We start from the raw sequence: 144,179 nt of genomic DNA, 5'->3' as shown, positions 1-144,179 counted from the left end.
ACTAATAGTCCAAGATCAATTAATTGCCAAAATCAAGTTATCCCTTCATACCATCTCCTCCATAAACTTATCAAGCTTAATCTTGAAGCCAGATAGGTCTTTTGCCCCCACCCAGAACTTCACTCCTCTGATAGTTAGAAACCTTCATCTAATTTCAAGTCTAAACTTCCTGATGGCCAGTTTATATCTATTTATTCTTGTGTCCACATTGGTACTGAGCTTAAATAATTCCTCTCCCTCCCTGGTATTTATCTCTCTGATATATTTTGAGAGCAATCATATCTCCCCTCAGCCTTCTTTTGGTTAGGCTAAACAAGCCAAGCTCCTTGAGTCTCCTTTCATAAGACAGGTTTTCCATTCCTTGGATCATCCTAGTAGCCCTTCTCTGTACCTGTTCCAGTTTGAATTCATCCTTCTTAAACACGGGAGACCAGAACTGCACACAGTATTCCAGATGAGGTCTCACCATTGCCTTGTATAACGGTACTAACACCTCCTTATCTCTACTGGAAATACCTCGTCTGATGCATCCCAAGACCGCATTAGCTTTTTTCACGGCCATATCACATTGGCGGCTCATAGTCATCCTGTGATCAACCAATACTCCAAGGCCCTTCTCCTCCTCTGTTACTTCTAATTGATGCGTCCCCAGCTTATAACTAAAATTCTTGTTATTAATCCCTAAATGCATAACCTTACACTTCTCACTATTAAATTTCATACTATTACTATTACTCCAGTTTACAAGGTCATCCAGATCTTCCTGTATGATCTTCTCTAAATTGGCAATACCTCCCAGCTTTGTATCATCCGCAAACTTTATTAGCACACTCCCATTTTTTGTGCCGAGGTCAGTAATAAAAAGATTAAATAAGTTTGGTCCCAAAACCAATCCCTGAGGAACTCCACTGGTAACCTCCCTCCACCCTGACAGTTCTCCTTTCAGTATGGGCCACTGTAGTCTCCTCTTTAACCAGTTCCTTATCCACCTTTCAATTTTCATACTGATCCCCATCTTTTCCAATTTAATTAATAATTCCCCATGTGGCACGGTATCAAACGCCTTACTGAAATCTAGGTAATTTAGATCCAGTGCATTTCCTTTGTCTAAAAAATCTGTTACTTTCTCAAAGAAGGAGATCAGGTTGGTTTGGCACGATCTACCTTTTGTAAAACCATGTTGTATTTTGTCCCAATTGTCATTGACCTCAATGTCCTTAACTACTTTCTCCTTCACATTTTTTCCAAAACCTTGCATATTACAGATGTCAAACTAACAGGCCTGTAAGTTACCCGGATCACTTTTTTTTCCCTTTCTTAAAAATAGGAACTATGTTAGCAATTCTCCAATCATACAGTACAACCCCTGAATTTACAGATTCATTAAAAATTCTTGCTAATGGGCTTGCAATTTCATGTGCCACTTCCTTTAATATTCTTGGTTGAAGATTATCTGGGCCCCCCCGATTTTATCCCATTAAGCTGTTTGAGTTTGGCTTCTATCTCAGATATGGTAATATCTATTTCCATATCCTCATTCCCATTTGTCGTGCTACTATTATCCCTAAGCTCCTCATTAGCCTCATTAAAAACTGAGGCAAAGTATTTGTTTAGATATTGGGCCATGCCTAGATTATCCTTAACCTACACTCCATCCTCAGTGTTTAGTTCTTCTTTCCTTTTTTTCTTCTTATTTATACAGCTATAGAACCTTTTACTATTGGTTTTAATTCCCTTTGCAAGGTTCAACTCTACATGACTTTTAGCCTTTCTTACTTTATCCCTACATGTTCTGACCTCAATAAGGTAGCTTTCCTTACTGATCCCTCCCATCTTCCACTCCCTGTATGCTTTCTGCTTTTTCTTAATCACCTCTCTGAGATGCTTGCTCCATCCAGCTTGGTCTACAACTCCTGCCTATGAATGTTTTCCCCTTTCTTGTGATGCAGGCTTCTGATAGCTTCTATAACTTTGACTTGAAGTAATCCCAGGCCTCCTCTGCCTTAAGATCCATAAGTGCTTCAGTCCAATCCACTTCCCTAACCAATTTCCTTAATTTTTTAAAGTTAGCTCTTTTTAAATCAAAAACCCTAGTCGCAGGTTTATTTTTGTTTATCCTTCCATTCAGTTTGAACTGAATTAGCTCATGATCACTCGAGCCAAGGTTGTCCCCTACAACTCTTTCTTCTATGAGGTCCTCACTACTTACCAAAACCAAATCTAAAATGGCATCCCCTCCTGTTGGTTCAGCAACTACTTGATGAAGGAATCCATCAGCTATCGCAACTGGGAAAATCTGAGCCCTATTATTATTACTAGCACTTGTCCTCCGGTCTATATCTGGGAAGTTAAAGTCTCCCATGATCACACAGTTCCCACTAGTATTTATTTCATTAAAAACATTAAAGAGGTCTCTATCCATATCCAAATTAGATCCTAGTGGTCTATAGCACACCCCAAGCACTATCCCAGTAGAGGCTCTAGTAGCTTTCTTCCCCAATGTGATTTTTGCCCAGACAGACTCCGTCTTATCCATTCCATCACTTATTTCTTTACAGTCTACCTCATCATTGATATACTATGCTACTCCACCAACTTTACTTCATTTTCTTTCCTCTCAATGTTAAAATCTGGTGTGGAGATTACCTGGACATCTCCCAACCATTTCCCCCAAATTCCTAGTTTAAAGCTAGTTTAAACATTTTTAACAAACATGTTAAACAAATTCCTAGTTTAAACATGTTGCTAATGGTTTAAGAGGTGGTCCCATAAAGCCCCATAACACTAGATTAAGGTCCCATGACGGAGTAGGAGTTTGTATTTCGGGGCAGATGTTAAGAAGGCCCTTAGGAAAACGTCTGGTGATTGGGTGGGTGAAGATCAATAACTCATCCACATCACGGTGGAATGCTGTTATAGCTACGAGATGTACTCTGATCGAGCTCAGGGAGAGACCCGATTTCTTAAGTTCCAATATATAGTTCAGTATCAGAGGAAGAGGAGACTACCGTGATTAGTTTATTTTGGCACCATATAGTGAATCACCTCAATTTATGTAGGTATGTATGTTAGGTAGTTGGTATACGACTGTTTAACAGAATGTTCCTTACTTCCTCTGAACAGGTCATTTTGGCTTCTCAGAGTCATGGAGTAGCCATGCCTTGAGGCAGAGTCTTGCCAGGTTCAGCTAGTGAACCTGACCCGCATCTTGTGAGAGGGGATGAGGAAGAAGAGGAAGAATGTGTGATGGGCACGCAGCCATCTTTAGGAGGTAAGGAAACCACATTTGCCAAGCCCATGTGGGGGGGCTATCAAGATGACTTTGGAATTGTCCGTTCTGATCTTGTGTATTACCCGTGACAGAAGGGGGGTTGGAGGTAAGGTGTAAAGTAGGGGTGCATTCCATTTGATGAGAAAAGTGTCGCCCAGGAATAGGGATCCAATCCTGCTCTGAAGCAGAACTGAGGACATTTGGCATTTTCTGTCATTGCGGAGAGGTCTATAGTTGGAAATGCTGACTCTTTGAATATATTCCATAGTAGTTGTGGGTTCATTTCCCCTTTGTGGTTCAGGGAGAATTTTCTGCTTAGTGCATCTGGAGTGGTGTTCGGACATTCTGGTAGGTAGGGAGCTGAGATATTGATGTTGTGACTGATGCACCAGGTCCAAAGTAGCATGGCTTCCATGCATAGGGCGTGTGAACATGCCCCCCTCCTTTGTTGATTTATATAGAATATGCAAGCAATGTTGTCTGTAAGGATCTTTATAGTCTTGATCTTGATCACAGATAGGAAATGACAGCATGCATTGCAAACCACCCATAGCACCAGTAGGTGTATCTATAGGAGGGATTCCCACAGGGACCAACTGCCTTGGACCACATGAGTGTGTAAGTGTGCCCCACAACCTAGTAGGGATGCAAGGGCAGCATGTGACTCCCACATTTGGGGAGGCTGGACATGAGCGCCAGAAGCTCCCTAGAAGTGGGGGGGCCCACCGACGCCTAGACAATGGCCTTGCCCCCTGCTCCACTCCAAGACCTTCCCCCACTTGGCCTCCTCCCCCAAGGCCCCACCCACGCTCCAAACCCCCACTCTGCCCCAGGCCCTGCTCCTCCCTGCTCCCCCAGAGTCCCCATGCCTGACACTTGCACCTCTTTGCCCTCTCCCCCATCTCCGTCTTTGTGGGGTATATTGCCTGTGTGGTTGTGTGTAAGGCGCAGATTGAAATCTTTATGACGCATAGTACTTGCCTTGTTTTTTTCTTATTCATAGGATGTAGATGTCCAAGGACTTCAGCGTCACTCTGGAGTTCTTCAACATATGAAGAGACTCATCAGTTTTGGCTGCAAAGAGTTGAGGGCCTTCAAACAGAAGATTCTCAACTGTTGATTGTGCTTCTCTAGGAAAACCGGAGAGGTGTAGCCAGGATACAGGTCGCATGACTACAGCTGTGGCTATAGACTGCGCCACGGCGTCTGCGGAACCCAATGAAGCTTGCAGTGCTGTTCTATCAAAAAGATGCCCCTTGGAAATGATGGCTCTAAATTGTTCTCTTTTCTTCCGACAGGAATTCAATAAATTCTGACAGATTTGAGTAATTTGTGTTGTTGTACTTGGCCAGGAATGCCTTATAGTTGGTGAGTTTGATGCAGGTGTGATAAAAGGAATTCCATTCCCTTAGAGGGCACATAATACTATTTATCCGATCTTTTGCAGGTGGGTGAGATTGTCGCCGGGGTCTGCCAGATGGTTTTTGCTTGTTCCATGAGTGAGTCATTAATTGGTAAAGCAATTCTGAAGGAGGTTGATGTATGTAAAATATCTAGTAGCTTATGCTGGGATTCAGCCATTTCCTTTAGTGAAATGTCCAACAAGTCTGCCACTTTCTTAAAGAGCTCCTGAAATTGTTTAAAGTCATCCCCTGTGGTGGGAGGTGGGGGCATGATGTTTTCATTTGGGGAAGAGGATGAGAAATTGTTTGCTAGTGCATCTTCCTGGTCTGAAACCTCCTCCAACTCCTCGACTGCCTCTTCTGGGGGCTCAGAGGGTCCCAATACTGAAGATGAACGGGAATGTTGTGTCCTCACCCTGGGTAGACTGGGAAGTTTGTGATGTTGTGGGGGGTATGCTTCTGGGGGGTTCCAGTAAGACCACTGTTGTGGGAAATGCATTGGTGGCATCCATGGATGTCCATACCAACTCTGTGTTTCAAGCCCTGTATGATAGCCCCTTTGCTGTGATGGACCTAGTCCAGTAGATGTGTGGAGGTGGGAAGAGTGGTGAGAGGAGTAGATTCCTCCTTCATCATCCTCATCACTTGAGAAAGGAAGAGATCTGGGCAGTGTGGGGAGATAGCTCAGCATAGACCAGACTGGAGTGATGTCAGTGCCAAGAGGAGGAGATTCTGGCATTGAGGAAACCAGCAAGTCCTTATGGTGCAGGAATTGCTGCTTCACCAGGAGCCTCAGTGCTGCTGAAGGTGTTGCTGGTGGTACTGATAGCTGCTGTGCTATTGTCGGTGCTGAGGATTGTCCCATGTGGGTTGTGCTGACAGAAGGTGGTGCCATGGTCTGCAGTAGTGCCAAGCTACTCAGTGCCAAGTGTCTCATTGGCTCCTATGGTGCCAAGGCAGAGGGTTTCAATTTCCCTTTGCTGCCATTGTCTGAGCTAGACCACTTAGGGTCTTTTGCTCTTGTGGAACCCACGGTACCGGATGGTCCTGCTACCTCGGCGGTGGAAGGTCCTGGTGTGGGTAAGTACCGATGGGGTATCCTGATCTGGGAAATGCCATTTCTTGGAAGATTCCCAAGAAGGAGAAGTCAGAGCCCACTTTTTAGTCACTTTCTTGGCAGGGTGCTCTTTTGCCTGAGCCAATAAAGGAGCGCCTCTGTCAGAGGCTACGGTGGGAGACTGTTGTTCAGGAGAGGTCCATGATTTGGGCTCGGATACCGGGCGCAGAGACTTTCCATCATGAGACGTTTCAACTGCAAGTGTCTTGCCTTCCTTGTGTGCGCTTTCAGGTTATGGCAACGTGAGCACTTTTGCAGGATGTGCGTCTCACCAAGGCAGCGGACACACTGTGAATGCCCGCCTGAGACCGGGATAGAGAATTTGCACATAAGGCAGCATTTAAAACCCGGGAAGGTGGGCATGCCCTTCAGAGAAAGGTTTTCTCCCACAAGGGAGAACAACTACTCTTCTCTAAAGGATCACTTGCAACTGAAATTTAATTTTCTAATATGAGAGAAAAATGTATATTTTTTTAAAATAAAAAGGGAAGGGGAAAAATGGGGAAGGAAAGGCAATTTTAAGCTAATCAACAACTGTCTATTAACTGAATAACTATGCTATTTAGGTTAGGTACAGAGGCGCTGCGAAGTACTTCAAGTGAATCCAAAGGCGGTAGAGAAGGAACTGAGGGGGGGTTGGTCGCACGGTGCTATGTAACTGCCTGAGGCAACGCGAGATGGGGACAGAACATGTGTAACCCAATCAGGCACTGCTACTACAAATCTCCGATTACAAGCAGAGGGGCACATGGACATGTAAAGTGGAGCACAGGAGAAGAATCTGTTGAAGAAGAATCTCCTTTACAGTTCATACATTCACCATTTCCTAATCACAAAAGCTTTATCAACAAATCAATGCTCTGAGTAGTTTAACTATTTTAGGGGTCTAATCTCTACGTGTATGTGTGTCACATTAACTTCTACAAACTTACAGAAAGAATTAACTGGTCAGAAAGGTGTTGTCTAGCAAAATGGACAAGTTCCAATGAATAGGAAGTACCTCAAAACCTTGGTTACTTACGTGTATCTCGATAATACCTACACTATTGTCCAATTGACATGCATGTTTCATTTTAATTGTGCATGTCAGAATGTTCTTATTCTTTAATCAACGCAAAGTGGAGAAAATCCCTGTGCAATAGCTCATTTCCAAAGCAGTAACTATGAAGGCGGCAGTATTTTGCTTGATGCTAGCTTCTTCCTTCTGTTTTTTAGTTATAAACTGAATTAAAATTCTTGGGCCAAATACTCCTCTCTCACAAACAGCAGTGGGAGGGGATTTTTTTAAACACATGTAAATCAGACTTTCTGTGAGGATTCCTTTGCAAGCATTACCCCACCCTGTCTTGGCATAAGGGGCTGGGTTCCTGTCCCAAGGAAAAACTGGTGGATCCCAGGGCATATGCAAGTGACCAGGGCCATACACACAGTGACTCTGTTCCCTTGCTCTGGCCATGACCCCTGGTGGACCTCCCCCTGCTCCCTTGCAGTTCTATTGCTGCACTGCCATGGATTTTCCCTGTGGCAGCAATGGCAATTTTTCCAGGTAGCTTTTGTGAAGCCAAAAGACGGGGTCAGGGGTCATATACAATCCCAGCCCATCCAGCCTCTATCGCCTTCCCTAACACTGACCCTGGATGGGTCTGGTACAGTATCCATGAAGATATCCAATCCCCCCTTCTGTGTGGAGGAAGGGAAATCCACACGTAGAGGACACCTCCACTTACCAGTCTCTGGGGGACATGATTTGGCTCCTTATTTGCTAGGCGTTTCACAGTTCTTCATAAGTCTTCCCTTTTATGTCAGACGTTTATGTCATGTACACAACTATTTATTAAAACCCCTGTGTATCTTGAATGCACACCATCACACCCCCAAAAGAGGAAATACTTGTCTTTACGAAGTGCATCAGGAAGACAAAGCGTGGCCTAATTTTTAAACCTGGTCTACAATTTGGCAGGCACAAGTTTGGATTCTCAGTTAATGATGGGCACAAATGCTAGCATTTTGGTGCCTAATTACTTCATTGGGTTCACATATCACGTAGTTTGATTTTTAACTGGTAACATTTGGACTATTAAAACTGGAGGTCAAACTTGAAAAGCAGGCCCAGAGTGAGTAACACAAAAACAGAGGGGAAGTCACAAAATTTTTAAAGATCCTCAGATCAACCCCCCCCAAAAGAAATGCACTTTAAGAAACTGGCAAATCCTTCTGAGTAAGTTCCTACATATTTTCCAGAACAGTTTTGCTGACAACTAGTATTATACAGACCTATTTTACACCTGGCACAATTTACTTTCTTACAAGAACACCATCAAGTTTATTCTGCCAAACAGTGCATACAGTGTATGAAGTATCACACACTTTCAATGCCAAAATGGAAAAAAAGTGAAAAGGACCAAAGAGGCTTACCAGGCTATTGCATGTATATCTATTACTTTGTGTCATCATCCTACCAATGTATAGCACAGAAGTGACCATAACAACTACATTGGTGGGCATTCTTGAGAACATATATGTAAGTTTAAATAAAATCCTAAGAATCAACCAAACTTCAGCCCATATTATGTAAATGTGCAGATCAATCTTTTCAGAGTATGAAATAACACCATGTTCCTTTTTAGATAATTGTTTGCTTAGTGCTGTATTTAAACAGCAAAGAATTCTGCATCATTTTACCATTTTTATATTATGAGCTTAAAAAAATTGTTAAAATACTAGGAAGTGTTTTCCTTTTTTCCAAGCATGAGAGAGAATTATTCTCTAATAAAAATTCTACGAGGGCAGGCACTGTTGATAGAACATATATTTAAAAATGCGATGGCCTTGAATTTGACAGATAGTGGCATAGCGAGTGCCCCAGCTTTAAAAAGCTGTATGTGTATGTCAGAAATATTACAAGTTCCATATGTCTATTACAGTAGATGCCAGTTAGACAAATACACTCCTACTCACACAGAACAGCAATCTCCCAAAACTTACGTCAGTGAAGTATTTACAACTGAATCCACTAGGAATTTGTGGTCCTAACATTGCTCCTCTTAATGAGAAAAATGTCAGTATACAAAAGCTATTTTTTCTTCTCATTATCAAATCCTTCAAAAAGCTGATAACTAGCCTTTATAGATTGTGGGAGTCAGCTATATCTCTGAATCTATTATTTTACTAGAACCCTGGGGGTCAATTTATCACCCAGAAACCATTTTACATGGACAATTTGACTTTCATGTGGAGCATCAGAACATACCCTAGATGGAAATCTAAAATAAATTATATCAAGTGCAGTCTTCCTCGTGCGCGACTTTATCGTTCCCACACTGTAATAATTTTGAAAATTGTATCCCTTAAGCTAAAAGACTGAGATTATTAGCTGTTTGAATTGAAAGAGCATTTCTGATTGGCTGATAGCAATCAAAGCAAGTCAAAGGGTGGGGATTAATTTCTGTGGAACCACAAGCTTATCTGAAACGTTTTTTCAACAATCTAAACAGCCAGTTTTATCTTCTTTTCGAATGCAATGTCAATTTTATCACCATAATCCCAAATATATGTTGTCATTTCAGTAAAGCTGTTCTAGGAAGTGAGAATGTGTCTAATCCTCCACTGATATAGTTGTCTGAGACAATCATACCCCAGAGAAAAAGGGAGTCATTCACTTGGGCCTCCTATCTTCCTCTTACAGGAAGTTTTCTCACTAAACAAGCCTTCCGAATCTGGAATGTATTCCTGCAGTATGTCACAAATTGAAGTGCGTCCGTTTCATTGGCTACATTTTGCTAATAAATTTCTAATGATATTTTTTAGGAGCAAAATAGTTTTAACATGTAGTGGTGATTTAGTAAGTGCTGCTTTTGGGTAAAATTTTCAAATGTACCTAAACGACTTAAGAATCTAAGGGTATGTCTACACTACGAAATTAGGTCGAATTTATAGAAGTCGGTTTTTTAGAAATCGTTTTTATATAGTCGATTGTGTGTGTCCCCACACAAAATGTTCTAAGTGCATTAACTCGGCGAAGTGCTTCCACAGTACCGAGGCTAGTGTCGACTTCCGGAGTGTTGCACTGCGGGTAGCTATCCCACAGTTCCCGCTGCCCATTGGAATTCTGGGTTGAGATCCCAATGCCTGATGGGGCAAAAAACATTGTTGCGTGTGGTTCTGTGTACATGTCATCAGGCCCTCCCTCCCTCCCTCTGTGAAAGCAACGGCAGACAATCGTTTTGCGAATTTTTTCCTGAGTTACCTGTGCAGATGCCATACCATGGCAAGCATGGAGCCCGCTCAGCTCACTGTCATCGTATGTCTCCTAAGTGCTGGCAGACGCAGTACTGCATTGCTACACAGCAGCACTAACCCATTGCCTTGTGACAGCAGACGGTACAATAGGCCTGAAAACCATCCTCATCATGTCTGAGGTGCTCCTGGTCGCCTCGGTAAGGTCAGTCAGGAGCGCCTGGGCAGATACGGGTGCAGGGACTAAATTAGGAGTGAGTCGACTAGGTCATTCTCTTTAGTCCTGCAGGCAGTCCTATTGTACCATCTTCTGCTGAGCAGCCAGGAGATGTGGATGCAGTCCTTCTGCACTGTCTGCTGCCAGCCAAAGATGTAAAAGATAGATGGAGTAGATCAAAACAAGAAATAGACCAGATTTGTTTTGTATTCATTTGCTCCCCCCCTGCCTCCCTCTCTCCCTCCCTCCATGAAGTTCTGCCTGAAATACCAGAGGGAGGGATAGCTTAGTGGGTTGAGCATTGGCCTGCTAAACCCAGGGTTTTGAATTCAATCCTTGAGGGGGCCATTCTGTGTGACAGTTGTTTTTGTTTCTCCTTGATGTAAAGCCACCCCCTTTGATTTTAATTCCCTGTAAGCCAACCCTGTAAGCCACGTCATCAGTTGCCCCTCCCTCTGTCAGAGCAACGGCAGACAATCGTTCTGCGTCTTTTTTCTGTGCAGATGCCATACCACGGCAAGCATGGAGCCAGTTCAGATCACTTTGGCAATTAGGAGCACATTAAACACCATGTGCATTATCCAGCAGTATATGCAGCACCAGAACCTGGCAAAGCAAAACCAGGCGAGTAGGCGACGTCAGTGCGGTGACGAGAGTGATGAGGACATGGACACAGACTTCTCTCAAAGCATGGACCCTGGCAATGGGGGCATCATGGTGCTAATGGGGCAGGTTCATGCCATGGAATGCCAATTCTGGGCCCGGGAAACAAGCACAGACTGGTGGGACCGCATAGTGTTGCGGGTCTGGGACGATTCCCAGTAGCTGCGAAACTTTCGCATGCGTAAGGGCACTTTCATGGAACTTTGAGACTTGCTTTCCCCTGCCCTGAAGCACATGAATACCAAGATGAGAGCAGCCCTCACAGTTGAGAAGTGAGTGGCAAGAGCCCTGTGTAAGCTTGCAACGCTAGACAGCTACTGGTCAGTTGGGAATCAATTTGGAGTGGGCAAATCTACTGTGGGGGCTGCTGTGATGCAAGTAGCCAACGTAATCAAAGATCTGCTGATATCAAGGGTAGGGAAATATGCAGGTCATAGTGGATGGCTTTGCTGCAATGGGATTCCCTAACTGTGGTGGTGTGATAGACAGAACCCATATCCCTGTCTTGGCACCGGAGCACCAAACCGGTGAGTACATAAACTGCAAAGGGTACTTTTCAATAGTGCTGCAAGCTCTGGTGGATCACAAGGGACGTTTCCCAACATCAACGTGGGATGGCCAGGAAAGGTACATGATGCTCACATCTTCATGAACTCTGCTCTGTTTCAAAAGCTACAGGAAGGGACTTTCTTCCCAGACCAGAAAATAACCATTGGGGATGTTGAAATGCCTATAGTTATCCTTGGGGACCCAGCCTACCCCTTAATGCCATGGCTCATGAAGCCGTACACAGGCAGCCTGGACAGTAGTCAGGAGCTGTTCAACTACAGGCTGAGCAAGTGCAGAATGGTGGTAGAGTGTGCATCTGGACGTTTAAAGGCGCGCTGGCGCAGTTTACTGACTCGCTTAGACCTCAGCGAAACCAATATTCCCACTGTTATTACTGCTTGCTGTGCGCGCCACAATATCTGTGAGAGTCAGGGGGAGACGTTTATGGCGGGGTGGGAGATTGAGGCAAATCGCCTGGCCGCTGGTTACGCGCATCCAGATACCAGGGCAGTTAGAAGAGCACAGAAGGGCGCACTGCGCATCAGAGAAGCTTTGAAAACCAGCTTCATGACTAGCCAGGCTACAGTGTGAAAGTTCTGTTTGTTTCTCCTTGATGAAAGCCCCAACCCCTTGGTTCACTCTACTTCCCTGTAAGCTAACCACCCTCCCCTCCTCCCTTCAATCACTGCTTGCAGAGGCAATAAAGTCATTGCTGCTTCACATTCATGCATTCTTTATTAATTCATCACACAAATAGGGGGGTAACTGCCAAGGTAGCCCGGGAAGGGTGGTGGAGGAGAGAAGGACAAGGCCACACAGCACTTCAAAAGTTTACAACTTTAAAACTTATTGAATGCCAGCCTTCTGTTTTTTGGGCAATCCTCTGGGGTGGAGTGGCTGGGTGGCCGGAGGCCCCCCCCACCACATTCTTGGGCGTCTGGGTGAGGAGGCTATGGAACTTTGGGAGGAGGGCGGTTGATTACACAGGGGCTGTAGCGGTGGTCTGTGCTCCTGCTGCCTTTCCTGCAGCTCAGCCATACACTGGAGCGTATTAGTTTGATCCTCCAGCAGCCTCAGCATTGAATCCTGCCTCCTCTCATCACGCTGCCGCCACCTTTCAGCTTCAGCCCTCTCTTCAGACTGCCACTTACTCTCCTCAGCCAGCCACCTCTCCTCCCAGTCATTTTGTGCTTTCCTGCACTCTGACATTGTCTGCCTCCACGCATTCATCAGTGTGGGAGGACAGCATGAGCTCAGAACATTTCATCACAAGTGCGTTTTTTTTGCCTTCTAATCTTCACTAGCCTCTGGGAAGGAGAAGATCCTGTGATCCTTGAAACACATGCAGCTGGTAGAGAAAAAAAAAGGGACAGTGGTATTTAAAAAGACACATTTTATAGAACAATGGGTACACTCCTTCACGGTAAACCTTGCTGTTAACATTACATACACAGCACATATGCTTTCGTTCCAAGGTTGCATTTTGCCTCCCCTAACCATGTGGTTAGCCCCTCTCCCCTTCCCCCTCCCCATGGCTAACAGCGGGGAACATTTCTGTTCAGCCACAGGCAAACAGCCCAGCAGGAACGGGGACCTCTGAATTTCCCCTTAAGAAAAGCACCCTATTTGAACCAGGTGACCATGAATGATATCTCACTCTCCTGAGGATAACACAGAGAGATAAAGAACGGATGTTGTTTGAATGCCAGCAAACATACACTGCAATGCTTTGTTCTACAATGATTCCCGAGGACATGCCACTGGCCTGGTGTGGTAAAGTGTCCTACCATGGTGGATGGAATAAGGCTGCCCTCCCCAGAAACCTTTTGCAAAGGCTTTGGGAGTACATCCAGGAGAGCCGCGAATGCCAGGGCAAATTAATCATTAAACATACTTGCTTTTAAACCATGTATACTATTTTAAAAGGTACACTCACCAGAGGTCCCTTCTCTGCCTGGCGGGTCTGGGAAGCAGCCTTGTGTGGGTTTGGGGGATACTGGCTCCAGGTCCAGGGTGAGAAACAGTTCCTGGCTGTCGGGAAAACCGGTTTCTCTGCTTGCTTGCTGTGAGCTATCTACAACTTCATCATCATCCTCGTCCCCAAAACCTGATTCTGTGTTGCCTCCATCTCCATTGAAGGAGTCAAACAACATGGCTGGGGTTGTGCTGGCTGAACCCCCTAAAATGGCATGCAGCTCATCATAGAAGCGGCATGTTTGGGGCTCTGACCTGGAGCGGCCGTTTGCCTCTCTAGTTTTCTGGTAGGCTTGCCTCAGCTCCTTAAGTTTCACGCGGCACTGCTTCGGGTCCCTGTTATGGCCTCTGTCCTTCATGCCCTGGGAGATTTTGACAAAGGTTTTGGCATTTCGAAAACTGGAACGGAGTTCTGATAGCACGGATTCCTCTCCCCATACAGCGATCAGATCCCATACCTCCCGTTCGGTCCAAGCTGGAGCTCTTTTGCGATTCTGGGACTCCATCATGGTCACCTCTGCTGATGAGCTCTGCACTCTCCTGCAGCTTGCCATGCTGGCCAAACAGAAAATTGAAATTCAAAAGTTACGCGAGCCTTTTCCTGTCCACCTGGCCAGTGCATCTGAGTTGAGAGTGCTGTCCAGAGCAGTCACAATGGAGCACTCTGGGATAGCTCCTGGAGGCCAATACCGTCTAATTGTGTCAACAGTACCTCAAATTTGACCTGGCAAGGCCGATTTCAGCGCTAATCCCCTTGTCGGGGGTGGAGTAAGGAAATTGATTTTAAGAGCCCTCTACGTAGAAAAAAGGGCTTCGTCGTGTGGACGGGTGCAGGGTTAAATCGATTTAACGCTGCTAAATTCAACCTCAACTCCTAGTGTAGACCAGGGCTAAGACTCACTGACATTCAGTGGGACTTAGTGGCCTCAGTTCCACTGAAAGTCAGTAAGAATTAGGCTCTTAAATCATTTAGGCCCATTGAAAATTTCACCCATGTCAATACTGAACCAACAATCTAGCTTGAGGCTGGATCAGCCACTGTGCTAATGCATATACAAGAATGTAGCTGATATAGGGTCAATGCTGGTGGAAATACATTCAGCAAAAGTCCCAGGGTAGGAAGAAAAAACCCTCTCTAGATGTAATACACGTGACACAGGAATGCTGCTGTGAGGCAAGAGAACTGTATATCCAGGCATAGTAACTTGACTACAAAAGTTAATTCCTCTGTCACGATTTCAAGTTTATTTATAAGGAAGTTTTTTTGTAATCAGAATAAGACCTGCTACCAAATGCTAACTACATTCCTTCAAGTAAATCAACAGTTTTTAAACACCAAAACAAACAATATAAACAGGGCAGCTCTTATGTCTTCAGACATCCTTGTATCAGCTTTCAGGTAGACACGTCCACCTGTCTTCCCTAAAAGGCACTCAGCCCCTTCCTAAGGCATTCAGACTAGACTTAGCTGCAACTGATTAACTCCTCTGTGGACTGGAGTTTATGGGTTCCTCCAGTGACACTCAGGCTTTGTCTACATTAGCACTTTTGTTGGCAAAACTTTTGTCAGTAGGCGTGTGAAAAAACCACCCCCCTGACTGAAAAGTTTCACTGACAAAAGCACCTATGTAGACAGACGCTCTACTGCCAACATAGCTATCACCCTTCATTGGGAGTGGTTTAATTATGCCGACGGGACAGGTCTCTCCTGCCGGCATAGAGTGGTTACACAGGAGACCGTACAGTGGTGTAGCTGCAGCAGTACAGCTGTGCTGTTGTAAGGACTGTAGTGTAGACATAGCCTCAGCTCAAGAAGGTATTTGTAAGCAAGAGCCAGAAATTAGTTTGGAACGCCTGCTGGGATTTAATCTTCTCTGCCAAATCCCCATTCTCTGGCTCAGTAGGGTCTTTCCCTAGGGGGCATAATTTAGGTAGGATTTGTCATGTCTGCAACAAGGGCCCAAGAAGCTCCTTTACAAGGGGTGTATACTCAGATGCAACTCTCTCTACTTGCATGAAAGTGGGGAGATGCTGACTGCATCATGTTCCCTCTTCCCCCCATCCCAGCAGGCTTCCCAAGGATGCTCTTCTGGAATTCTGTGGAGTTGGTGCTCTGCAGGGTTTTGTGGGCAGGGCTGTGGAGCAGTGGACCAGAAATTCTCTGCAGAATCTTGCTTTTCTCAGTGCCTAAAACTCTGGGTGGGAGTTGATGTTGAAGCAACATTAGGTGCTGCAAACTCCCTCCCATGGTGGCTGTTCAGCAGCTAGATAGGGACTTATTCAATGGCAGCATGGATCCTGTACCGAGTTAATGAAACAGCATGCAAAATATTCCACCTAGAATTATAGATATTATTCTGCAACTTGTTTTAATGTATTGGTGATGGGGTTGTGGAACAACTGGAATAAGATGGCTTGTATAGTCAAATATTTATAGCTTTAGTTTTGAAACAGTGGATTTTTGTTTAGGGCTGACATCTGACCAGGTCAACTGTTGGCGCTGTGTGGAGGGAATTTTTAGAGAGAACAACCATATCCTAGATATAATTATGTGCTGAGGAAATTGTTTGGGGGGTATTAAAATGAGTATCACTCTGTCCATTAGTAATTTGGCCTGTGAAACGCTGAGGTAGTTGGTAGGACTTCTTTCATCTTATCTAAAAGTAGTATTTTCCCAAAATCACAGGATTTTAGTACTGGAGATAAAGAAAGTGCATGGTTTGTAGTTGGGCTCTTGGATTGCTGAATATTCAGACCATTTATAAACAGTTTAGATTGCTGACCTAAATGTTTTTAACCTATTTTAAAAAGTAATAGTTTAATAAGTTCACATTTAAAAATTCAACAATCTTATCGTGGGTAAAACTGATACAGCCTGAATCCTGTTGGAAGTGTGATCAGACAGACATCAACATGTAGTAGTTTAAAAAAAAAAAATCAGACAATATGACTTTAATGTGTGTGACTATCAGCTTTCACTGTAGCAATGTGAATTTTTCAATATTCCTCTCTGAGCTTCAATCATGTCATTTATATGCAAATGAGACTATATTCTGCAGCTGTTTCTTCACTGAAGCCATGGGAATTATTTGCACTTAAAGCCTCATAAATAGGTTTTGCCTCGAAACAGGGTGGGGGAGAAGCAAATATATCATATCCATTTGCAGTTACAAGCTTCTTTTTATTTTGAAATTTACATTAATCCTTTCCTAGGAAGTTTCACAGTTATAAAAGAAACTGTTTCATTTATCCAAATAAAGCATCCTTATTCTGTTGAACAGGATTTATTTTGCCTTCTTTCCTACACTAAGGAATATTTTTTTAAATCCTTGAGTAAGAGCAGAAAGTGTCATTTAATGTTGACAAAAAGAATTGCACTGTACAAGTCATTACATGTCAGCCACATGTAGTATGCAGAAAACCACTCTGGACTGGATCCTGTTGTCATGTCACCATATGTTTAAGCCAAGATACTGATTTTACATGATGCATGGCAACCCTACCTACCTACTACCAATACCCCTACTTACATTAACAACTGATTTGCAACTTGCTACAATTACAACAAAGTAATTTTAACCCATTAAAATGTTTAAAACAGTCTGAAAGCAAAATAATAATTAAAAACTAAATACGAGATGCGGGTATACGATTAAAATGGCACATCCTGCTACATTCAGAGATTATATTGTACGCATATACATACAAACACCTGATTGGCAGCATGTATAAGCCTTGAGGGCTACAGTCACAAAGGAATTTAGGAGTGGAGTAGGGGGGAATGGATCCTAGGTCTCCTATCTCCCAGGTGAGAGCTCTAACCACCGGATACAAAGTCAGTCTCTCAATGACTCATTATTTATCCACAGTGGAACAGTGTCAACAGAAGAGACTGAAGGATACCCAATCACAATATGTCATAGACCAAGTGGTTAAGGCATTCACCCGAGAGGTGACAGATCAAATCCCTTATCCCTCCTTCAGGCAGAGGGGGGACTTGAACCAGGGGTCTCCCAGGTGAGTATACTAACCACTGGGCTAAAAGTTATGAGGGAGATCCCCTCCCTCAACCCAACCCAACCGTTCTGAGCAAGTTTGCATACCATGCCTGATTCAGTAGGCGAGCTCTGATGAGCCTACTTACCAGATTGGGTACCGCAGGTGAGTTAGACAGAGCATCTGTCTTCCCTCCAGTCTGTGGATCACTCTGAGGCTTAGACAGGAGATAGATGCCCAGCTGCCTAGGAAAAGGCAGCAGTGCACATACCCAGAAGCAGGAACTTAGGTACCTATGGAACTTTTACTGCAAAACTTAGGCACAGAGCAAGTTTAGGCACCAACAGTGTTTGGGGGCAATTGAGCAGGGGTTTTGTGAATCCCAAGGGGGCCCATGCACCAGAAATGCCTAAATCCTTTTGTGAATTTAGCCCTCAGTACATTCTCGCACTAACGATTTTGAGAATCATGCTTTTCAAAGTGCATACTGTAGATTTCTTTTCTGTTTTCTTCGTATTCAGGTGCAGCTCTTTTCAATCTCAGTTTTTATTTGGAAACCAATATATATGACAGGACAAGGAGGCACATATGGAAGTTCAAGTTAAATGAAAAACAGGTATCAGCATGTACTTCTCAAATTGGTAAGATAGTAAAATTTGACTTCTTGTCATATTGAACTTTTCTTTCACTACTTCATTATGGGAAGCAGTATTGTTATAATGTGAGTTACATAGACTCTTCCACTGAATAATGACCATAGCATTCTCTTGAATTCTTGGAGAATTAGTTGTTTTATCCCTTTTATCCAAGCCTAGTCACTCATTTAATGCTACATTTCTATACTAGCAATAAATCAAAATCATAGAATCATAGATTATCAGGATTGGAAGGGACCTCAGGAGATCATCTTGTCCAACCCCTGCTCAAAGCAGGACCAATCCCCAATTTTTGCCGCAGATCCCTAAATGGCTCCCTCAGGGATTGAACTCACAACCCTGGATTTAGCAGGCCAATGCTAGAACCACTGAGCTATCCCTCCCCCAAAATACTTGAATATACTCACTTTCAATGAAATTTTAGACAAAAAATTGCATTTCAAGCTCATATTTTGTTTTTAGTAGCTTAGTAAAATTGCCCTCATTACACCGGTTGTATTTAATTAGTGTTTTTATTATCTCCCATAATATCTGTAGGAAAGTTGTATGTAGTGACATTAGTAAGGATGTAGCCATTCTATGGTTGGTTTTGTTTGGGTCAGATTTCAAAAGCAAAGCAGGATCAGGCACGGCCAATACTTAGAAAGGAAGTGTTGTAGGAATTACCACTAGTGAGTTGGTATTGGTCTGATCCAAGGTGCACTCAAAGTCAGCTGAGTCTTTCCTTTGACTTCAATGGGCTACAGAGGAAGGTTAGCACACTTAAGTCACTGGACTGGGCTGCAGGAGAACTGGGTTCAGTTGCTAGCTCTGCACAGGCTCCCTCTGTAACATTGGGCAGATTGCTTAATTGGCCTTTGCCTCAGCTCTTTATCTGTATAACAGAGTTTACTTACTGCTATGGGCCTCCTTGTGGCCAGGCATGGTGCAGCACCTTGCTCAATTCTCTAGTGCTCCCTGCCAACGGTTGCTCCAGCAATTTCTCTTGCAGTGACTTAGTCCTCCAGCTGGGTCATTGTCTTAAGTCAACACCTTCCGGAGTCACGACTGTCCAAACTAAAAAGTCCTAAAAATGTCTTTAAAACAAACAAAATCCTTCCTCCATCACTGGGTCTATTCCTAGCCTGTTTTGGGGACTTACCCTGCAGCCCCCTCCACTGGGCTGGGTAACCTTTGTGATGGGCTTGTATGCCCCCTTCCCTGGGGCCAATAGGGGAACCCAATTTCACCCTCTACTCTAGGTTCCAGCCCAGGCCCTGTACTGAACAGCTAGATCTGGCCTGCTCCTTTACCTGTGCTATAGTTTTCCTGGGCCACTTCCTACCCAGCCTCTTAAGTTCCCCTCTGGGTCTCTTCATCTCTTCCCTGCTTAGTCAGTGTCCCTCCAGAACTCCCTGCCTGGAAAGCTTTCCTTACTGCTCTGAGCTTGCTTCCTGCCTGGCTCTTTCCTTACCCAAGTTTTGCCATCACTTAAAAGCCTGACTCTTCCCCTCTCTACTGCACTCCGATTCCCCCACGTGGAGCTAATACTGTAATCAGGTTTCCTTAGCAATAGGCTCTCTAGCCCACAGTGCAAGCCATACTGTTAAAATCTACAAAAGGGGGATAATATTTTCCTACTTCCCAGGGTGTGGTCAGAATAAATTAATTTATCAGATGCTCAGATATCATGGGGATGGGGCTATATCAGTATGTATATTGATGTTTAGGTTTTAATCAGTTTTTACTGAATCAGTGCCATAACAACCATGGGGTGGGAGGAAACTGCTGCTGGAGGAGGTGGTCTCCTTTGATAAGGTGTAGGACCAAGGTCCATTCATCAACACTTAACATGCCAGTGCACTTTTTGTAAGAAAAGGTATTAATCTCTATATCCTTGCTTAATTCCAACAAACAATTATATTTTACCTATCTAAAATCCACATTCAGCATCAAATGAATATAAGATTATTCTTCAGTTACTGTCCTAAACTATTATGTAGTATTGCTGTGTTCTGTTAAACAGCTATTTGCATTACACCCCAGTGGTGGCAGCAGTTCACAAGTAGGTGAGATAATTTTGAAGTGAATAGTGTGTAAAAGGCATTATGTAATTGCAAGTTGATAATACTAGTGATTTTCAAATTAAACAGATGCTTGCCAGGTTGCAGTATGAGAAAAAAAATATATATAGCATTTGTCAATACTCCTGCCGTAGTTCCAGATATAAGATAAGCAATAATTTAAGATCAAAGAACTCTATAAAAGATTTCTATTGAATTAACGTGGTGATTTCTGTGTCAGTCAGTTAAATAGGATTACATGAGGTGTATGTGAAGGCAGAATATGACCTGGAGTCTTAATTATTCACTTTAACAAAGATATAACAGGATACTTCATAGGTGCAGTACATTTAGCATGGTGCTCAGTGATCTCAAAAGAAGAGGCCATATCATGGCAAATTACATATAGGCAAAGTAAAGTATGCCAGCTCATGAAAACAAAACAGAAATTTTTTTGAAAAGCAAGCTCAGACCTCCGAGCAGCTCCAATTCATCATTCAGGATGTGACCACTGTGATGTTACACTCCATATTCTTTATGAAAATATGCTTATGATATGATTATGACATAACTGAGATATACTTTATGCAAGATGGCTCATGTAAGAAATCATTGGAAAGGTTATGATTTACTGAATCTGATTATCCAATTTGTATGCCTGTATCATTTCTGTATTTGAAGTTTGGAATATTGACCATGTATCTGTATTTCAAATGTGCTACTTTGGGTGTCACCCACAACTAATCCTTCAGATACAACAATGGAAAAGCCAGATAGGGCGACGGCCCATTAGCAAAGGCAATGGACTGCAAAAGAGCTTAGTCTTCCTGTAGACGCTCCAGACAACATAAGAGTAATGACTGCCACAGACCTGCAGAGACATGGGTCTGTGTCACCTGGTACTGGACCCATCCCTGGGAATGCCAGTGTTTTTCCACTGGAAGACAAAGGGTTCACACCATACACAAAAGCTATATAAGGCAGGGGAGTGACATCATCAGGCTTCTCCTCTGCCTCCCCACCCAAAGAGACACTGAAAAACATCTGGAAGCAAGAACTGAACGGAGGGGAGAAAGGTTGAACTCAGGCTGGGAGGGTATCTAGTCTGTGAGTGGAAATACGGGAAGTCTCAAACTGCAGGCCAGTGCAGCTGCCTTTCAAGACTTTCTGTAATCTACCTGTGGCAATATTTACCTGTGGCAATAATGAGAAATTACATTTTGTAACCGGTTTCTTTAATGAATCAAGCTCAGTTTGCATGTTTTGTTTTATTTGCTTAGTAATCTACTTTGTTCTGTTTGCTATCTCTTATATTCGCTTAACATCTACTCTTTCTAGTTAATAAACTTGTTTTTTGTTTATTCTGAAATCCGGTTTGTACATATCATAATGGGAGAGGGGCAGAAGAGGCTATGCATACCTTTCTCCACATTGAGGGAGGGGGTGGATTTCACAATACCTTTGGGTCTGCACTCCAGGGGAGGTGGGCACCAGAGTGCTGGGTCAAGTCCCTTAAGCTGAGTCTTCCCAGAGCTGACCTCAGTGTCTGTCTTTCTGCAGCAGAGTGTGGCCCTGCCTGTGTGCGTGCTAGAGGAGGCTTAAGAGCCTGGCTCAGCAAGACAGGTTAAAGGGGGCTCATGCACGCAGAACAGGCGGGCTCAGTGGTATCTCAGCACATCAAGTGGCACCTTGAAAGGGGGCAACCCGTCACAACCAGCACTTATGCCACTGTGCGTAAGTCTTAAAAGTTCTTGAAGTAGACTTGTGTATTTACTATAAGCAGTCCAGTGTTTTTTTCATGACTACCAGCACATTTGATATGTACACTGTAAGACAAATTTTACTTAGACTTGGCTAAGTTTTGCTGATACTGCAACAAACCCATTCCTTCTACCTTTATTTGCTTTAAAAGGGAATTATTACACGCTAGCGTGAACGAAATACTGCTGAGAAGACCTACTAATCCTATGTTTGATCTGATCAGGTATTGCAACTATTTATAAATCAGAAAGCTGAACAATCAGAAAATGGATGTCAGCATATTAAAAAAAACAACAACCTTTCCTTCTCCTGAGACTTCAGAACATTTCAGCATGTATTAACATTTCCTAACTCTTTTTTTGAAAGGAAATTATACTTTAAAGAGTCACAGAACCAAAATGAATAATGAAGTAGAACGGTGTCAAATGAAACAATCTAATGAAATACTGCAAGCTCTTCTATTTTCTACCTTAAATTCAGCATTACTAAAAGGACGCTGCAGTATAAAAAAGGTTCATATCTTTTGAGATCTGTGAAATACTGTTACCATTAACAACAATACCACAGTTTTGTTATTTTCTAAGTATTTTATAAGGTATTGATTTGTTATGAAAAGAAAGAAAGTCAGGAAGTGATTTAATAATTGAGGTGAAAAATAGTCACAATCGTCTTCAAGGTAGCAAAATTAGTTTATTACCATGTGTTCTGACTATACACCAAAACGGAAATGAAAGCCTTTTCTATCAAAATAATATGACCATGAATTACAAACAAACTGATGATATTCCCCAAAACATGGAGGATAGATTACTGATGAACAGCATATGAAATGAAAAATTCATATGGGGAGGAAAACCTATCAGGAGGTATCTGAAATTTGGCTACAGAAAATTAACCAGTTTGAAGATGTAAAAATTCCAGTAATAATTACTAACCCCCCACACTTGGGTAAGCTTTAATTTAAGGGGAAAAGAGAATAACCTCAAAGATAATATTTTCAAGATAATATTCTCAATATAAAACTAGCAAATGTAGGTTAAGTATAAAGTCTCAGGTGGTGTTCAATTTTGGGGTACATACATGCACATCTGATTTTGCAAAGGAGCAATAATATGGGCCTTGTTCTGCACCGCACACAGCTCACCAAAAAGCTCTTCATATTGACCTATATCATCACCTTCTGTAGGAAAGGAATACCATGTTTCCTATGAGGTATAGATCTTTTTCTAATGTTTGGTAGGTTGGAAAGTACTTTGAATTGGCACTGTCAATTTAGATTTATCATATAATATGTGTTTTTAGCTTTTTTGCCTTCCCTTACTGTTGGCTGTCTCCTAACAAGGAAGGATACCATAATTCCATAAAATGATGATTTTTAAAAAGTTCAGTTAAAATAATTTGCTATCAGAATCTGTAGTTGCATGTACAATCAAAACTAAAAATACTTATTACACAATAAATCTAAAATTGACAATACTAATTTAAAGCACTTTCTAACCCACAAACAACTAAGATCTGAAGACAACTCAATGGAAATATCTCACTCAATGTGCAAACGTGGCCAAAATAGCCAATAGCAAGGGAAAGATAAATTATTAGAGGGGAAAAAAAATTAGAAAATGTATCCTGCTCATTTTGGTCAGGCGTTAAGCACTATCAACTCCCACTGAAGTTGTCAACTCAGAGTGCTCAACATATTATAGGATCAAATCCTCAGTCTGTCAAAATGGGGAGTTTTTTGCCTCTGTTTTTCAATTGTATAGCTTCTGTTTGCTTGTCTTGATTGTGTTTTCTAATTCATGGTCTGTTTTGATTTATTCTCCGAACACTTTCTAAACTGATTATGATGAAGGATCAGAAAATCAAAAATACAAAACCAAAACAATGGTATTTCCTTACTTTTGAGTGTTTAACAGTGCTACTGTAACATTTTCTTAATATAGATTTTTATGTAATATTATATATTTCCATAACTGTATTAATTTGGGAAGCCTAATATTCAAGCATTGGTGCTTTAACAGGATGTTTAAATCCAATATTAACATGTACAAATCAGACTTAAAATGCATAAATGCCCATTTTATAAGTTTAAGTAGCAATGTCAACACCCAAATACTACTTCCAGTCACTCTTTGTGGACATATTTTAAAACTGTCTTGTGGTGCATTCTGAGACATTTTGCATGGAAAATGCTATACAATGTTTTAATGTTGACAAATACATTACAGGTTTATAGCGCTTTAGAATGAAATATAGAGTACAGAATATATTAAATTATTCAGTCTATTTCTTTTTATTTGTAAATCTCATTGTTTCAGAAATAATCAGTATTATGAAAAATTCAGTCTAAATGGGATACCTAACAGACATCATAAAAACAAATAGTGTAAGAAGTTTGTTAATGAACAACATTTCAGTTACACAAAAATGTGTTCTGTGAGCAGATGCATATTACAAACAACATCTTTGTTCTTATGGTAAAATTACATATGATTTATACCAAAAGTGCTTAGCTTGAAAACTATCCCCTTTAATAAGAGACTGTCAAATACGTTTATCATTCCAATCCTAAAAACAGCAAGTTAGATAAACAAAGATTTTAATATTTTTTAAAAAGATAAAACACACATGGAATTCTGTAAATAAATTAGCTAGCAATTTCATTATCTAGTCTGTGTAGCAAAGAGGGGCTATTAATGAACAGCTATTAAAGAAAATCCTCTAACTATATTTAAAGTTTTCATTCTGGAAATGAGAGTGTAATATGTTTCAGCACTTACAATATATCTTGTTTATGTTTTAGAAAATGCCATCAAATATTCCAAGAAAAGGCTTAACATCATTGGTTTCATCATCTGAAAGAGATCTAATAAAAATGAAGCAAACCAAAATAATTAAATTGTGAACAATACTGCATACCAAAACCCATGAAATCAGAATATTATTTATAATACAGCCAGGAAAGATCTGTATCTGAAAAATAATTTTAAAAAGTCTATTTGCATGAAAAACTAATTACAACTAGTAAAATAAAAACTTGTAAGTTAGAAAGAAGAGCTTGGTCTATGGCCTAAGATTGTGAGGTCCTCAGTACCTTGAAGGATAAGAATCTACAACAGAATATAAAAATTATTTTTATTACCTGACATCAATTTCTTTTTTCCTTTCTTTGTTGCAAATAAAAAAATTCTCCTTTCCAATGAATTGAGAAGAACCTGAGATTATTTCTGAGTTTGGAGAAAACTCTCTGTTTTTCAACTTTTGTGGAGGATTTGGATGTTTTCTTTTTTGGAAGCTGAACTGAAATGTATGGATTACAAAATAAACATGATTAAAAATAACAAAATTTTAAGACAAACTTCCATATTGTAATAAACTCTAATATATACCATAGCATGCAACCAAAGCTATGCTTAATGTGATAGAATTCCAAACTCTAAAAATAAAGATTTGATATATAAAATTGATATTACACTAGTCAATGGGATATCCACGTGATTAAAGTTTAGCATGTGCTTAAGTGCTTTGTTGAATAAAAGCCTAAAAAACCAACTGGCTTGTTGAAATCAGTTCCAAAATACTGCATAATGGAAACTATGGGTCAAATTCAGGTCCTATTTCTTTTTGTAGCGAAGGGCACAACAAAGCCAAAAATGGATGAATACAGGTATTTTAACTAAGATAGCTTCCACAAAAATGTATGTGGACAGACACGCCAGTCATTCAAATAGCCACAGAAAACTGAACATGGCAAAACTGAGTAAGTTGACTATAGCAAACAAGTTCACCAAAAAAATCCCTTCACTGCATTGCAAGAAATCCTGTTATAAATATACCTTTACTTACAGTACTTGTATTTCCATATTGTACAGATAATTTCTTTTCTGATGGTGATTTTAATGTGGAAGAGGCAGAATTTTGTAGACGAACATCAGACTTATCTCGTAACAGGCAAAAACTGAAAATGTGGAAGTTTGGATAATTTAGATATTTATGCATAAGCATAAATGGTTTTCTCAAAGTTCATTGCTTTCAATTTCTAAGTTATTTAAAATAATTCAAAAATTAACTATTTAAAGTAGTTTTTTAAAATGTTCAAACTTCTGACTTTAGAGCTTGTATCCCAGCTACTTAGTCCTCAAGTTTTCCCAAAATCTTAGGACACATTGATACAAATTTAACAATACATATGTCCCTCAAATATAGACAATACTTTTACTGAACTGAATAATAACTAGTGTTATACATTATACTTACTTTTTTGAAATGTCACTTGTTACTTTGCTCTCTGAATTCTGGAACAGTGGTTTACATTCTATTGTACTTTGAAAGTAGGTGTTTCCAGATCCTATATTAGAATGATAATTTTAAAATATAGTCACAAAATAGCCAAAGAACTCTTTATGAATCCTTTCTGGAATTTCAGAAGTCATAGTCTCACACAGGAACTTTAATATTCATCAAGGTTTTAATATTTGTTTGGCTTTTTGATTAATTTTAAAATGTTGAGGGAAACAGTCAAACTATCAAACGTGAAGAGTCACATATCCTCCGAAAGATCTGAAGCTATTTCTTTCTTACTGTTCCATGAGTGTTGGTCTTGCACAACTATAGAAAAAAAGGAATGAGCCAAATATTCTGCTGGTGTAAATCCATGATCTCAGTGGATCAACTTACTGATAGTCCATGTGGTTCCCTGGACTGGGACCTGAACTGGGGCTCAGGAGACGTATGTTCTATTCCTAGCTCTGCTGTGTTATTTTCAGCAAGTCGCTTTACCTCTCTGAGCTTCCATTTCCCTTCCCACCCTTTGTTTGTCTTTAGCTGTTTAGATTTCAAGCACTTCAGGGCAACAACTATATACGTTGTACTATACGTTTATACAGTGTCTAGGCACAATGGAACCCAAATTGCAGTTAGAGCCTCTAGGTGCCACTGTAATAAAAACAACAACTAATAATAAAAAATTTGGTCCTCTTGTTGGTCTATATTGGCAAAAATGGGACACAAAAATTCACCACAGGTAGCAAATCTGGAAATGGAGGTTACTCACCTGTAACTGAGCATTCTCTGAGATATGTGGTCCCTATCCTTATGCCACATGTGGCACGCAGGTGCTCCATGTACCCGAGACTTCCAGCAAGTATTGTCACTGCCTGTGTAGCTGCTCACCTCATTCTCCATACTGAGGGAATAAGAGGTGCTTTAGATGGACACCTGTCCAGGTCTTCCTCTTAGCATGAATTAGAAAGGATCTGAAGCAGAGGGGAAGGAGGGTGGGTGGTGGAATACAGATACTTCACAAACAACCTCCAGTTACAGGTAAGAAAAAAAAGTTATTAACCTTTTGTAACTGTTGTTCTTTGAGATGTGTAGCTCATGTCCATTTCATGCCAGCTGTATGTGCACAGTTGCCAGAGATTTTTCCCTTAGTGGTATCCATAGGACCAGCTCTAGTGCCCCCGGAGCCGTGCATGTATGCCCTGGTATAAGGGGTGCTGCAAGCTCCGCATCCTCTCAGTTTCTTCTTCCCAATAACTCCAACAGAGGGGTACGAGGGTGGGTCATGGAATAGACATGAGCAACACATCTTGAAGAATAATAGTTCCAAGAGGTTAGCAACCACTTTTTCTTTGAGTGCTTGCTCACATCCATTCTATGCTAGGTGACTCACAACCAATACCCTCAGAGGTTGGCTTGGAGCTGATGGACCTACTGACTGAAACATCACTCTTCTGAAAATGGCATTATGACGGGTCTGCTGCTGATGGCGCAGCGGGATGTGAAGGTATGAACTGACAACCATGTTGCGGATCTGCAGATGTCCTGGATTGTTATTTGTGCAAGGAACATATCTGACACAGTGTTCCTTGCACTGAGCTTTCATAGAATGAGCAGTCACAATGGCTGGAGATGGAACCTTCACCTGCTTATAGGAAATCTGGATACAGGCGATTATCCGGGACAAGATTTTTTTGGGATGACACCAGCAGCCCTCTCATACTTTTCGTTACTGCTACAAAGAGTTGCGTAGACTTTGCCAAAGGGCTTACTCCTCTCAATATAGAAGGTCTACTGTATGGAGCCGACATTCCTCAGTGGTCTTGTGAGGTTTTGGGAAGTAGACAGGCAGAATAATGTCCTGGTTGTTATGGAATTGTGACACCGCCTTTGGCAGAAAGGCTGAATGAGGGCACAGCTGGACCTTGTCCTTTGTCACTGTATAAGGGGGTTCTGACATAAGGGCTTTGATCTCGGAGACCCTTCTGACCGACGTGATTACCACCAGGAAGTGACCTTCCAAGACAGAAGCAGTAAGGAATAAGATACTAATGGCTCAAAGTGTCTTCCCTTGGAGACCATGTAGGAGCCATACCCACATCTGCCTCCAGGTGGTGCCAGGGAACCGGTGACCAATGACGGACTAGAGACTGTTGCAATGGGAACATAGAGGGTTTTCCTCTGGGTGATTCTATGATGGTTGGTGCCACGATGGAGCTCACCGCCTCTTGATCCCTTCTATCCCCAGCAGCCATGGCTGTCAGGGAACCTTGGGGAGTGGGTGGGATTGGGAGGATCCTTTGCCAACTGGAAAGCCTCCAGAGTTGAAGGGGCCTGCAGGCGCGAAGTCCCACAACTGCTCCTGGGAGTCGGGGGTGGGTCCTGGACTGGACTCAGTGTCTAGGTAGAGTCGCCGGAGCCCACAGAGGCTCTAGGGAGGACAAGTGGCCCAGCATGGGTCTCAATGCGCTAGTCACTCCCTGCTTGTCCCGCTTCAGCACCAGAGGGCACGCTATTTCTTATGCTTATTCCTTGGCACTGGAGATGGAGAATGGTGCAGGGAAGAGCACGGTGCCGGTGGAGCGCTTTGCATGGAAGCCAAAGTACTCAGCGCTGATTCGGAGCAGCTCAGCTCTGAGGCTGGTCTGAGTGCTGCCTCCTTGAGTAAGGCCTTCAGACGAACATTTCTATCTTTTTGAATGCACAGTCTGAACCCCTGCAGATCTGGCATGTCTCTAATGTGAGTTTCCCCGAGGCACTTTAGATACTCGAATGTGGGTCACTTACCGGGCTTGCAGCAAGAGGCACATGGCTTGAAGCCCAGGCTCCGGGGCATGCCCAGTCCCTGGGACAAAAGTCCCTCAACAACACAGACTACTATTCACACTATATACACTAACACTAGGTAAGAACTATATACACTAACTACAAAAACTATACAATATAGTACAAACTACTGGGAAAGAAGCTTTGCAAGAGTAAGAAAGATTGTTCCAAGCAACCGTCACGGGCGGTAAGAAGGAACTGAGAGGATGCAGAGCCAGCAGCACCCGTTATACCAGCACATATACATGCAGCTCCATGGTGTGCTAGAGCCAGTCCTACTGATATCAGGAAGGGAAAAATCTCTGGCAACTGTGCACATGACATACACACACCTAGCATGGAATGGCCATGAGGAAGCACTTAAAGAAATCCCCATTTCTTCTTTGAGTGCTGGTCCCTAATGTATATTCCACACCTGGTAAGCGATACTCAAAGAGGAAGGGGTGTGAGGATGCAGTTGATATAATGTCTGTAATACCGCTGTCCCAGCTGCTGAATCTGCAGAAGAGGCTTGGAATAAGGTGTAATACTTTGTGAAGGTATGGATGGAACTCCAGGTTTCTGCCTTACAAATATCCAGTATAGGTACTTATTGAAGAGATGTTACTGAGGTTGCCTGTGCTCTACTGGAGTGGGTCCTCACTCCCTTCAGAGAAAGGAGATTTGCCAACTGATAACAAAGAGTGATACAATCAAAGATCCACTTAGAGAGTCTCTGAGCAAATAATACTTGTCCCCATGATCACTCTACTACAGTGACAAAAAAAATCTAGACATTCTTCTGATTGGTTTTACTCTTTGAAGGTAGACTGCTAGAGCCCATCTAATGTCAAGTGAATGAAGTCTCCTTTCTCTCTCTGGAAACATAAGGATTTGGAAAGAATATGAGTAAGCGAATAGACTTATTTATGTGAAACTCAGAAATTACCTTAGGGATGAACTTTGGGGAAAGGTGAAGGGAAAACTTCTCCTTATGAAATGTGGTGTATGGTAGATCATCCATAAGTGCTCCCAGTTCATTCACCCTTCTAGATGATGTGATGGCAATGAGAAAGGTGACCTTCAAGTATAGGGACATCGACCACATGGCCAACAGTTCACACGGTGGCTTGGTAAATATTGAAAGTACAAGATTGAGGTCCTATTGCAGTGTTGGCTTCACTACTGGTTGGAAGGTCCTTGTGATTCCTGTAAGGAATCTGATCATCACTGGGTGAGTAAAAATAGAATAGCCCTCTACTGGAGGATGGAAGGCACCAACTGCTGCAAGGTGGACCCACAGTGAGCTACTGGAAAGTCCTGATGTCTTGCGAGTGAGGAGGTATTCTAAAACATCCCCAGAATCAGCAGGCCTTCCTGCTAACTATTTATGTTGCACCTCAATAGACAAATGCCTCCATTTAGCTAGATAGCAGTTTCTGGTAGAGACTTATCTGCTGTGTCTAAGAATAATTTGAACAGCCTCCACACATGAATGCTCTAGGCCTGATGCCTATCCAAATACCAGGCCATGAGATGCAGAGTTTTGCGCAACTGGGAGGTACATCGCAAAGAGTATGATGTGGTTCCTGATACAACAGTTCCACCAGTGTACCATCTCTATACAGAGTGCAAGAGATTTTGCTTCTCTTCATTTGTTTACACAGAAGTGTGACAGGGTGGACTACGTGCAGAGGCCCCCTGCTGGAGGCCTCACAGTCCTGCCTCACCCCACCCAAGGAATTTGGCTCAAGGAAAGAGCAGAGGAGAAGTCCTCCAGGCAGCCCAGAGTGGCTGCAAGAGATGAGCCAATCAGAGGCCAGAAGGACCATATAAAAGGTAGCAGCAGAGGAAGATCAGTCAGTTACTGCCTGGAGCTCAAAGAGGGAGAACCGGGTGCCTGGCTGGCTGGAAGAGCAGCAGGACAATGGACAGGTCAGTGTGGGCAGGCTGAGCCCAGCACCTAGCCAGACCAGGCGAGGATATTGTGACTGGTCCTGCTGATCTGGCTGAAGTCTGAACCCAGGCGAGGACTGCTTGAAGGACACCACCCAAGGGTACAGAGGTGGGTCCCTGTTGAGCTATTAAAGAAGGTAGTGGCTCCAGGAAAAAAGCCTTTGTGCTACGGCCCCATTCCAGGGCTGTGAGAAAAAACTAGAGTCTGCATACCCCGGAAGGGGAGACAATGTGTGCAACTCGTCCAAAGGGATGAGCTGCTGAAGACCCGGCAAACAACCATCAACCGAGGGGTGCTCGTAAGAAATGGGTGCCATCCTATCGTAAGGACTGAAAGAAAAGCAGGGTCTTACTCGACCAGAAAGGGGGTGCCTGTGTGAGGGGGTGTCACCCTGTTCAAAACTGAGTGATTGAAGGCACGTCGGCCGCAAGAGGCGGGTGCTGACCCCGTTACAAGAAGACAGTTGTCAGTTTGTCAGATATCATTTGGATATGTCAGGACCATAAAAGAGGACACTGCAGGCCAGTCGGACTGCCCTTAGTTCTAGGAGATTGATGTGCATCCCGACCTCTCGAAGAGTCCACCTGGCCTGTGGAGTGTGAGTGCCTATGTGGGCTCCCCAACCTATGAGGGAAGTTTTGGGTGGAAGGAAAGGGACTCCAGCGTTCACTTGCTCTGGGTTTGTCCACCATACAAGGGAAGCCATGACCATGGCCAGGATCGTTAGCTTGGTATTCATGTTGTCTCTGTCTGGAGAGTAAACAGACTGACGACAAGCCTGTAGGCAACGGAGGTGAAGCCTAGTGAACAGCATTACATCAGTGCACAAGGACATGTGGCCAAATAGGGAAAGACAGACCTTGACTGTGGTTCGAGATCTACAGTTGATTTGTCTTATCAGGCTGCTCATAGTTTCAAATCTGTTGAGAGGGAGGTAGGCTCTTACTGAGGTGGAGTCTAGGGTCACTCCTATGAAGTCTATGATTTTTGTGGGAGTCAAAGAAGACTTTTCCTTGTTTACGCAAATTCCTAAGGGTGCCAGAAGGTGGACCAAAGATAAGATTGCTGACAACTTCCCAGTGGGATCTACCTGTTAGGAGCCAATAATCCAGGTATGGGAAGATGCTGTAACTGCTTCATCTCATCTGAGCTGCCACCGAGACGACTTTCATGAATACCTTGGGTGCTGTTGCTAGCCCAAATGGAAGTACTCTGAACTGGTAGTGCTCTTGTCCTACCAGAAATCTGAGGAACTTTCTGAGGGATGGCAGAACGTTCACATGAAAATAAGCATCTTATGTTGAGAGCCCCAAATTATGCACCCTTCTCCAGGGAGGAGAGGATTGATGCCAACATAACCGTGCATAATTTCGATTTGCAAATAAAAATATTTAGCTGACATAAGTCAAGCATGGGTCTCCAGACTCCTTTTTTTCTAGGATAGTATGAAATAGTGGGAGTAAAACTGTTTCCCTTGATGTTGAGGTGGCACTCACTCTATAGACCCTCTTTGGAGAAGAAAATCCACCACCTGGCAGAGGATCTCCCCAGGAGATCCCTGAGGAGGGGCCAGGAAAGGGGTTTGTTTAGAGGAGGGGAAAGAAACTCAGCAATGTAGCCAGAGTGGATGATATCTAGTACCCACTTCTTCATTGTTATTGGCCTCCAGTTGTGGGCGAAGTACGGAAGATGGACGCCAAAACTTTGCGGGAGGATGGGGGGGCAAGCGATGGCATCAGTAATGGGACGCAGTTCTAGAGCTTCCCACCAAAAGTAACCCCTGGACAGCGGATGGGTTTGAGTGGCTGAGGTTGAGGAGGCTACATGCCTTGGTCTTTCTACTTTCTGGAATTTGCATGATGGCTCATATAGGTGCTGGTGACAGAAAGGCTGGTGAAGAGGCCTTGGCTTACACATCTGTTTGTGGTGGTTCCTCTTTGGGGCCGGGGTATAACTACCCAGGATGCATAGGACTGTTCTGGAGTCTGGGTGTAGTGGCTCATCTGTCTACTCATTAAAGCGGAGGTGGGCAAACTATGGCCCGCGGGACCATCCTGCCAGGCCCCTGAGCTCCCGGCTGGAGAGGCTAGCCCCTGGCCCCTCCCCCACAGCCACACCGCCAGCGCTCCGGGCAGCTGGGCTGTGCTCCTGCAGGGCAGAGTGGTGGCGTGTCTAGCTCTGGCCAGGCGGCGTGGCTGCCAGCCACGCTGCTCTGAGTGGCATGGTAAGGGGGCCGGGGCCGAGGGGTTGGATAAGGTGTCAGCCATGTCCATGCCGCTTGCAATGAGGTCTTAGCTACCAGTTTGCCCTCATCAATAAGAGTTTGGAATTGGACACTCTCCTCCTGAGGGACTTTGGATTGGAATGGATAGGAATGTGCGCCAGGAAGGCGACCAAGGTGGGCCCTCACAATCGGCAGTGGTGGGACCTGTGCCAGCTCGTATTAGGTCCAGATGCAGGAGGTGACCTAGCTGGAAATCCTCTGAGCTCTTTGACATTTATATTCAATGTCACCTCCTCCAGGAACCACATGCCCTGGGTCTGGAAGTCGTTGAGATGCGCTCTCCAGCCGAGGTCTGAGGTATCCGATATCAACTTGATCGAGTTACAAGGGTTGTCAAATGGAACTCCCTCAAGGACCGCTGTGGGGTCGGTCCACCACTGCAGTGAGGTAAGTATCGTCAGTGAGGACATGACCTTTTCCAGATAATCTCTGGACTGGGAATAGACTGTCTCCAGCTACTGCTGTAAGGGTTGCATCCGGAGTGTGGCATGGCAGACAACATACATACATGCTGCCATGTGGCCCAGCAGGCATAGGCAAACCCTGGCCATGGTCAGGGGGAACGCAGAGACTCCCCCATTTGGTAAACACCCTTGGTGCTGTCGCTAGGCTGAATGGGAGGACCACAAACTGATAGTGGTCGGGTCCCAGCGTAAATCGTAGAAAGTGTCTGTGACCTTGAAGCATCGCTATGTGGAAATATGCGGTCCTTCAAGTCGAGGGTGGCATACCAGTCTCCAGGAAGGGGTTGATGAAGGCCAGGGAGACCATGCAGAACTTCAATTTATTTAGGTATTTGTTGAGGTATCGCAGGTCCAGGATGGGCCACAGACTGCCTTTGGGATTAAAAAGTTCCAGGAAAAGAACCCCTTGTTCCTTTACTTGTGAGGAACCTCCTCCACTTCCCCCAACTGCAGCAACCCTTCTACCTCCTGTGCGAGGAGACTCTCTCATGAGTGGGTCCCTGAAGAGGGACGGGGAAGGGGGTGGGAATGAGGGATAGAAAGAAACTGGAGGATAGAACCCTTCGCCACTGTATTGAGGACCCAGTGGTCTGAAGTTATAGTGGTCCATATGGGGAGGAAAAAGAAAGGCGGTTGAAGAAAAGCGGGAAAGATGAATCCGGGGTATAGTCCGGTAGGTCATCCTTGGGCGCACCCTCAAAATGCTCGCCTGCCACCCTGCTTATTGCGGGTCTACCCATCATGCGAGCCACGGAGTCTGCTGCATCTGAAGCTACCTGGAGGGAAGCTCTGGCTGCAGCTGTGTCTTCCTCGAAGATCGCCCGGAATTCCTTCTGGACCCTTTGGGAAGTGAAAACTCAAACCTGGCCATGGCCTGCCACAGGTCATAATCATAGCAACCAAAGAGGGCTTGGTGATTGGCCACTCTCAACTAAAGGCTGGAAGATGAATACATTTTTCACCCAAACAGATCCAGTCTTTCAAGTCTTTATTCTTGGGCATAGACTTGGGTTGACCCTGCCTCTCCCTCTGATTAACAGCCTCAACGACAGGGGAGTTTGGGGCCAGGTGAGTGTACAGGTACTCGTGATCTTTAGCTGGCACAAAGTATTTGCATTCAGCCCTTTTTGAAATGGGGGGCAGGGAGGAGGGGGTTTGCCATAGGGCATTAGTAATTTTCAATACCCCTTCATGTAGGGGCAAAGCAACCCTAGCAGGTGCCATAGAGCAAAGGATGTCCAACAGGGAGTACACTGGCTCCTCTGCGTGGAGCCCCAGGTTGGAGGCAACCATCTTCAGTAGTTCCTGATGAGCCTTAGCATTATCTTGTGGAACTAGGTGAGGGGGACCCGTAATAGCTTTGCCCGGAGACTATGAGGAAGAAGCCGATGCAGTAGGATCTGTCATATCCCCTGGCGGTCTCACCGGCTGTTTCCCTGGGTCCTCATGGGCCTGGGGGGGTCCTCTTGTGGGGCCACCACCTCCAGGGGAGGGCAGGATGCTGAGGCCGATGGCCTATCCGAGGCTCCCCGATACTCACCGGATGGCCTGCGAAGGCTGGGTAAACCCCCAAGAGTTCTAGGGATATTAGGCTGCCGGCCTTGCCTTGGGGCCATGGGGTCGGTTGTGGTGCTGATGATGTAGACCGTACCACCAGCACTGGGGCTTGTTCTGACGTCAAGGACTCCTGCTCGGTGCTGGAGCCGGAAGCAGAGGGGTTGCTGTCAGGCGACCATGATCAGGCAGACTGTTGGTCCTTCTCTGTGCAGTGTCAGCTGCTACACCTAGATATAGACCTGTCAGATTGAGACGAGTTCCTCACGCAGGACCTTGGGGACCAGCAGTATTTGGCCAATTGGCGTTGGTAATCCAGCAAACTATGCTTCATGCTGCTCGACCGGTAACGGGATCTAGAGTGGGACTGGGAGCTGGAACGGGCCTGTCATCAGATCTCCCTGACCTCAGGGTTCCGCGTCTTGGCAACAGGCGGGTCAGTGATTGGTGGCTCCACTCAAACGATTGGTCGCATGATTGGTGCAAGGTGCTGCCATAGTTCTGTGCCAGGTTATCGGCAAGCTGTGCCTCAAATCCCGCTGTTGGTGTCCAAGGTCTGGAGCCTGAAGGGGAAGTTACTCACCTTGCAGTAACTGAAGTTCTTCGAGATGTTTGTCCCTATGGGTGCTCCACTCTAGGTGTTGGTGCGTCCTGGTGCTGTTGATTGGAGATTTTCGGTAGCAGTGCCTGGTCAGGACGCAGGCGCTCAGTTGGTATCTCCCGTCTCGTTGGAATCTTCCTGAGCACTTGCGTCCTGCACCCCCCCTCAGTTCCTTCTCTACCATGGAGTGATTATACTAGTACTCCAAAGTATAGTATAATACTAGTACAGTATACTTTCAAGGTAGGGAAAGTTTTCCCAGGGAAATATTGCTCGTAAGTGGCAGTTGATCTTACAAGGTGTGGCTCCAAAGTAGAGGGGAGGAGGGTGGGGAGCACCCTCAGGGACACACATCTTGAACTTCAGTTACTGCAAGGTGAGTAACTTCCCCTTCTTCTTCGAGTGCTGTCCCTGTGGGTGTTCCGCTCTAGGTGAATGTGTAGCAGTACCCACTATGGTCGGTGGGACTTTGGAGATCCAGCATGAGTACTGTAGAGAGTACTGCATGGCCTACTATGGTGTCTGCCGTGGTAACTTGCGTGATAGCATAGTGTTTGGCAAACGTGTGTTCAGATGACCATGTAGCCGCTCTACAGATGTCAGAAATGGGTACGTTATGTAGGAAGGCAACGGATTTCAACATAGCTCGAGTGGAATGAGTTCCAATGCCTTCGGGCGGTTGAATATTTTGATGCAGTCAGAGATTCACTTGGACAGACGTTGTTTAGAGGTAGCCGTACCTTTTGATCTTTTGGTGATGGAGACAGAGTTGTGGAGATTTACGAAATGGCTTAGTCCTGTCCAAGTAAAAGGCGATTGCTCGCCTGACATCAAAAGTATGCAGGGATGCTTCGTGTGGAGTCTTGTGAGGTTTGGGATAGCCAAGCTGGGGCAATAAGGATGACTCAGGCCGTGTCGTCTACTATCTCCCAAAGAACGCTGTGTAGCAGAGGGATTGGTGAGAAAGCATAGAGGAGAGAGTTGTTCCACGGAATGAGGAACGTGTCTCCAAGGGATGCAGTCCCGAGTCCCGCTCTGGAGCAAAACAGCCGACATTTTCGATTCTGGGTTGTGGCAAAGAGGTCTATTGACGGGGTGCCCCAGGAGGGACAAGAGCTGTTGAAGTATTGCGGGATGCAGTTTCCATTCGTATTCTGTTGAGAAGTGTCTGCTGAGTGTCGGCAGTAGTGTTGTGGCAGCCCGGTAGGCAGGAAGTGATGACTTGTATTTGATGTTGTATGCACCAATTCCATAGTCAGATGGCTTCCATGCAAAGGGAATGTGATCGGGCTCCCCCTTGTCTGTTGATGTAGTATATACATGTTATGTTGTCTGTTAAGACCCGAAAAGATTTGTTCTTTATAAGGGGAAAAGTGAAGGCATGCTCGCCTCACTGCTCTGAGCTTTAAGAGATTTGTGTGTAGGTGCATCTCTGATTCGGACCACCGGCCTTGTGCCCTGTGTCCCCCTAGATGCACTCCCCAATCGCTTAGGGACTCGTCCGTGGTGAGCGTGAGTGTTGGGGATCATTGCTGGAAGGAAACCCCCTTGCAGAGGTTTTCTGGTCTTGTCCACCAATGTAGGGAAGCTAGAACATTGGATGGAGGAGTTAGCAGCGTCCCTAAGGTGTGTCTGTTGGGTTTGAAATTGGAATTGAGCCAGCCCTGAAGACATCTCATGTGTAGCCTGGCATATTGGACCATGAAGGTGGTGGCTACCATGTGACCAGGGAGCTGTAGATAGATTCTTGCCTGTGTCCTCGGACAAATAGAGAGCGTGCGTATGAGCTGCGTGATAGCGAGGAATCTGTGATATGGGACCGAGGCTCTGCTCTAGATTGAGTCGAGATGAGCTCTGATGAACTCGATCTGTTGTGTAGGTGTCATGGTGGATTTTTGGATGTTTATTTGGAGGCCTAGGCTGTGAAAGAGGGAGATGGCGAAACCGGTAGCTTGAAGTGTCTCGCCATAGGAGTTGCCTTTGATGAGGCAATTGTCCAGGTAGGGGAAAAGCATGATCCCATGTTTGTGGAGGTGAGCTATGACCAGGACTAGAGTTTTGGAAAAGACTCTTGGTGCTGTGGAGAGGCCAAAAAGAAGAACTCTGTACTGAAAATGGTCGTGACCGATTGCAAATTGTAGGAAGCGTCTGTGAGCTGGATGAATTGATATATGAAAATAAGCGTCCTGTAGGTCGAGGGCTGTGAACCAGTCCTCTTGATCCAGTGCAGGAATCATTGTGCCCAGTGTGACCATCTTGAATTTTTGTGTCCTCGCGAATTTGTTCAGTCAGCGTAGATGTAGTATAGGTCTCCATCCCCCAGTCTTTTTCTGGGTCAGGAAGTAATGGGAGTAGAATCCTTTCCCTCAGTGTTGCATCGGCACAGGTTCCACTGTGCCTAGCTAGAGAAGGTGAGCCACTTCTACGCAAAGTAGGTGCTTGTGAGAGGGGTCCCTGAAGAGGGATGGGGAAGGGTAGGAGGATAGGATATGAATGGGATAGAGTAACCAGACTGAACTATTTCGAGGACCCAGCGATCCTGTGTAATACGCTGCAAGGCATGTTGGAAACTCTGGAGGCGGTGGACAAATGGGCAAGTAGGGTGTGGAATCAAGGGGTGGTCACCCAGACCCTCGACCAACATTTCAAAATTGTTGTTTATTCCTGGATGGGTGGGAGGTGGTTGCTTGAGCTTGATTTTGTCTGCGCTTAGGGGGTCTAGAGAGATTCCCATTTATGTCCTATGGTTTGGGTTGACGCCGATAATATTGTTGTGTGCGTGATCTTTGGTAAGGTTGGTATCGTTGTCTCCTGGGAAGAGATGGGTGAATATCCAGGGTTCGCAGTGTTGCTCTAGAATTTTTCATATTGTGAAGTAGTTCATCCGATTTTTTTTAGAAAACGGTTTGTCTTTATCAAAGGGGAGGTCCTCCACTTTGGTCTGCAGATCTTTAGGAATGCCATATGCAGAAAGCCATTAAGATCTGCGCATAACCACAGCAGTTGCAGTAGTACAGGCTGCTGTGTCTGCCATGTCTAAAAAGGCTTGTAGGGCCATTCTGGAAAATCAATTGGCCCTTGCTCAGAATTGATTTAAAGTCCGCTCTCCTGTCCTCTGGATGTAGGAGGCAAATTCAAAAAGTTTATTGTAGTTATCAAGGTCGTAACTGGCGAGGAGTGCAGAGCAGTTTGCAATCCTGAATTGTAGAGTGGAGGATGTGTAAACCTTGCATCCTAAGACGTCAAGGTGTTTAAGGTCCTTGTCTTGCGGGATGGGCCGATATCGTGGTTGTTTCATCCTTTGTGCGACTGCATCCATGACAAGAGAGTTCGGTTGTGGGGTGAGAAAATAGGAAGTCAGCATCCTTAGTAGGAACATAATATTTACATTCGGCCTTTCTGCAGGTAGGTAATAAAGAAGGTGGAGTGTGCCAGAGTGTCAGCTGGTTCCAGGGGTGCTTCAATTATAGGGAGCGTGATCTTTGAGGGTGCAGAGGGTTGAAGGATTCTGCGGAGTTTGTGTTGTGTCTCCTGAACCTCTTCTAGGGGGATGCCTTGATTGAGTGCCACCCTCTTGAAAAGCTCTTGAAATTGTTTAGTCATCCACATTCTGTGGAGGCGGGGGGGGGGAGAGGGCTCTGTCTGGAGCAGATGGAGAATTAGGGGTCGGTGAGACAGGATATGGTTCATAGCTCATGTTCTCAGGAGGGGGTTCAGGTACTCTAGAAGTGAACAGAGCTGGAGATCGAGGCACAGAAGCGGTTTCGTGGAAGAGGTCTGAGGATGTGTGGTAGGAGGATGTGGCCAAGGGTACCACTGGGGCCAAGGCATAGGGTAGGAGAACCCAGGTGCCGTCCACGGGGGAAGGGAAGGGAAGTAGGGAAACTGAGACTGGTAGCTGAGGACTGTAGCCTGAGGTGGAAGAGGGTCCGGTGGAGGAGGAGAGGCAGGTGGCGAGAACTCCACCTACTGCTGTGTATCGTGTTCGCAGTCCCTGAAGGTAGCCAGTTCAGGTGGTGAGAGTGGCTGTTCGAAGAGTGAGCCCTGTGTATCCAGAAACAGAGTTAGGCTCAGGTGGCACTGAGAGGTCACACTGAGTGAGGAACTGTTGCTCCTGCTCCCTGGGCTGCGCTGAGCCTGGTCTGTGCTCTAGCGCATTTGCAAGTTGAAGAGGAAGTGTCAGCGGTGCCGCAGGTCTGTTGGCGGTGCCCTGCAGGGGGTCCACTGCTGGTGCCGGGGCAGGAGGCAGGCCCGGTGCCGAAATCCTTTCTGGCACTGGGGCAGAGTGCGCAGTCGGCACCGCGGCTATTTTTAGTGCAGAAGGGGTCAGTGCTGACGTCCTTGTTGGCACCGGGGCAGAGTGCACAGCTAGCACCGTGGCTATTTTTAGTGCTGCGGCACTAGGTGCCGCGGAGACCTTTCCGGTACGGGAGGTTGGGTTCCTGCCTCTGCGGTCTGTGGGAGCCACAGCTGAGGCTTTAGAAAGAGCTGAGGTGCCTGCCTGTGGCGCTGTCAGCACAGAGGGTAAGGATCTCTTTACCTTTGTCAGAGTCTCCTTTACCAAAGGAGACCCTTTACCTTTGTCAGAGTCTCTCCTATGAGACTGCTGTGCTTCTTGCCTCTGTTCCAAAAAGGGTGAAGCAATGCTCTCCACAGGTTTGGATCTGGCCGGGGAGCGGGTTTAACTTTCTCTGAAAGCGGCTGCAGAGATTTTTTCATCAGAAGCATTTTAAGCCACAGGTCCCTGTTGTGCCGAGCCCTTGACTTGAGGCTTGTACAGTGGAGGCACTTCGCGGGAATGTGGGTTTCTCCAAGGCACTTCACACAATGTGAGTGCCCATCGGACCATGGCATGGAGTCCTGACAGGAAACACACTTTTTGAATCCTGAAGCCCCTGGCATTGTGAACTAGAAATGGCAGGGGAGAGTGTCTCAGCAGGAGACAAGCCTGAAGCGAAAAGTTATTGTTTTTTTTAACTAAGTAACTAACTATTACTACTAACTATTACTAGTAACTACACTAAAGGAAGGGAAACAACTGGGATGTAACTAATGACTATTTCTATATTCTTTTCAGAGGAACAGCCGTGTTAGTCTGTATTCGCAAAAAGAAAAGGAGTACTTGTGGCACCTGCCACAAGTACTCCTTTTCTATATTCTTTGATACTTTATTCCTACAGAGACCAGGGAAGAGAAGTAGCACTGCCCCGAGTCCCGTCTTCAGCCAGGGATGGTTGAGAAGGAACTGAAGGGGGTGCGGGATGCAGGCACTCAGGAAGATTCCAACGAGACGGGAGATACCAACTGAGTGCCTGCGTCCCGACCAGGCACTGCTACCGAAAATCTCCGATCAATGGCGCCGGGATGCACCAACACCTAGAGTGGAGCACCCACAGGGACAGCACTTGAAGAAGAAGAGGAGAGCTACTCTCTTCTTCTGATGGGGAGCGGTGCTGCTGAGACAGAGACACACAGGGAGATCTCAAGGTGGGTTTACCCCTGCACCGGGGTATTGCTGGAGCCAGTATGGGTGGCACCAGTAGCGTCGGGATCTCCTGCGCAGCCTGCAGGGCGTCGGGTGTCGACAGGACCTCGTCACCGTCCGGCATGGCAGGCATGTTACAGGATTGGCTAGACCACTCGACTTGAGCTGGGGCCCGACTCCCTGATGGATGTGCTGAGCTGCCCAGCACGGGTCTTTGCTCTCCTCTGGCCCTCTCCTTTCCCTTATGGGAAGTGGGAGATCTTCCCCTCATGGTCCTCTTCAGCTTCTTGGCCAGATCCAGGGAAGGGGATCGGTGCCAGCTTGTAGATGGCACTGGCGGGGCGCTCTGCACCGATACTGCGGTGTTTGGGGCCGAGTCAGACCTCTGCTCCGGTGCCAGAGTTAGTGCCAACTCCATCAGGAGCGCCCTGAGAAGGATGTCTCTCTCCTTTTTTGACCGGCGTTTAAAGGATTTACCAGCGTGACACTTGTCACTTATGTGCCCTTCGCCCAGACACCTTGAACAGCTACTGTGCGGGTCACTGATGGGCATAGGCTGCTTACAACGATCACAGTCTTAAAGCATGGGGACCAGGGCATGCTCTGTCCCTAGGCTGAATCCCGTCCAGGACCGGCTAAATTAGAATCAACACTAAGGGAACTATTAACTATGTACAACTATTTTACAGGAAAACGTTCATAAGAAACACTGAATGAGCAAAATGCTAGCTGAAGCAGCAGACGTTCCAGCACCATCACTGACGGCAAGAAGGAACTGAGGGTGGAGGGAACCAGAGGGTGCCAGAGTTGGTCCCCTATGGATACTACTGAGGGAAAAACTTCCGGCACCAGTGCACGTGGCGAGCACACACAGCTAATATGGAATGGACATGAGCAAGCACTTGAAGAAGAGGAGGAGGTTGGAGGATATTTTTGCCTTATCTCACCCTCAGAGAGTTAAGTTTCAGTCTGTCTCTGGGTGCGAAGCATTATGGTAGCCAGAACCGATGGATCCAGTGTGACTATGGACATGGTCATCAGTGGACCCTGATGGGAGTCAATCATCAAAGAGGAGTCCAACTTGGAGATTTCAGTTGGTGCTTATCTTCCAGCTTAAGAGTTGGAGCCAGAGCCAGTACCGACGGATACTTTCTCCTTTGCGCCTTACTCTTGTGGCCAGAAGATTTAGGTGGACCTAAGTCTTTAGGACACACATAACTTGAATAGAGACAGAAAGGGAGCCTCTCTTTTAAGAGCAGATCTAGGAGATATGTTCTTATGTCAATGAGAGTGCCCCTTACTCTCATGAAAGCCCTAAAGTAATGATTCCTTGGGCTTAACAACTCTGGTCTCTATTCCAGAGCTTGTCCTCAAAGGGGCACTGCTCACAGCCTGAAGCCGATGTACAGGAGTTCTCCCCAGCCTGGATCTGATGGGAGTCTCATGGCCTTCTCCATAAGGTACTTTCTCAGTCAAAGCTCTCGTCCATCTCAGTTTCAGGGAGGGAAGCAGCAGCAGTTGCTGCACTTGGCAGAGATATAAGCCTCCCCAAGGCAGTAAAGGCAGCATTGGTGTTCATCACTGATCGAGAAGGAGCAGGTATAGGAGAGACAGTTCTAAAAACCTGGGACTCTGGGCACAGTCCTTCTCCCAAAGGGAAAAATGGGAAAGGTCCCTGAGGTGGGGGAAACTACTTATATGGTAAAATACTAGAACTCTGTACAAGATGTAGACAATACTCTTTGGAGACAGAGGATTCTGACTCAGGCTATGCTGAGGTAAGAAGGAACTGGAGAGATGTCAGTTCAAACCACCCCTTATACCTTTGGTATGGAATATGAGAACAACTGCACAGGTGTGGTCCAACAGACACTATTTGCTAGAAATCTCTGGTCTCAAGTGCATGATGCGCCTGTGTGTCCACATGTGGAATACACATAGGGACCACCATTGAAGAAGAAACTAATTTAGACAGGTGTTTTTACCATTGTATTGGTCAACTCTGCTCAGAGTGGGGATAGACAAAATGGTGGTGAAAACAGTTTAGCCTGCTTGAGCCCTATCTATGGTTCAGCTCCTGCCATTGCTACCAACAGGGGTGAATTAAGGGTCATGTTTTTGTCAGTGTAGATGCAGCCTATTTTAAGAGTTTAACTTAACATTTGTAAAACTCCCATTTTTTTCTGGTGCTTTACCTGTTGATTAATTTTAAAGTTAACATTTATCCACACTGCAGCATAAATAAAAAAAAACAACAACAAATTCACATATTTACAAAATTATCACGAATTCTGAATTGATCTATCATTTGACTTTCATGATAATTTGGAGACTTTTAATACACTTGTTTCCTTATATTTCTTTTCTATTGATTTTAAGCACGTATATAGCTGCAGAAGAACAGAAGGAAATACATTGCAAGTGTATTTACTTTAATATGGTTACATTCACTTGTGAGAACAAGTAATGCTTAATTCAATATGCACTTTAACAAAGGTTTATTTTGTCTTCAAAACCACACTGCTTATTGAAACATAGAAGGCAGAAGGGCCAAAACAATTCCTAATTTTCAGAAACCATTATTTTCCCAACTTAAAGCATGCATCCTGATAGAGCTATCCTACCCAGGCCCTGGTGAATAGGCCCAATTCTGCAAATTCCATTTACTTCACTGAGATTTGAAGGTGCTCTGCACCTTATAGAAAAGGGCCTAAAAAGTGAATATTTACACAGAGAGACAGTGGAAGAAAGGAAACTTTCCCTTCTCGCAACCTGTTTTCTAATCGAATACTGTGGATGGCTCTTCCAGTTATCTGTCTTTGTGAGAGGGATTGGTTATGGACTCAATCAGGAAGAACCAGCTTCACTGTGATTGTGAAATAGGGAATAATACACATGAAATCAGGTCCATGAACCTGACTATGATATAATGTATGGGGAAAAGGTGGATATGGTGTCTGTAATTCAGGCCACAGGAAGGGAGTAATCTTTGGCAGTTGCAAAGTAATTTCACAGCATTTAGACAGTAGAACTTGCCTGCTGGAAAAAGGCAAAATCTATTGATCTTAAAATCTCTGAAGTCTATGGTGATTCAGAGGGCTAGCAAGTGCTGAGTCTATAATTTGTTGGTAAGGCCTACAATTAACTGTACCAAATTGGAAACAATTTAAGTGAAAACATTAACTAGTTCCCTGCTCATCATTTTAACAAACACCCAACTTCTGAGACTGTGAATGAAGGTTGAGTAGAAAACTCTCTTTGATATTTAGGCTGCAATAATCTTGAATGAAAAATCTGTCTTTAAACAACAATTCTAAATCAGCTGGTCAATTAAGTTACCCACAGATTTTAAGTTAAATTTTACTTCAGATCATAATCAATTACTTTTAACAAAAAGGGGGCGAAGAGTTAATTTGAGGAAGATTATCTGGTGCACTGTCCATTTGGTACATACAGTGACAATTATAAACAATAGGTTACACCAAAATAATTTTACCTAAATCTTCTCTACTCTCCACACCAGTGAAAAAGCTGCTAGCATGTACTAATTTGTCATCATCAAAATCATCCCAAACTTCATCTCCCAATTCAAAGTTCACATTCAAAGCCTCTGAAAACCAAGAGCTGCTTTTATCTGCATTAGTCAAATGCTGCATTAAAGATTCTTTAAAATTTTTCTTTGACGTCATTGTCTGATGGCTCTCCTCACTTACAGTCACAGAATGTTCCCAAGAGAAATCTGTAATGCAATTATAATAGGGGTGTAAAACTCTGGATTACATGCTTAAGAGTATTTGTTCAACCTATAAAAAAAGCAAACTATGTTAGCTACACACTTTTTCTCAATGTTATTTTAAGAAAACAGTCATCTTCACAGCAAATTCCAGCAAGGGACCCTTATAAAGAATATTTCAAGTCACCTCTGATTTAATTTTTTTTTCAAGTGTGAGAATTATGGTTTGATAGAGTGCAAGTTTAACACGGACGAGCCCAGTCCCTTTACCTTCCCACCCCATTCATTTGCTCTTTATTCACTCTATTTAGTCTTACTCACTGTCTCCCTCTCCTATAAATTCAACTCCCCAAAACTAATCACAGCAGACTAACACATTTTAAACAATTAATTTTAAAAGCATTTAACTAAAATATGTAGAGATAGCTGCACTAAAACATTATTTGAGAGTACTATGCAGAAGGGTTTTCATTTCCTTTCATTGCCTGAGTAGCAGAAATGAGCATAAGCAGATGTGGAGGCAGTACATTTCTGGAGATACACATTCAAGTTAGCAGTATTTTCTATTTCTTTTGTTACCTTTTGAACACTGGAAATAGAACACAATTGTATACTGTAAATCGCCGTGCACTAGAAATGGAAAGCACTTAACATGCAGTGTATGTAAATGAAAATAGTTTATGTGGTAGGATTGGGACCTTCATCAACAATGATGGGAAGCAGCAATAAAGTTTCATTGACTATTGATATATACTCACATTTATGGAGCAATTAGAACCTTGAAAGATATTAAAATAAAACTTTAGTTTTTAATATAAATAGAGAGGTTTTACTAAAGGTTAATTTAGCTGTTTTAAGAGCCCAACAATACAAAGCATAATGCTCACTTTTCACTCAGATACTCCACTGATGACGGGAAACGTGTGTGGAAAAAGAAGGAGATAGAGGTAAACTATCTGATGCATTACAACTGGCATCAATGGGAATGAGCACAGTCATAAGCATCCAACTCAGTAATAAGTTTTTACAGAATTGGGCCCTAAGGTATTAGAACTAACCAGTACATTTTTCCTTTAAGGGACATTTATTGGCTGAGATCTGTTCTTGAAACTTCAATTGATTTTTAGAAGAAAAGCCAATGTCAAATCAAGTTCCTTGCCTTGACAGAACATATTGTATTGCCCTAATTATGCAGTTCCCTGCAGCACTATGGTGGTTGCTGTAGTGATTTCAACAGGTTTAATTCTGCAAGAAACGTTTAATTCAAAACAATGAAAAAAATCATAGAAAATCTCATACATTAGTAATAACTTACCACTCTTTTCATAACTCTCTGATTGCAGTTGGTTCTGAGGTCTACCAAGGATGTTAACATTATTCCAGTGTTCTCGTGAAGCTGAGGCAGAAGACTGTGTGTAGTCAGACCTTCATACAAATCAGTAAAACAGAGTCACAAGAAAGTTGCAAATTAAAAATAATTTGATTCAGAAAACAGGTCTTCACTGCTTATGCCAGTGAGAGAATTTAAACTGAGCAGGTTTTAAATTTTATTTTACTTATAGCAATAATATAATACCTTGGTAATGCTGGCAGCAAAGATTTCGGTGTAAAAACAAATGGTTTCAGATCCACATTTTGAGATTTATTTAACTGTATCTGCATCTAAAAAAAAATTATTACAGATGATTAGTGTATTATTGTATTTTAAATAGTCTGCATCACACCACTTGCACTTTCCAAAAAATAGGGAAGCCACTATAGGAAGAAAGTTGTTATTCATATTTTATAGAATTAATCCATGAAATGTGCAGCTACCTGATGGAACAGATTTTTTAAAAAGTTTTATAAATCACATTACTCAATTTAGCCAGTGAGATCTTGGAGTAATGCAAATATCTCAGCAAGACCAGACTGTTAACCACACTTCTTTCTCTGTTATCTATGGGCCAAATCATCCTCCACTGCAGAAAAAACTGCAAGGAGGGGGAAATAAGCATTGCAGAAACTCAGATGCCACATTCTTCCCATAGGGAAGAGAGATTTGCAGGCACATCCAGGGGGCAAAGCGCTTAGCCTTGATACTTTGTAGAGTCTAAGAATCTAAAAATAATGTTACTCTTAACATCTCCCCTGGCAGCATAATTCTCTCAGGACACCAGTATTAATTTTTACTTATAATTTCAGGTAGTATTTCCCTAGGTTGCCACATAGAATGGTGGCTTCCAGCTATGCCTGCTACTTAGTCCACCATACTTTCCTAAATCTGCAGAGTACAAATCAGGCAGTGTTTGCAGAAAAAGGCTTCCACAGGCTCATGGGAAGCATACCACTTAGCAGCTACACCCTTCCAAGATTACTGGGCCTTTCCTATCTTTTTTGTGTTCCTTTGCTATTTCCATATTTCACAGCAATGGGACACATTTGATCCTATGTGTCTGTATGTGATTAACAAAATACCTTCAACCCACAAATACTTATATATTCAATAAATAAGATTAAATAAAAAAATTTTCAGGAACGTGTGTTAAAACGAACCTTTAGTCGTTTGACTGGGGGAACTGATGAAATTGCATTTCTGTTCCTTAAATCAGCTAGGTATGAAGAAAACTTTGAATCTCTCTTTAACTCAGATTTCTGTGAAACTCCAATTTTACCTAAGAAAAGGAATTGAAAATTCTTCAGATTAAATTTTAGGGGTAAAATACAGGCCCCATTTGAGTCAATGGGAATTTTGACTTCAACAGGGCTAAGATTTCATCTTAGATGTTTTATAAGAGAATTTTTGACGCATTTGTTTTCATACAAAAATATGAAAAGCTTGACATTGCTATCAAATTCTGTAAAATATTACTCTTCGTTGTATTCGCTACAGAATAATTATACTGCAGTTATTTATTAATAATTTTTACTTTTTAGATTGCATCATAGTGACATTTTAAGCATGATTCTCTTGCTGTGTACTCTTTTTATACCAATGTCACCATTAATATCAACAAAATTAATCCTAATTTACACTTGTGTAAATGAGGGAATTAGATCCTTTGAATTTAGATGTTAGAAATAATGAGGTTTCATGAAACTCACAGCAGTCGTGTCCACATACATCTTTATTTTTACAGTGATGGCTGCATTCTCTGTTCCCAAGTTTCATGTAGGCGGTCTCTCGGTTACAGGCACCTCCTGAGGTAATAGAAGAAGAAATGCTGCCGTTTTTCTATTTCACTGATTTTATTGAGGGTTTCTCAGGGAGAAAAAGGAACAAAGTCATCCATGACACTAGATTTTTGTTCACCCTCAAAAAACTTTTGGGTCAAAAAAGTCAACTGCTTCTTGTTTGTCAGAGAGACTTCCTCTTTGGGTTGCTAAGACTGTTTTCATAGCAAAGCAATAACTGTTCCCACTAAAAGCTGTGAGCATCATGTCAACACCACCCTAAAACTCTGAAGGCATGAGGTACTAGATGTCCAACTTCTCTCCCTAATTCATTTCCCTATGGAAACGTACTTCACTACCTATTGAGCCAATACAGCAACACTCTATGCCCTTGTTGTGACTTGATGGAAATAGTCACAACTGTCTATACTGGATTCAAAGCCACAGTACACTAAATTCCTTAATATATTGTAGTGTGTTTTCATACAACATTTTACCCAAAAGTGAAGAAAGATGAACAAATATGGGGCCCAGTCCGGCTCATATTGAAGTAACTGACCAAACGTCCATTGACCTCAACAGGAGCAGGATATGGGACTCTATTCTTTAGAGTATTATTAATTACCTGTATCCTTTCTCGCTCCTGTTGATCTTATTGAAGAGGCATGATACATAGGTGAAGACTCAGCTTCTAATTTTCTTTGTAAAACCACTTCATTTCCAAACCTTTTTGGTCCTAAGTAAAAGGCTGTATAGTTTTGCTGAATATCCACCCCAACTTTTAGAAATGGAACACAAAAATGTTTATGTAAATTGAAAAATATTTTCTTATATTACCATTTACACAAGGTTAAAGACAAGGAGCGATTTGCCATTAAGAGAATCAATGTTAAATCAGGCAAATCTGATATGATGAATTGGTATGTGGCTCAGAACTGATGGAGAGGAGATTGGAAAACTTTGGGGATGGATGGGGATAAGTATGGGCTGAAATGTTTTGGAGTCGTCTTCTAAAGAGTTTTGGGGAGAAGGGCTCAGGTTAAATCCTAGGGAGCAAGGAGAGATGACTTGCAACGTATATGACACTAACATGAAACAGTTACATTAGAAAAAAAATCTCATAATTAATTAATTTTTATTGAAGTTTTGGGTTGGTATAAAGAAAACTGGTTTCACTATTTATTCAACATCTTTAAAAGTATATTTTAAAGTACTAATCATATCAATAAACCTACCATATTCAGAGCTAATTAAATTTATACTAAGTTCCTCAGATTTAAGAGCTCTTTTCACTTCAATTTTTTTAGTCCAATTTCCATTTTTCAGCAAGACAGAATCCCTGCAACATATAATAATATAATGATATTAAGTATACACAATGGACAGTAAGATAGTGGTAAACATTTTATGAAAAAAAGTCACGTTATTTGCGATGCTAGCAGTATGGAAATCTGGTAAAAGACCATAGAGCAGTTTTGATTCAGGGGATCAAATTGATGAGCGGTCTCAAAAACATTCCAATAGGATGTGCCTTCAGGGCCTGCAGCCCTAAGATAGCCAGGGTCCTGAGATGACATTCCAGTTTTGCAAGGTGGAAAGAGCACGCCTTCCTCTTTGTGAGGACTTGATCAGGACCCAGGTGCAGGTCATTTAGTTGGAGAAGATTTATTTTACTCTTTGTTTCCCATTCCCTTCACGTACAGCTCATCCAACTGGAGAGAGAGTGTCTAATTCCTCCGCCAGGTGAAAAAAACGTGTGTAGGGAAGGTAGGCAAGTGCTGCCTATGTAAATAATTCAGTACCTAATTTTCGTGAGTAACAATTCAAAAAGTTTCCTTTCTGTAAGCATTAAGTAATGTAAATTTTGTGTATTTATATTAAAACTGGATGCTTTTGGCTTCAATATAATCAATAAAATTGATAACACAACTGCACAGATATTTAGAATGGCATGATATATGCAAGGGGACTGACTTTATTGGACTGCGCCTTGTTTAGCCATTTACACCAGTGCAAAGCACCTGTAAAATGCTACGAAATCAGGAAGCACTTTATACGCATTTTGCACAGGACACAGAGCAACAGAGAATAGGGCCTAGGGAATCCATTTGCAGCAGGACTTCCACTAAAATAACAGATATTTCGTTAGTCTCATTAATATAAAAAAATGTTACACCAACTATATATTTGACTCTTCATGGAAATAATACAAAATGACATTCCTAAAGATGTAAATAACATGACTGATCACACTTACATAATTTTCTGTTTAAAAACCACTTGATTATCAGCATCTCCTATGAGTAAGGTTACATAGTGAAAATCTGGTGCAGTTCTCTTAATCTGAAGTTGTTCAAAGTTTGTTAATATGATGGTCACTAAGATTTCAGCCACTGTATCATTATATTTTGCAAGCTAGGAAAATAAATCATACATAAAATGATATAACCAGTAAAAACACTTCAGAGTAAGCCACACTCCTTTTCATGAATTTGTACACCAAGAACAAAGGCTCAATTTGGACAGGTGCAATTTCAACAGAGAACACATTTATTTTGTCCACAATCAGAAAGGGCTATCATTGTGAGTTCATTGCCGAGATTCTAAGTTTGAATGACTGTTCAAAGATGCTCTGCACTTCTAGCCAAAGATGAATGGAACAGCACAGAAAAACCCCTTCTGTTCACTGCCAAGGAAAATAGAAACCTGATTCTATGAGGGATGCCCACCAGTGATTTCTGGTGGAACAGTCTGTTTACTAGTAAATCCAAAGATAGATATGAATGCTCCTCATGTATCCATTGCTGGAGTTCAAACACCAGAAATAAAGATTCATGTCCTGTTTCTACTAGCATTTCAACATGTTTTACAGTCTTTAAACCAGGTGCTTTCTAGAAATATGTAATTTATAAAATACCTATTTTACTAGAACTTTATTAAGTAATCCTAGTGTTTTCAAAATATGTCAGACTGGTGATGCAAGTGAATCAACTATTATTCCATTCACCCAAATAACAAGTTCATTACAGACAGCAGCGAGGCAAGCTTTCTCAGCACTTGCCCTGTTCCTCATTCGAATGTGTATCTGTCTGATTTAGAAGGAGACTACTTTAGGTGAGTGAAGTCTCCATTCTTTTTCTAATGTTAAGACTGCAATGATGAGCGCTAATCATGGCAGTTTTGAGTGGACTTTTTTCATGACAAATTAGACTGAGACCATCAACTTCTTTCTCACAAACCCCTAAAGAACCTTCCTATTATAATGACTTACAGTCACAACTGCCAGTTCTATGTGGGAGACAAGGGGCAGGAGGTAATATTTTTTATTGGACTTACTTCTGTTCGTGAGTGAGACAAGCTTTCAGGCTTACATAGGTTTCGGAGTAGCAGCTGTGTTAGTCTGTATTTACAAAAAGAAAAGGAGTACTTGTGTAACCTTAGAGACTAACAAATTTGAGCATAAGCTTACATAGAGCTCTTCTTCAGGTCTGGTAGAAGCAGCAGCTCAAAAGTTCGTCTCTCTCACCAACAGAAGTTGATCCAATCAAAGATATTGCCTCACCCACCTTGTCTCTCTAATATCCTGGGACTGACAACTACAACACTGCATAGTTCAGTCTGGCTCACGTTGGTAATCTAACAGTCAAAGCTTCCGTATCCCTTTACTAAGTTTAATAGCTGGGTACTAATTATACCATTTAAAAGATTAATCAGTGGTTAATGGAAGACAGTAACATGATCACCAAATTCTAGAAAAATCAACTGTGCCCGTAATTTTGAAGAATTGTTATTGAAAATATGGGAAATAATTGCTTTGGAGAAACTTATGGTAAAAACAAAGTGTATTTTACATGTATGTATTTTTTTCATAAACAATATAATGCTATTTGAAATGCTGATTTGAGATGTCTTGGTTTTTATCAGTTACTGATATCAGCTATTATGGGTCCAATTTGGATTATATAAATTAAAATATAATCACAATAAATCTTGGCTGAAAAAGAGTAAATACATTAAATACTGATCCTCTATTGTTGGCATAAACAAAAAATGCATCAGACACAAATACATGTGTCAAAATCTTAGCTTCACAGGAAAGAATACCGAATAAGACAAGAAAAATCCTCCTTTTCTCCTATTAATTCGTATGTAAATATGTCTGGGGATGAAGCAAGAAAACTAGATACTTCTTGCTTCAATTTTATAGGAGAAAAAAACTTTAATAATGCAGGCCGATCTTTGTGCAGCATTTATCATTGTTAACTTTTCCTTCTGAAAAGGATTTTAGACTTACTAATACATTATTCAAGTACTTGTGCTAATCTACAAAATGACAGACTAAAACAGAATTGATCATTATTATAATAATAGTCATAACACTTTAAACTTGTATCAAGTTTTTCCATCTTCAAAGTACAAACTGTAACTAATTGTCTTAACAACTCTATGAGGCAATTAAGTGTTATTATCCACATTTTGCAGATGAGAAAGCTGAGGCAGATTGGTTAAGTGACTTGCCCAACACCACAGAGGGAGTGAGTATCAGAACTCAGGATTTCCTGTCTCCCACCCAAAGCATTAGGTCATGACTCCTTTGATATGCATGGTATCAATTATTTGATTCTAATCAGCTATTGTTTCTGTATGTTCCTGAATCTGATATCTAAAAACAGAAAAAAGTTCTTATTGACCTCTTTTTGCCTCATGTTTGATATTTAAGATGGAAGAGAGCTGTCAGATTTACATATTCAAAAGAGCTAGATCAATAGGTGAACTGTCTCCTTTCGCATCTTTTAACATAAAAAGGTTGCTGACAAACAGAAGAAACAAGAAAAGAAAGAGATCAGATATTTTGTGTAGAATGTAGACAACTAACTCAAGAAGTCTTTGAATGAACTTGTGTTTCAGGAACATTTGATTTCTTATGACAATATTTCCTAAAATGTGGAGTGTGGCCATAGAGAGGTCACAAAGAACAACGTTAGGAACACACAATATATATAAATTAAATGGGCAGGCCTTTAACAACACATGGAAAGGTTGAAGAGGGCATGCCTCATTTCATATTCCCCGATGTGGAACTTACACATTTACTATTGTAATATTTTATTGAAATATTTTATTTTTACTATGTTAGCAGAATTCTAAAGCAAAACAATCATAAAAAGCATTACCCAGTAAAGCAATTGGAAGAATTTACCTGTTCAATGCCAAGTTCATATTTTGGCAGGTGTAGCACAGATTCTTTTATTTGGTTTCCAAAAGGAGGATGTCTGTTTAAAATCTGCAAATATTTAGTTTTATTTCTGATATATTACAAGTCATCATGTTTCACCAGTAATAAAAATAACTTCCAAATAAACAAGTTTAACAAGAGAATGCACAGGATCACCTACAACTACCCTTAATATCAAAGAAGTTGGAGGTTTCCATATCGTTTGAAGATTTGGCCCATAATTTGCAAATACTGTACTTATTATTAAAGAGGGATAATTATTTTCCAGGGATGGTATAATTTCTTCTTTCCTCATCCTGATGAAGGAATGTCTTAACTGGAAGTAGTTATTGCTTCACCAACCAGGAAAGAATTGACAAGAAAAAAATATCAGTTGCTCTGATGTACAATAACTGTTCAGCCACAAGCAGAATAGTCTCTCAGAGGTTGACTCTCACCTCTCCCATAATCCTCAACAGGCAAGGAACTTGGAACCTACTGAACTCCTTAGTCCCCCACCCCCTCCGCTCACACAAAAAAAATGCTATAGAAGACTGCCTCCATTAAAATGGATCAGATCATGCTAGAATGAATATGAACAACTTTATCTGATAAATTATACTATTCAGAGTAAGGGCGGGGGAACCCTAGTCCTGGGTAAGGTCTATTCTTGAGAGAAAACTGAGATAGCACATATATGGAGGTCCAAGCATAATTCCATACAAATAAGTGTTTTGGGACCATCGAGAGCGTCTAGTGTCATTTTGGAAGGACCATAGTTCCTCTACATTACTGTGGAGTAGGAGAAAGGAGTTGTTTTAGATGCAGGATTGGCAATACCACAATAAAAAGAAGTTACTAGATGACCCAGCATCCACAGGGGTTCCCCTAAGGCAGTGGTTCTCAAACTTTTTTTTTTTGTGAACCACTTGAAAATTGCTGAGGGTCTCGGCAGACCACTTAATGATCTTTCCAAATGTTTGTACTGATAGCTAACTACCGTAAAAAACAAAACAAAAAAAACGGGTTTTTTTGTTCTATAAATAAAAGCACACAACTCATAGTTTAATATCAGTAATCTTACTTTTCTAATGTGATGGATGTGCCCTCTCCCGCACACTGCGGCAGCCCTCGAGCTGGCACTGGGAAGGAGGGTGGGGGGGGGTCTCTTCCCCGCCACAGAGCTAAGCCTGGGAAGGAGGGCCATCTCTCCCTGGCAGCCGCACCCCTGGGGCTGGGGAAAGTCGCCTCTTTCTCTGGCCGCTGCACCCCTGCACATCCCAAATTCCCCCTACCCCTTCTTCTCACCTCACTTACCTCTCCCACCTATCCCCTATTCCTCCCAAGGCCACCACCTCACCTTACATGTGTCTTCTCCCAGGTACAGGCACCTAATTTGTGGACCCATGCCTCCGCAACTCTACTAATTAGGTGGATGGCCCTTCACTGTCTTGTGTGCAGCTGCCTAGGCGCACACCTTAGAGGAAACTATCTGCGAACCACCTGAATTGAGTTCACGGACCACTGGTGGTCCACGGGCCATAGTTTGAGAACCTCTGCCTTAAGGAAATGTACATTGTCCTAATGTTATAGGCTAGTAGCACCACCTATTAAAGTTTCCTGACATTTTCAATTATAAGACACTATTTTCAGTCACTTAAAACTCTGTCAAACTTTAACCATTAGGCTGAAATTTTCAATTTTTTGGTGTATGTCACAGGCTGAACTTTTTGGGCAGGAGGGTAAATGTTTCAGCTAAAACAGTTCATCTTCTTCCAAGAATGAGGTTTGCAAAACAATGCTTTTTTTCTTATGTCAAAAGAATTCTGGTGACTTTTTCTTTGAGAAGCTCTATCACCCCCAGACTTCGGATCAGGGAATTGACATTTGGCAAGAGTGGCCTTTGTGTTAGGGATCAGAGTAACAGCCGTGTTAGTCTGTATTCGCAAAAAGAAAAAGGAGTACTTGTGGCACCTTAGAGACTAACCAATTTATTTGAGCATAAGCTTTCGTGAGCTACAGCTCACTTCATCGGATGCATACTGTGGAAAATGTAGAAGATCTTTTTATATACACACAAAGCATGAAAAAATACCTCCTCCCACCCCACTCTCCTGCTGGTAATAGCTTATCTAAAGCTTATCTATAGCTTATCTAAAGCTAAAGTGATCACTCTCCTTACAATGTGTATGATAATCAAGTTGGGCCATTTCCAGCACAAATCCAGGGTTTAACAAGAATGCCGGGGGTGGGGGGAGGGTTAGGAAAAAACAAGGGGAAATAGGTTACCTTGCATAATGACTTAGCCACTCCCAGCCTCTATTCAAGCCTAAGTTAATTGTACCCAATTTGCAAATGAATTCCAATTCAACAGTTTCTTGCTGCAGTCTGGATTTGAAGTTTTTTTGTTGTAATATAGCAACTTTTATGTCTGTAATCGCGTGACCAGAGAGATTGAAGTGTTCTCCGACTGGTTTATGAATGTTATAATTCTTGACATCTGATTTGTGTCCATTTATTCTTTTACATAGAGACTGTCTAGTTTGACCAATGTACATGGCAGAGGGGCATTGCTGGCACATGATGGCATATATCACATTGGTGGATGTGCAGGTTCAATGTGATATATGCCATCATGTGCCAGCAATGCCCCTCTGCCATGTACATTGGTCAAACTGCTCCGTCCCCGCACAGCTCCTAGTGCTATCCAAACTAGGCATGCACCATGCCCAAACAGCAACAGAGCATGCCTGAACACAGGAATACAGGAGTGAAACAACGCTTTCTCTGTAATTGCTGCTCCTATCTGCTATGGGCCGGGGGGAGGGGGGGGAGGATCAGGCACCAAAACTGAGAACAGGGAGCTTGCCTCTCATGGGCACTCAAGGACCCTGTGCTAAGCCCAGGCAGCATGAGAGAGCAAGCTGCCTGACTTGAATGCGTAAAGAACAAGAGCCAGACCAGGGGGAAGGAAAGGAGTAGATTGTAACAAGGAGCTTGGTGACACTGACGCTGAAAGTGGGGGAAGGGGAGAGAGAAACAGTGACTGGCAGTTGTGGGTTGACACTGGGATCTGGGGGGAGCCTTGGACTAATTGGAGCCTGGGACTAAGAGCTGGAGGGGGGAAGGGAGGGACTGGCTGAGCAAGGAGACTGGGACAAGAAGCCTGAGGTGTGGAGACTGGGACTGAACAGGCGAAGAGAGCAACTATCTATGAAATACTGGTAAAATGTGTCTTATCCCCCTCTAGTGCTGGTTCACATAGCAAGAGTAGGTTATCATCTGCTATCATTTACTCTGTTGGCTTCAGTGGCAGAGGTCAGCGCTGGGGATCTAGAGCTTCTAACCCTGTTGATGAACCATTTGGATGTCAATATGAACACACATGATGGTATTTGTTTTTTCAGTTTGCTTTTTAAAAAATCTAGGAAATTACAAACAAAAACTATGTTAACAGAACAAAAAGGTTGCAAAGTCAAGCACACAAAAAGTCATCTTTTGCAATCTTAATTTGGCACTCTTGTGCATATGGTTCACGATATGGTCTTGGATTACATGACCACATATCTTTTCCTTGAGACCCCTGCCTCATTCAGTGCACAGGATGGACTTCCTCTGGACTGAATCAGGGCTGTGTAGTGCAGGGTATTGTCTAGAACAGTGGTTTTCAAACTTTTTTCTGGTGACCCAGTTGAAGAAAACTGTTGATGCCCATGACCCAAAGGAGCTGGGGATGAGGGGTTTGGGGTGTGGGTGGGGCTCAGGGCTGGGGTGAGGGCTGCAAGGTGAGGCCGGGAATGAGGGGTTCACAGTGTGGGAGGGGCCTCTGGGCTGGGGCAGGGGGTTGGGATGCAAGAGGGGGTCAGGGCTCTGGGCTGGAGGTTCAGGCTCTGGGGTGGGGTCAGGGATGAGGGGTTTGGGATGCAGGAAGGGGCTCCAGATTTTGGGGGGGCTCAGAGCTGGGGTAGGGGATTGGGGCACAGGGTTACCTCGGGTGGCTCCTGGTCAGCGGCAGTGCTAAGGCAGGCTTCCTGCCTGTCCCGGCACTGCAAACCGCGATGCACTCCGGAAGGGGCCAGCAGCAGGTCCGGCTCCTAGGTGGAGGTGCACAAGCATCTCCACGCAGCTCTCGCCCGCAGGCACCGCCCCCACAGCTCCCACTGGGCGGGAACCAGCCAATGGGAGTGCGGAGCTGGTGCTCAGGCAGCTCCCAGAGCCCCTTGACCCCCCCCCGCCTAGGAGCCAGATCTGCTGTTGGCCACTTCCAGGGCGCAGCACTGTCAGAACAGGTAGGTAATAGCCTGCCTTAGCCAGGCAGTACCGCACTAAATGTGGCAGGGATTCTGCAGAGAAGGTAATATGTGATCATATAATTAAATATTGTATCATAACGCATAAACAAAAGGGAGACAAATTAAGGTTGCACAAGCAATCTTAATTCTGGCATTTTCTGACTTTGGAATACTTGACTTTGCAACTTTACTATTATTTTATCATACTATAAAAACTATGTATGAGAGAAATTTTAAACCAAGGACAATGAACCAAGTAAGGCCACCTGAGTCATTAAAAAAAAATAAAAAATAAAATTCCAATCTCCCTACCTCCAATGGTAACCTGAATAGCAACCTAACCAAAAGGCCAGAAATGCTTCAAACTGCTGCTCCTCTCCAGAGTAGAGCCAGACCTCAAAAAGCTGCCTCTAGCGCCTACATTAGGTATCCGTACTACACTGTCCTAAACTTTAATGTATTAAATGATGAAACACAAGTAACCAGGGGGAAAAAAACAGGGAGAGAAGGCATATTAAGATCTAACAAATTCCCAAATGCAAAACAAGAATATTAATGAAGTCCACACCATTTGGAGATATCAAAGAGCTCCTTACACCTGTGGGGAGAGGATGCTATCACACTTAAGAAGCAAAAATGCCAAAGAAATTGTGCATCAGGAGCCCAGCAAAATTTAATCCCACATCTTTCCACATCTGCAGTGAGATCCTGGCCTCACTGAGGTTCAATGGGAGTTTTGCCATTGACTTCAGTGGGGCCAGGATTTCATTCTATAACTTTCCACTACTAAAAGGATAATGATGAAATTCCTGAATTTGAGCTATTATTCTTTTAGTTAGTGGAAAGGTCTAGGGTGAATCTCTCTTCCCCCATATAGTAATACAAAAATGTCAGTAAAATTAACATGTAACTTATAATTGAAGCAAAACGTCAACTTAATAACCAACTTCAGGAAAAAAATCAACGACCTCTGTCAGATAATTGCATATTTCTTTAATCTAGTGTGATACTGAACAAGAATAAACCACTTAAAACATTGGAGTCTATAACTCATTAAGTATTAAACATTAGCATTTTCCTTATATAAATATGCATGTAAAATTTTAAATACCAATTCAAGTTCCCTTGTATTTGCATCTTCAATTTTTTTAAACGATGTCAGACCTGCATTTACCATTGCATTTGACAGTGTTACACCTGTAAAAATTGAAAAATGTTGTAATATTTTTATATGGAATTCCTAATCCCAAATTATTACTTTCAACAACTGCATTACAGCAAATAAATATAAAGCATAAGTAATTTTAACAAGAGATCTTTTATCTAACATTTTTTCAATAGGTTGTCAATGTTTTCTTTTCAACAATAGTTAATTTTATTTCTCTTCAGGTGGTCAGAAAATTTAATACTGTGTAGTTCAATTTAAACAACAGTATAAACAAAACATAAAAGCAATAAAATGAAGTATAAAACATTTGAGAATGACAATGTCTTTTACTAAGTTATAGAATCAAAGAAAGGCAGATCAAGGGCCAATTCCTGCAGGCTTTACTCAGGAAAAACTCCAACAGTCAGCAAATAACTAATGTGGGCACACAAATGAATAAACAGCACGGCACTGAAATAAAATAAGCTTCCACGCAAGAGACTCCTGTTGACTACCCAGGGGATCCTTTAAGCATATGCTAGAAATCCCTGTGAAGTATATTTTTTTTGGAGGAAGATATAACTAAAATCCACTCTAGGGAGAGCCACTTGTCTCCAAAATCTTCTGGGAGAATACAGTCCCTGAACAGATTTAGCAAAACACCTGATTAGAATCAGGAAAAGTACAGGCAGTCTCTGTGATCTATTGGACTAAAGGATAAGCTAGCAGGGAATTCTGAAAAAAAACCATGCCTCTCAAGTATTCCCAATTCCTCAGTCTCCCCTTGTGGTGTTTGGGAGTCAGCACGTAGATTCCAAATCAGGAAATTCCTCCTTAGAACTATGGAATGAATATAAATAACTTGAGACAGAAAAGTCTACTTGAAAGAAATGGAGGTTACTTACTGTAACTGGAAGTTCTTTGAGATGTGTGGTCCTATCTCTATTCAACACGTGATTACGCATGCTGCACACCATATGCCCAAGTGCGAGATTTTGACAAGCAGTGTCCGTTAGCCCACACATGTGCAGTAGGTCTCCTCGTTCTCCCAAGCAAGGGCGTAAGAGGCAGTGCAGGTCGTTGCCCCTTCAGTTCCTCTCCTTACTGCGAATCTAATCAGATCCGAAGCACAGGGGACGGAGGACGGGTAGTGCACTACAGATAGGGAACACACATGTCAAAGAATTTCCAGTTACAGTACGTAACCTCCATTTCTTCTTCAAGTCCTGGTCCCTATGTGTGTTCCACATGTGGCTGCTGGGCAAGCTGAGCTCAGACTGGAGGTGGGTGTGAGGAAGCAGGCAGCAAGGACGCTTGCGGTACTGCAGATCCCATTGCTGAACCTGCAGCAGAAGCCTGGATTAGTGCATGTCTAGCAAATGTGTTGTAAGGGACCAGGGCATAGGCAGTCTGATCTAGCGGTCACAGCTGGGCTGGGGTCCACACATCAGGGTGGGTAACCAGTGAACAGGGGTCGGAGGAAATCACTGGAGCTGGGTTCAATACAAAGAGTCAGGATCAAAGTCAGACCAGGATCGGAGACCACAGGTAGTACAAGGCTGGAATCGGAGACTGGATATCAGAGGTGCTACCAGGCTAGAGTCAGGAGGCAAAAGCAAGGGTCAGGCTGGGATTGGAGACCAGAATCAGGAGACGAGGTGAGGTCTGGAGTGCAGCAGGCCCAAAGTCTGTGTGGCTGTCCAGAAAATTTTCTGGGACAACCACCAGGGTTAAATAGGGTGGTTGAACAATCAGAGGGCCACAAGGTACTGCCACTCGGGGTCTCCTGGGCAGTACTTCCTGCAGCACCTATTCTTCATGGTGCTTCCTGACTAGGGCTCTGCAGGGCCTCCTGGTAGCACTGTGAGACTGTCAGCCATCTTACATTTTTAAGACCTGGGTTCTAGTCCCTGTATCCTTATATCATCCCCTTCTCCAGAGGCATCCTTCCTCCAGATGGGCACTGGGCCTGGTTTATCTGAGGGGTCTTGATGAAACCTTTTTAGCAGGTCAGGGGCATGGACATGGGCAGCAGGTTCCGCAGAGTGTTTTAACCCTAACCCTAGCCTTCTCAATTGATTAGGTAGTACAGTCTCTCCCCCTCTGCAGTTTAGAGTCAGGATAGCATGGACTAAATACTCTTGGACCTGGACTGGTGGGGGCAGCTGTTGGGACCAATCAAGAAAGGGGTCCATCTTGTAATGCTTCAGGAGGGATACACAGAAAACTTAATAACTTTCAAGAGATTGAGGGAGCTGCCATTTGAATGACAGGGTTGATTTGCTTACAAATCCGGAAGGGTCTGAGGAACTGGTGGTCTAGCGTATGGGATGGCTTATTCATACAGAGGTGTTTTGCTGCAAGCCAGACCTTTTGACCCATCATGAGAGCTGGGTCTTCCTGGTGTCAACAACTGCATACTTGTAGTTCCTTTTCACATCTTCAAGGTGGTCCTTAAGTTTCTCCTGTATATGGTGAATTTGTTGGTTTCAGTCACCGGCTGCTGGGTTCGGGGAGGCTGCTGGCACAGCTAGGTGAAAGCAAGGCTGGAACCCATAATTTGCAAAGAAGGCACTCTGCCTCGTGGAGGCATAATCAGCATTGTTGTATGAGAACTCGGCATAAAAAAGGAGGGAGAACTAGTTATCTTGATGGTAATTAACCAAACACTGTAGGTATTGCTCTAATACTTAGTTCACCCTCTCTCTCTGCCCATCTGTCTAGTGGTGGTACATGGAGGAAATAAAAGTGTGAACATCCATTAGACAGAGGGCTTCATGCCAAAAGCATAAGACCAGCTGAGGGCCTTGGTCCAAAGTGCTACAGTCTAAAAGCCCATGAAGATGGATCACATGAACTGCTAGGAATCGAGCCATTGTTTCAGCAGAGGTTAGGTCGATACAGTGGATGAAATGCACCATTTTGATCAATTGGTCTACAACAGTTAAGGCGACTGTGTGGCCAGAGGAAGGGAGTTGCACTATGGAGTCCAGGGTGACGGAGGCCCAGGGTCTAGGGGGAGTCTCTGGAGTACTAGCATCAAGGGGAACCATGGTATGAGCACACTGGTCACAAGAGTCAACGTGATCCTGGACTTCAGCTTACCTATGGGGCCACCAGGAGAAATGGGAAGGTGTGTGGACCCAATGGAGGTTCATGGCAAAGATGGGTGTTAGTAGCCGTTCTAGCCAGGGGCGCCTCAGTGGAATGTATATGTGCCCATCGATGTAGGTGATCCTATCCGGTGTAGAGAACTGCATTTTTGTTCTGGGTCTCATTTGCTCAGGCTGTTCCATCACCTCCTGAGCTAACAAATTGCCCTGTGAAGTGAATCGGATTAGATGAAGCAAGTTCTGGTGTATTGTGGCACTAAGGAAGTTGTGAGGTTTTAGGAGAGAGGATGGTTCTTGATTAGGCTCCGCATTCTCTTAGCAATAGTCTCCCTTTCAGGATATGCCATCGGCTTTCCCATTCCTGGTTGATAGGTGATGGCAAAAATCAAACTGGAGAAAGAATAATGCCTACCTGAGCTGTCTTTGGTTTAAAGCTCGAGCCGCATTCAGATATTCAAGATCAAAAAAGACTTGCATTGGGCGCTGGGCTTCCTTGAGGTTATGGCACCACTCTTCAAAGGCTGATTTAATGCATTTCCTTATCTAATGTATCATAATTCCATCTGGCAGGGGTGAGTAGTAGGACCAGGGGTGTAACATTTGCTGTGGACCATGTCTCTGAGACAGTATGGCTCCAATGACTACACTGGAGACACTGGCTTCCACTCTGAATGCCTGGGTGAGGGCCAAGTGTGCTAGAATGGGAGTGGTGGTGAAATCAGCTTTGAGCTCTTCAGAAGCATGGTCAGCTTTGCGTGTCCAAACAAATGTGATGGCCTTGCAGAGGAGGTTGCTCATGGGGGCTATGTGCCCTGAGAAGCCCGGAATTAAATTCTGGTAAAAATTCAAGAAGCCCAGAAAAAGCTGTAACTCATGGGGGGGATCAGAGCGTTGCCTTCCTGCGGATGACCTCTAACTTCTGTTGATCCATCTGGAGAAAGGATGTATCCAAAGAATTTTGTGGAGGACAGATCAAAGGTACCTTTTTCCAATTTCATGAACAGCCTATACTTTCATAGCTTTTCCAGCATGGAATCAAATGGTAACAATGCTGATCAGGGTTATCTGAAAACATAAGTATGTCATCAAGAACGATGACTACATACTGCTACAGGATGTCTCTAAATACATTGTTCACAGAGTGCTGAAAGATCTCTGGAGCACTGGTCAGACTGAATGGCATTACTAAATATTCAAAGTGCCCACAGAGGATGTGTACTAGATTGTAAACACCCCGGAGGCCCAGTTTGGTGAAAATTCTGGTAGAGTGCACATGTTCTAGTAACTCGAAGATGAAGGGTGGGGGATACCAGTTATGGAATGTCACCTGGCTTAGTGCCCAATAGTCTACATAAATTCGGCTTCCTTTTCTGGGATGAAATAGTACCTCTCAGCCTTCCTAGGTGTGGGGCTACAGGATGCTGGGCTGTGCCAGATTGATATTGCCAGTTCCAATATGGTCTCGTTAACTGGGAGGGTCATCTTACTTTGGTCCTGAGGCTGCAGAATGTCCAGCAGTCAGTGGTATGGGTCTTGGACTTCCTCCAGAGGTATCTAGAGATTGCTAACCACTCTTTGCAGCAACTCCTGGTATTGCCTATGGTTATTCGGTGGGGATGGAGGAGAGACTACCTCATCTGGATAGGAGGAGGAAATCCTGTTGAACTGCTGGTACCTGTGATTCTGGCTCAATATCCTCCTCATACACTCACAGATCCAGTTGTTGGTGAAAGAAGAGCAGAAAGACTCCTAAGTGGATCCCAGGCATCTGTTACGGGGATCCCACGGCTCCCAATAAGGCCAGAACGGAGGAGCCACTTGTTCGTGGGGGACCCTATGGCACGGTCTCTGGGGAAGTCATCTCTATAAGGGTAGTGGCCGTAAGTCCTGAATTGCCTGTCTGGGCTCGACTCTCTCCAGGAGGGATGTAAGAGGGGCCAGCATGAATCTGAAGATTGGCCTTGTTGAAATGGCAGACACATCAGTACCAGGGCAATCCTGCCTGATGGCTATAAGTGAGAGGATTAAGGGGAAATCAAAGTAGTATCATCTGTCCCTTAGGAAGGCTGGGCCAGAGAAGAGGGGGGACTGCAAGTAGAAAAGATATCCACTGGTGCCATGTAGGTCTCTGTGTGTCCCGGTGTGCAACAGTTCCCAGTGGTTGGCACCAACAATACCAGCGTGTCCCTGGGTGTAGTACATACTTTGGGTGGACAGATAGGAACAAAGAAGTCCAGACCCACACTTGTAGATGGAACTGGCAGATAAAAGTCCTTATGCTTTGGTGACAGAATCACTGATGGAAATGTCAGATCCTTCTTCCTACACACTTTACCCTGCAATCTAGGAGGTTTTAGAGGAGCCAGTTTCTTGGGGAAGGCACCTGACCTCAGTGGACTCAGGGAAGGATCATGTCTCTTATGGACAGTCCTCGACGGGGATCTGCCCTTGTGCCCATAACAGTGCCCTTTACACACATGGGAAGACCTGAAGGGTCTTTGTGCCCATAACAGTGCCCTTTACACACAAGACCTGAAGGGTCTTTGGGCTTAGAAGCCAAAAGCTCCGCTCCTACGTATGTCTCCCTGGCCCAGACTGGAAAGGGGCCTCATGGCCTTCTCCATCAAGTGTTTCCTAAGGCAAAGCTCATAGGCTCTACAAGGCATTGGTGGAAACAAGTGACAAATACTTCACTTTGCAGAGATATGTGTCTCACTCAGACAGTAGAGATAGCATTGCTGTTTGTCAGTAACAGAGAAGGATCTAGGGCAGAAGACACAGTTTTTGAAGCCCAGGACTCCGGGCATAGTCCCAGACTGTGGGGAGGGAATCCCCAGTCAGGGGAAGAAAGATACACTAAAACTATAACTACTAAATCTAGGAAGAATAAATATTTACAATTTTATTTACAGGTTCTCTGAAAAGCTGAAGAAAGAGAGGGCTATGGATTCTGCCTCAAGCCATGCAGTGGTAACAAGGAATGGAGGGGCACTGACCCACACGCTTCTTATACCCTCATTTGGGAGAACAAGGAGACCTACTGCACGAGTGTGAGGCAACAGACACAGCTTGTTAAAACCTCTGGACTTGGGCACATGGTACTCAAGTGTACCCATGTGTGGAATTCACATAGGGACCAGCACTAGAAGAAAAAGTATTGGCATTCATCACAATTTTCTAGGAACAGTGAAAGAAGGCTAAGAATAAGCAACTTAGAAGCCCTCAAGCCTTTTTAGATAACTTCTGGGAGGAAAGGTTAGTCTCCTGGTAAGATTTAGCAGCCAAGGAGGACTCTTTGTTTGTGTCAAGAACTTCATAGGTAAGAGTAAAGGAAGGGGCTTGTGGAGATCCCTTCCCTCAATGAAGTATTGAAGCACCTCTTCCAGGTCTGACTTAGGGAGAGCCTCTAACAGACAGACTTCCCTCCCCTTTGTGATAACTTTGTTCAGGCTGTCTTTTGCAGCCCCAGAGACCACATCAATCACTATTAGTTTGCTGTTACTTCAGCAAATGTCTCTACCCTCTTGGGTGAGCTTTTATCCCCTTTAAGGAAGTGGACTAGCTGACAAATTTTGTTTGTCACAGCTCCTGAACTTGCTTTAGCCACTGCCTAGCTGAAGTAGTGGGAGGTTCTGTCAAAGAAGGAAGGAAAAAACGTTATTATAAGGATATGTTTTTTTTCCCACTTTTTCTGTTTCATTCTCCGGCTGGGAGACAAATAGAACAAGATGCAGACATAGAAATTGCCTTTTTGCATATTACCCTGAGTGAAGCAGCTAAAAAACTGAAGAAACAGAAGAGGTGAAAAAATCCTGGATGGTGATTGGTCATAATCCTGCCTGCCGGAAGAAGTGAGGAGAAATTTGGCATTGGATATAATAGCCTGAAGCAGCATTTCTGCTGAATATCAGGGAGAAATGTGGAGGGTACTAGAAAGTGCAAGAAGCATTAAGAACAGTCCTAAATTGAACAAGGCCAAATGTCAATTAAAAAAATAAATAGAAAATCACACACTTATGAGATAAATTGACCACAAAGCTTGAAGTTTCTAAGATTCATGCAACACTGACATACAGAGACCCAAAATTTTAATAAAAATAAATATATCCAAGACCACAATGCATGTTCAATTGTGTCAGTAAATTCACACCCAACTATGTAGTTCAAATAACTCAACTAACTTCACAAAGATAAAAAATGGAGTTAGCTGCCAGAGTATGAAAGAATTCAAGAATTTGAAGAAAGTATTGATATCAACTCTAATTTGGCAATTGTTTGACCCACCGAAAGAGTATCTTCAAAAGGAACCTAGAAGCTCTACTGCTATAGAGGCATGAAAATGAATGGCTGTCAATAAGATATGCTGCAAGAGCTATGACAGCAGTAGAAAAACTTACAAGAGGAAACTGAAAGAGAGAAATATATGGGCCTTTTATATGGCTGTACAAAGTATCACAATTTTCTGTACAACTGTAGCTGAGGAGCTGAAATTGACCTTAACCCGCTGAATACAACACACAAGAAAGTACTTAAAGAAGAATATAGAAGTTACTTCTGTGTATATGTCTACACTGGAATAAAACACCTGCAGGTGGCCCATGGCAGCTGACTTGGGCTCATAGGGCTCAGGCTGCAGAACTATAAAACCGCAGTGTAGATGTTGGTGCTCGGGCTGGAGCCCAGCATCTGTGACCCGCTCCAGCCCAAGCCCCAACATCTACAATTTTTAGCCATGCAGCCCGAGCCTGAGTCAGCTGCCACGGGCCAGCTGCAGGTGTTTTATACTTTCATGGTCTGTCTACACTGCAGTAAAAGTATAGTTTAATGCTATAGTTCTGGCCAGGACATCATCTAGTAATTGCAGACGTTCTGTCAAGAGCATATGTTCTCTTTGCTACCTCCCAAATAGATGATCTAGAATAAGCAGTTACCAGTTCATGTGAACTCGATAAAAGCACCACGTGCCCTTTTGCCACAAATACAAGATGAGCAGGAAAGAGAAACAGCTAAGGATGAAACAATACAAGCAGTAATACATGCTCTAAATACTGGATGGAGTCAAATGCTACCACACATCATATTCGCCATATAAAAATGAACCTCTCAGTGATTTTGGGAGTACTCATGAAGTGTACAAAAACAGTAATTTCCATAGTCATAAGAAGGAAAATACTGGAAAGACTATGGACCTGATTCTCGTTTACATGAGGGCCACTTTACAAAGTACATTACTCCCACTCCCAGTGCGTTGTAAAGGGATCTTATTGTAAATGAGAATTAAGTCCCACACCAAAACTCCTTGGAATGACTAAATTAAAAAAAAAAGAGCAGAAGTAATATGCTGGCCACATATAAACAGTGATGTGGACGAAATAATGAGCAAGTGGGGAACCTGCCTGAAATACAGAGATACACAAGGGGAAAGAAACATGATACCACATGAACAACCTGCAGTACTCGAAGGCAAAGTCGGAATGGATTTGTTTGCCCTGGAAAGACATGACCACCTGATCATAATGGACTATTTTAACCACTTTCCAGATTGATACTTCAAGATACCACAGCTTCAACCGTGATCACTAAGTCTGTATTTACATGTCATGGAATTTCAAGGACTGCGATGATAGCAATGGACCACGGTTCACGAATACAGAATGCATCCATCTGGCTAAAACTTATGAAATTCAGTATGATATCTATTACGCACAAGAAAACAGATTTGAAGAATGTGGACTCTGTAGAGTGAAGGGGAAAAGGCTATTTATTTAGCACTACTCAATTATAGAGCAACACAGTTGCAATGTGAAAAATCACAGGAAGCACAAAAAACTGTAATGGATCGACAGTGTTTCAGACTATTTCTAAGAGAGTGAACAGACTGTTTAAGACATGGAAATGCCTAGAAACCCCTATTACTGCAGATACAGAAAAGTGCTGAAGATTAATTAGATTGGTTGAAATTGTAAAAATAACATTAAAAATGTTAAATCACTGATAGAATTTGTTCAGTTAGAGAATATGGTGAGTTTTTTTTAAAATAGAAGGTGTATCCTAAAGAGCCAAACTGTAGCAAAAAGTTGCTCCACATTCTGTAGGACTCTATGCGGTACCACTCTTCCTGTCTCCCACACAGCGCCAAGAATCAGCTGCAGAGACTCAGGCAGCAAGGTTAGATTACAGCAGCGTCAGTCCTGTATTTATTTTGTAGGTAATCTCCTATTAGGTAAATAAATAAGTTGTCTTAAAGCCTCTCAGACATCATTAACATACTACATTTGTCACAATTATGTCATCCTTGAAAGTGCCCTGTGTGTGGATTTTCAGTGAAAAGACTGTACCATTGAGGAAAAACAGTAATGTAATAGGACAGGGTTGTGTACATTATTAGCAAAGCAGTAGAAAATCAGTATTTTGCAGGGTACATCACAAATTACAAAAAGATTTAATTAAAAGTTCAAATATCAGTTGTTTCTGCCAAGAGACCGGATAGTTAAATTTTCTTTATAAACATGAATCTGATACTATAAAGTCTCTGGAAAAAGTTCCTTAAATGTTTTCTCTAGTGTATTTTTGTTCTTATTCCAAGATAAAAGTTTTCATTCTAGTTACTAATCCAGTTAAGAATTTACTAATTCTGAAAGAATTTATACTGGTCTGTCAAATAATCATCTTTGCAACAGTCTTTCTTACCATGATTCTGGCAAATGAAAAGTTGGGAGACTTATTTAGTCCAGAAAACAGATCTTCTAAAAGTTTACAGTGAAGTTAATGATGAACTTTGACACACTATTATAATTACTGCTTCTTTCTGGTACCTACCAATTTTTTCAAGCTGTTTGGATACATGCAGAGAGTTTTCCCACAGTTTGCACCTGAAACATTTAGCTAAAATCAAAGAGTTTAATAATGCAGGAAAATTGTTTTTACGTGATGCCAGAAAGTCAGACAACCCTAAGAAAGAAAAAAAATATATTTAATAATATAATACAGTTTATTATTAAATATATCAAAATGCATTGAATTTTAACATACATTTAGTAACTCTTAAGCCATGTCTGAAAATTTTGCCTATATCTTGTGTCAAAGTGAAGTCTTGAATAGGAATGCATCCTAATTGAGCCTGAATAAGACTGAAAAAGAAATATTTCTTAGTATATAAGCAAACAAAATATAATAAAACAAAAGTCAAAGACTCCATTGAAAAACAAAGGCAAGTTCAAGATAAAAGCAACATTGTTTGGCATCTAAAGGCATGAGCCTGCACACAATGAAGTCAATAGGAGTTTGGATCAGGGCTTTTATTTTCAAGCCAATGAGATGTGACACAAAATATTTACCAGTTTACTTTCATTTCTCTTGTTTTTATCTTCCCTTCCATTGGAAACCTGTATAATAAAACACACTGATTTTTTGCTATTCACTTTAACTAAAAAATACTTTCTTTCTGTACATTAATTCACTGACGTTTTTGTACCTGATAGTTATCCTGTTCTTGTCTTTATTCAAAGTGTTCAATATTTTCTTCTCATTTGTTCTTAACTTGACATCTGAAAATTCAATGCAGCTGGATATCATTGTGATCTGTAACAATTTAATATTGTTTAACAGATCCTGTTTTCATCCAATTGTCATTAGTAGTAAAATATAATGGAAGTAATAGCACAAGACAATATAGTATGTTATATATAATCAGAATTGCTTCAGAATTCCTTCATTCAGAAGGGTAAGATGACTCAGTGCTACGTAACTGAGGAGAGTAAAAGATGGGAGAATTGGAAGATCTCAGAGAATAAAACCCTCGAAAAAATAATATTGCAATTCATTTTGACACATCTTATACATCTTGATCATCATAATTCTTTGGTGTAAGGAAAAACAATATAAACTGTCTTCAATACAACTTTCTGTTTTAAACTTACAGATGTACATATATATACATATATATATTCTTAGAAAAATTAAATTACCAGTTCTGATAAAGTTTCTGTTCCATTAATTGTGGAAAACTGTTTCACTGTATCAAATGCAATATAGTACCAAGCCATTAGTTTTCCAGTCTCTGTAGATAAAGATTAAAAATATTTACTGCATTTTTTAAAGAGAAGTGTAGTATACTTGCTTCTTCTAAGCAACAGAACTGCATTTTTATTTTCCTTATACTATTATACATAGATCACTGCCACCAGGCCATCTTTTGATCCACAGCAGAATTTCCAGTGATTTAATAGGAGGATTTGCACAGGGATCCAGATCTGTATATGGTCCTAAGAATACAACTTCTATCATTTGCTAAATTAAACTCAGTTCAGATAATAGAATACAGAGTATGTTCATTATGGCCCAAATTCTGCCCTCAGCTACATCTGTAGAACTCCACTGGAGGTAAGTGAGCTGTAGCTCACGAAAGCTTATGCTCAAATAAATTTGTTGGTCTCTAAGGTGCCACAAGTACTCCTTTTCTTTTCTCCTGAATGGTTCTCTGTTCACTGGCCAATCGCTGTGCCCTTTAGTATGTCCTATGATAAACTCAAATCAAGAATAATTTTTAAACCTTATAAATATATTTTCAATACTATAGTCTAAATTATATTATGTTACCTGTAGTTTTGAAATTAAATTCTTCATCCATCTTGATCAAATCAAGAGATGACAAATCGTTCAAATTCTTCAAACACAATTCTGTCCAGAGTTTGAAAAGAGAAATTTATCTTTAGAACATGCAGGAAAAAAATACGATATTTTTGTACATACTAAGGAAGAGATTATGGTCTAAGTTACATCAGTCTAAAACCGGAGTAATTCCACTTAACGCAATGGAAGACCTAAGCACGTGATCTTTCTCCCACTGAAGTCAGTGGCAAAAATTCTTACTAAATTCACTGGGGTAGACTCAAGCTCAACTATACATTCAACGAAAACAAACCAACCAACCTCATTTTAAAATTGTAGAAAGCGTGAAAGAAACTAGATGCGAGAAGTTTAAAATGTCAGCTTAAGCTCTGAAAAGATTGAGAGTTCACTAGTAATCACTCAACACAATACAATATTTTCACTAATTTTTAACCACGTAGCAAGGCATGGCTATTCAAATGCACGTGTGATTGTTTAATCGTATATGTACATTATAGTAACTGTGCCTGCATTTATTTCAATGGTTACAAATTCAAATGAACCTATGTAGTCACTGGCAGTGGATACTGAATGATGATCAAAGTGTTTCCTTTGTTCTTATCTCTTTCAAAACCAAGAAAATTAAGTGCAAAAATGACATTAATACAATGTTGAGATTTTTCAATGCAAACATGGGAAGAAACTCAAAGTTGTAGTTCCCATAGCAACCACAAATCATCCACACTGCATACACACACATATATATGAACAGAATTATAATTAACAGAATATACATTACTACAAAATACTGCATATGTGCAAGAGGGCTGAGTTACAATATCCGTTAGAATAATAAAGTTGAATTTCCAGATCGGTGCAGTTAAAATCTTGGCAAGTAATGTTCTATTAGCATACTTATTTTGTATTTCATACAATTCTTATGTTGTAGACAGTATGAAAGAAAGTATAGCATGTTTGTTTTTATCATTTAAAGATGGGAGGGGCTGACCCCTAAACTGTTGAGTTTCATCTGGGTAATTTGATGGTATTGTCATAAATTGAGAAGTAATTTTAATATTTAAAGAGCCCTAAAGTAAATACTTATTTTATGTTCAAGCCACGATAAAACCATCTTCTTAAAAATTCTTTAAGTAATAGTTAAAGACTATTCTATAAAACCTGAGAACTGAAGAATATAGTTGATCTTTTTGTATTTGCAAAGTCAGATGCTACATGTCCACTTTAACAACAATACAGCATACAAGGTCCCTTAATTGCTTGATTGAATTATCTTACTTCTTGGCATTGCTTTATCTACTTGCTATATGAATAAATGTATAAACAAGCTTAGAACCATTTTAGCATAGCAAAATAATTCTTAGAAGACCCAATAAATCAAATAGATTTGACATATGACTAAATAAGGTATGGAGCACTTTATGCATATAAATCTTGCAAGATGTGTAAGATTTCTTCTGGCATACCGAAACAGAATGAATAAATCAAGCAATAAATGCTAAATCTTTAGCAATAGAGTAGAATATGCATTAAAGGGCTTTGCTCCATGTGAAAAATCTCATAGTCCTCGGGAATGGAATCCTCAGTCTAAACCAGCCAGACCGTATACATAGCCAAATCACAGCCACCAATATAAGTATCGTGAAAGAATAGCATATAAGGCCCTCCTATAGCTCACTGGATACACTCCCACTGGCCATAAAATACCATGCCCTTGACCTATACAAAATTCTCCTCCCACCTTCCTCAGGGAGTCAGGAGGCCTGATGCAAAGTTTTCTATAATACAAGGCAGTATGAAGTTCCCCCACAGTCTCTACTAATGCTGCCCCATGTGCATCAAGCATGCAGTTTTTAAATTGCTTTTGGGAAAGCTGCAGGTATTTAAGTTACCCCAATTTGTGGAATGAGGAAATCTGATATTAAATTTCTGTAGAGAAAATTTTGAAAGAATGTAAAAAGAAATTAAATCAAATGACAAATCAATGGAAGAAAAGAAAGGAAAATGAAAAGCATTCAAAATGAAATGAATCTAACTGTATGCAAAGTCTGATTTATGAGCAGGATATACAAGAAGCTCTATACCTGTGTATGTGTTCAAGAACTTGGGAAGAGGAGTATTTATTGTTTCTCCATATTATGAAATTTTTGGGGGGGGTAAAAGAACCATATTTGGAAAGCCCAGTATTTCTGATATGGAATAGCTTGCAAGTTAAATGAAAGTAATAGTGTTGCTTTAACACTTCACAAAAGGCTAGAGTCAGCCAACCTTAATCTCACTGAATAGTATCTTGCTCCATCGGTAGTTCCACGGAAATGAACAGAGCTACTCAGATATGGTGGAAGAATCTGGGCCAAAATGTCATGTTGTACTCAGAAAGGTGAAAAGGCACTGACCTTGTAATTTTGCTTCAATTCCAACTGTGTCTAATCCACATGAAAAACCTAGAGGAAAAGGCAAAATGGCCTTTTAAATGAATACAATCATGCATTTAATTTTCAACATTACTGTCTACCAAAACAATTTACTGACTGTAAAAAAATGTCAATTTAAGTACCTTTCATACTAATTGACATTTAAAATGGAGGCACAAGGTCGGTGAGGTAATATATTTTATTGGACCAACTTCTGCATATATATGAAATAGTATCCATTTTAAGTTTGCAGTGTTGTTGTAACTGTGTTAGTCCCAGATATGAGAGAGAAGGTGGATGAGATAATGTATTTTATTGGATCGACTTCCGCTGGTAAAGGGGACAAACTTTTGAGCTTCACAGAGATCTTCCTTACTCAGGTCTGGAAACGGTAACCAGAGTGTCACAGCTACATAGAAGGTTGGACAGATTGTTCAGACTAATGTTGTAGGAGACCACTTCAAATGAAGATGACACTGAACACCTCACCAGTTTTAGGACAAAGGAGGGTTAGTAGGCAGCAGAGTTCGTTAAAAATTGTGATGAACCATAAAACCAGTGCCTTTGTTAAGTCCATTGTTTTTAGTGTCCAGAAGAATTATGAATTAAAGTTTTCAGGCTCATCTTTTGAAGGTGTTTTACAGGTTTCCTTTGATGATGAGGCCTGAGGGGTCAGATATAGAGCTATCACTTAAGTGTTTGCTTACACGTGATAGGGTTTTTTTTTGTGTCTTTTATCGTTTTTCTTTGGGAGTTCATTTGAGAGCATAGTGACTGGCTGGTTTCACTCACATAGTTGTTGTTGTGGCATTTGATACACTGGATCAGGTACACCACATAGTGTGATAGGCATGTGTAGGACAAATGGCTCTTGAAAAGTGTATTGGGGGGATAGTGATCATCATAGCTGTGGAGATGTATCTGCAGGTTTTACATCTATTGTTCTGGCAGGGTCTGGCACTGCTTTCAGGTGGTGTTTCCTGGACTGTGGGGAGCTTGCTTCTGATGATGAGCTTGGTGAGGTTGGATGGGAGTTTGAAGGCCAGAAGTGGGGGGTTGGGAAAGATTTCTTTCAGGGTGTGGTCCTCAAAGTATGTAGTGTTCCATTTTTGAAGCTGATCGTGGTGTACCTGAATGGAACTGGTGGATAATCCTGGTTGTTTAAAGGTGTAACATGTAGTCCAGGATAAATGTTAGCAGAGCACATGCTGTGTCAACTTGGTGGGAGGTTCACCAGCATTGAAATTTAGTCGATTTGTGAATGTAAGTGTGTCTCGTTGTGTCACGCCTGCTTTTCAAAAGTATCTCATTGCATCCGAACAGGTTATTTCTGAATCCTGGAACCATGGAGGAGCCAAGCTTTGAAGGGGAGTGTCTGTGGATTGGGATGGAGGATACGTCCTGTGAAAGGAGCTGTGGTGTTGGACAGAGAGAGATTGGTTGGCAGTCTATCATGTGAAGGAGATAAATATACCAAACCTGTCACGGCCATGTTGGAGCTATAAGAATGATGTGAGCTTGGTCTTCCTGTATTTTGTGAAGTACCTGGAATAGGAGAGGAAATGGACAGAAGGCACAGAAGAGTGGTGTACTCCATGCAATGAAGAATGCATCTCCCAGCGATCCGTGTCACAGTCCTGCTCTGGGACAGAATTGAGGGAGTTTTGCTGTAGCAAAAAGATCTATGATAGGACATCCCCATCAATTGTAGATGGGCTGAAGGGCTCGCATATCCAGCTGCCACTCGTGATCCTGGGAAAATCTCCAGCTCAATGTGTCCGCGGTGATGTTCTGGTATCCAGGGAGGTATGCTGCTGAAATGGTGATGTTGTGCTGGATACACCAGTTCCACAATTTGAGTGCCTCTGACCATAAAGAGTGAGAACATGCTCCACCTTGTCTGTTGAACATACAGGCGAGATTGTTCGTCATGACTCTAATCGTGTGATGTTCAAGGAGATGGAAGAAATGTCAGCAGGCATCGCGGACCACTCATAGATCTAGGAGGTTGATGTGTAGAGTGGATTTGGTTAACGACCATCTGCCCAGCGCCGTGTGATTGTGTAGATGTGCTCCCCAACTGATTAGGGAGGCATCGGTTGTTCAGATCATGGTCGGTGGTCGTTGGAGGAAAGGAACTTTAACACAGACATTGTTGGGCTCCATCCACCAAAGTAGTGAGTCCTTGACTCTTATTTCGCACGGATAAGAGAGTTTCTGGAGGCTGCGTTTGTTGGGGTGATATTCTGTATGGAGCCATGCCTGAAAACATTGCATGTGTAGTCTTGCGTGCCTGATCATGAAAGTGACTGCTGCCATGTGGCCTAGATGTTGGAGGCACGTTCTGGCAGAGGTCTGGGGGCAAACCCGCATATTAGATATCAGATCTAGTATGACCAAGGATCTGTGAGGTGGTAGGAATTCAGAGAACCATTCAGGAGAAAAGAAAAAGGAGTACTTGTGGCACTTTAGAGATTAACAAATTTATTTGAGCATAAACTTTCGTGAGCTACAGCTCACTTACCTCCAGTGGAGTTCTACAGATGTAGCTGAGGGCAGAATTTGGGCCATAATGAACATACTCCGTATTCCAGGTATTGTACTGGCATTAAAGTGGACTTTTCTAGGTTCATGAGGAGGCCTAGTTTCGTAAACAAATCCATTGTTGTAGATGGCTCTGAGAATGTCGGTCTCAGCTGGGGTCCTGAGGAGACAGTTTTCGAGTATGGAAAGATGATGTCTCCTTGTTTCCTTAGGTAGGCAGCAACTACTGCCAGGACCTTGGAGAACACCAAAGGGGCAGTCGATAGTCCGAAAGGAAGCACCTTGTACTGGTGGTGGTTGTCGTCCATGACAAATTGGAAAAATAGTCCGTGAGCAGAGTGTACAATATAAAAGCACGTGTCTTGGAGGTCAAGGGCAGAGAACCAGGCCTCCTGTTCCAGTGCTGGGATAATAGTGGAGAGGTAATCATCTTGAAGTGTTGCAGTTTGATGAACTTGTTTAGATTGCGAAGGTCCAGGATGTGTCGCCAGCCACCAGATTTCTTCTGGATGAGGAAATAACGGGAGTAGAAACCCCTGTGTTGGAAAGGGACCAGTTCTATGGCTTCCAGTTGCAGATGATTTATTTCTCCCCCTAGAATGGGTTTGTGAGGGGGTCCCTGAAGGACGGGGGGTGGGGGTAGGAAAGGTATAAAGGGGATGGAGTATCCTTCCTGAAATTATCTCTAAAACCCACTTGTCTGAGGTGATTAGTCTCCATGATGGGAGAGAAAGAGCTAGTTGGTCACTAAACTGGTGGGACCTCAAAGATGGTAGGAATGACTGGAAAAGGGGGAGGCTTCTTGGGGCCTTGATACACTTTCAAAATTGTTGCTTCAGTGTGGGGGTGTGAGAGGTAGCCCCCTGAGGAATAGGTTGTTTACACTTGGAGGGAGGCCTTTGTTTTCAGCCCTGGGTGTCATAGTACCATTGAGGAGTATATTGCGGTGATCGAGAGTAAGGGGGGAGGTGGTATTTCTCTGGAGGTCTCTTCGGTACAGGCATGTAAATGCCAAGACATTGGAGGGTAGCTAGGGAGTTTTTACAGGAGTGCAGGGAATCGTCTGTGTGCTCCGAGAATAGTTTTCGGCTCTCAAAAGATAAGGCTTCCACAATAGTTTGTAACTCTTTAGGAAAACCTGAGAGGAGGAGCCATAATGCATGCCTCGTGACCACAGCAGTTGCAATGGATTAGGCAGCAGCGTCTAGAGCAGGGGGTCTCAAAGTCCTGGCCTGTGGGCCATCTGTGGTCCGAGAACCTTCCTACTGCGGCCCATGGAGGAGAGAGACAGGCAGACACGCTGCTGGCAATCTCAACTACAGGAGCCGCCACCCCCCCCACAGCTCCCATTGGCTGGGGGAGAGGGACACAAATACCATCACTAGTTGCCGGGCAGAGTCAGCCCTGGATGCAGCCTCATTAGTTGCCGGGCAGAGTCAGCCCTGGAGGCAGCATCACTTTTTTCCACAAAGAATATAAACACGTCAAAATACTGAAAACAACTCTCTGATGCACACCTTGCTGCAATCCTGAAGGTTTCAACTGCTCAGTCACTGAGGCCAAACACCAACAAACTGACAGAACTGAAGCGTTGTCAGGTGGCTGGCCAACACTAAAAACTCTCTGGGAGGTGAAGAATTGTATAAAGTTGTATGACAGTTTTATTATTTCTAAGAAATTTGAAATAAAAAATACAATATAAATGTTTTCTTTTCTGAACACCATCTTCAGTGACATTATTGACCCTGCTGGGAGGATCTGAGGACTGGCACTGGCCCTAAGGTAAATTGAGTTTGAGACCCCTGGTCTACAGAGTCTAACAAGGCTTGTAGGGCTGTACAGGCTAGAAGGTATCCTTCCAATATTAGGGACTGAAATTACTCTTTCTTGGCCTCTGGGAAGTCATGACAGAAATCCTCCAATTTGGAGTAGTTTAAGTAGTTAGCCATCAGAGCCTCGTAGTTTGAGATTCAAAACTGGAGCATGGCTGATGAATATGCCTTGAGTCCAAATAAGTTAGGCATTTCCAATCCCTGTCTGGATGACTAGCACATGGTTGGTATTGGCCTCTCTCTTGCACCAAATTGACCACCAGAGAATTTGGGGTAGGGTGCAAGAATAGAAATTCAGCATCTTTCACTGGAAGGTAGTACTTTTTGTCGGCGGGTTTGCAAGTTGGATGGATGGATGCTGGGATCTGCCAAGAGCTCTTTTGCGAGGTCCAGAAGAGCTTCATTGATCAGTAGTATAATCTTGAAGGAAGAGGAAGTGTGGAGGATATCAAGCATCTTATGTTGCTAATCCTTGATTTTCTCCAAAGGAATCTTCAGGGGCTCTGCAATCTTGCAGAATAGGTCTTGAAAATGTCTGAAGTCATCGGCCATAAACAAGAGCAAGGGTTCCTCAAAGTCATCGGCACAGCTTCCTAGCAAAAATTTCCTAGCTAGAATTTCCTCCAACAATATGCAGCTTTCCTAACCTCCCTCCTCCCAACAATTTAGGAGCATCTCTTATGTGGTAGGAGCATTTCCTACCAAACTAGGAAACAAAAGACAAATCTGGGTGAACATAATTTATTTGGATTATGATAGTGCCAATGAGACAGGCATCTATTGTAATACTTTTAACTAATAATGGCCTTGGTTTTGCAGGGCATTGTAATCTTCGTATTATTTTTATATAGCTTTTCACATGATAGTACAATGGTATTAACAATATCCTAAAGTGTAAACAGACATATATATATGTATATATATAAAAAAAGGAGTCAAGAGTACCTTACTAACAGCTGTTGAATGTCCAAACACTTATCACTTGAGAACATGTCAACCAAAAAGATTTAAATTTACCAATTATTTCTTTTCTTTTTCAGTGCCACAAAGCAACTGTTCCACAATCACAATCATAGACATCCCATTTTGCTAAGTACCATAGAATGCCTTATGCTGGGCATGAAAGGCATAAGGCATAAGGCATGCTGGGCCTTATGTTGGGTCAGCAGCCTGTACTATCAGTGCTGAAGCAGAAAATCTGCCTTTGGGGGAAAAGATAGATGTATTTTTATTCAATATGAAGCAGTTTTCTGAATTTTAATATCCTCATTTTATCTTCTATAAAATAAGGATATTAAAAAGAAAAACCACTCAATATTAAATAAAAGTTGATTTACCTTTTCCTTGGAGGCAAACTCAATACTCAGAGCTGAAAAGCAATGGTAATATGCCACCAGCTTTGTGTGTGCTGTGATACCTCAGCACAGTGGGAAGCTGGTAATCATAGGCTGAAATTTTGCAGACCTGTTAATGAAAAAGTAGTACAAGTTTAAAATATGTTGAAATGCCTCCTAATTATGTTAACATGGTTGAAATGCTTTTTCCTAAAGATGTTCCAGGTCACCTTTAACAACTTCATTGTCTTCAATCCCTACTGAAATGACAGCCCATAAAAGACAAGAGAAAACAAGTAACACTAATCTTTTTTATCATTTCTCACAAACAGAAAATTACTTGCCAAAAATGCAGGTAGTTTACTGTAACCTACTTTATCTTAGACATGACATATAATCCAGTATCATATTCTAGTCAATTTCAAAGCCACAAACCATAATGAACTGGATTTTTCAAAACTCGGATGTATAGGAAAGTTGATCGTATCCATTCCAAAGCTATTTTCACATCTGTGATGGTGTGCAACACTATTTCTGCATTTAAATGCTCAACAAGATGTTTGTGCAAACTAGTAAGGAACAAAAGGTAAATCAATTAGAAATAAAATTAAATTACAATAAGCATTAATCAAAGTATCAAACTTTTTTTTTTTTTTACAAACAATAATAAATTATATTTTACAGTAAATAGTCCACTTATTGCTGCGGCTTTTTATGGTACTTGGTATAAAAAGGTAAAAAATACTTAAATGATCAGGAATTCAAGCTGTGTGTTATGGAATGGGCTCCAGTTAGCAAAAGAAACACAGATTTTTGGTGTTGGCTGTTGGACATCACTGGCATCCAAGAAACAAAACTATTATATTCTTGTTATTATGGGAAATATCAGAGTTTAAGTCTTAACTAGATTTACCTTATAAGATTTTCAATTTTAGCATTTAAAATTCCACTGTAATTCTGAATGTTCTTATTTTTAAATGTCTCTCACTCCCTGTAGGCCTTCCATCAATTGAGCATTATAGGCTAGCGTTTCTGGAATCTCTCTTGTATCAAACTTCAAAGACATGTCCTGGAAGCTTTCTGTGTTCTATTTTTTGTTTTTTTGAATACTTTCACCACATACAGTAGAGTCACATTTTACTCAGAGGTTAGGTTCTAAAGTCAGGACGTAAGGTGAAAATTGCATATAGTCAAAATTACCCTTGAAAATCCCTTAAATCGCCCATAAAGTACAGTATACTGTACATGGTTTTGTGTATACAACCCTGTACAGTAATATGTATAATGTATACAGTAATGTACAGTATATTATAAAGAGTACATATGCAAAATATAATTTTACAGGACTGTATTTTTAATTACAGGGATAATTACAAGGGGTCGTCAGAGCTTGATGTCGATCCAGGAGACGGAGGTGATGGAGAGCTTGGGTGACAGAGAGCAAGTGGTTGGCTCTGGTTCAGCTTGAGAAGTTGATTGCATAGGCTCATCTGCTGCTGGTCATTTTTCCTTGAAAAACATGGTGAACGGCAACTGTCGCTGTTGTCTCTTGAGCTGCTCAAACATTTCTTGATACGGTCTCAAATCGTCCGTAATACTACGCGTGATTTTGAGGCTTCGTTCCATAGAGGGATTGCATTCAAAAATTAAATAATTCAAGTGTTTCGTTGCTTGGAACACTTCAAATTTATGAAGATTCCAGCTTGCTGGCTCTTCCTGTTCATCGTCATCATCTTCGTCTTCTGTAGATGATTTTATCAGTTCCTCTAATTCTTCGTTAGTCAATGTTTCTCTATAGCAGTGTTTCCCAAACTTGGGACACTGCTTGTTCAGGGAAAGCCCCTGGCGGACCGGGTCGGTTTGTTTACCTGCTGCGTCCGCAGGTTCGGCCAATCGCAGCTCCCACTGGCCACGGTTCATCACTCCAGGCCAATGGGGGCTGCAAGAAGGGGGGCTGGCACATCCCTCGGCCCGCGCCGCTTCCTGCAGCCCCCATTAGCTGAGAACAGCGAACCGCGGCCAGTGGGAGCCGCAATCGGCTGAACCTGCAGACGCGGCAGGTAAACAAACTGGCCCGGCCTGCCAGGGGCTTTCCCTGAACAAGCGGCGTCCCAAGTTTGGGAGACACTACTCTATGGTTCTCAATTAATTCTTCAATTTCTTCCTCAAGGATGTCGACAAAGCCATCACCACGCACTTGCCTGGCCAGCTGAACAATGCGTTTCACTTCTTTATCAAATGGTTGGGAAATCCTTAAAATCATTCACACATTTTTTCCATAGGTTTCGTCAAAATGCATCGACTGTTTCAGGCTTGACTGCATCCATTGCCTGTTTTAATATAAGTGATGCAATCGGCAATGTTGAAGGACTTCCAACTCTCCATCACATTAAGATTGGGATCAGCATCCATAGCGCTACATATCTGTGAGAATGTAGGCCTCGTGTACGTGGCCTTGAAACAGTGAATCATGCCTTGGTCGAGAGGTTGGAGGAGGCATTGGGGGGGAGAAAGATGACTTCAGTGTCGTTATGTGCAAACCAGAGTGCCGCAGGGTGGCCAGGAGCATTGTCTACGATCAGCAACACTTTAACGTCAGTCCTTTCTCATCGAGGTACCGCTTGACCTCCGGAATGAAACACTTGTGGAACCAATCCAGAAGCGATGCTGCCATCACCCAAGCCTTTTTATTTGATTGCCAGAACACAGGCAGGAGATTTTTGTTCTTGCCTTTTAAGGCATGGGGATTTGCAGCTTGTAGAGCAAGCCCGGCTTTATTAAATGCCCAGATGCATTGCCACAAAACACAGTCAAACAGTCTTTAGCTTCTTTGAAGCCAGGGGCTTGTCTTTCTGATTTCGAAGTGTAAGTGTGGTGGGGCATTTTTTTTCCAGAAGAGCCCAGTCTCGTCAGCATTAAAAACTTGTTCCGGAATATAGCCCTTTTCTTCTAGGATTTTCTTTAATTGTTCAGGGTAGGCTTTTGCTGTCTGTTCATTGGCAGATGCAGGTTCACCAGTAGTCTGCACGTTTTTGAGGTTGAAGTGGTTCCTAAAACTGTTAAGTCAACCTCAGCTGGCTTTGAATTCCTTCTCATCAGAAGGCTGTCCCTCTTCGGCAGGAGGTTTGAACAGCGCATGGAGGCTAAGAGCCTTTTCTCGCAACATGTTGCCATCGATAGGCACACGTTTACGATTCATGTCTTCCAGCCATAAGTTTAATGCCTTTTCAGTCTTCACTAAAGTCTTATCACGCACCTGGCTCATCACCTTAGCAGTTATTGGAGCACTTGATGTCACGGCTTGACAAATTTCTCTCTCTCGAATCTTGATGGCACGGATGCTAGATTCATTGAGGCCATATTTAAGCACCATGTTGGAGACCGACATACCATCTCTTAATAAGTCCAACACAGCCAGTTTTTCCTCCAGCGTTGGAACAGATCGCTGTTTCTTCAGTTGAGCACCAGATGAAGTAGTTGGCTTGCGTTTAGGAGCCATGTTGTATGAAAAATACATATCTTTAAACACTAGAATCACACTCAGCGTGGCAAGATGCTCACGCTATGAGAGGCACAGGGAACTGAGACCGACTGAGGGAACAGCAGATTCACGTCCATCTCATGCTCACTCCGGAGCATACACGCATTGAGTGGAATGGTGGGCGAAATTGCCCGCACTATTTACAGGTATCTTGTTATTTTTCTCTTTCTTTTTTTTTTGCCAAGCACGTATACTCGAAGTCACGTAAGTTAAATGCATGTATGATGCGATTCACCTGTGTCTACAACCAATTTCCTTTGATATGTTTAAGATAGAACTATAGACCTAACTCTCTTTTTTAGGTATCAGGTATGGGGAGTATTCCAGCTAATGAAAAATACATGGAGCTCAATCTCCAAACTCAGAAACTCATTCAGTGTCATACTGCTGTTTTCAAGGAACATGACTTGTACTTTAGCAGGGATCTACATCTCTACAGACAGACATTTCAAAACAGGGATAACTTAAGAACCTCCTTACCCCACACAAAACCAGGATGCTAGAACAGGAACATCATAGGTATTAGGAACAAGATTAATCACTTGAAATCAAAAGAATTTATATACCAAAAGAACTGGTGAGAAGAACTCACCTCTAACATTAAGCTGCTTACAGTAACTGAAGTAACTGTGAAGCATCTCACACATCCAGTGCGACAATAGCCAGCAGTATTTATGTCAATGTTATGGTGTTGCACGTATACCCAATCAGCTCCTTAGGGTGGTATGGCCCTGTGGCCCAAGTCACCAGGGCAAGCCTTGGCCTCAGGACCATAAGGCCTAGAGGCTGAAGTCTAAATAGCAGCCCTTTTCCCAGGACAGCATGGCCTAAGGGCTAGGATCAGTAGGGCTACCCTGGGATTCAGGATAGTAAGACCTAGTGGCCAAAGCCTAAATAGCTGTCCTTCTCAGTGTAATATGAGCCAATGGCCAGAGTCAGTCACGCTGTCCCGAGGTTCAGGACAGCAATGCCCAGTGGCCAAAGTCTACATAGCTGCCCTTCTTCTCAGGGTGGTATGGTCCAAAGGCCAGAGTCAGTCAGGCTGTCCTGGGATTTAGGACAGCAAGGCTCACTGGCCAGAGTCTAAACAGCTGACAGTTGGTACAAGGCAGCGTGGCCCAGAGGCTAGAGTCTAAATAGCTGCCCTTGGATTCAAGGCAGTACAGCTCGCTCCTTTGGGCGGTGACCTCATCCAGTGGTGGGTATGGTGCAGGACAAGGGGACTCAGACCCAACCTACTCCACTGGGTCCCGACCCACGGCCCTGAGGAACCGATTCTCCTGTGTTCAGGCTTGGTTTCTCTCTGCAATCATTCCGTTCCCTGCATCACTTCCTACCCTCACTTCCAGCATTGGTAGCCTCCCGGCATCAGCAAACTCTTCTCTGTCATCCTCGGCGGTGAACTGGGTATCTGCAGTGGCTTCAGCGCAGTCAGCCTCTGCAGCCTGGGGCTCCAGTAGCTTCCTGGCAGGAGCCTGCAGCACATATCTACTCTCCTCCTCAGTCAGCCCAGACTGAGCTGAACCACTCCCTCTTTTACTGTGATTCCAGTTGGAGCATGCTCAGCAGGAGTGACGGGGTGCAGCTTCTTCATACAAGAGCATGGGGTTAATCCCCTTCGTCCCAGTGCGGGGTAGGTATACCCCATCACATATGGAACACTTCAAAGTTCATCTTTTTTTCTTGGACTACTGGAAAGGGAGTGGGCTCAGGATTGGGGTGTTTGGTAGATTTCTATGGTGTTTTAAATTTACAGGATAGATGCCCAAACTACAGAATTTATTTTTCTGAATTAAAAACTGATTCTAAAAAAAATACTACAAGAAAGCTTCTGTGATTACATCTAAATATTATTTGGTTTTCTTGTTGATTAGTATTCTCACAGATACTGAACAGATAAAATGAAGTTTCCACTTCTGGTGTACCTCTGTATGATTTCCCCATAAACCTGTCTTTTATAATCCATGGGATGATAAGCCAAAAGAACAAGAAAATACATTCTGTTTGTTCTATTCATCAGTATGCTTGTTGCAAAATTACTTAGTTACCTGCTTTCTATTGTATCTGCACCATTTAACAGCTGTACATATTTCTCTCTCGTACTTAACCTAGTCAAGATAACTGCTGTAGCGGTAGTGTCAAACTGAAAAAAAAAGTACTTTAAGATTTAGCAGGAGACACCTAAAATATGCGTTTCATATCTTTGGTAACAATTCAAAATGTATTTTTAAAATGTTATGTTTAATCTGTTGAGGAATGCCAAGACATCAACAACTGACAGACAAATCCTGACAAATCCATTTGCACATTGACCAGTACCTGAACTTTAAAAAAAATAATTGTTTGCATTTGGGCTGGTGCTACTAACCTATTTGCTGTAACACGCATATACTATAGACGGTATTAGGATCCATGCAATTTTGCACAGCTGCTAAACAATACCGTGCATACACAAAAGAGAATCCCACTTATTCAGCGGACAAATACGCATCTGGAAAAATCTATTAACCTCAGTCAAGTGATTTCCACATCCCACCTCACCCAAGCTGCATGTCACCACCACAATCCTTCTGAATGAAGAGGACTAAAGAGAATTCACTTGGTAGTCCTTCAATGCACTCTGCAGTGCTGGACATTAGTCTTATGATTAGCAAGATTGTCAATTCCTCCCTCAAATGGGTAGCAGCTCTTAAATGAATGATTATTAAATACAAGGTCAGAAAACCAATTCTTGACACTGATAATCTCGTTAATTATTGCCAAATGTTAAAAAGCCTGGAAATGAACCATTAAGAGATACACAAAATTCCCTACTGACTTCACTACTCACTAGCAAGTTACCTCATGTACTCGGCACCCAACCTTCACTTTCCCACTTGCTTTGTTCAAAACTGGAAATATAGAGCTAATTGTATATTAGAAAATTCCCATACAAAAATCAACTAGTTTTTTCATTTGGATTGTTGAATGTGGTACATATGAAAACAGCCCTTAATCAAATAACTCTTCCCGATTCAATATAAGAATTTAAGCACCTGCTTAAAGTTAGGCATATGCTTAAGTATCTTTCTGAATCAGGAGCTCTAGCAGCAAAATCATGTATCCTTTATTTAAATGAACAAAGGAAAGAATTACTTATATGTACAGTAATTGGAGTTCTTAAAGACGTCTTGTCCACATATATATTCCAATTATCGTTTGTGTGCGCTCCAGAAACTTGAAACCGGAGTCTTTTGTCCAGCAGCGTCCATTGGGAGGCACACATGCCCGAAGTGTTCTCATGCCCCTTACCAACAGCATACAGAGTGGGCCAACCATCACTTAGTTCCTTCACCACCAGAGAATTCCAACTATACAAGACTCTACAGCACAGGGGAAGGAGGCTGGATTGTGGAATATACTAATGGCCAAAGTCTCAAAAAAGTGAAGGTTACTTGTAACTGGAGTTCTTTGAGATGGCTCCGCTTACCCACACTTATGGGTATTGCGCCTCCTAGTGGTGCCTAATAGTAGAACCTTTTCCAAGCAGTGTCCGTTAGAATGTTCACGCAACCCTCCCTATTACTCCTCTCCGCATTTCTCAATATTCTAAGGATGAGGCTATATAAGAGGGTGCAGCGCCCTCTACCACCTGTGTTCCTTCCGCCACCAACCCAGAAATACAGAACAATAGGACCCTAAGAGCGAGCAGAAGACAGGAGGAAAGTGTGAATATGCAGAGCCATCTCAAAGAATTCCAGTTACAAGTAAGTAACCTTCATTTCTTGTTCAAATGGCTATGTGTATTCCCACTCACGGGTAGTTTTATAAACAGTACTTAAAATAACCTAAAAGAGGGAACAGACTCCTAACTGAATAGTGATTGAAGCACTGCTGTGCTATCTAACATCTGCCCAGGAAGCCAAATTGAGAGAATAATGTTTACTAAATATGTGAACATAAAGAACAGTTACTAACCTTTCCACAACTGCTGTTCTTAGAGATTTGTTGCTCATGTCCATTCCAATGTAGGTAGGTGTGTGCTCACCCTGAGCATCGCCTCTGGAAAGTTTTCCCTCAGAGGTATCCATTGGGTCGGTTTTGGTGCCCCCTGTGGTCACACGTTCATAGCACCAGTATGAAGGGTCCTGCCGACCCACAACCCCCTTTGTTCCTTCTTGCTGGCCAACTCCAACAGAGGGGTAGATAGGAAGGTCTTGGAATGGACATGAGCAACACATCTCAAAGAACAGTTATGGAAAGGTTAGTAACTATTTTTCTTCGAGTGCTTGCTCATGTCCATTTCAATGTAGGTGACTCTAGCAGTTGCAAGTGGAGGATTCAGAGTTTATTGACCTGCTGATTGCAACACCGCTCAGTCAAATCCAGCATCATCTCTAGCCTGTTAGGTGATGGGGCAGTGAAAAGTGAAAGTGTGAACCGACGACCATATTGCAGCTCTACGAACGTTCTGGATAGGAACTTGTGTTACAAATGCTGCCAAAGATGCTTAGGCCCTTGTGGTATGTATGTGCTGTCAGGGCAGCCGGGGCAGGGACTTTGCCAGGTGATAGCATGTGCTGATGTAAGATGTGATCCACAATGAAATTCTCTGGGTTGAGACGGGAAGACCTTTCATCCTGTCTGCAAAGGACATGAATGGTTGAGTGAATGGCTTAAAATGGCTTAGTTGTTTCTATGTAGAAAACCAGTGCACATCTGATGTCTAGCGAGTGGAACCTCTGTTCTTCTCTGTTGGCATGTGGTTTCAGATAGAAGACCGTTAGGAAGATATCCTGGTTACTATGGAACTGAAAAACCACCTTTGGATGGAAAGCTGGATGAGGATGTAGTTAGAATACCATCTCCTTGTCCTTGAAGGATACCATGTTATGGTGGTTCTGAAGTAAGGGGCCGGATCTCTAAGACACTTCTGGCAAAAAATAATGTCCACCAGGAAGGTCACCTTCCAGGACAGGTAGAGTAGAGACTATATTGCCAGTGGCTCAAATGGAGGTCCTGTCAGTTTTGACAATACCAGGTTGAGATCCCTGGGAGGGATTGGTTGCCAGATCTCTCAAGGCCCTTAAGGAACCAATTACAGATGGTGTTTGAAAACACGGAATGGCCATTCATCCATGGGTGAAAAACTGAGATTACGGACAGATGACCTACTTAGACCTTGTCGTTTTAGGTGTAGTAAGTAGTCTAGAATAAATGGTATTGTTGATAGCATAGATGAAATACCCTTCTGTGTAGACCAGATCGAGAACCTTTTTTTCATTGTCAGGTAAGTAGCTCTGGTGGACGGCTTTCTGCTCCCTAAAAGTACCTTGCAAACCTGCCCCGAGCATGTTAGCTCTAAGGGGTTCAGCTATGGAGCTTCCAGGCTGTCAGATGAAGGGACTCGAGATGAAGGTGATGCAGGTGGCCCTTGTCTTAAGAGGTCAGGTTTGGATACAGAGGTAGAAGAATTGGCATCTCCACCGAAAGGGCTAAGAATGTGACAAATCAATGCTGGTGGGGCCAGGCAGGGCTATGAGGATGACCCATGCTCTGTCCTTTCTGATTCTCAGCAAGACCTTGTGTATTAGAGGAATGGGAGGAAACGCGTAGAAGAGATGATCCATGCAGGGGAGGAGGAAGTGTCTGCGAGAGATCTAGGGCTGTGACACAGGAGGGTACAGAATCGGAGACACTTCCTGTTGTGCTTTGTCTCAAAACAGAGCTATCTGGGGAGTTCCCCACTTCTGGAAAATGGTTTTCACAACATCTGGACAAATAGACCACTCATGTGGTTGGAGAAAGATCTGCTTAGGTGATCCGCTAGCTCGTTCTATGATCCCAGCAGATAGGAGGCCTGGAGGTAAATCGAGTGGTTATGCAGAATTCCCACAAACGAAGTGTTTCCTGGCACAGGTGAGAGGAGCATGCTCCTCCCTGCCAACTGATATAAAACATCGCCATCATGTTGTCTGTGAGAACTGACACGTTCTTGCCCGCCAAATAGGGCTGGAATGCCTGGCATGACAAGCGAACTGCTCTGAGCTACCAGACATTGATGTGTGTAGCGAGAGCTCTTCCAGAGACCAAAGGCTCTGAGTTCTGAGGGAACCCAGAAGAGCACCCCAGCCCATCACTGAAGCATCTGTAATGAGAGACACTGATGGTTGGGGTCAGCAGGTCTAACCACCAATTGAGAGAGGTGATCACTGACAGGGAACTGTGATAACTGTGTTCAGACTGTGTCAGTTTGGCGAGTATACAGACGCCAGCCATGCCTGGAGAGGTCTTAGTTGAAGTCTCACATGCTGCACCACATATGTGTATGAGGCCAACTGGCCCAGGAGCTCAAGAAGTTCCTCGCTGTAGTGATGGGATGATGTCTGAGGTTCTCTATAAGCATCACTATTGCTCGGAACCCTGCTTCTGGGAGGAAGGTTCTGGCTTGGACAGAGTCGAGGATCGCCCCAATAAACTTTATCCTCTGAACCAGGGAGAGGGTAGACTTCTGCACGTTTATCAGTAGACCCAAGTCCTGCATGTTGACTGGATTAACTTTATGTCAGACTCCACCTGGCCATTGGTCTGACCTCTGACCAGCCAGTCACCAAGGCAATGGTAGACCTGAGCTCCTTGTCTCCTCAGGAAGGCTGCAACAACCGCCATGCACTTCGATGGGCTGCTGGCAGGCCATACGAGAAAACTGCAAATTGGTAGTGCACATGGTTCATGATGAACCTGAGGAACCTTCTGTGTTCCTGAAAGATCGAGATATGGAAGCAAGCAAGCATCCTTCAAATCAAGGGCTGTGTAGTCCCCTGGATCCAGGGAAGGGATGATGGAAGCCAAGGAGACCATGCAGAACTTTGGCTTCTTCATATATCTGTTGAGCTTTCACAGGTCCAGAACTGGTCTGAGACTACCGTTGGCTTTCAGGATAATGAAATATCAGGAGTAGAATCGTCAGCCCTCTAACTCTGGTGGAACCTCTTCCATGGCTTCCACCCTTAGGAGTGACTGCACCTCTTGGGCTAGAAGTTACTCATGAGAAAGGTCCCTGAAAAGGGATGAGGAGGGCAGGAATAACTGAACTAAAGAGTGTATCTCACTGCTATTATGCTTAGCACCCAGTGGTCTGTTGTAATGCGGGCCCATGCCTCATTGAAATGGGATAAATGGTCCACAAAAACTGGATAGGTTGGATCCAAATTCTATCCTGGTATGTTGTCCTCAAGCGTCCCATCAAAAGGCCTGCTTGAACCTCCTAGAGTGTTGGGGGGGGGGGGGGAGGAGGGAAAGCAAGGCATAGACGAGGACGAGGACTGGGGCAGAGGTCTTCTCCTAAAGCTCCTGCTCTTTCCCTGTGGTACTCTTGCCAGGCAGGCAGTGGGAAGAATCAAGCAGCCAATTGAGGCTTAATGTTTCCTTGTGGATGCCAGTGTATGAAGTCCTAGAGACTTCAGGGTGGCCCTTGAGTCCTTCAGGCTGTGCAGCTTGGAGTCAGTCTGCTCAGAAAAGAGTGATGTGCCCACAAAATGAAGATCCAGCAAGGTCTGTTCGACCTCATGCAGCAGGCCCGAGGATTGAGCTTCTGTGCATTGCCACTGCTAAGGCCATAGATTGGGCTGCAGAGTCTGCAGCATCCAAGGCTGCTTGCAAGGATGCTTTTGCACCGATTTGCCTTTCTCCACAGGAGCTGCAAATTCTTGTCTGGACTCCTGGGGTAATAACTCCTTAAATTTCAGCACGGAGTCCCAGAAATTTAAACTGTTCCTGCCCAGGAATGCCTGCTGATTCATGATCCTGAGCTGGAGGCCACCTGTTGAATAGATCTCTGCCAAAAAGGTCTAATTTTTTGACATCCTTGACCTTGGGGGTTGGCCCCTGTTGGCCCCGCTCACTGGCTGCTGACACAACCAAAAAGCCCAGTGGCGGATATGTGTAAAAGAAACTCACAAACCTTAGCTGGGATAAAGTATTTGTTTTCAGTTTTCTTTGCTGTTGGCTAAAGAGATGCTGGGACCTGCCATAATGCCTTGCTGGAGTCCATAATGGCCTTGTTAAGGGGCAATGACATTCTTGATGTGCTGTGACTGTTAGAATGTCTACCAGGGCATGGGAAGACTCCCTGATATCTTCTACCTGGATCCCCAGGTTTTGAGCCCCCTCTTAAGGAGCTCCTCATGAGCCTTATAGTCATCCTAGGAAGGTGCTACATCCACTCCTACCACAGCCTCATCAGGAGAAGAGGAGGAGGAAGCCTGTACTGGTAGGGGGAACTGTTCTTCACACTCAGCACCAGACAGGTCTCAAGGTGCTGGCTCTTGGTATTTGGCACTGGCCTCGGTACTGCAGCTTGGGTCCCGCTCTGAGTGGAGCGGTGGAAGTGCTCTGAACTCAGACACCACGGAGTAGGACCCTCGGCAATGAGTCCTCTGCATTGGCTGGAAAGCCTAGGGGTTCCAGAATGGCCATTGAACTGCATCTGCCACTGCTCCGGGGGCCAAACTGTGGATGGGATGCCTTGGCTTGGGTCCATGGCCAGATAGTGCTAATTGGAGTGACGGAGCTAGCTCCTGCAAGAGTTGCATGACTCATCCTTTGACTCTGTTTCCGAAAACTCCCCTCCTGGAGACCAGGCAGGAGCGGTGCTGATCGGTGCCAGCGAGCAGTGCTGAGAGGGAGGAGACCAGGAATGGGCCATCATGGCCTGTTTCTCTTTTGAAGGCACCTGGGCCCTCAGTGCCTCTGAGGTCCTTCCCACTAGTGCTGCTGCTGTCAGCTCCTGCATAGCTGGAGATGCTGGTACTAGCAGTGAGAGTACGTCTCTCATTGCAGCAAACATGTCTGATGTCGATTGTTCTGTCAACACAGTATCTCCAGTGGCTCTGCTGCAGAGGTGAGTTCATTGGTTCGGGACTCAACGGTACTCGCACTCTACTAGTGTCTCCCTGCCCTGCCAACCTTGGGGATGGGGATGGACCACTATCAGTCTTCTTCTATTTCTTCCTCGATAGAGTGTGGTACTGAGGTTCTCTCACCAGAGCATTTTTCTTTGGCACCGGAGATGGTGCATGGTGCCAAGGCTCTCGAGAGGCAGAAGGAGCATCTTTTCTCAGTGCCAGTGATGAAGAGCAGCGCTGAGAATCTCGAACAGTAGTCAGAGCACTCCTCATTGAGGCTGAAGTGCTTGGTGCCAAGTCCGAGCGGTCCAGTGCCAATGGAGGCCTTAGCGCCGCCTTCATTAGGATAAACCTCAGTCTGGTGTGTCTATCCTTTTCAGTGCAGGGCCTGAAGTCTTTACAGATCTTACAACGTTCTTGTATGTGAGCTTCCCTCAGGCACTTAAGGCAACTGGAATGGGTGTCACTCACATACATAGGCGTGTGGCACGAGGCACAAGACTTAAAACCTGGAGACTGAGGCATGCCCTGGCACCAGGAAGAGACTAACTCCGCTAATCTATCTAAAAACAGAAACTTAACTACTAACAACAAGAGATAACTATATACAATATAGGGTTGAAAAAGTCCACAGAGGGTGTACTTGCAGATTGCAAGGATAAGGTAGTTCCAGTGACCATCAGAGGCAGTAAGAAGGAACTGAGAGGTCTGCGGGTCCTAGCAGGACCCTTTATACTGGCGCTAGGAGCATGCGACTCCAGGGGGCAGCAGAGCTGACCTGATGGATACCACCAAGGGAAAATTTTCCAGTGGCGGTGCTCGGGGCAAGCACAGACCTACCTACATTTGAATGGACATGAGCAAGCACTCGAAGAACTCCACTTTGCAGCACTGGAAATTTCAGTAACAGGGACTTGCTTAAGGCAAGCAAAAGAGGCTGCCACAGCTCTGGCAGAATGAGATCATACCATCACAGGTACAGGAATGTCTACTAACGTGTAACATTCTACAATACATTATTTAATCCATTTAGAAACAGTCTAGGGCAGTGGTTTTCAACCTTTTCTAATTTGCAGACCTCTTAAAAGTTTCTAATGGAGGTGTGGATCCCTTTGGAAATTGGGGTTCTGTAGAACATAGGTTGAAAACCAGTAGTTGAGGGAGACACAATATGACCCGTGTGATTTTTAGCATAAAACACAAATAATCTAGATAATTTTCAAAAACTTTTAGTTCTATTTAAATAATATGCAACAGCTCTGTGATATCCTTCTCAGTACTGCACACACTATTCCAGATGAAGCTGCACGATTTATATAAAAGGTATAATAATATTTGCCATATTATTCAACTTTCCATTTCTTATGCAATCTAACATCTTGTTTGCTTTTTGGACTACAGTTGCACATAGATCAGTGGAGATCTCCATTGATCTGTCTACAGTGTCACACAGTTCTCTTTGTTCAGTATTATTTTAACTCAGTAATTCACTTACCAATAAATCTTTAAAAAGCAAATGCTATCCCTTAAATTGTGGGGGTTGTTTTTTTTTTTTAAACTCTTCAAGTGTATACTGTAGCTTTTACTAATCCAGATTTAGAAAGCATTAATATAAAATACACAGTTAACTTACTTGAGGCCTCCCTGCTCTCCCAATCATTTGCAGAATATCTGTTTCACTGTACTCTTGAAACATTCCTCCAACATAGTGCATTGTAGATTTTATAATTACCAGATGTGCAGGTAAATTTACTCCCATAGCTAAGGTACTAGTAGTAACTGAATCAGATTAAAGCATATTAATTTAATAACAAACAGTATTCGGTATACTAGCAAGATTTTAAATAAAGCAGCAAATATATGGCCCAATTCTGTGAGGTCCTCAGCACTCTCAATTCTAATGAAATCAATGGGAGGAAAGGGCACTGAAGAACTCATAGGATTGGCCCTTAATCTGTATACACATTCATATACAGTATTGCAATATATCTGATCATGATTTCTGTATTGTCAAATGCTCCCTTAAAAAATAAATATATCCAAAGTATTTGTATTTAAATATTTGTTAACATTTACAGGTAAATCAGGGTCCAATCTTTCATTCCTCATGCTCCAAAACTCACACTGAAGTAATTGCTAATCATTCAATACAAATAGTTCAGGAACTGTTTGAATATAGCCATGACTTCATCCTGTTTTGTAGTGACTGGTATACTTAAAGACAGTTTTCAGGTCTTTTAATTTGCCTGTAAAGTGACATGCACATCTACAGTACTAAAATAATTATTCTCACAATAATGTATTTTTCATGACCCACCAGTCTCAAACTCCAGGCCCTCAAGGTTCATAAGAGCAGTGGCGGATTAGCCAATGGACCAGTAGGGGGGCCCTGGAAAAATGGGGGTCCCCACGCTCCTGCTGGGAAGCGGAGTCAGGGTGCAGAGAATTGCCCCTTTCTGCTCGCCTGGTGCTCCTGCCGGGGAGCAGCGGAAGTCCCCATGCTCCAACCCCACTCCCCAGCAGGAATGTCAGGCAGGCAGAGTGGGGCAAGCCCCTGGACCCCAACTCATTTCCCCAGCAGAAGTGCAGGGGTGGGGGCGGACTGCTCTGGCCCAGGGCCCCCAAGCACCACAAAAGCTTAATCCACTCTGAATAGGAGCAACCAGGCTCCAACCCTCCACATGGTAGTAATCTGGCAATAGCCGACATGAGAACAACGAAGCCCACCCCAATGGTGAGATTCTGCCCCTAAGGTCTGATTTGTGGAGTCCCCAAGTGGCTGTTTGGTCCCCTGGCCCTACTTAAGACAGCAACAGGAAACCATCTGAAAAACAAGGCTTCACCCCCTTGTCTTGTCCCACTACCTACTCCCGCTTGCCTGCCCAGCTTGATCTCCTGACATTCTGACCTGCTTGACTCCTGGTACCTGACTGGTGGTTCCTGATCTCCATTTTGTCTCCTGCTCCTGACTCCCTGGTGTAAGGGACCAGGCTGTAGGCAGTCTTGCCTAGCAATCACAGCTGGGCTGGGGTCCACGTGTCAAGGATGGAAGTCAATGAACAGGGATCAGAGGAATTGCTAGAGCTCAGTTCAATAAGCAAGAGTCAAGGTCAGGCTAAAATCAGAGACCAGAAGATGAGGTGAAGTCTGGAGTTGAAGCAGGCCAGAAGTCTGTGTGGTTGCCCAGACAACTTCCTGGGGCACCTGCCTGGGTTAAATAGTGCGCTTCATCAATCAGAGGGCTGCAGGGTACTCTCACTATGGATCCTTTGGGAGGTACTTCCAGCAATGTCTACTCTCCACAATGCTCCCTGGATGTGGCTCTGCAAGCCTTCCCCGTGGTACTCTGAGAATGTCAGCTATCCCAAGGTCTGCAGACCTAGGTTCTAGTCCACGGATCCTTACATCTGGTATCCTGACCCAACTTGACTCTAGTTCCCGACTCGTGTTCTGATCTCTAGTTTGTCTACTGATTCTGATCTCCCAGTATCCCAACTCAACTGATTCTTCACTCCCGTCTTGTAACTGTGGACTTTAGGGTCCGACTACTAGGTCTGGCTGCCTATCACACAGTTGTGACAGCGTCAAACACAAAAGATATATTAGTAAATCCAGAGGTGAAAGTAAGCTGGTACGGCGTACTGGTAAGAAAGTGGCTGCCAGTATGGGCCGGTACACAGCTGACATTAAAGTGCTGCCATGGCAGCGCTTTAAGCACCATACCAGCAGGGCTACTGATGGGAGAGGGGGAAGAAAAGGGGCAGCTTCTCCAGGACCCGGTGATTTAAAGAGCCCCAGGGCTCCAGCAGCGATCTAAATGGCCAAGGGCTCCCAGCCACTACCACGGCAGTGGCCAGAGCCCCAGGCCCTTTAAATCACCGCCAGAGCCCCGGACAGCGCAGGCCAGGCAGCACTGAAGGGCTGGCTGGGGGAATCTTGCCCCAGCCCTGCCCTTTCCGCCCGAGGCCCCACCCCTTCCGGGGCCCAAAGCTGCCCCCAACCCACACCTTGCCCAGGAGCCTGGTGGCCCTGCGTACCAGTAAATCCTTTAAGTTACTTTCACCCCTGAGTAAATCACAAGTGTATTGATTTACTTGAAGAATTTGTCATATTTAGATAATATTTTTCACATGTTTAGTCCATTTTCTTTAAGAAGAATAGGATAACATGATTAGAACTAAAGAGTTGGCTTTCCATTTTCAACTGGAATTACTCTTCCTCAATGAAGAAGTAATATTCTGAACAGAATTTATTTTTGAAGGGAAAAGAAAAACTAAAGTTAATGGGAGTTATGACTGCAAGAAGAATGCAGGATCAAACCCTAAATTACAGAGCCAGTCATGCAGCCTCATGTGAGTATTAGTATCATTTATACTGTAGTAGCACTTAAAATGTCCTAAATACTTATTGAAGCAAATTGACCTACTCATATACAGGCTGCAGAACCATACTCTCTATCACAGGGGTGAGCAAACTTTTTGGCCCAAGGGCCATATCGGGGTGCGAAACTGTATGGAGGGCTGGGTAGGGAAGGCTGTGCCTCCCCAAACAGCCTGGCTCCCGCCCCATCCACCCATCCGCCCCCTCCCGCAACCCACACCCTTAACTGCCCCCTGGGGACCCAACCCCCCTGCTCCCTGACTTCCCCACCCCCTATCCACACCCCCACCCCCTGACAGGCCCCCAGGACTCCCATGCCATCCAACTCCCCCTGTTCCCCATCCCCTGACTGTCCCCTCCCAGAACCCCTGACCCATCCAACCCCCCCTGCTCCTTGTCCCCTGACCGCTCCCTGGGACCTCCTGCCCCTTATCTAACACCCCACCCCCGCCCCGCTCCCCACCACCTTACTATGCCGCTCAGAGCGGCAGGACTGGCTTATTGGAAAGCCTGGGAGGTGGGCGGGTGCAAGCCAAGCTCCCTGCGCGGCGGCATGGCTGCAGGGGACGGGGAAGAGCAGTGGAGGGGCCAAGAGCTAGCCTCCCCGGCCAGGAGCTCAAGGGTAGGCTGGTCCCATGAGGCCAGATGTGGCCCATGGGCCATAGTTTGCCCCCCTCTGCTCTATCATCATGGATTTCATGACATAAAAAGAAGTGAAAGAATCATAACATTTACTTTTTCCAAATATGAATCTCACTATATTTAAAAAGAAAAAATATAGTAACAACATTTTGATTTTCAAAAGTTTAAGTTTACTTACAAAGTACTGGTAAGTCTCCCATAGTAAAAGCTCCTTCAATTATTTTTCTATCAGATATCTCCATACCAGCATGATGATAAGCCACACCACACATTAAAAGATCTGAAAAAAAATATTATACCCATTGCCTTTACCACCTTTCGTCAAGCAAATATTAATTCATGTTGGCAAAAATTAGCATTGTTGTACTTACCTCTCACTTTGGTATCTTTTGTTGAATTTGCACACTTTTGTAATCTACATAAAAAGGAGACAAAAACAATAAGTTTTTAAACCAAAAATCAAAGCATTTTTACTTATTTATATACAATATGAAGACATACCAACGTGTTTTTAAAAAAGCACGATATCCTATGAAGAACTCTGCATAATGACAAACGTCGATTCCAGCAGTTACACTCATTAAGAGTTTATAAGATTTATTCTTCTGTTTAAATTCATTTGTCCTTATTTCTGTCATATTCTTGTGTTTTTCAATACATTCCTATTTCAGATCTACATTTTAGAATACTAAAAGGTCACTGTCAATGTATATGGCATAATTTTTAATTAATTTTCTCACTTATAATTACCTTTTGGATACTTGAAACAAAAATCTACTTGTTTTCAGAGGACTAAATCCTGTAATCCAAACTCAGGCAAATCTCCCATTGTTTGATACGTCTAGATAGAGAATTAATACCCAGGAACCTGGGTTGTAAATCTACAGCACTTCAGCATTCCATGCACTAATTGACCGTGTGGACCCTACTACCACATAGTGAAAGTTCTGTAGAGCACTTTCACTTACTGCTGATTCAAACAGCAGTAAGTCTTAAGCGCACTATGGAAGTTTTAGTGCACAGCAACAGATCCACATACAATTTAGCACACAGCAGGCAAGTGCACTGTACATTTACACCCCAGGTTGCCACATGATAACCCTCCTTATAGGCAAAACCTAAATTTCATTATTGCACCCTCCCATGGTAAAATCTACAAGAGGATGACAGGGAGTGCCAGAAACTCTATGAAGAGAGCCATGGAGAAAGCATGGAGAGTAACCTCCAAACTGCGTATCTGCCAAGGAACCAATCATAAGCAACTGCCCCTTCACACTGTTCTTTGAAGCCACTGTCCCTCATTCACTGATCCCTGCCTTTTGTATGACAATCACCCTCAGCAGCAACATGAGTTTATGGGGCTTCTAATGGGTCGCATTAAAGCAACTACAGATTTGTAAGGAATGTTTCCATCAATCTGGGAGGAGAGCATGCCACAATGAGTAGTTACCCATCAGCTCCACCAGAACAGACCGCCTCCTAACCAACCTCATGAGAGTTCACTGAGTCCCAACATTACAGTAGTTCTCTAATATGGCTTCCATAGGTTTGGGGAAAGAAAGAATGCTAAAGAGTGACTCTTCTTTTGCACCTCACTTACTGTGTGCAGGTTTCTTTCCACTACATCAGCGTAAGTGAAGAGGAGCATCTGGCCCCGAATAAGTATTGAAGAATTTGGATTTGATTATTTTCCCACAGTAAAAACACAGTGCATTGTAAGCCTGTTCATAAATGTTGGGCTATTCATGTCAATATTCTTTGAACATTGATGAATTTGGACTTGGGGAAGAAACATTTATGGGCACAATCTTGGAGTACTTTCTCAAGCAAAGTTTCTATTCACATCTTCAAACTACTCTGATTTCAATGAAGAGTTTTGACTGATTAATAGTAATAATAATAATGACTGGGCTCAGAGTTTCAAGAACTTCTCAGACATTAATATAGAAGAAGGCTACTAATAGTTGCTTAATAGTGTCTGAAATTCTGAACACAGAATTGTATCATAATTGTTATCTCAAGATCAATTTGAAATCTGTTTAAAAAAACAGCTTTCAAATAAACTTTAATGTAAGTACTGTCTTAAAATATACATGTAGGCCTCAGTTCAGGAAAGCACTTAAGTATGTGCAAATGTCCATCAATTTTACAGAAAACATTTAAGCATGTGCTTAAATCCCATTGATTTAAAATGGGAATTAAACTTGTTCTTAAGCATCCCTCTTGAACTGGGCTCTAATGAATACATTTGCGATTGAACAAGACACACAGCTCCTATTATTCCTAACAGGAGTTGTACAAATGAAAATTTAGCTTTGATATAACTACCTGGTGAAATAAATAATCACTAACAGAAGTTAGGACTGTGTTTACTAAGGACTTGATCCCACAAAGACTTACAGTATCTTAAATTAAGCACATGTATCTGTGATAAGTTCAACAAAACCATATCCAACGGGACTATTCATATGTGTTAGTCTTTGAATGCTCACTGGAAATTAATGTTTTTATTCTTCAAAAAACAGGTAATTTAAAATATTAAATGCATTTAGTGTTCATGAAAAGTACCCAAAAGACATCCTTCAAGAGGAGATTCCTTTACTTAGAGGAAATAAGTATAGCTCAGTTAACAGAAATGCAAGTTGGATTACACAGTCCTATAAATGTATCTCAGCACTATTCTGGAGAGATCATTCTAGTGGCGAGAAATTCCACAATCCAGTCTGCATGGTCCATTCAGTCCCTGGCCACTAGTGAAATTTCCCAGCAAGGGGGCCAATTGCAATAATGATTTTGAGACATAGATACCTCTCTACTAGAAATTGTATTGAACCAACCCTCTTCACATGGCCCATAGAATGACTAGAATACATGTATGCTTTTATTATAGCAGGGACAAAGGACAGACAAGAGGGAATAGATTTCCCTTCTAGATGTCTGAATACTAACATAAATATGGGAAATAAACAGGAAAACCTAGAAATAATAGTGAATAATCACAATTCTGACATAACTGGCATCAAAGACTTGGTGAGATAATTCACATGACTGGAATACTGGAAAACAAGGTTTCAATGTGTTCAGGAAGGACAGGCAGGGAAAAAAAGGGAGGAGCTGTTGTATATAAAAAATGTACACACTTGCACTGAGGCTGAGGTAGAAGTGGGAGGCAGACCTGCTGAAAGTCTCTGGGTAAGGATAAAAGGGGTAAAAAACAAGGGTGATGTCATAGTAGGGATCTACAATAGAATTCCTAACCAGGAAGAAGAGGTGGATGAGGCTTTTTTAAAAACTAACAAAATTATCCAAAGCACAGCACTTGGTGGTGATGGGAGACTTCATCTACCCAGACATCTGTTGGGAAAATAATGCAGCAGGACACAGATTATTCAACAAGTTTTGGAATGCACTGGAGACAACTTTTTATTACAGAAGGTGGAGAAAGTGACTGGGGGGAGGCTATTCTAGATTTGATTCTGACAAACAGAGAGGAACTGGTTTAGCATTTGAAGGTAGAAGGCAGCTTGGGAGAAAGTGATCAAGAAAAGACAGAGTTCATGATTCTAAGAAATGGTAGGGGGAAAAACAGAAGAATAAAGATAATGGACTTCAAAAAGGCAGATTTTAGCAAACTCGGAGAATTGGTAGGTAAGATCCAGTGGGAAGCAAGTCCAAGGGGGAAAAAAGTTCAGGAGAGTTGGCAGTTTTTTTTAAGAGGAACTAACAACAGCACAAGAGCAAACTATCCCAATGCATAAGAAACATATGATAAGACACAACTGTGGCTTAACCATGAGATCTTCAATGATCTGAAATTCAAAAAGTGAAATTAGGTCAAATTACAAAGGATGAATATAAAAAAACAACACACAAACATGTAGAGACAAAATTAGAAAGGCCAAGGCACAACAAGAGATTAAACTAGCTAAGGACATAAAGAGTAACAAGAAAACATTTTACAAATATATTAGAAGCAAAAGAAAGATCAAGGACAGGTTAGGCCCATTACTCAACGAGGAGGAAAAGACAATAACAAAAAATGCAGCAATGGTCTAAGTGTTAAATACCTTTTTTGTTTTAGTTTTCACCAAAAAGTTTAGCAGACATCGACACCTAACAGTGCACATCGGTGTAAATGGGGTAGGATCTGAGGCTAAAATAGGGAAAGAACAAGTTAAGAATTACAAAGGCCTTGTCTACACAACAAAGTTTGGTTGACGAAAGTCAGCTTTCATTGACAAAACCATACGCATTACAATGCTTCCTCTGCTGACAAAATATTCCTGCTTTATTTCAAGAGATGCTCCAATCCTCAGATGCAGAAAAACAGAACACAGGGCATGGAAAGAGCCAGTAAATGAAAATTATAAAATAGAGAGACAGGAGAAGGAGGAGAGTCAGGAGTAAATTTTAATGGGTCAGAAGCAGTTGACAAAAGTGATGGAGGTGCACACAGAGATGTTGTAGTCCCTATTTGTACTACAGGCCTAATACATGTTTGCTCGTCCCTCCCTGCAGCCCATACAGAACTGCTTTCCATGCCCACCCCAAACTTATCCCACACATTCCTTGCATCTTCCCAGCCTGTTGCAGTACCCCATTCACTCCATCCCTTCAGATGGGTTCCAAAATGACAGCTGGAGTTACAAACAGCTATGATACTACCTTTCACTGTTATCTCCCTTTCAACCAAATGTTGTGTGTGTGTTGTTAATTGATATTTAATAAAAACATACCCTCTGAAAGAATCTTTATTTGTCTCCTACACACAATGGTAGCTGCTAGAATTAATACACAGTGGCAATTGTAACATTTGCAGACTACAAATCATGGTCAGGAAGCAATTATCAAAATTTCCCAACGCATGGCAGAGTGCTTTATAGAAAGTCACACTACTAGTGCTCATTGTCAAAATGGAGCCTGAAAGCCTCCCTGATTCGAATACCCACCCACCCCCACCATTGTGTCCTGCTTATAGCCCTGATACCTGGCTGCTCAAAATCAGCCACCAAACAATCTGCCTCTGCACTCCATTCCGGGGGGGAATTTTTCCCCATTAACCTCACAAATACTATGCAGCGCACAGCAGGCTGCTATGCCCATGAGAATATTTTCCTCATTTAGGTCTAACCGGCCATAAAGGCAGTGCCAGCGAGATTTTAATCTGCCAAACACACATTCAACAGTCATTCTGCCTATTGTTGAAGTGCTCCTTGCGGTTGTCCAGATTTTCTGTGTAAGGCTTCATGAGACATGGGAGTAAGGGGTATGTTGGGTCTTCCAGGATCACTATGGGCATTTCAACATCCCGCGCTGGAATCTTCTGGTCTGGAAAGAAAGTCCCTGCTTGCAGCTTGCTGTACAGTCCTGAAGATGCGTGCGTCACGCACCTTCCCTGACCACCCAGCACTGATGTCAATGAAACGACCACAGTGATCTACAAGCACTTGCAATACCATAGAGAAGTACCCATTTCTATTGATGTACTCCATTGCAAGATGGTTTGGGGCCAAAATTGGGATATCTGTGCCATTTATCACCTTGTTGCAGTTAGGGAATCCCAGTGCCGCAAAGCCATCCACTATTTCATGCACGTTTCCAAGAGTCCCACAGTCCTTCATAGCAGGGATTAATGGCTCTGCACACTTGCGTTAACACAGCCCCAGCGGTTTACTTCCCAACTCCAAACTGATCTGTGAGTGACCAGTAGCAGTCTGGAGTTGCCAGCTTCCACACAGCGATCACCACACACTTCTCCATCAAAAGGGCAGCTCTCATTTGGGTGTCCTCGCACCGCAGTGCTGGGGCAAATTCCACGCACAGTTCCAGGAAGATGCCTTTCTGTATCTGAAAGTTCTACAGTGGCTGCTTGTCATCCCAGACCCGCATAACGATGCAATCCCACAATTCAGTGCTTGTTTCCCTGAGTCCAAAAGTGACAGTCCATCGTGCGCAGCTGCTCCTATTTTTACTATTGCTACATTTGAATGCCAAAAGTAATCTGATGTTGTTTCTTTCCACGGCACACAGAAGATCAGGCACCTAGGATTCCTGTTCAGACTGGGAGATCATGATATATGGCAAGACTAGCCGCAAAGTGTTCATTACAGTGACCATAAAAGTCGAGAGCAGTGCAGGATCCACCCTTTCAGGCAGACATGGCATGCACACAGTAAACAGTAGCAGCTGAAAAATGGCACAAAACGCAGTCAGAAGCCCATGGAATGATGGGACAGAAAAAACTGCATCATGGGACGTTAAGTTCGTACCCATAATGCACTGTGAACAATGTTCCCTCTAACGTTTTACATCCATGTGCGGAATGAATTTTGTTATGTGCACCAATATGGAGGTGATGTGGGGTGGGGGTGGAGCTGAGGGGTTTGGGGTGTAGGAAGGGACTCAGGGCTAGGGCAGAGGGTTGGGGTGGGGGGGTGAGAGCGCTGGCTGGGGGGTGCAGGCTCTGGGGTGCGGCCAGGGATGAGGGGTTCAGGGTGGGGGAAGAGGCTCAGGTCTGGGGCAGAGGGTTGGGGTGCAGTGCGGGCTCCGATTCTGGCTGGGGTGCAGGCTCTGGGGTGGGGCCAGGGATGAAGGGTTTGGGGTGCAGGCTGCCCCTGGGCTGCAACGGGGAGATAGGACTCCCCCCAGTCCTCTCTCGCTGCAGCAACCCAGGGCCAGGGGAGAGGCACCTCTCCCTGGCCACAGCAGCTCCAGGGCTGGGGAAGAGGTGCCTCTCCCTGGCTGCAGCAGCTCCGGGGCTAGGGCCATTGGAGAGGCGCCTCTCCCCGCCTGCGCAGCTCTTCATAGCCTGCTGCGCAGCCGCACAGCTTAGAGGGAACTTGGACTGTGATTCACTTGACCTTCCCAAAACTTCTAGCTGCAGAAGATGGCGAGTAGCACAGTGGGATAGCTACCCATGGCATACTGCTCTCACTGTCAATGCTAGAGCACCAACTATAGACGTGCTCCGCCAACAGAAGCAGCGTTGTGTGAACATGCAAAAGCGATGTAATTATAGTAGTTTTTGATCGTCGGCATAACTTGTCTACACTACAGAGTTTTATTGACACAAGGCCTTGGATAAGTTAGATATCTTCGAGTTAGCAAGGTCTGATGAAATACATCCTAGAATACTTAAGGAACTGTCTGAAGAGATCTCTGAACCGTTATCGATCTTTGAGGACTAGTGGAGGATGGGAGAGATCACAGAGGGCTGGAAAAAGTCAAATATAGTACCTATCTATAAAAAGGGGAATAAGGACAAATGGAATTATAGACCAGAATTATATTAACTTTGGTACCCAGAAACATAATGGAGCAAATAATCAAACAATCCATTTGTAACCACCTAGAATAAGGTGGTAAGTAAGAGTCAACATGGCTTTGTCAAGAAAAAACATGTCAAACCAACCTAATATCCTTCTCTGATAGGGAAACAAGCCTTGTGGAAGGGGGGAAAGCAGTACAAGTGATATATCTTGACTTTAGTAAGGCTTTTGATTCTATCTCACAAGATCTTCTCATAAGCAAACTAGGAAACTATAGCCTAGATGAACCTACTATTTCCAACCTGCACAGCTGGTTGGAAAACTGTACTCAGAGTAGTTATCAATGGTTCACAGTCAAGCCTGGAAGGGCACATCGAGTGGTGTCCTAAAGGGATCTGTCCTGAGTCCCGTTCTATTCAGTATCTTCATAAATGGATTGGAGAACGGCATAGACAGTCCACTTACAAAGTCTGTGGATGATACCAAGCTGGGAGGGGTTGCAAGTGCTTTGGAGAACAGGATTAGAATTCAAAATGATCTTGACAAACTTGAGAAAAAGTCTGAAATAAATAGGATGAAATTCAATAAAGACAAATGTAAAGTACTCCACTTAGGAAGGAATAATCAGTTGCACAAATACAAAATGGGAAATGACTGCCTAGGAAGGAGTGCTGCAGAAAAGGGTCTGGGGGCTATAATGGAACACCAAGTAAATATGAGTCAACAATGTAATACTGTTGCAAAAAATAAGCAAACATCATTCTGGGATGTTATGACACGGTAGCAGCCTGCTCCTTTCTCCTCTGTAGATGCAAACTTCTCAGAGACATTCTGTACAAACAACCTGTGCAATTTATTTACAGTGTTCTCCCCACCACCTTTACAAACTTGTGCAGCTCTACATTTACAAGCACACAGCCCTTAACTCACTCAGCCAAGTTCGGGGAGACAAAAGATATCTTCCCCTTGAGAGATCTCTTCTGGCTCTGGCTCTCAAAAGCCTATCAGTCTCTTTCTTCTTCCCTGAGCATTTCATGTCTGTGCCTTTTCTACCTACTGGGCTAAGATAATTAGCCTTTGGGGCTCTCCTCAGCCCATCCTAGTCTATCAATTAGGCAAATATTTGCCCCTCAAGTTTACTCCAGGGTGATATAATTGGAGATCCAGCAATCAGAATTCTGGTACAGCTACTGCTGCCAAACACTTTGTCACAGATGTACTATCAGGAGTGGTGTAAGCAAGACAAGTAATTTTCCACTCTACTCAGCTCTGATAAGGCCTCAGCTGGAGTCCTCTGTCCATTTCTGGGCACCATACTTCAGGAAAGGTATGGACAAATTGGAGAAAGTCCAGAGTAAAGCAACAAAAAATATTAAAGATCTAGAAAACATGACCTATGAGGACAAACTGAAAAAAATGGGTTTGTTTAGTCTGGAGAAGACCGACTAGGGTCCTAACAGTCTTCATGTATTTAAAAGGTTACTATGAAGAAGGCAGTGATATATTGTTCCATATATTCACAGGGGACAGGAAAATAAATAATGGGCTTAAATTGCAGGAAGGGAGATTTAGGATAGACATTTAGGAAAAACTTCCTAAACTATAAGGATAGTTTAGCACTGAACTATATTATCTAGGGAGGGTGTGGAAACTTTGTTTCTGGAGGTTTTTAGGAACAGGTTAGACAAACACCTGTCAGGGATGGTCTAGATAATACTTAGCCCTGCCACAGTGCAAGGACTGAACTAGATGACCTATCGAACTCCCTTCCAGCCCTACATTTCTATGGTTAGCAACTACAAGAAATATAAATATACCTTTGTTTCTGTTCCATAGTCATAATAAATTTAGCATCTTTTGCAAGAACTGAAGCAGCCTGCTGTACTCCTTTTCTTGTGGCACAAAACTATAAATAAGAAAATACCTTTTTTGTATTAATTGTACTTAGAAGAAAACCAAGAATTTCAAAAGCATTAAGAGAAAAACATATTATACCACAAGGGTTGGTTTTTGTTCAGAGTATGTTTGTATAACACTAGCTATTTTGTAGTTAAGTGTTAAGTCAAATTTGAATTCTGTTTGGTTGATACTGCAGGGAAATCCAAGAACTATTTTGCGAAGCTTCACAGGTCGATGCCTTTCATCTATTTTCAGACATACAGCAGGTCTCATACCATCTGAAAGCCATTCTGCAATCTTTAAAGAACAAGGAAACAAGTTAAAATGATGCTTGAAAATAATGCCTCTGTTACTATACATGCTCTCTTCAAACTACAGAACATACATAATAAAGAACTGGGAAGCAACTATTTTTACTGCCCCACATGCCCTCTGACATTGACAAAGAGAGTTTACATGTTAAATACTTTTTGCCACGTCTAAACTAATTAATACACTTGAAAATAATTTCTTCACTAATGAGCAGACCAAATTCTGTTCCAAATTACACTGGTACTATTGAAATCAAAATCTGTCCCTAAGCTTTTGTGACTTGTGTTTTCACCCTTAAAATTTTTATTAAAAATATAAAACTGAAGTACTTTATCAATTTTTGGTTGGTATTTCCATATTGTTGGGGCCAAAAGTTATATCTGTGTTCATCAAGACAGCAGCCTTCAGCTGACAGCCCAGAAATGACAACTTTATTTTAAAATTCATGTCAAGCTAATTTTACAGCTTTACATCACTTTTCTTTATTTACGTTTCTCAAATGAAGTTCCTCAGGATTCTCAAATGAAGTGAATAGTCTAAAGGACCTCTGCTTTTACAACTGATGTCAAAGAAACAAGTATTTTAAAAATATTTTGAAAAAGTAATTAAAATGTAACCCTTACATCCTCAGCATTTGGGATTGTTGCAGAAACAGCCACAAATCTCATGGGAGTAAGCATGTCAGGATTCTCTGAGATACGCGAAAGGGAAGACTGTATAGTCTTCATCCGACTGACTACAACCTCAAGTGTTGCACCACGGCTTTCGTCTTTCACAACATGCACCTATTAAAATAATTAAAGACATCTGTGAAATAACATTGCTTACTTTTTGCATTCTAACCCACAAATGTGTTAAAATAAATATATAAACTTTGTTATACTTCCTAAAAGTTTTCTTTTTCCTCAAGTACAAACAGACTATAAAAATCAGTACCTCATCAATGAGGAACAGTCGTACCAGTTGGACTAAAGAGTTGTCTCTCCATTTTCTAGTCATGCTATCCCATTTTTCCTGGGGAAGAGACGGGGGGTGGGGGGCGGGAAAAGGCAGAAGAAATGATGAAAAACAGATTCCAGAAGTAGTAGCAGAGACAGACCATAAACATGACCAAATTCTTATGATAAAAAAATCAGTAAAGTTCTGATGAGCTAATGCTATATATTTTGCATCTGACAATTATTTTATTACTAATTATTGTTTATATAGTACTCCTGAGGGCATTCTGTACCAAAAATTTTAAATTCTGCACACAATATTTTAAAATTCTGCAAATTTCATTTGTCAAATAAACGTGGAGACTCCAGCATGGCACTGGGGAGCACAGGCCACTGGCTGCACAGAGGTGGGAGATCACTATGCAGCTCCCTCCACCCAGACACAGACTCAACAGTGAGGCTGCACCCAACCGTGACACAGTGCAAGGACCAGGCCTTCCCCAGAAACACCACAGGCCCCTGCCCCTCCATGCCAGGTGCATCAGTTGTGGGCAGGCAAGCTCACCAAGGCAGGATTCAAGTGTGGAGGAGCTTAGTGTGGGGGGATCCAGGTTTGGGTTGAGAGGGTTCTGTGTGAGGAAATATGGGTGCAGGAAGCTCAGTGGGGAATCTAGTTATGGAGGAGATCTGGATGCATAGGGGCTTGTTGGGGTTTTTTGGGTGCAATGATAATGCGACTCTGCAGGGGGTCCAAGTGAAGGTGGCTAGGGTTCAGCAGGGAGGTGTCTGGATGGGTCTCAGTGTGGAGGCGGTCCAGGTGCAGGAAGGAGCGGGTTGGTGGGAACGTCTGGGTATGAGAAGTTCTGGATGCACGGGGGTTGGGTGGATGGGGGAGCAGCTACCTGAACAGGGATTCCTCCCCCTGCAGCTGAGGAGCGATGGTTGCAGGAAGTGGGAGGGGGAGTTTGCAGAGTTTCCTTCAGCCGGAGGAGGAATCTGGGGGTGGGTCTGACCCGGCCCCAGATACCATGCAGGGGGAGAGGAAGTCCCATCCTCCCCAGCCCAACCCAGACTAGCAGCTGAGCCCAGTGCAGGATAGGAGTCACCAGGCAGGTCTTCCCCATTCCTGCCTCCTGCCCCACAGTGATCTACCTCTCTGCCGGCTGCCCTGGGCACCCGAAACATACTGCTGGGGAGAGTCGCATGACTGCTCTTGTGGCTTCCCTTTGGTTCCCTGTCAGAAAGTCATTTTTCTGTGGGGAAACAAAGAAATCTGTGGGGGACATAATTTTGCACATGCGCAGTGGCACAGAATTCCCCCAGGACAAATATAGCACTAAAGAATGCATGGCAGTTTACAGGCAAGTAAAACGACCTTACAATTATACTGAAAGTTTCCAATCTCTATAAAACGAGGGGAGCCCTGGAAGCATACATACATTAGCTAGACTACGTGCAGCAAATTATTTCTACAATACATTTTTCTTCAGATTTTTGGTTTAGAAAAAAATCAATGAAACAAATAGCAAGTTATATATGAAACCTACTGGTGTGGTCATAATAATATGAGCATGTTGTATTTCAAATAAATCATCCATCACTGTGTCTCCTGTCAGTTCTTTACAGCTGAGCCCTATAGGTCCAAATTTATCTTTCCAATCATTAAAACGCTGACTGCACAGAGCTTTTATTGGAGCCACTAAAAAGAATACAAAATTGAGGGATTACACTGAGAAAAGTAAAGGATTTTAAAACAAAACATTGAATGTATTCCTTAAGCTGCTAAATGCATGAGTTTTGGGAAAAAAATTCTTGAGCAAAGCTAAAACCAGGAGAACTTAATTAACATATATATTAAAATTTACCCATTGATTTAATGATGGCACTACTCTCGTCTGCCTAGACCAGTTCTGATCTCTGGGCTATAGCTCTTCCCCACCCAAAAGAGAGACAAAAGACTTGAACATCCCTCTGAACACACCTCTCTATACCAAAATGCCTAGTGCCCTCTCATAATCCTTGGTTGTTTTCTGACTCCCACAGGAGAACAAACACCCTGTTGACAGAGCCAGACTCTCACACAAACACAACAAAACACAGGAAAAGCACTCCTAGCAGCCACATAATAGATTAATATACAAAAGACAACCTCACTCCAAATCAGAGCTTGATTTTTCTGGGCTACTCTTTAATACACACATAGGAAAAGTCTTCATAATAGAAAACATGATCCACAAACTCCAGAGTTAGAGTCAGTTTCCTGTAGGATTCCATCTAGACTCAGTACAGAGCTATTTGCAATCATGGGGGTGTAGGGAAGCAAGCCTTGAAGTCATCATCCAGCACAGATTCATACAATTAGTGTTCTGCAACACTGACAGTTTTTCCTGACAATGCCAACACAAACCATACCTTCCCTAGGTGGTGGCTCATTTCTAAAATATCAAAAAAGAAAGGTCCCTAATTCCCCACACTGACATACAAGTAGCAACAGATATATGCCTATGGGGATGGGTAGCTCATATAGAAAATGCTGTGTCTCATCTTTAACCAGTGAAAGAAGTGATCCATCAATGACATTGAAGCAGGAGTAATAAAGTTTGTCCTGTTGTGACTGCATTCTAGGCTAGGTAGTCAGAGTCCAGTTGGAAAAAAGCAACCACAACAATATACATCAACTGGCAAGGCAGGAGAGGGGGAACGGGGGGAAGCAAGTACCAAGAGTAAAGCTGTTCAGATAAATCAATTTCCTGACTCAGTGGTCAGCATGTCAGTAGTCTGCATTGCTAGGAAATCACTACCACAGAATTCTGGTTAAGCCACAAGTAAAAATAAACCCAGGAAAATCACGGGTTACCAGGAACAATTTTGAGGTGCAGTTTCTCCATCCTTCCCAAGTCTAGGAGGTGGGAAATGGGAGGGAGGGAGAAGGAGACACCAGTGGCCCCCTAGTCCTCAGCCACCCAGAGGCATCCTCAGTTGAAGTACAGGGGAACAACTCCCTCACAGATCTTATGCCCCTGACATGTCCACTCTCTCTCTCTCCTTATGCCACGGTGCAGAAGGCAATAGAACTATCTCCACCAGCAGAGAACTCCCTTCTCCACAGTTTAAATCCACTTTGCACTGATTGTGACAAGGAAAGGTCCTTTGATAAAGAACAGTATCATAACTCTAAACTTCAAGTGAGCTGTCTCCATCTACCGTCAGTAAGGAACTGTAATACACACATCTAAAAAAGTACTACATTTGTGGTATGCAGTGTTGTTGCAGCTTTGTTGGTTCCAAGATATTAGAGAATGAAGGTGGGTGAGATAATATCTTTTATTGGACCATCTTCCTTTGGTGACAGAGGCAGCTTTCAAGATTACACAGAGCTCTTCTTCAGATTTAAGAGCTCTGTGTAAGTTAGAAAGCTTCTCTCTCTCACCAACAGAAATTAGTCCAATAAAAGATATTACCTCACCCAGCTAAGCTAGTAACCTTTGTAAATGCAAAGTTGACCATTTAAGACAGGGGTCGGCAACCTTTCAGAAGTGGTGTGCCGAGTCTTCATTTATTCACTTTAATTTAAGGTTTCGCATGCCAGTAATACATTTTAACATTTATTAGAAGGTCTCTCTCTATAAGTCTATATATTATTTAACTATTGTCATATGTAAACAAGGTTTTCAAAATGTTTAAGAAGCTTCATTTAAAATTAAATTAAAATGCTGATCTTACGCTGCTGGCCAGCTCAGCCTGCTGCCAGCCTGGGGTTGCGTTCACCCAAGCCGGCAGCAGGCTGAGCGGGGCCAGCGGCCGGGACCCCAGACTGGCAAGGGGCTGGCAGCCAGAACCCCAGACCAGCAGCGGGCTGAGCGGGGCCAGCGGCCGGGACCCCAGACTGGCAGTGGGCTTAGCGGCTCAGCCCGCTGCTGATCTGGGATCCTGGCCCTGCCCACATAGAGTGGGTACCTACCTTCTCCCTGGTTCTAGCCCATTCTCTTCCTCTCTCTCTGCACTGAGCTGAGGGTGGGAGTGCACTGAGCACAGGGCTGGGGGTGAAGGAGTAGGCTGGGGGTTGGGGTGTAGGGCCTGGCCAAGAGCTAGAATGAGGGAGGGGGCTCAAGGTTGGGGCAGGAGGTTTGGTGGGGAGTGTTTAGCTGGGAAGCTCCCATGTGGTGCAAGGGGTGCAGGTGGGAATGTGGGGGGGTGTGCACGAGCTCCCATTTGGTGCTCAGGGTGGGGGTGGGAATGTGGGCGGTGCAAGAGTCAGGACATGGGGTGGGGGGGTGCTCCCAGCCCCCTGCCCAGAGCGGCTCATGGCAGGGGGCTGGAGGGGATATGCCCTGATTCCACCCCCCTTCCCCAAAGTCCCATCCCCACCTCTTCTCCGCCTCTTCCCCGAAGCGGCGAGTGCACTGCAGCTCGGCTTCTCCCCCTCCCTCGCAAGGGCCATCAGCTGATCGGTGGCAGGGAGGGAGAGGAGGAGAGGCAGGAACCCAGCATGCTGGGGGAAGAGGCGGGGGAGGGGAGACCTTGCCTGCCTTGCAGTAGTAGCCAGCAGGACCAAGTTTCTCCCCCCGCCACTCCCTGCGAGGGGGAGAAGAGCAGGCCAGGGCGTGCAGGATTTTTAATGACACGCTGCTGCCTGCCGGGGTCCTGGCCCCAGTCCTGCTCAGCCTGCTGCTGGCCTGGGTTCTGCAGCAGGCTGAGCAGGGCTGGTGGCTGGAACCCAGCAGGCAGCAACGTGCCACTAAAAATCGGCTCGCGTTCGGTCTTTGGCACGTGTGCCATAGGTTGCCGACCCCTGATTTAAGATAAGACTACCAAAATATGTTGAATTGTACCAAACTGCATATGGCTTTACAATGTGGACAAATCAAGGGTAGGGGAAAAAAATCACCAGTCTCATTTCATCTACATGAAGATACAAAATTCCTTTCTCCAAAAAGAAAAACAGAATGACAGATCTAGAGATGTCACTACCATCAAATATACTAATTACATTTTATTTTTGTTATAATTAAATCAATGCAAATAACTCTTAACCTTGCCTGCTTTGTCCTATAGATTAGATAAGAAGAAATGGTTAATGGGAAGGCAGTTTCGTGGTCCAGTGGACAGACCAATGGACTAGGATTCAGAAGACCTTGGTTCTATTCCTGGTTGCAGCACTGAGCAAAGCATTTCCAGTGCCTCTGTCTGTTCAGGCTATAAGCTCTTCAGGGCAGGGACAGTCTTACTACGTGTATATGCAGAGCCTAATAAATTCCCAATCTCAATCTCACGTATGCAATACAAAGAATAATAATAATAGTTGCCATGGTAATACAAATACATGATTATAACAACAACCCCAATATAATACATAAGTTTTATGAAGTAGGCCTCATTTAGCCCTGGTCTACACTGGGGGTGGGATCGATCTAAGTTACGCAACTTCAGCTACATGAATAACGTAGCTGAAGTCAACGTACTTAGATCTACTCACTGCAGTGTCTTCACTACGGTGAGTTGACTGCTGCCGCTCCCCTGTTGACTCTGCCTGCGCCTCTCATGGCACTAGAGTACAGGAGTCGATTTATCGCATCTAGACTAGACACGATAAATCAATCCCCGCTGGATCGATTGCAGCCCGCCAATCCGGCAGGTAGTGTAGACATACCCTTAGTTGTCATCACGTATTTAAGTTCAAGCTTACTAAATGTAACCAGTAAGTGTACATAACAAAATGTAAAAGTTGAAATAATTTTCTATCATTGCTACTAGTTAATAATTAACTGTTTAAAATTAGCATAATACTCACTATAGACAATTTTAATATTTAACCAAGGCATCGGCACTTCTATTAGTAACCTTGTAATAGCTAGTTCGAACATTACAGTTTTTCCAGAACCAGTCGGAGCACAAATCACAAAGTTCCTATCTGTGTAAAGAATCTAGGAAAGAATTAGAAAGCAGTAAATATAATGAAGCTATTCAAATGTATCTATTCATACATTCTGACAGAACTGTGAAGGAAAAAAATTACACAGGAAGGATTATTAAACTGATATATGTACCAGTGAATGACTGCTGGTATGACACACCATGGTTTTTCTAAAGATTAGATAGATACTTTGTATTAGAGGAGAACTTTAACTTTAAATAATGGCAAAAGAATGTCTTTTTCTATTTCTTGCTGCCATTGAAATATTTATTAAAGAGATACCATATAACTATGATGTAGTGAAGTACTAGTCACAAACACAGAAATGCCAGTCTCTAGACTCAAATTACTGCTGTACAAATAGACCACTGTCAGCGTTCAACTATTAGCAAAGAGAGGCTCATTATAAGGTTGTATTAATTTTGCTGTTATAAAAATTTCAAAGACATTCCTGTAGTCTTTTTATCATTTCTGTATCTATTAATGCCTATACTGGTAAAAAGACCACATTAACAGAATTCTGAGTTTTAAACAACTTGTTGGAGACAAATATGATAAAAAGAAAGTAAGTGAACATAGTTCCCTATTTAGGCACATATTAATTTAAAATATTAAAAGAAAGTTTCTCAGCAGACTCATTAAGTTTACTTGAATCAAGGAAAACAGTTACCTTTTTGCTGCTGAAAATTAGTGTTGGAAAACTTGCTTGCTATTTTTATACTAGGGAGTTGCACACTTTGTTGCTTCCGTAGAACAAGCTCATTACATTCACCAGGAACTCCTGTAACCCTACATCCTCCCACACAAGCTACCTGCATGCCATCCTCCCATCCCCCTCTATTTTAGTGACTCGCTGAACCTCCCCATCCCCTCCTTCTTGCCGTGGCCTCTGTGTGCCCCCAATTCTCTTCCCTACCAGAGATGCCTGCGCCCATCTCTCACTATGAGCGCTGTGTGCACCCTCAGTCCCCCATTACTTATTCCCCCACATTCTCCTCCCACCAGGGATTCTGTGTGCCCCCCATTTCTCCTACCCCAACGGCTCTTTGTGCACCCCCCATTCCAGGGTCCCTCATTTTACTCCACCCTCCATGCCTGGGATTCTGCATGTATCACCATTCCATGCCTCCCCATTTCCCCTTCCCCTCCAATATTCTTATTCTCCTTTTCTTTCTCTTTCAGGGTGTCAGCATTTTAAAGTTGTATTAGGAGGATGGGCAGAACTAAAATGAATAGGTCTTTGATCTATAGACAATTAGAGAGATAGTAGAAGGTGCTAGCTAATCAAAAATCACTAATCGGATGCCAGGAGCATTGTGTGTCCCCCATTTTCCGCTTCTAGTTTTCTGACAGTCACCAAAATTAAGAGGGTTCTGCCCATGGATGCCTATGATATGCCCTGAAAATTTAGAATTGATTAGATAAAATGTTCAGGAGTTATCAAATTACATCCAAATCAGAAAAATGTCATCAAGATGAATCAGGCCTTACAAGCTCGGCCAGTTGATAAAAAATAAGTAACTATATTCTGTAGTTCAACATAATATTTCTATAATATACAGCTAATTGCAGTGACTATTATTATGATATATGAGGCTAAATGAACTGTATTATTTTGTAATTAAATCATTTCATGATTAAAAGTACTAAGCCAAATTCATGAACTACTTAAAATCATAAAGAGAGAGGGTTATTCACCTTGAGCAGTAACTGAGGTTCTTGGAGATGTGTGACCCTGTGAGTGTTCCACTTCAGGTGTCAGTGTGTCCCAGCGCTGTTGACTGGAGATTTTCGGTAGCAGTGTTTGGTCCGAATGTGCATTGCAGAAGCTGTCTTGCGGCTACTGGAGTCTCGTCCAGCATGTGCACAGCCCAATCCCTTCAGTTCCTTCTCTACCACAGAGTCCTTGTATAGGACTCCAAAGTACAGGGGAGGAGGATGGGTAGTGGAGCACCCACAGGGGGACACATCTCGAAGTACCTCCGTTACTGCACAAGTTGAGTAACCTTCTCTTCTTCTTCAAGTGCTGTCCCTGTGAGTGTTCCACTTCAGGTGTTTGTAGAGCAGTGACTCCTATGGTTGGTGGGACTTTGGAGTTACATGCATATTAGAGGAAAGGACCATTAGGCCTAGTATGACATCAGCTCGGGAGTCTTGTGTAATTGCGTAGTGTTTAAAGAGTGTATGTTCTGAGGCCCATGTAGCAGCTTTGCAGATATCTGCGATTGGTACGTTGTTCAGGAAAGCTATGGATGCTGTCATGGAGCGAGTAGAATGGGATCTGATCTCCTTTGGTGGCTCCCTTATTTGTTTGATAGCATAAGTAAATGCAGCTTGAGATCCACTTAGATAGTCTTTGCACAGATATAGCTGAGCCCTCAGATCATTCTGTTGTCGAGATGAAGAGCCTCACAGATTTGAGGAAAGACTTTGTTCTATCCAGGTAAAATGCTATTGCTCGAATATCTAGAGCAGGGTTGGGCAAACTTTTTGGCCCGAGAGCCACATCGGGGAATAGAAATTTTATGGTGGGCCATGAATGCTCAAAAAATTGGGGTTGGGGTGCAGGCTCTGGGGTGGGGCTGGAGATGAGAGGTTTGGGCTGTAGGAGGGTGCTCTAGGCAGGGACCAAGGGGTTTGGAGGGCAGGAGGAGGATCAGGGCTGGGGCAGGGGTGCGGGAAGGGATGCAGGTTCCATCTGGGGGTGTGGGCTCTGGGGTGGAGCTGGAGATGAGAGGTTTGGGGTGCAGCGGGTGCTCCAGGCTGGGATCGAGGGGTTTGGAGAGTGGGAGGGGGATCAGGGCTGGGGCAGAGGGTTGGGGCCTGCGGAGAGGCTCAGAGGGTGCAGGCTCTGAGTGGTACTTACCTTGAGTTGCTCCCAGAAGCAGTGGCATGTCCCTTCTCTGGCTCCTATTTGGAGAAGCAGCAATGCAGCTCTGCACGCTGCCCCATCCGCAGGCACCGCCCCTGCAGCTCCCATTGGAAGGCGTACGAACCAGAGCAGGGCCTACTGCGACTTCCAGGAGCCGCATGGTGCGGCCCCCGAGCCAGCGCCCCGGCCGGAGCAGGGCCAAGCCGCATGGTGCGGCTCCCGAGCCAGAGCAGGGAAGAACCACGTCCAGCCCCCAACCAAGCACCCTGCCTAGAGCGCGGCTGAGCCACGTGGTGCAGGTTGTGGGCCGGATCCGCCGCGGGCCATAGTTTGCCTATCCCTGGTCTAGAGTGTGTAACATGGCCTCCTACATGCTTCCGTGTGTTCTGGGATAGAATGTGGGGAGATTAATAGATTGGTTGATATGGAAGGATGATGCTATTTTGGGGAGGAATTTGGGTGAGGTCGCAACGTGATGTTGTCTTTAAAGAAGACAGCATATGGTGGATTGGCCACTAGTACACCTAACTCACTTACCCATCTTGCGGAGGTGATAGCCTCAAAGAATTCCACCTTCATTGACAAATACTGCAAGGAACAAGTGGCCAGCGGTTCAAAGGGTGGTCTAGTTAGGCCTTTGAGAACTAGGTTTGGATCCCAAGTGGGCATGGGTTGGCATTCTTCTAAGTAGAGATTCTGTATGCCAGTGAGAAACTCCTTGGTGGTCGGGTGAGCAAATACCAAGAATCCAATTGATTTCATGATGGGAAGTGGTGATCGCTGCGAGATGTACTTTAGAGCTTGTAGACAGTCTGGAGTTCTTTAGCTCTAAGAGAGATTCTAGTACTAGTGATAGTGGTGTAGTGGTGGAAGTGAATTGTTTGTTCTGACTCCATATGGAAAATATTTTCCATTTTTGTAGGTAAGTATTCCGTGTGGATGTATGTCTGCTGTTCAATACCATGTGTTGGACTTGCTCCGAACAATATAATTCGTGTTGCTGGAACCATTAAGGAGCGATGCTTTCAGATGGAGATTCTCGGTTTGGATGATTTCACCGTTGGCATGTGAGAGGAGATCAGATCTCAACAGGAGAGTTCATGTAGCACAAACTGTCATGCGCATCAGAGAAGGATACCAGGACTGTCTGGGCCACATCGGGGCTATCAGTAGGATTTTGGTATTGTCGTTCTGAATATTGTGTAGGACTCTGGGAATTAGTGGAATTGGTGGGAATGTATATAGGAGCACTGTGTTCCATTTGAGGAAGGCATCCTCTAAGGATCAAGGGCCTAATCCCGCTCTCAAACAGAACAGCGAACATTTGTGATTTGGTGATGTTGCAAATAGGTTGATGGTGGAAAAACCCCATCATTGGAATATATGTTGCAGGACTTTGGGATTTATTTCCAATTTGTGCTCTTGGGAGAACTGTCTGCTTAGAGTGTCTGCTGTGCTATTTTGACATCTGGGAAGGTAGGAGGCTGAGATGTCACTGTGGTGATGAATGCACCAGTTGCATAGTTTTATGGCTTCAGTACAGAGGGAATGGAATTGCACTCTCCCTTTGTCGACTGATGTAGAACATACATGCAATATTGCATGTATCATCCGTACTGTCATCTTCTTTATGAGCTGAAGGAAATGGAGGCTGCTGTTCCGTACTGCTCTCAGTTCTAGTAAGTTGATATGGAGATGTATCTCCACTGCTGACCATCTGCCTTTGATTGTAGGACGATCCAGGTGTGCACCCCAAGCTATCAGTGAGATGTCTGTTGTGATAATTATTGAGGAAGGTTCTTGATAAAAGGGGATCCCTGAGCAGAGATTCTCCTGCTTTGTCCACCACTGAGGGGATTCTAGGACTCTGGGAGGTAGTGTTAAGGTCTTGTTCAGGCTGTGTTTGATGGGTTTGTATATTGAACTCAGACAGCCTTGGAGACAGCACATGTGTAGTCTGGCATGCTTTACCACGAATGTGGTGGCTGCCATATTTCCTAGCAGCTGTGGACAGCTTCTTGATGTGATTCGTGGAGCAGTCTAAACTATCTCTATGAGATTTTTTTTATCTACAGAAATCTGTTCTGTAGTAGAGACGCTCTAGTTTGAGCTGAATCAAGGTGTTCTCCAATTAAGTCTAGCTGTTGCATGCACATCAATGTCGATTTTTGTATGTTTAATTGCAGCCCTAGTGTTTGGAAGAGGGCAGTAGTCCATTGGGTGATTTCTGTCAGCGCTATCGGAGTGGGGCCTTATAGGAGGCAGTTGTCTAGAAAAAGGAAAAACATGATCCCTTGCTTATGCAGGTGCACAGCGATGACCACAAGGGGTTTGGAGCAGTGGACAGGATGAATGGGAGCACGCTGTATTAGTAGTGCTCATGTCCTACTGTAAAGCAGACGAATTGTCTGTGTGCTGAGTGTACGGTAATGGGGAAATGTGTCTTGTAGGTTGAGGGATGAAAACCAGTCCCCCTGCTCCAGCGCTGGAATTATTGTGCCTAATGTGACCATCTTGAATTTCTGGGAACAGATTAACTTGCAGTTTTTTTCCTTTTGGGTCAAAAAATACTGGGAATAGAAGCCCTTCCCTTGTATTGCATAGGTCCTGGTTCCACAGCACCTAGTTGCAGTAGAGGATTTACTTCCTGCCTTAAGAGGTGCTCATGAGAAGGGTCCCTGAAGAGGGACAGGAAAGAGGTTGGGTAGGTAGGCAAGAAATAAAGGGGATGGCAGAGCCCAATTTTATGATCTCTAGGACCCAACGGTCCTTTGTGGTGGACTTCCATAATTGCTAAAAAGATCTCAGCCAATGGCCAAATGGGCAAAGTGGCGCTGTCTTGAGGTCATTCAGACCCTTGACCAACAATTCAAAACTGCTGTTTATAAGGCGGTGGTTGTGACACCACTGGTTAGGGTTGTGATGGTTGACGTTTTTGTGGTCTGTTTCTCTATCTGTTGGTTTCATAAGGTCTGGGATTCTGACAATTAAATGGTGTGTCCCTAAAATGGTGATAAGGTTGGTAACTTTTAGCAAGGTTGCTTTCTTTTAGCAAGCGGTATATAAAAGCCCAGCCTACAGAGTACTGCACATGAGTCTTTCATGAAGTGTAGCACCTCATCAATCTTAGAGGAGAATAGTTTTTCTTTGCCAAAGTAGAGGTCTTCCACCTTGAGCTGCAGTTCTTCTGGGATGCCAGAAGACAGGAGCCAAGGGGCTCTGCACATTACAATTGCTGTGGCTGTGGTACACACTGTCGTATCAGCAATGTCCAGGGAAGCCTGTAAGGCAGTCATGGACACCAATTATCCTTCAGTTAGTAGGGTCTTGAATTGTGTTTGTTTGTCCTTGGGAGGATCATTTGTGAACTCGAACAGCTTCCCATAGTTGTTGTGGTCATACTTTGCCAGGAGGGCGCTGTGGTTAGTGACTGTAAATTGCAAAGTGGACAATGTGTAGACCTTCCTTCCTAAGGGGTCTAGTCTTTTATGGTCCTTATTGAGAGGTGAGAATTTAGAGTGAGGCTGTTTGGATCAATGGTTTGCTGTGTCAACTACCAGTGAGTTTGGCGCAAATGGGAAAAGAGGAAGTCCATTCCTTTGGCTGGCACATATTTTCAATTGGCCCTTTTACATTCAGGCAGGATGGTGGCTGGCATCTGCCACACCGTTTCGGCAGGTTCCAGAATGGCATCATTTACTGGAAGTGCAATTTTTGACGACGAGGTTTGCAAAATGTCAAGCAATTTATACTGATTTTCTTAGACTTCTTCCAATGGGTATGTCCTGGCTCAGCGCAATTCTCTTAAACAGTTCTTGAAACTGTTTAAAATCATCCACCATCGTAGGTGGAGGTGGCATAACAGCCTCATCAGGAAATGAAGTGCTGTGAGTTGGCGATACATTTTCTTTACCTGTTTCTTCCTCGAGTTCCTCTGCTATATCCTCTGGGGCAATGGATGTTGCAATCACTGGGGATAGTGGAGGAGATCTAAGTTCGCCTTTGGGTGGCAGTGAGGTTCTGGCATAGTGGGTTCTATATGCTGCCCACTGATCCCATGGCAGCCACTGCATGGGGAACACATCCAGGGTTGTCCATACCATGGGTGAGTGGGCTGTTGAGGGTCAAAAGCCACCGTAAGTGTTCCTCCAATTGGTCTGCGGTGAGTAGGAGAGGAGTGCTGTGGTGAGAAGACCCCTTTCTCCTGATCTCATCTACCCTGTCACTTGGTGCCGACGGTGCTATAGGAGATGCGGCCTGTGTAGTGATGCTTCATGGGGGAGATCTGTCGGGGCCGAGAAGAACTGGTGATAGGGGTACCAAAGATATCGAGATATCCCTCTGTGTGAGGAATTGCTTTGGTGCTGATGGAGCAGTGTTCCCTCTAATTTTTCCCACACATGTGCAGAATGAATTTTGTTATGTGCACCAATATGGAGGTGATGTGTGACACACCACTTCCATATTGGTGCACATAACAAAATTCATGTGGTGGGGGTGGGGCCGAGGGGTTCAGAGTGTGGGAAGGGGCTCAGGGCTGGGGAAGAGGGTTAGGGTGCAGGGCTGTGTGGGCTCTGGGGTGGGACTGGGGATGAGGGGTTTGGGGTGCAGGCTGCCCTGGGGCTACAGCAGGGAGAGAGGACTCCCTCCAGCTCTCTCTCCCCACAGGAGCACTTGGGCTGGTGGGGGGGAAGGCACCTCTCCCCACCGCAGCAGTTCCGGGGCTGGGCTACAGAATAGGTGCCCCTCCCCCAACTGCGGCAGGCCCAGGTTGTGTTCGGGCTGGGGGAAGGGCTCCTGTCCCCCGGCTGTGGCAGCTCTGGGGCTGGAGGAAGGACACCCCTCCCCTGGCCATGGCAGGTCCCGGGCGGGCGAGTTCTCTGAGCGCCTACGCGGCGCTTAATAGGCTGCTGTGCAGCCGTGCGGCTTACAGGAAACTTAGCGATGGTGGTGGTGCTGAGGGTTCCAAAGATGTGACTTTTGTAGGAGCTGAATAGTGTGCAAGCGCCTTGTGGCTCACCTTTGTCGGTACCGGTGGTCCCTTTGTGGTTATATCAGCTGGTGCTGCCAGAAGTGGTGGTGCCAATGAAGTTGGTGGTCCAGAGTTCATTGTCAGTGCCGGAAGTGGCAGCATGATCGGTACTGGTGCCGATTTCCGTGCTGACATAGTTGGTGCCATGGAGGAGGTGCTGACTCGAGAGGTGATTGACTCAAGCTGGTGATCGGCACCAACGGTAACAATCTCGCAGAGGACCATTCCTTTTTATGTGGTTCCCTCTGCAGAGAGGTTGACACTCGCTACCTCTTTTCTTTAAAGGATCGAGCCATGGTCTGTCAGTTCTGACCTGGTCAGAAAGCCTTTAGAGCAGGGCTTTTGGTGGCCCATTTCTGGGCTTGGTAGTCATGATTTCTCCATTAAGATCATCTTGAGGCAAAGGTCCCAGTTGCTCTCATCTTCAGGTTGTTGCAGCAAACGCACTTTTGGGATATGTGCAATTCACCAAGACATCTCACACACAGCGAGCGTCTGTTCAACCTCAACATTGCTTCGCTGCAGGAGCCGCATCTTTTAAAGCCTGGGGGAATGAGGCATGCTTCAGAAATTGCTCTGAAAAGGAGCAAGGAAAGAGGAAAACAAAATTTTTTTGAACTAACTATTATGAACTATAAACTAACTTATCTAAGGTATCTAACTAGTTTCTCTTTTTTCTATCTACAGGGGAAGAAGTTGACACGCTGCCCCAAGTCTTCAGCTGAGGACGGTTGAGAAGGAACTGAAGGGGTTGGGCTGTGCACATGTTAGACAAGACTCCAATGGCGCCGCGAGACAGCTTCTGTGCACACACATCCTGACCGAACACTGCGACCAAAAATCTCCAGTCAACAGCACCAGGATGCACCGACACCTTAAGTGGAGCACCCAGAGACAGCACTCAAAGAAGAACTAATGGTTTTTATGCAATCTTCCACTGATTTCAATTTGATGGGAGTACTGTATGCAGAATAATGGCAGAGCATGGCCACAAGCAAGGTTGATTTTCATGAAAGTTATAAGAAAAAAAGTGTGTAATATATCTTGTAGGTACTCATTAGACTCAGTATTAATTAACAAGGGTTTCTTACTGAGCAACAGGCCATCTAACTGGTATGGATAAAATAGACATGCACTTCAACAGGAGGAAAAAAACAGGGGAAAGAGATTGCAAATGTAAAAAGAATAACAATCCCCATGATTTTAAAGGTTCACATGCAGCGAGTTTAAATGTAAGATTAGTGTCTGCAGAGGCAAAACAATCTTATCAGCTGCTCTGAAGAAAATTTTAACTAATGGATATGAGTTCTGCATGGCTATCCCTTAAGACTCCAATCCATCTTACAGCATATGCTTAAAATGCTCACTGAATTGGGACCTAAATCTCCAATGCAAACCCCTCTGCTCATTTTAACCACAAGACTGCAAAACCTGTTATAGAGTCTTCCTCTGCTGGAAAGCCCTGGCTGGGATGATTTAGTTGGGGATTGGTCCAGCTTTGAGCAGGGGGTTGGACTAGATGACCTCCTGAGGTCCCTTCCAACCCTTATATTCCATGAGTTGTTTCAATTTAGGGTCTTGAGGTTTGGAGAATAAAAGCAAGGAAAAATTGGAAAATCCTCAAGACTCCCTAAATGATGAAGAACCCTAGATGTTGGATAAGAAAGTATATTCTAAATGGCGGTCTTCCCTGAGACATAACTGTGTTATCGACTTCCCAAATTTTAATTTCAAAATTTGATATTTGTTCTGGGAAAAAACATTCTTATGAGTCCACATGTGAAACTACTCTGGAAATCACAATTTACAAGAATATTATACTCAAAATGGATAAAGAAATTTAATCCTGGACCTTTTTCTAGATGAGCTGCATTACTATTCTGCTTACCTGCTCCTGAAATGTGTGCTGCTGCAATACTCTGTACCTCACTAACAATTTATCTAGTAACACTTGTAAATAACAAAATGGTACTTCAATTTAACATTTAATATATTAAATACTATCTGCAGACATAATTAAGAAATATTCTTTACTTACATCATCCAAAGCCTTGGACTGTATGTAGTTAAAATATGGGAATTCCTTGAAAATATTTCTAAACTGAGCAGCTTAAGATCATATTCAAACCATTCAGTTAAGAACGTAAAACATATCTTTCTTTTCTTTTAACTGAAAATAATAGCTGCTTTATTAAAACCTAAATAAAGAATTTCCACTGTTACAAACATGTCAAGCAGTTTCCAAAATGTAACTCAAATGATTTGATGGTTTCAGTTCAATTCTTTGTGGACAGGAGTCCACTTTACAAAACCCCCACATCAGTAACTTTTAGGAATGTATTGGCAGAGACTAAGAACTAAAAGGAAAACAGAATAATCCTTAGAGGTGGTCCCTTTGAAGAAAGACAAACTCTCTTTTACTCCACAAAACATGGATAGCAGGGTGAAGTAGAGTATTCACTGCCTGTCCATGCCTGCTCTGGGAAGAGAGAGAGAGAGAACGAACACATTTCAGATTCAAAAGCATTAAACTGATTAACGTTTTTTAAAAACAAGGTTTCAAAACCTCTACCTCACATTTATTTTTTTAAAATACATAACATAAATGAATGTCATGCTGTTTTCTTTATTCTGTATATGTAGCTTTATGCTTCTTTACTTTTCTCCACAAAACACAAATGCACACACACACACACACACACACACAAAAGAGGGGAGGTTGCCCAGAAAAGCCAAAAGGGGGCAAAAGTGCAAGAACGCATAGGTACTGTCCAATTAAAAAATACATATGTGGGGTTCAAATACAGTCTCTTAAAACTAACAGAAATTTTAAATACTTTTGCTCAGCTCTGATTAGTATATACAGTTCTGTTATTGTTACTGTATATTTTCAAACAAAAACAACAGGTTTAGTTGTTTCAATATTGTTTTTATTGAGAACTAGTTGAAGGAAAACACCAAACAAGAAAAGGAAACATCAATCAATATGTAAGAGTAATCAAAGACCAAGTAAAGAAGAGTATGTAATGCTGATTGAGTGTTTAGGAAAATAAGGGCCAAGAATTTAAAAAATGGATACCTAAGGTTATGTAACAACCTGCCTGTAAAAGAGCTCAGCATCCAGGAGCTTTCACTTATATCATTAGATCCACTGACACCTCAGTGCTTTTGAAGTCTGGTCACTTAGTTGCCTAAATATGGATTTGAGAAGCCTAATTTTAGGCACCCATTTTTGAAAATGTTTAGCCTAGGAGTGTGTCAGAGGATTAGAAAACAAATATTAAAGAACCAAAAATGGCAAAAGTGAAACACATCTGTATGCTAATTTGCTTCAGCTTTATTTGAAGTTTTATATTTGAATTAGATAAGTACCTGTATTTTATATTGATATTTTAAATGTATCACTTTTATAAACAAGTATGAGTACATGATCTAAGAATAAATTACTCAGGCAATGAATGATTAATTATCATCCCATTGTCCTATTTTCACTATGTTTTAGAGGTACCAAGCATAAAGAATATTTTACCCTTTGATTCCCAGATTTTGTTGGGAATCAAAAGTAATACCGTAAAATACATTTAAAACATAAAACTTGTAAGCCAGTAACAGTAAGTAAAAGGATACGGATTTCTGTAACAGCCCTCAAAAACCCCAAATCTTTTTCTACAGTTCCTAAAGAAACAAAACCAAATTTATAAAAACTGACACTGTTTCTACCAATAACCTTTAAAAATTATTTTCCTAAATCTTGTATATACATCCTTTGGAGAGTTGCAGGCTTGTAATTGGGCACAGGATGATAAGGGAGGATTTGACAGCTGGGTGGGAAGTCATGGGCTTGTCACTAGGAGGGATCTGTACAGGTTTCCACAGCTTGTGGGTAATGGGAAGGTCACAAACCTGTCATGGAGGGTTTAGCAGTAGTTGTCAGTCACTTGTTACTGTAAGGGGTACTTGAATATGCATTCCCCTTAACATCCTTTATTGATTATAGCTCATTTTGTGTCTTTGCTTAGTGAATTTATCATTCCTATCACATTATATTGAACTCTGTTATTTCTTTTGTACAGTTTTATGTGATTTCCTTTTAATTTACAAGCCTTTAAAAATTTCCCTGATGCAACCACAATGGGTCATTTATTTATTTTCCTAGGTTTCCTTTACATAAGGATTTAACATTTTACTATGTCTTGAGTATTATGCCCTTCTGAAGCTTTCAACTATTCTGTATCTTTTTTCCACAAGTGTCCCTGTTCATGGGCCCTTATGCACCAACCCAATCCTTTATTCTTCCATGAATAACGCTCCGTAATTTCAATGGGGGTTACGTACATAGAAAGGCTACAGGATTAAGACCACATTGTCTTTAAGTTATACTTTCCTTCATAGCACCAAGGTGTAGAAAGGGCTTATGAGCCACACAAATTACTACAAAACAGAGCCGTACATTAAAATGTATTATGCCATCCTATCATGTGAACATGCATTTGTATCAGTACTAAGATTAAAAATGTAGGTACTATACAAAAGGAAGAGCCTGTAATAAGGGACCACAAAATACAGAAGCATCCGGTGAAATTTTTGAAGTCTCTTGCAGTCAGGAAAGGAGTCTACATCCATCTGCTATTTTCAAAAGACTTATACAATAAGTACATACAATAACTGAAACATTTATATTTTGCCCCAGTGAAGTGTGAATTTTGCAAGTCAATGTTTCTACAAATAGCATTAGATTTAACACCGATGTATTATATTATGTTGTTTTTCCATTACAGTAGAATCAGTATTTCTGATTCAAACTGACTCTTCACATATTTCTTCTTAGCCCTTTTTTGAAGTTGGCAAACCACACAAAAATAAATATTAGAACATAGAAACCCCTAATAATGTCAGATAGCCATGCATGGTTAGGCTTGTAATGAAGACAGACCCTAAAGTTTTGTCTTTACTTCAAGGTCCTGCATAGCTTAGTTTTTACCTGCTTGTCTACTGTCTCCTACTGACCCAGCTACTAACATCACCTTTTGGTCTACCCTTTTCCTCACTTAGAATCATAGACTTTAAGGTCAGAAGGGACCATTATGATCATCTAGTCTGACCTCCGGCACAACGCAGGCCACAGAATCTCATCTAACCACTCCTGTAACAAACCCCTGACCTATGTCTGAGCTACTGAAGTCCTCAAATCGTGGATTAAAGACTTCAAGGTGCAGAGAATCCTCTAGCAAGTGACCCCTGTCCCACGCTGCAGAGAAAGGTGAAAATTCCCCAGGGCCTCTGCCAATCTGCCCTGGAGGAAAAATTCCTTCCTGACCCCAAATATGGTGATCAGCTAAACCCTGAGCATGTGGGCAAGACTCACCAGCCAGACACCCAGGAAAGAATTCTCTGTAGTAACTCAGATCCAACCAAATTCTAACCAAATTAGATAGCCAATATCCCCATTATTTCCTTCAACTATTCTTACCTGTCCATCTTCTTCCATGAAGTCCCCTTTACCTATAACTCCCATTCATACTTCCAACATCTTCTCCAAGTACCTCTTTAAATCCTACTTTTCAAGAAAGGCTTATGATTCTCTATTAACTATCTATTAGGGCTGTCGATTAATCACAGTTAACTCACACAATTAACTCAAAAAAAGTAATCACAATTAAAAAAATTATTCGCAATTAATCATAGTTTTAATCACACTGTTAAACAATAGACTACCAATTGAAATTTATTAAATATTTTTGGATGTTTTTCTACATTTTCAAATATATTAATTTCAATTACAACACAATACAAAGTGTACACTGCTCACTTGGTATTATTTTTATCGCTTTTATAGTGCAAATATTTGTAAACAAAATCAATGGTATTTTTCAGTTCACCGCATACAAGTACTGTATTGCATTTTCACGACAAAGATTTCACCTTACAAATGTAGATTTTTGTTACATAACTTCACCCAAAAACAAAACAATGCAAAACTTTAGAGGAGGGGTTCTCAAACTTTTTTTGATGGGACACCCTTTGAAAATATTTCAGGCTGTGATGGCCCCCCCCATACCATGCCACCCTTACTTCTGCACTGCTGCTGTGGGTGGCACTGCCTTCAAAGCTGGGTGCCCAGCCAGCAGTCGCTGTTCTCTGGCCACCAAGCTCTGAAGGGCTCAGTCAGCCCTCTGCAGGGCTGACAGACGGATCCTCAGCTTATGTGGGGACTGACAGCTTGCAGCCCCCTGTAATAATCTCACGACCCCCTGAGGGGTCATGACCCCCCAGTTTGAGAATCCCTGCTTTAGAGCCTACAAGTCCACTTAGTCCTGCTTCTTGTTCAGCCAATCATTAAACAAACAACTTTGTTTACATTTACAGGAGATAATGCTGTCCACTTCTTATTTACAATGTTACTAGAAAGTGAGAAGAGGCATTTGCATGGGACTTTTGTAGATGGCATTGCAAGGTATTTACATGCCAGTTATGATAAACATTCGTATGCCCCTTCATGCTTCGGCCACCATTCCAGAGGACATGCTTCTATGCTGATGACGCTCGTTAAAAAAATAATGTGTTAATTACATTTATGACTGAATTCCTTGGGGGAGAACTATATGTCTCCGACTGTGTTTTACCCGCATTCTGCCATATATTTCATGTTATAGTAGTCTCGGATGATGACTCAGCACACTGTTCATTTTAAGAACACCTTCGCTGCAGATCTGACAAAACGTAAAGAAGGTACCAATGTGAGATTTCTAAAGAGAGCTTCCGCACTCGACCCAAGGTTTAAGAATCTGAAGTGCCTTCCAAAATCTGAGATGGATGAGGTGTGGAGCATGCTTTCAGAAGTCTTAAAAGAGCAACACCCTGATGCAGAAACTACAGAACCCAAATCACCGAAAAAGAAAATCAACCTTCTGCTGGTGGCATCTGACTCAGATGATGAAAATGAACACGCATCAGTCCGCATTGCTCAGGACTGTTATTGAGCAGAACCTGTCATCAGCATGGATGTATGTCCTCTGGATTGGTGGTTGAAGCATGAAGGGACATATGAATCTTTAGCGCATCTGGCACACAAATATCTTGAGATGCCGGTTACAACAGTGCCATACAAATGCCTGTTCTCACTTTCAGGTGGACTTGTATTCAAAAATAAAACAATGTAAAACTTTAAAGCCTACATTTATTTTTTATACATAATTCTACATTTGTAAGTCCAACTTTCTCGATAAAGAGACTACACTACAGTATTTATATTAGGTGAATTGAAAAATACTATTTTGTTTTTTACAGTGTAAATATTTGTAATAAAAATAAAGTAAACATTGTGTACTTTGTATTCTGTGTTGTAATTGAAATCAATATATTTGAAAATGTAGAAAACCTCCACAAATATTTAAATGGTATTCCATTATTGTTTAACAGCGCAATTAATCGCGATTAATTTTTTTTTTAATCACTTGACAGACCTACTATCAATATAATTTTTAATTATGATTTGTATTCTACTAACAACCAGTGTGCCAGGCACTGTCCACACACAGAGAAAGACACAGTCCTTTCCCTGAAATCTAAATCTAAAACTGAAAGTATTTTAAAAAGATATTAGTTTATTGATTTTTAAAAAAAATCAACAAAAATTATAAAAATCTACAAGGCTCACATTTTATTATTTTATCAAAATACTTTGTCACACTACTTTCTCCTGCTTCCTTTTCACTGTTCTTTTTCTTTGTAAAGCCTGATCCACTGAGGTACTGAGTCATGTCCACAAGTTATTCAGCAGCCACCATTCAATTCCTGTTGATTTCAATGGAAGATTAAAGCGTTTACCACCTCAAAGAACCAGGCTTTAAGATTGCAAACTCTTTGGGACAAAGACATCAGGTGATTTTCAAAAGTGCTTAAGTGACTTAAGAACAAAAGTTTCACTGACTACACTAAGGAGCTTTTTAAAATCCCACCCCCTTGTCTTCATATATTTGCCTGTCAAGCACCTAGTATGCTATTGTCACAGTACAAATAAGAGTCCCTCATTATTATAAGCCCTTGTGACTTTTGTGGTTTAGGAGTACCTAGTTAATTCCTTCTTCCCGATTTGGTGGTCTACACATAACCTTCACCATCTGCTCATTACTTCATCTTACCCAAATATTTTTAACATTTATTGTACATATCCTGAATTCCTCTTCATCTAAGAGCGTGAATATACATTATTAATACAGATATCACATCAAGAGTGTAGTAAATATTTTTTCCGAAATATTACAAAGAATAATTATAATTACCTTCCACGCCAAAAGTCTTTGAAGCATCAGGAAATGACTGTACTTTAACTTCTTTTCCATCTTCAAGAAGTGGAAAAAACATCATTTACACCAAAATCTGAATATTGAGATATCTACATACTATGATTATTTTTCCATAACTTTTTTCATCTTTTATATTTTTTAATTGTATTACAATAAATGTCAACTTCCTTCGTCACAGAACTGTCTTTGTAATCTATATTTGCATATGTATAATTAGTTGTTTTAAATAAGCGTCAAAAGTCTTAATAAGAGATTTCATATATTTTATTACAATTGTCCTAATATTTTCAAAGAATACACTTTTTTGACAATACAAATAGTAGGAAACAAAATCTTTTCTTCTCATGAGCATGTCTAAGTTTGCTTGATCCAACTGAAATTTGTCTACCTAGAAAGTAGTCCTCTTTTCTAGCCAGATTTTTAAGAACTGAATCACAATGGACAGGCTATTAAACCCATCTATCCTGTCATGCAAAATAAATACTGGATTCTAATGCTAGATTGTGACTTACTGCACAGATGAAAGAATGAAATTTAAAGACCTGAGGACTGGGAATAGCTGGACATGAAAGAAGAATGGTTTATATGTATGACCTCTCCTCTTAGACAGCAATGAAGCTGCATGGAGGGCTGTTTTTCCTAGTCTTCCAATTGGCTTTCAATTTCATACAGCTATAAACAAGTTAGTGCTACATTCATCTAGGGGTGTTTTTGTTAGTCAGTAATTTCCTTAAAATAACAAAATCTACTCCATGCTTAACTTTCTTGTAGAAGGGTTGAGCTCAGGGCAAATTTAATTAAGGTATTAAAATATTGCCAGGAGGAAATATCTGTTTTTAATTACATGCAAGAGAATAATAGCATTAGTGCCTGGAGCTCTATTAAGTACTTTCATTTCAAGGATCAAAAACTCAGTCTTTGACAAATGTATCTAAAATAATAATATGATTCTGATAGTTGATGAATTATGATAATTGACTAGAAACACATACCTTTTTTTGAATGTTGAGCTGGTACTTTCATCATCACTATCTTTTTGAAAGTTAATTAATATTTTATTTTCTGAAATATTTCTACCAGGTTGTTGACAAGCCCTGATTTCATTTTTTATCTTTATTGTGGTCAGAACAGGGAAAAGAAGAAACCAATTCCAGACTTTCATGTTGCAAATGACTTATCTCCCTCTCCTAAACTTAAGTACTTCTTGCTTGTTATAGGTCATGTCAAAATGGACAGATACTGATGATTTACTATTTGGTTCTTCAACAGCCCTCTTAAAATGTGGTATAAACTTCTGACTCTGTCTCATCTATAAAAGCCAACACATTATTCCCTCTATAATATTCAGTCAGTGCATTAAATCTCTGCATAAAATAGGACCAAGTTCACATATATTGTCCGTATGGACAGTGCTATTTTCTTTTAGGTACCCTATTATATATACTGTCTTTCAATGCAGATGTATCAAAAACCGACATAAATTGGGCTACTTGCTACCCTCTGCTACATAAAACAGAGGGTAACAAAATGGAGTAGAAAACTCAAAACTACATGGCAAGTGGAAGACAGATTTCCCCTGGTCACCAAGACCTTTCAAGCCCCATACATAAGAATCTTGCAGCTCTGGAGGAATCAGACATTACCCTCTCACTGCAAAAAACTGAACACACATATGAAAGATGCCAGGCTACTGCAGGAGATCTGCAAACCGTAATTTAGTAATATGACTGGTGTGAGTCACAGGAGGGAACAAGTGTGCATGCACAGGGCTTCCACACAGACAGCCTTGGCTTTTACTAGATATCCCAAGGTATGTACAGATTCTGATCACACCAATGACTCAGGAGTACAGATCCACTTCTGTCAACCCGTTCCTTCTTGCAAAACAATTTGGAGGAAACGCCAGGATTGGGATCTTGTGGAGTTTCATATCCCCCAACTTACGCAGAGGCTAATTCAGCCTGTGATCTTCGCCAGTATTGCTTTTAAAGGACTTCTTTGTTGGTTGTTTCTTCTATTCCAATGCTTGCATAACAGCCAGAAGTAAACTAAGGGGTTTTGACACAATGGAGCAATCCTTAAATTGTTAGTAAGATTAAAGACTATGAACCCTCTCCCGTATTCCCTGCACACTAAAAATTCCCAATGAAGTCATTGAGATTTTGGGGTATATGTATAATTAATGAGTAAGAAGAGCAGAATTTGGCCCAGTATTGTCGCCATCCTATATTAATGTCAATGTCATATGTTTGTAAGTGAAAAATACAAAGGCCAGTTAAGCTTGTTAAACACAAACATTTGCAAATGTACGTAACTTTATTCAATGAGTAGTGCCACTGAGTTTAATAGGATTATTCATGTACAGAAGCATATGAAGAAACGGGCCTTAGCACCACAATTCAAAAAACAAAAACAAAAACAAAACAAAAAAAGAACCTATCAGTCACAGCAGCTGAGAATTGTACAAGTTTATTTTGTGATCGTATAACACCAGAATCTGAGGAGAAAATTTTCTCCTGGTAGAGACCCTGGACACTCATTCAAAATAATTACTCGTTGTAAATCTTTAGGTCAAATTCTAAGCTGTGCCTCCTTAGTGGGGCAATTGGGAAGGCATAACCAGAGGGGGTCCGTGGTGAGCAGAAGGGCAAAGGTGGCTTTATACCACCTCACCTTTGCATTTCTTGAACTCTGGGCTGATGTGTGGGCCATCATACTCTTACAGCTCCTTCCCATGGCACCTTACCACAATCCAAAGTAAACCGAGTCTGGTCATGCCCTGCTCTCCTCCAAACCACCACCTTCCACACCTCTATACCAGAGGCTGCGCATAACCACCATGAAACCCCTCAAGTAAAGGCTCTGAATGCTCAGCAGAGAGGACGTGCCTGGTTTTCACTTCCTTTGCACCACCAGAACAACAAAAAGAGCACGCTCATCCCTCAGAATCCAAACTATTATTTTTCTAAATTACATGTCTATAATACTTCACATGAGCACCAGTGTATTTCATATTAAAAATGAATATCAAACATTTTACCTAGACAGTTATTTTTTTCCCATTCCTTCTGTAACTCTTGAGTGGTTGGAATTCCAGTAACAGATGGAGCAGGTGCAAGATACCAATTTTTTGGCTCTTCATGTTCTAAATATCTGCTTGTAACAAAGGTACATGAGATAAAAGTATTCCTTAACCATTTCCCACCAACACACCAAATGTATGTTAACGTTATTAATTATAAGTACCATATTGATTGTTCCTTTCCCTATAAATAATCATTTTTTTAAAAAGTCATAGTAAATTTAAGACAAAACTTCTGTTAGTCCAGGTCTTAGAAGTACATACTGTATACAGTATAAACACAAGCACAAAGTAACATTGTTCAGTGTACTTTAACCAATATTTCAGAATATTATGTGTTCCCAGTTTGGGACTAACAACCTTCATTAGCATCACACCTTCTTTCTCTCTTTTTTTTTTTATTTACAGCTAGAGGGGAAGGGGAAATTCCAAAACGTTTCTCTGTTGCAACATGAGGTCAAGATATGGAAAAGGTTGAGAACCAGTAAAGTACATCATTCAACAAACTTACTTTTGATTTGCATCTGGTCTTTCAAAAAATAAATTATCCAATGCAAAGACAGTGGCTGTAGGTTTCAGCATTGCTCAAGATCAGACATGAATTCTCATTACACTGTAAAACACTGCACAAAGTTGTGTTGTATATATACATACATGCAAAGATCAGAGAAAGCTTTCTAACCAAATAAAATGTGTATGTGTGTCCCCGCTTTGGCGCCTACGTGTAGGGGCAGCCAGGGGGCTCCACATGCTGCCCCCACCCCAAGCACTGGCTCTGCAGCTCCCATTGGCCAGGGGCAGCGCCTGCAGACAAGGCAGTGAGTGCACAGAGACTCCTGACTCCACCTTCAAATAGGAGCCGGAGGGGGGGCATGCCGCTGCTTCGGGGAGCTGCTTGAGGTAAGCGCCACCCAGAGCCTGCGCCCCTGACCCCCTCCCATGCCCCAAGCCCTGATCCCGCTCCCACCTCTCGGTCCAAGCCCAGAGCACCCTCCTGAACCCCAAACCCCTCATCCCTAGCCCCACCCCAGAACCTGCACCTCCAGCCAGATCCCTCACCACAGTGCCCCAACCCCCTGCCCCAGTCCTTATTCCCCTCCTGTCCTCCAAACCCCTCATCCCCACCATGCAGCCCCCTCCTGCACCCCAAATCCCTCATCCACAGATGGAGTCCTCACTCCCCACACCCTAACCCACTGCCCCAGCCCAGAATCCTCTCCCGCACCCTGAACACTCATTTCTGCATACTGGAACCCACACCTTCAGCCCAGAGCCCTCACCCCCTCCCACACCTGAACCCCCTGCCTCAGCCCAGAGCCCCCTCCTACACCCTGAACTCATTTCTGGCCCCACCCCAGAGCCTGCACCCCCTCAGCCAGCCCTCACCCCCACCCACACCCCAACCCTAAGCCAGCCTGGCGAAAATAAGCAAGTGAGAGTTGGCAGAGCTACCGACAGAGGGCGAAGGGGATGGAGTGAGTGAGGGCGGTGCAGGGCCTCACAAAAAGGCGAGGCCTGGGGTGGAGCAAGCGTGTTTGGTTTTGTAGGAGTAGAAAGCTGGCAACCATAATCACCAGTACAAAAGTTTGAGAACCACTGATGTAAACTCTCCGCAGCGTAGGGGAAGGAGGCCACCCACTCCACCCCCTCCCCCGGCGGCCAACCCTCACACACCGCACCATGCGGGGCTCCGCCATCCCCCACACAAACGATGCCTGCCATTGACTGTGACAGCCTAGTCTGCCTGCAGGAGCTGGGGGCCCTGGTGCTTTAACAGAGCGGTCACCAGAGCCCCTGGGCTACAGAGCTGCCGGGCCCCATAGCCGCAGGCGCAGCCACCCCTCCCGAGGCCCAGGAGCAGAGCCCGGGGAGCTGAGGAGCCTTTGCATGACGCTGCTCGAAGAGGTGAAAGGAGCCTCGACTCTCTCGCCTTCGGAACTCTGGTGACATCATTCGGGCCACTCCCGGACAGCGCAGCCATCGGCTCCGCCCCGACCCCCAGTCACGAGGGGAACCGAATCATACCTCGTCCGGCCACCTCTCCCGCCACCGCACAAAATGGCGTCAACTAGGGCAAGGACGGAGCGCGCGAGCGTTTTAAGGTTCGATCGATCCCACTCCCGCCTCGGGCTCACAGACCAGCCAAGCTGGCCGGATGATCGATTGATAAGCTCGCCGCTTCAGGAATCTATCGTCCTCCGGGGCGCTCTGGGCTGCGCTGGGGCGGGTCTGCTGGGGCACGTGCCTGAATTTCCCCTCAGCAGATCCCGTTCAGAGATCACGCCTTGTGCCACCTTTATAATCACTCGCTTTCGAGAGGGAGGAGGCGGTGACTAGGAGGATATCCCTAACATTGCGGCACCCCGCAGAAGAATGGAGGGCTGCGTTTTCTTTGCCTCTCCTCTTGCCAGCGGGGGCTTGGGCATGGCGTTTCTGGTGGTGAGCTGCTTCCTTCCGCCCGCCCCTGGTACTGCTGGCTCTGCAGAGGGAACTTGTTTCTCTTTACCTCTTTTGGTCAGGCAGAGAGAGGCGTAGCGTGGAAGTTGCAGACCTTGCTTGGGATGTGAAGATCCTCTCCAAAAGGGGTCCCACGCCGCCACGGGAGATTTGGGCATCAGTGTCCTCCTCTCTGCTCCTTCTCTGGGAAGGAGGAGATGCCTGGAGTTGTTCTCTTATCTGATGACCCACTGCATGAAGTGGGCAGAGATAAATGGTGGCTTGTTGTTTCCCCCTTTCTGGGTTTTACTGGGGTTGAGGATAAATAGGCAGGCTTAGGAACTGCAGAACTTGTGGATGGGCTAGCACCAGCAGGAGAGTGAATTTGTGTGGGGGGGTGGAGGGTGAGAAAACCTGGATTTGTGCTGGAAATGGCCCACCTGTTGATCACTTTAGATAAGCTATTACCAGCAGGACAGTGGGGTGGGAGGAGGTATTGTTTCATATTCTCTGTGTGTATATAAAGTCTGCTGCAGTTTCCACGGTAAACATCTGATGAAGTGAGCTGTAGCTCACGAAAGCTCATGCTCAAATAAATTGGTTAGTCTCTAAGGTGCCACAAGTACTCCTTTTCTTTTTGCGAATACAGACTAACACGGCTGTTCCTCTGAAACCAGAACTTGTGTGGTTTCAGGGGCATCTAGAGCATCATCAGGTATGGGGTGGAGGGGGCTTTTTTTTTATACCTTTGTATGGTAGAGGAGCTCATCTGATGGAGCCTGTGGCAAAGCTCTCATGGCCCAGGTGGCAAAGCTGTCTCAACAGCAGGCCCTCAGTTATTGCATCCTCTTCTACTAGGAATGGCCATCAATCAGAACATCTTAAGGTCAAAATGTAAAAAAAACCAAAAAACTCTTTGCAAATCCTTCACACAAGTTCAATGCCTGAGAAATTACCTAGAAATATGTCACTGAAGAGAAAAACCAGTAATATACACACACAAATTGTGCTAACTGAAATAAGGAGAAGTAAAGGAAGGACCAAATTCTGCTTAATGTTACACATCTGTGAATTTGGAGTAACTCCATTGGTATCAGTAGATTTAGGGCTTTTCTACAGAGGGAGTTATTCAGAAACAACTTATTCTTGAATAACTCCATTTGTAGACAAGCCCTTTTTACAGTGGGGTTCATGAAAGCAGAATTTAGCACAGTGATTTTCATACTGAATGTTTGCATTAGCAAAATAATTCCTAGACACTACAGTAATAGCTGCACTAGAAAAAGACTGATTGATAATCGGCGGTTTTCAAACTGTGGGTTGGGACCCCAAAGTGGGTCACGACCCCCTTTGAATGGGGTCACCAGGGCTGGCTTAGACTTGCTGGGACCCAAGGCTGAAGCCACACTCCGAGGGCTTCAGCCCTGTGTGGCAGGGCTCAGGTTGCAGGCCCACTGCCTGGGGCTGAAGCCCTTGAGCTTCAGCTTTGGCACCTGCCCAGAGCGGTGAGGCTTGAGCTGTGACCCCTCCACCAGGGGCAGTGGGGTTCAGGCGTGCTCAGGCTTCGGTCCCCCATCCTGGGGTCATGAAGTAATTTTTGTTGTCAGAAGAGGGTCACAGTGCAATGCAGTTTGAGAACCCCTGGATTAGATTCATTAGGTTTATCTGTAGGATATCTTCAGGAGATATGTGCAAAGATCTGCAACATTTTCATTTAATCCTGGAATGGATTGATTGATTTATTGCTGCTGCTGAGCTTGAACAGAAAATCAACCTCTGAATCTTTTATTAAAATTGAAGTGATATCAGGTAAAATATTTTTAATTGCAAAAGTTTGGGGTTTTCCAAAGAAAATACTATAGATTGCAGTTGTTGCTTCACTATTAAAGCCTTATTTTTGAAATCATAAACTTAAAATTAATTAATTAGTCTCAAGCAGACTAAATTTTAAACTGGTTCAAAGCTTTATGACATCCAAGAAATAATATAGAGAGAGCTACTGTAAATATGTATTTTCTCATACATAAATAGATGAAAAAGAGAAGATTTTAGCAAATACTGGTTTATGATTTTTGCATAATTGCTTTTTTATATATAAACTAACTTTTTGGTTCCCCTTTCTTGAAAATATTCTTTAATGTTTTACTTTGTATTTCAAAGACTTAAAAGTATGTTTATATAATGTAAGTATATCCTCAGATACTGTACAGGATCAGGTCATTATAAAAACACACAGCAAAGGTTATACTCACACTTCCACTTATGTGTATATGTTTCTCAGTTATTACCATCACAGAAACTTCTGTCCGGAACAGACTCAGAGCATCAAAACTATTATGTGAAATTATGCCAAAACCCACACCATGTATTCATAGTCTCTAGTCCACCTCCATCTAAGTACTGGGCAGGCAGCCAGAGATAAGGTGTAAGCTCAGTCATATTTCCTATTGCAGTATGATAGTTGGAATCCTTCCTTGCCAGTGCAGAATAAAATAAAAGATTTCACAGTAAACTACTTACAATCCAGTCAGAATTTATAGTGAATCATTTTCCTGAAATAAAATTAGGAAACTATAACTATTGTGCACTAATCTGTCTAAATATAAAGAGAAAAAAAGTTCAAGTGTCCATTTTATGTATATAATGTATTTTGATTCCAGAAAGCATTTTTCCTTTTTACTATTAGATAGCGCCTTCTCCAGTTTTTCTGGCCTCAGGCAAGTTTCCATTTTAGTTGGCAACATCTGCTTTTAGCTGACCAGACTTTAAAGTTTAAAGCAACAATACAAACAGCTCGTTTTTTAAAGCTTTTTTTTTTTTTAGATTCCCTTCCCTAGGTGGCATCTCCCCCAACACACACACACACACACATACAAATCACATAAAATATATAGCAAAGCAGCCTCTCAACAGCTCCGAGACAGTTTAATTTTTGATTTCCCCCAAGCCTAACATCTGATCTGCCATATGCTTTGAGTCTTTCCAGCTCATAGAGATCACATACTAAGTCATAAACCTGCATGTTTTGGAGAAATGTGACTGGAAACTCATGAACATCAAAATGTCATGGGTCAGTGATCCACATAACAATAGAATAATACATGTCCCTACCAAATGCAAATCTGTTAGAACTTTAGAATTTCTCTGGAAGTTAGTAATTGAGCAAAGCTGCACAAGCAGTTTTTAGATGCAGAAAAACCTCAACCTGAACTAGGCTGAGAGATACAGATGTGATACTGCTCCCTCAGTCTCCTTTGCTCAGCCTTCTCCAAGGTTTCAGTGAAATAAGAAAAACATTAACCTCTAATATGAATTGCCACTGCCTTCTTACATGTGGTGGAAATTACTATATAGCATTAAACCTGTTAAATATTAAAAACAAAGTGATATATACCACATGGTTGAGACTGTGGTTATTGATTCAATCATCTGCAGAAACAACAGACTCAAGGACTTCCAAAATGTTTACAGTGGTCTGAAATTTTTTCAATCAAATTCTAAAAGAAATAAAAATAAGGCATATGTTCATCTGATAATAGACTTGGGGAAAGGGAGGTGTGGTAGAATTCTTCCCATTTTCTCATTTTTCCTAGCATCATGTGCCCTGGGCCTAATGTTGTACCAATCTTATAAACACTTAAACACGAGTACCTTTACGTATTCAGGTAGTCCAACTGTTCACATCCTGGCATATTCTATGGGGCACCACAGTTACTTTGGGAGGATGGGGTACACTTGTCAGTCTCAGGTGCTTCCTTATTTTTGGCTGATATAAAAGGGCATTGGGAGATGTCTGGGAACTCGTCTGGGTATGGGAAGGAGGCAGCCAAGCTAATGGCTAGCGCCTCCTTGTGGCGGATATTCAGTGCAGGTACTCCATATATTAAGGCACAAAAGAATGGATAAATGGCTTGGAAAAGGAATTAAGGAGAGGTGTTTGGTAATTGAGCGAGCTGGAGGTAGTTAGGGACTCCTCTGATTGGTATGGCAAGGAGCCAACGCCACATCATTATAGTCCACCTTAACCCCTCCTACAAGGGGGAGTGGTTGGTAAGGTCCGGCAAGGGAATTGCTGGAGGGACCTGGATGAAAAGGGGGAGGGGGAAGCTGGTGGAAGACACCGCCCCCCAGAATTGGTTGTAATTGGAGGTTCCCGGCAGTGGATCTGTTGGAGGGATATGAACGGAAAGGTGGGGGGGCTGGTAAAAGCGCTCCGCCCTCCCTGTTAATTGTGGGGATTTCACCTGCACTGCACATTTTATCCGCCAGGTTAGTCCCAGACCTCTAATAATAAAGTTGTGGCCTGATTAAACCCATATCTAATGACTCCTGTCATTCTTTCGGCATAGCCAGACAATCACCACCCTGCACTTTGAGCAAGGGCGGGTGTTGTCTGGCTGGCTGGGAGAAGCAGGCAATGCTCTCTGGCTTGGGGGGAGGAGGGGAGATGTAAAACTGCTGGAAAAGCAGTCAGCTTGGTGGATGACTCATGGTCACTCATCACCTAGGAATGAGGAGTTTAAAAAGGTCAGCCTGGGGCTGCACCTCCCCTCATCACTCAGAGCAGACTAGGCAGCACCCCCCCCCCCTCCCTATTTAGGTCAGAAATTTGCTGGGTGATTAGCTATATCTACTGTGGGCATTATGCTAGCCACCCCATTGCAGGGAGCTGGGAAGGAATTTTTCCCTTACCACCATATTGGCCAGGTGCAGCTGGGGGTTTTTTGCCCTCCTTGCAGCAGGTTCAGCTGGGCTCTGTTCATGCATAGCATGATGGGCGGTAGGCCATATGTCGCAACTCTTTATTTACGTGTATAGCGGATGTTCAGTGCAGGTACTCCATAAATTAAGGCACAAGAGAACAGATAAATGACTTGGAAAGTTACTCACATGCATGTTTGCAGGATGGGGCCTTACGCGGGCTAAACACAGCTCCCTCTGGAGCCCATTAATTCAGCTCTGTGTCAGCCAGAGGAAATCTCCCAGGAGTGATGCAAGGTACTCTCCTTCAGGAGCTGAGTAAGAACACTGTTTCTGCAGTGTTCATAATTCGTGTTTAGCCAGGAAGTTCAGGTCCTGAACTCTGATTTCTATATGGTGGGACCCAAATAAATATTTGAATTAATTTATGTTCTCTTTTTCGTGACAGAGGGGAGAATTCCTATTTTCTATCATTCTTTATCCGTACCTATTTTGTTTCCTTTCTCAGTTTCTCATCTATCCTCTGTCTCTTTTGGGACAGTGTTCTTTCCTTTGAGTTCTTCAACCATAGAATAATCTCCAAGTAGCCTCTGTTCACTATGCAATGATTTCCATAAAACAAAAACAATGCTATAATTATGTAATAATGTTTAATAATATTAACATCCTGCCTGAAACTCACAAAGCAATAACATTCTATGTTCAAGCTAAAACTCCATCCTTACCATATGTCATCACACCTAAGTATTGTGGCACACTCAGTATTTAGAGATATCTTGTAATCCTGTACCTAGACTATATGGGGCATATCAATAATAGATTTTTATCCTTAACATTAAATTTCTTCTGTTTTGTACATATCAATCAGAAGCTCTTTTGACAAAATGAGGTATATGCAAAATGGGATTGCATGAAGTATATGTGAATGGCAGTATTGTTCTTTAGGGGTATATTTTCAGCACAAGGTGCAAGCTGTGCCACACCATTCCATTAATTAGCAGTAAATCAATTTGTATAGTTACAGCTACAGCCACTGTAATGGAAAATTTATCCAGTAATTATCTAAATATATTTTGTTTTAATTTTTTTGACATTTTTTTTTAAGCGAAGGATATTTCATTGAGGTCAGATCTCACTGGAAGCCTTTGAAAGACCCCAGTACAACAAAGATGTTGTTCAATTTTATTGAACATAATTTGTCTGCTAGATTCTGATCTGCATCATATAATGTTCATGGCTGACACCTAGATTCCAGGTGCTATGATGGCTCATTCACCTTAACAAAGCTTTTCTTGTAAATATTATTTTCTGTTTTGGATTGGCAACTATAATAGTGTTATTGAAGCGTTGGAATTATTTTGAAACCTTCAAAATTTTTTAAAAAGTTAATAATTTCTATTTCAAGTTTTATTTGTAAATGTATTACAAAGCATGCAGAATTAGCATAGATTTATACAGAATTTTTCTCTGTAATTTTTTTAATTATGGAGAATTCCAACAGTGATAATGAACATTAAGTACTTTTAAAGACACCAGTCCTACAATGAGCTCTGTGCAGGTGCTGGGACATAAATTATTATACCGTCTTGTTCCAAGGTGCATCTATTTATAATTTCCTTCCAAATTATTTCTCTGGAGGAAAATACCCTCTCATCATAACCTATCTCAACTCTACTTACCATCTCTCATTCACTGTCAAGTTAGACTCCCATCTCTGATCGGCTCATGATGTCAGCCTCCATTGACCACTTGTTACATTTTCAAATATACACCTTTTTTACTCGTGGGAGGAACTCTGCACCAAAAAAATTAAAAATTCTGCACACAATATTGCAAAATTCTGCATATTTTATTTGTCAAAATAGCACAATATAATCATGTCAGTTTCAATTATTTTGGTAATTTATTTCAAAATACCTGTCAGCAAGTATGTCTGTAACAATACAGACAACAGAAAAGATTCAGGAAATGTTTTTTGACAAATAGATTCCTTACTAGGCATAACTTTGAGTAATAATTCATTTAAACTACAATACAGAAACATATTTCCTGCACCCCTCTGGTGCAAAGACTTGGAGGAGTCATGGGTAATGGAGGAACTAAGGGAGAGTTAAGTAATTGCTGGGAAGGAGCATAGGAATGAACCTGGAGGCCTGTTGGGTGTGGGTGGGAATAGAAAGGAACATTTTTTTGTGAGACAGATTGTTAGGAAGTTGGGGAGTCTACCCATGCAGACCCTGGCTGACTCTTAGCCTTTCCTGTTCAGTCAGGCACATCTGATCCCATCCCCACGTGGCCCTGCACCTCCACTCAGCCACCCCACAACCCCATGTGTTCCTGCACCCCCACTCCCATTCAGCCCCTGCCCCAATCGGTCCCGCCCACATCAGCCCTTCTGAATCCCAGTCTATGTGACCCCCACATCACGTGCTCCACTTTGTCCCCACCATATCCATGCCTCCTCACCTTGCCCCATGGGCAGGGTGCTGTGAGGAATGCAGCCTCTCCTACTCCCTATCGCTGGCTGCTATAATCAGTTCTGGTGCCACAGCATCCCCTGGTGGGTGAAAGGCGTAACTGAAGTGCCTCTCCAGCAGAATTGTATGCTCTGAGGAGAAAAAAATCTGCAGGGGACATGAATTCTGCACATGCGTGGTGGCACAGATTCACCCAGGAGTACTTTGTGCTTTCTCCCATGCTGTTCCTTATGCTGGCAAGAAGCTCCCCTAAACATCCATAAAGCTATCTCATTGCCCTCCTTTAACACCCTCCTTTGCCATGATGCCTACAAAAAAATTGACAAGAGGCTGCTGGTGTGCTGAGACCACTGCCTATCTTGCTGACCAATATTGTCTCATCGTTCCTTGTTAGGGCAGGGACCATCTTTTTGTTTTGTTTGTATAGTGCCTACCATAATGGGTTCCTAGTCCATGACAATGGTTCCTAGGTGAAATGGTAAACAAATAATAAGTAATAACACAAAATAATAATAATAAATGTTGAATAGCAATTTTGTGCCATATTCAGGTTCAACTAACTCCTTAATTCAATCCTAGCTTTCAAAGATCATGTTGAGTCTATGGGGACTGTGAAATTGTCACGTAAGGTCCTGGAGCCTAGTCTTTCAAATGCTCACTTATATGACTATTCCTTAATCATGTCTTTAGTCCACTTAACTTCAAGAGTGTGAGTCAGGTTTGAAAGATCAGGCTCCTACTTCCATTCAGTGCAGCATAAAGGAAGTTCCATTTTGAAAAGTGAAAAATCAATAGAACAGGATAGAAAATGGAATCTACAATGAAGAGAATTTTTCTGGTACCGATGAAGATGGAAACTGCATGAAAGAGATACGATTATAGAAACCTTAAAATCTCTGATGGATTCTACTGTGTTCAGATGACAAAATAAAATTTCTGAAGTTCTGAATTTAAAGTCCTAAAATAAGATTAACTTTTACAATATATATTTACTCCATGTAATTAAATTTTAATTTAATTCACTTGCCACCTAAATTCATGACCAATATTGTTGAAATCTTCCTTTTAGTATGTTGGGAGGTAATGTTGTCTAGTAGTTAGAGCAGCAGGCTGGGAGTCAGGAGACCTGTCTTCTGTTCATGACACAGTGTGACCTCCAGCAAGCTGCTTAGCCTCTACATGGATCAGTTCCCCCACTTTTTTTGGGGGGGGGGTGTCTGTGGAGCCTCCATTTTCTTCAGGAGAAGATTAAAGCAAACCTTTTAACTCTTGTTTTCCTTCAGATATCTATCAGTCCCCAATTTGTTCTGGAAATGAACACCAGTCTGATAACTTATAGAGAAACATCTCCTATCCAATGACCCTCTTCCTCCTAAGGCCCCATCCCAAAGGGAGATGTTAACTGAACTATTTTAAAACAGTATCAAATGTGGTTTAGTTACCTAGTATTATAGGGGCAGATAGGCTAGAACATGGTTTCTAAACTTTGTTTAAACATGGTAGGACCTGTCTACATGGGCCATACAAAACATGTTTAAAGTGAGTTAGCCTGATACATGTTTAAACTGAATTTTACAACAGTCTAACATGACTAGGGCCCTACCAAATTCACGGCCATGACAAAGGCATCATGGACTGTGAAATCTGATCTTCCACCATGAAATCTGTATAGTATAGGGTAAGAGCACACAAAAGACCAGATTTCATGGGGGAGACCAGCAAAATTTCTCATATTGGGGGTTCTGACCCAAAATGGAGTTGCGGGGGGGGGTGTTGCAAGGTTATTTTAGGGGGCCACCCTTACTTCTGTGCTGCCTTCGGAGCTGGGTGGCTGCTGACTGAGGGCCCATATCTGCAGGCAGCAGCGCAAATGTAAGCCCTGGTCTACACTGCGGGCAGGGGGGCGGGGGAGGGGGGAGATCAATCTAAGTTACGCAACTTCAGCTATGTGAATAATGTAGCTGAAGTCGATGTACTTCAATCGACTTATCGTGGTGTCTTCACCGCGGTGAGTTGACTGCTGCCGCTCCCCCGTCGACTCCGCCTGCGCCTCTTGCGGAGATGGAGTACAGGAGTCAACGGGAGAGCGCTTGGCAGTCGATTTATCGCGTCTAGCATAGACACGATAAATCAATCCCCGCTGGATCGATCGCTGCCCACCGATCCAGCGGGTAGTGTAGACATACCCTAAGAGTGGCAATAACATGCCATGCCATCCTTACTTCTGTGCTGCTGCTGGCGGTGACTCTGCCTTCAGAGCTGGGCTCCCGGCCAGCAGCTGCCGCTCTTCAGCTGCCCAGGTCTAAAGGCAACACTGCCGCCAGCAACAGTGCAGAAGGTTAGCAACCTCCCCTACAATAACTTTGAGGCACAACTCCTTTTTGGGTCAGGACCCCTACAATTACAACACGTGAAATTTCAGATTTAAATAGCTGAAATCATGAAATTTACAATTTTTAAAATCCTATGACCATGAAATTGACCAAAATGGACTGTGAATTTGGTAGGGCCCTAAACATGACTAAAGGCCTAACGTAGCTAGTCCTAAGACCCACGCTTATTCTAGAGACAATTCAGATAATTTTTAGACTCCTATTCATGAAGATAGTCTACTTATTCTGTTGTTGTTACTAGTCTTGTGCAGCGTAGCTGTGCTGTGATTTGTGAAATAAACAGAAACATCATGCCAATTAAATTTATTTAGGCTGTATGATCAGAATATCCTACAAATCCTTAGCTTTTTTCAAAGTAGACCCATGTATACAGACTTTGT

General features: G+C 43.0%; 1 protein-coding gene across 1 annotated transcript; it reads right to left on the bottom strand.

The window, feature by feature from the left end:
• Positions 1–24,536: 24,536 nt before the first annotated feature.
• On the bottom strand, positions 24,537–132,637 carry HFM1 (helicase for meiosis 1). Its single transcript, XM_048861119.2, is given in 39 exon segments — positions 24,537–24,751; positions 25,028–25,185; positions 25,732–25,843; positions 26,143–26,233; positions 44,813–45,055; positions 46,365–46,474; positions 46,626–46,711; positions 47,585–47,703; positions 48,134–48,229; positions 48,828–48,980; positions 49,438–49,541; positions 50,460–50,617; positions 53,403–53,486; positions 58,821–58,906; positions 68,789–68,920; positions 69,002–69,099; positions 69,307–69,354; positions 69,444–69,550; positions 69,937–70,028; positions 70,568–70,648; positions 72,994–73,041; positions 79,157–79,290; positions 84,311–84,405; positions 92,781–92,926; positions 96,348–96,449; positions 96,541–96,584; positions 105,255–105,343; positions 105,433–105,633; positions 106,272–106,433; positions 106,585–106,662; positions 107,739–107,784; positions 107,786–107,820; positions 108,134–108,285; positions 112,378–112,510; positions 122,443–122,513; positions 124,032–124,079; positions 128,687–128,746; positions 131,751–131,866; positions 132,304–132,637. Coding segments are annotated over 39 exon segments (4,056 nt in total). The 5' UTR covers positions 132,375–132,637; the 3' UTR covers positions 24,537–24,684.
• Positions 132,638–144,179: the final 11,542 nt, after the last annotated feature.

The sequence above is a fragment of the Caretta caretta genome, chromosome 8 (assembly GCF_965140235.1).
Source record: "Caretta caretta isolate rCarCar2 chromosome 8, rCarCar1.hap1, whole genome shotgun sequence".
Lineage (NCBI taxonomy): Eukaryota > Metazoa > Chordata > Testudines > Cheloniidae > Caretta > Caretta caretta.
The sequence above is the reverse complement of the archived record's forward strand: the minus strand, read 5'-3'. Positions and strand labels throughout refer to the sequence as shown.